Genomic DNA, 122,392 nt, shown 5'->3' with positions numbered 1-122,392 from the left:
TTCCTGGGTTGCAAATGGGGAGAGAATGTCTGGGCTCGTGGTGTGGTGAGAGCATTCAGGGACCACTGGAGTGGGGTCCAGCACACAGTGGGTGTGCAGCTCATGCTGGCTTTGGTGGCTTTGTCCTGAGCTTCAACTGTGATGAGCCCAAGAGTCAATCCTGGGAGCAGAGGCCCAGGACAGAGCTGTTGTTCTGGGTGCTTCTCCAGGTTTGGAAGCATCCGGGGCCCCAGGGCCCAGGTCCACCGGGCGGCCAGCCCTCCACAGCAGGCAGCTGCAAGAAAGCAAAGCAAACACGCAGAGGGAAGGAAGCTCCTAGGGTTGCGGGAAAGCAAACAAGGGCCACTTCCTCCAACCGCATGCTGCAGACAGCCAACCTTTCCCAGGGCTGATCCTCAGGAGTCCTCCTTGGGCGCCTGGCCGGTGTTTGGACAGCTTGAGGGGCGCGGGGGCAGTAAAAGTGAAGATGCCGAGAGCCAGGCCCGGCCAGGCCCAGCCCAGCCCAGCCCCCTCCTACCCTGCTCCTCTTCAGGGCACTGCTGGGCAGCCCTCCTGGCCACATGCCCAACCCTGAACCTCGGGCCCTTCTGTCAATGGGACAGGCCTGTGTGGGGCCTCAGCATGGGGTACTGGAGCTGGGAATAAAATGACACCAGTGATAATCAGTGTTGACAAAATGCCTACCAGAGGTCAGGTGCTATTCTTAGTGCCACGTGCAGATTATTTCATTTGATGATCATTATATCCTCTGTTATTACCCTAATTTAAAGAAACTGAGGCAGGATTGAGTAATTTTACAGCCCAGATAGTCTGGCTCTGGGCATTCCACGCTCAATAAACCACAGATTTCCTTCCAAGAGATAGCAATACTGAGGCCAGCAGGGAGCGTTTTCGGAATAATCCACTTGGTTTATTTCCTTCAAGTCCCATAATGACCCTATTAGGTGGGTATCATTATGTTCCCCTTTTCTTAGATAAGGTAAACTGAGGAGCAGAGAGATGAAGCCACTTGCTCAAGATTATCCCACTAGAAAAGGGAGTAGCTGGGATTCAAACCTGTTTCTATCCCTTGCCAAAACCCATGATTGTCACCTCTATGCCAGTGCATGACTTCCCTCTCGCTGCTGAAGCAAATGACCACATACCCACTGGCTTAAAACAACACAAATGTATTCTCTTACAGTTTTGGAGGCCAGAAGTCTGTCATCAGTTTCACCGGGCTGAAGTCAAGGTGTGGGCAGTGTCAGCTCCTCTGAGGCTCCGAGGGGAGAAGCTGTGTCCTTGCCTTGTTCAGCTCCTGGATGCCTTGGCTTGAGGTTCCTTCCCCACCTGCAGAGCACATGGCTGCACTCTGTGCTTGCATCATCACTCCCTTTTCTTCACTGACTCTGACCTCCCACGTCCTTCTTGTAATGACCCTCATGACTATGCCATGACTCTGCCTGGCTCTATGCATAATCCAGGGTGATCTTTCCATCTGAAGAGCTTTCATTCCTTCACATAATTAAAGACCCTTTTGCCATATAAGGTAACATAGTCCCAGGTCCCAGAGACTAGGCCATGGACATATTTGGGGCTGATTATCCTGCCCACCACAGCTGAGCCAGGCTGCATTTTGCTGAAGCAGAGGTAATGATCTCCTCCTTCCTGGATGTCTATAGGCACATTTTGGGACTACTGGAAACCCTGGTGGTGAAGCTCCTGGATGCTTAACTCAGAACTTGAAGACCTGGGAACTCATCCTCAGCCCATCTGGAAACTCTGAAACATCCCTGGCCCTACCTGGGGTTACTTCTCCTCCACGGGGCCCCCAGCACTTGGCCTGCACATGCAGGTCTGTATGACTGGGTGCTTGCCTGCGAGCTTGCTGAGGGCAGAGCTCAGCGCCCCTCCCTCTAGCGCCAGCCCACCCCACCGTCATGTTTAATAAACAAGCATGGAAGGAGCAAGCCATAGAAGCTCAGAGGGCTCCTGTGACTGTTACATTCATGTGACATGTCATATTGGAGGCGCTCAGCAGTGTGTGTTGAATTAATCCCCCACAGCCTGCAGAGTGGCACAGTCCAAGTGAACTTTCTATGATGATGAAAATATCGTATTCTGCACCACCAAGTGTGGCAGCCACTGGCCACGAGTGGCTACTGAGTACTTGAAACATGGCTGATACAACTGAGGATCTAGATTTTGCATTTTTCTTTTCGTAAATTTAAATAGCCACCTGTGGCTAGTGGCTACAGCATCGGACAGAGCAGCTGTAGCATCTTCCCGGACCTGGGCTCTCTACAGACTCAGACTCAGTTCCAAGGGCAGGTCTTAGCTTAGAATGATCTCTCCAGAACCCCAAATCTCTGGAGCGTCTTCAAGTTACCTCCCCACAACACTCCACCACCCCTCCTGAGAGGTGTATTTGTAAAGGTCTCAATCCCAGTTTTAGGACCTGGACCCAGGCCTTCTCCTCATCCCTGCATAGAAATCCTCATCCCTGACAGCCCCACTCTTGTTCCTGTCTGTTGGCTGTGGCCAGCATTAACCGAGGGCCTGCTAGAAGCCAGGTGTGCACAGGGAGAGAGGAATCGTTATTATCCCATTTTGCAGAGCAAGAGGGGAAAGATTCAGCAGGGGCCAGAGGCTCCTGCAGGTCCCCCAGGAAAGCAGAGTCCACACGAGATGACAAACCCAGACCTCCCATGTGCTGCTGCAGAGAAAATTCTAGAGCCAAGGAGCCCAGCATCTTGCCGCAGAGACCAACCAGGGTTATCTGGGGCAATAGCAGCACCCCCATCACCCTGCTCACCACCCCCAACCTGATTCCCTGCCCGGAGGTGGTGTTCCACCAAGAGTGGGTCAGGGCAGATGGCTACACTGGCAGAGCCCCCTGCGGTGCCAGGTCCAGTTTCGTCCAGAGCTGAGGAACAAAGGGCTTTCATGGGGTGTAATCCAGGCCGAGGGGAGAAGAATGGTCAGGTGTATCGAGAGCAGGTTCACATGGAAGGAGAGAGGAGCCTTGCGGGCCTGGCTGGCACAGGGGCCCGGGTTCCGGCTCACACTCCCAGGGCGGCAGACGGTCGCTGGCAGCGAGTAAAGGCCCTATTTGTGTGCTATGTCAGCAGGGAGGGCAGGCCTTTTAAGGGGCAAGATCATGTGGCCCGATAGCATGCCGGGGCCTCTCCCTGGGGGGGGCCCGAGCCCCCTGTGAGGACTGTCGGCCATTGTTAACTGCGCCGTGTGTGAAGGAAAACGGGACACAGGCGGTCAGCTGATACCTGTGCGATCTGGCCACCGGGGGACTCAATTCCAGTGCCTGCAGCTCCGGTTACACGGCCGGCCGGGCAAGGGGGGTGCGCCAGCCCTGGGAAGGGCCTACGGAGCTGCTGGCCCGGCTGACGTGCCCCCATCCGCCGCATGCCCAGGGCAGGCGACAGGGAGCCAGCCAGTGGAGCGAGAAGGTGAGAAGCTGAGACAAACGAAGCCAGGAGGTGATGTGAGGTGTGAAGAGGGCAAGGCCCTGTGAGCCTTCTCCCAGGTGTGAGCTCACCTCGGAAGGAGGGGCTGGGAGCACACTTTCAGGACTGCTTGACTGTGTCCAACTTCCGAAAGGCAGGGGAAGTTGAGGAGAACATGGGGAAATAAAACTGTGAGTGGAGAGTGGAAATGAGCCGGCAGGAGGCTTCCAGCCGCGTTGGGAACCAGCTCTCGCATTTGCCATCCCTGCCGATCCCCACGGGGTAAATCTCAGAGGTACTGGCTGCAGCACGCCGCTGAGACTCCACTTCTAACCAGCACACGTGGGGACTGTGAGTCGGCCAGGTAACAGTGGTGGACTGAGTGCTTATTCAAGATTTACTGAGTGCGTGCCAGCGCTTGCTGTTAACGTGTTTAGTGATGTTAAAGTGTTTAATCCTCACAACAGCCCAGTGTGATGAGTGTTATGGTAACTCCCATGGGGGAGGCACACAGAGGTTGAGCAACTTGCCCAGGGTCACACAGCCGGGATGCGGCAGAGCCGGGATTTGAACCCATCTGGCTCTAGAACCCATGGTTTTAACCTCTACCCTACCCTGCCCTCCACGGCATGGTTAGTAACAGCCATTTACTGAGCACTAGCAATGAGCCAGGTGGGCTGCTGGGTGAATTCTCTCACTTAACGTGCTAAACCGCCATTTAAGGTGGTTACTCCTGGTGAATCAGAAAGGGCCCTGGCAGGAAACAGCACAAATGGGTGATGAGAAAAGGGACCTGTCACAGAGGCACATGAAGGGTTAAGGGAAATGGTGAGGTGCCCTGGGGCTGGTGGCAGTAGGGAGCATTCCCTCCCAAGGCCTGAGACACAGGAATAGAGCCCTTCCTGGAACCTGCTCAGGGAGCTGAGGCTAGAGAAGCAGGCAGCCGCCCACAGTGGCAGCTTCAGTGGACGTAGCCCCAGCCACCTGCAACCCCGCAGTGTGGGAGCTCTGCTCAACCTCCAGCCCCGTTTCAGGCCCACAGAAGCCAGCAGGCTGGGAGCCGGTGGACACAGCCCCAGGGTCAGCCCCCAGGGCACAGAAGAGGGTGAAGGACTAAGAAGGGACCTGGAGGGGCTGACAGGGAATAGCCAGCCAGCTGTCTCCACAAAGCCGGAGCCGGGCTCCTACAGAGCACACCCACCTACCCATTTGCAGGTTTCCATCTGTCCACCAGCTCGCCTGGGACCAGCCCCAGTCCTCAGACCTGGCCTTGGCCACAGAGATGATGCCAAGTCACAAGGATAAAGTGCCTCCATCCAGGAAGCGCTTATCCATCCCTTTACTAAACGCTCTTCATACTGAGTAGGCTGGAGGCTTCAAGCTAGATGCTTTGCAGATACAGGGTGAACCAGACAGCTCTGGAGGCTGCTGAAGGCATTCCCTCCTCCATCCACTGCAAGTGCACATTATCCGATCAGCACCTGCAGGATGGTCAGAGCGTCTAGATACTTACATGGCATTTTTAGATGGTTTTACAAGCCACAGATGTCTTAGACAACATTAACTATATTCATATATGTATAATATGTGTAACAGCCATGTACATCATATGTACATATATGCACGTGCACACAGACACACACACACATATCCATCTATGTTTCCAGACTTTGTGGATGTCCTGGATTATTACTTCACTTAGTCATTGAACAAAATGCCCTGAGGTCAGCCGAGTCCCAGGCCCCAGGAAAAAGGAGGTGGAGAGAAGATCTGGGCACAGAACAATGGTCTCTGAGAAGCCCTTTGCACCAAAGACCCCAGCATCAAGCTATGGTGTTCCCAGAGCTGTGGAGAAAACCAGGACCCCCTCCTCAGGCCTTCAAAGTCTGTGAGGAAGCCAAGACTCACGGGAACTGGCCGTGCTCGGAGGCAAGACGTGCTGCACACCAGACAGAAAGGTGGTTTCAGGGCCCTGGAGACTGGGAGGGGAAGCCACTGCTGGCTCTACCGGAAGGGAGAACCAAGTTCCAGGCCACAAAGGGCAGTGGGTGGATTAAGATGGGACCAGGCAGGCAGCACACAGCTCTTTCAGGAGGGGTGGCTGAAGAGCCCTGTGGGGAGTGCTATTTAGAGGGGTGTGGGCCAGGCTCAGGGAGCCCACGCAGAAAGGAGCAGGGCCAGCACAGTGGGGAGTGAGGAGCAGTGGGGAGTGAGGAGCAGTTGGGAGTGAGGAGCAGTGGGGAGCCACCACCACCCTGGGCCTGAAGGGGCAGGGGAGGGAGGGTGCCAAAACCCAGCAAGAGCTGGGACCCTGGGAGGCTCAACCCAATGGGAAGAAGGAGGGCAGGAGGCCTGGATGGTTCAGGAGGTCAGCCTCCTGGGTGCAGGGCAGGCAGTGTGGAGGGCGGGGCTGGAGGTGGGTAGGTAAAAAGTAGCCAGCCCAGCTGGCTCTGTAGAGCCATTTTGACTAGGTCTGGATGACAGCTCCACACTAAGGTGGGCTGTGGCCCTGCTGCTTCCTCTTGGCGACTGTGGCCTCAGAGACTTTGGGCCAATCATGATTGGCAGGCCAGTGTGCTACCGAAACTGCAACGAGGTTGCATAGGTGCGAGGCTCAGCCACCATCACTCCACCTGTGGGCAGAATGGTAGGTGGGACCTGAATGTTAGATCCAAGCACAGGATGAAATTAAGCTGGAGTTTCAGGGTGCTGTGACCAGCTTGGTTCTCACCCTAGTGGGGCTTACCACTTTCTGACACCCCAGACTCCTGGAGAACACTGGCTGCTGCTACTAACCTGGGTGCCTGCAGCAGAAGCTGAGCCCACTGCCACCCCCAGCTTTGAAATTGCCAGGTCTCTTCCTTACACCATCGTGGCTGTCCAGTTTATTTTCTAGACTAGAGCACCTGCCACAATCCAGAGCTGTGTGCCTTTGGGCAAGCCGCTCCTCTTCTCTGAGCCTCCTTTTTCTTATCTGTCAAATAAAAATACTCACAGAATGCACTTCTCAGGGTTTGTCAGGATGAAATGAGTCACCGCAGTCTGTCAACAGTAGCTGCTACTGTCCTTGCAACCCTGCATGCTTTCGCAAATGTTAGTTTAACGCCATTGCCAATAGAAATAAAATACGAGCCACATAGGTAATTTGAAATTGTCTACAAAGCAAAAAAGATACAGGTGTAACTAATTTTAATAATATTAATATGTTATTTAATCCAATATGTCCCAAATAGTATTTCAATATCCAGCAGCAGCCACATGTCAAGTGCTCGGTGGCCACACATGGCTGGCAGCTACCATATGAGACAGCTCAGGTTCATGAATGCATGCAACCATGAATGAATGATTGACAGTTTGCTTCAGGCTGGGGAAATCAAGAGGCTTTCTAGAGGAGGAATTACTGGCATTGGATAGCCAAGGGTGAGCTGTATTTGAACATGTGGGGATAGATAGGGTCACCCAGGCTCATGCCCTCCTTGTTCTACAGATGGGGAAACTGAGGCCCAGAGAATTGAGCAAGAAGCCTTGGCATGAGTCACAAGGAGAAAGTACAGGATTGGGAAGGTGAGCAGGAAATATGTGATTCCCAATGCCAAGCACAGAGAGGGTGAGTAATCATGGGCGAATAAGGGAGTGAGTCAACTGTGTTAAGGAGGCAGGGAGGGGAAGGGGAAAGGGAGGATGAAGAAGCCTGAAGGGCTTTAAAAGATCCACTTGCATCCTGCTGCTGCTTAAGATGCTAGACCAGCTGTCACCATGGTAACAGGAGAAAATCACAGAGCAATTTGTAATCAGCCATGGTTCTTGCTGCTCCCTGGGAACATTGCTCCCAGTCTGCATCTCTGAACAAGAGGAGCCCTGCAGATCCCAGAGTCCAGCCCCGATCCGATGCTTGAGACCCTTTGCATCCCCCTCCATGCAGAGCTGTCCATCCACAGCTCACACAGCTCCCTGAATAGGAAGCTACCTCTTTTGGGGCCAGCCTGCCCCAGCCGTGTGATGCCTGCCTGGGAGCAAGCTTTCTCTCCCGACAACCTGGAGCCTATCTCTCTTGCTGTGGCCACTGGAGCCCAACTCCACCCTCTCTACCCACAACCCCACTTCCTCCCCTGCCCTAGGACAGCCTTCAGTGACTGCCAGCAACCCCTTCTCCATTTGGAGTACATTCTCCGAATGGAGAAGCCAAATCGTTGGCTTCTCTCAACCAGCCCCAAGGACAAAATCCAGGAAAAGTCTAAGCAGCATAAAGCACAAAATTCACCTCCCTCATTTTGGCATAGACCTTGATTAATTGGACCTGAGTTCAAGTTGGCCCAGCCATGGGCTTACTTCCTTGTTGTCTCCATTGTCCTGTCCACTGAGGGTCTCACATGCATGTGCAACATAATGAGGCTGACACGAAGCTCCTGATTATCCTCTGGGATCTTCCTGCATGTCCTGAATGTCCAAGGTAATTCTCACACTGTCCCCGACTACTCTGTGACCCAGGGATCCCACAGAGGCCCTAGCAGGGTGCCTATCTCCATTTTATGGATGAGAAAACTGAGACTCAGTGAGAAGTGACCTGACCAAAGCCACAACACATAAAGGTGGGAAGCAGCAGGACCAGCATCCTAGGGCAGGCAGAGCCAATCCAAGGCAGGGAAAGAACAGATTTGGGATCCTCAGGCTGGACCCCTTAACACTGGAGTAGGTGGGGAGAGGACCTGTGGCTTGGGCTGCCGGGACCTCCAGACCAGGGGGAGAAGGGCTTTGGACTCCAGATTCACTTACGATGTGACCTTGGACAAGCTCCTTTCCTCCTCCAGGCCTCAGTTTCCAATTCTGGACAATGAAGCCATCAAGCTAACCTAGGAGGGCTGGAGAGAGGCTTAGCTGAGGCACAGGACGGGGCGCAGGGGAGGAGCTGGGGGCTGAGGGAGTAAGGACAGGTGGGGCACCACCCCTTAGCTGCACGGGGGCCCTGGGACTGTGTCCTTTGCAACCCAGTCCCCATTACCTCTGAGGTCGCCTTGCACGGCTCCATAACTCACTCTGTGGTCCATTACCACCTATCCCAACTCCGGCCCTGGAAGTTGTCCAGTCACAAATGGAAAGGCACCAGGGGTTGGCAGAGCAGGCGACTCTGTGGTTCTGAGGATGGGAGCCTCCTCTGATCAATGGGGTCTGGGGAGAATGCTGTTGGGGGACAGGAAAGAGCCATATCTTGCCCCTGTCTTGGCCTCCAACCCCTGACCTGGAACCCGCCCTTGGCGGCCGGCAAACACTGACCAACCCCGCCTCCACCCCCCGCTGCAGGGACCCTGGACCTGCCTACGCAAAAACTGGGGTAGAGAGAGGAAACGATCCACTGGAAGTTGCTCAGCAGATAGACCCAGCCAGAGCCGAGGTGGGGCAGCCTCAATTCCCAGTGGAAAATTCTTCTCTGGTTTTCATCCAGGGGAGGAGCATTTCCGTTTGTCAGTGGGAGAATCTCACGGAGCCTTGAGGAACCTGAGGACAGGGAAACGCTCCTAGCTAAAGTTTTGACAAGAGGCAGGAGAAAGTTCTGCTCAGCGACTCCCTCCCTGTGTGTCTTTAGGTGAAGGGGCCTTTGTTTCCACTGCTGCAAAATGGGTTATTTGTGGGGAGGCTTAACATAGGGAAACAATCTTTTGGGGACCCCCCTTCCCTGACTTAAGACCTATCTAGGTCACCCCTGACCCCCATCCCGGGACAAAACGTACTGAAGATGCCTGGGCTCTGCAGGTGCCTGAATGGAAGAGAGACCACCCCAGCCACGGTCTGGGAGGAAAACCCCTGCGGGTAGAGGGGCTGAAGAATAACCAGGGGTCTCAGAGAGCCCCTTTCAGGGTACCTGTCCCCAAGCAGCCTGGACCCCAGAGATTACTTTGCTCGTCTTCATCACCCAGAAATTGATTCTCAGAGAGACAGAGTGACCTGCCTGGCATCATGGAGTGAGTGAGCAGCACAGGCTGGAAGTGAGCACATGTCCTGATCCCCTTTAGAACTGCGCTGTCCGGCCCGGCAGCCACCAGCCGCGTGTGGCTCCTGAGCATTTGAAACGTGGTGAGTGCTGAATTGAGCTGTGCTCTAAGTGTCAAATGCACACCAGGCTTCATGAAAAACAATGCAAAATGTCTCGTTCGTAGTAGCTGAAATACAGATTACATGTTGAAATAATATTTTGGGTAGATTGAGTTATGTAAATTACATAATTAAATTTGATTTCACCTGTTCCTTTTGATATATTCTTTACGTAACTTCCAGGAAGTTGGAAATCTCACGTGAAGCTTGCACTGTGTTTCTAGGGGACAGCCAGGCCCATCCCCTATGTCATACTGTGCCTTTCACACCTGGTCACTTAACGTACATGGCCTCGATGGCCTCCTCAATCAGCGGAAGGCAGTGGGAATGGTAGAGGGAACGCATGTCAAGCGCTATGGCCAACACTCAAATGTCCCGTTACGTGGTTGTTGTTGTTGTTGCTGTTGTTATTACCAGCTTAGGCCCAGAGAGGGAAGCAGCTGTCCTGGGGACACACAGCAAGATGGTGGGACCAGCAGTGGGATCTGAAAGCCCGTCCACCCACACGCCAGATGCCCAGGCCTCGGTAGCAGGAGGTGGGAGGGAGGGAGGCAGCTGGAGAACCCTTTGAATTGCTCAGGTCCAAGCGCCTCACACAATGGAATCACTGACCAGGCCAAGGCCGGGGGCCCAAGGCAGGCCTGGCCTCTGTCTGCTTAGCATACCAGGCGGAGGCTCCCACCCCTTCCTGGAGAGGGTTCCAGGAGCAACCATAATGTCCCGATTGTCGTACAATGCCATGATGGAGGGCCCTGTCACATTTTTGTCCCCGTTACTGGGGTCCCCATTCACGGCCACTGTCACTGCACTCAGAACAAGCCAGGCCAGGCCAGGCAGCCTCCTTTGCATTAAAATGGGACGAGAAATAAGCCTTCTCGGCTGTTCAGTTGGGCAGAAAACGGGATTAGGCCAAGGACGGGGCTGAAGGCCCCTTTGGGGGGGCCACCCCAGGGAAGGCTGGTGTCAGCCGCTGCCCACCCAGACCGGGCAGGCCTCAAACCTGCAGCTGAGGTTTCCAGATGACCTGGGGGCACATAGCCCCCTCCCTGGGCCTCAGCTTCCCTAGACCTGAAATGGGGAGGCATAGGAAGGCTCCCAACTAAATGAGTGCCTTCAGACTTAGTTCTGTAGCTGAGAAACTCCATGTTGACAGTAAAATATGTATGCAATACAGGACAAGGCACAGCTGTCCCACTTGGGTGGGGGCAGGACAAGAGGGTGGCAGGGATGTGCCTGGCTGTCCATCCTTCGGGGTGTTTCCCAGCGAAACTCTGGAGATCCTGAGCCACGGAGGGACCCATGGGATAAGGCTGTTTCTAAAGCGGTTTAGTAGCAGCACTCAGCCCCTGAAAGGTGTGTGAAATACAAAAGGACTGAAAGCAACCGAGAGGCCCAACAATAGAGGACGGGCCAGCTCACTCAGGGGATCTCACCCCTGCTGAGTACATCACCAGCAGCAGATTACACATGGGAAGGTTCATACCAAAACACTCACACAGTGAGGCTCGGGATAGCAAAACTCAGAAACAGCTCAAATGCCCATAAATAGGGGACCAGCTAAATAAATCACAAACCATCCATACTCTGGGACCCCTCACAGCCACTAAAATGAATGGGGGAGGGCTGTGAAATTTGAAATGGAAGGAAGTCCAAGAAATATTAGCAAATGAACAAAGAAAGATGCAGACAAGTGTGTTTAGAGGGGAAATAGACAGTGTGGAGATGCATAGAGAACGTCTGCAATGAAGCACAAAAAACTGTTGACATTGGTAATCTCTAAAAAATTCAAAAGATTGAAAAGGAAAATTTCACTTTGTACCTTATGTACTTCTTTAGCGTAATAGATTTTTTTACCCTATGAACGTATATTTCCTTTTAAAGCAAATTAGTAGAAAGGCAACCACCCTGGTACAGAAGTCCTCTAAAGTCCTCCTGACTTGCTATTTCAATATGATCAGTTCAACCCATATTGAGCAAGTTCTTCAGAGAGCCATATTCAGTGTGGTCATGATCCAGCCACCAAAACACCCCCACTCAGAGACAGAGACAAGCCAATGGCCTCCTCAGCTCAATGCCACAAAGGCAGCCAGTGCTCAACAGATATTGTCCCAGAGGAGGGAGGGTAGCAGAAAAACTGGGCAAAGGGGGAGAAACCAGCTGGGTCTTGAAGGATGAATATGAGTTTGCAGGACAGATCAACAAGGAAGAGTTTTCAAAGAGAGGGAGAGGAAAAGAGGATGGTGTCTGTCTTGTCCTTCACCCTGTTGTCCTTCCTTGTTGATCTGTCCTGCAAACTCAATTCCCCAGCAGATGGTAGGTACTCACTGAGATGAACTCCAAGTGTCAGACACATCAGATGTCAGAAGCCAACATTGCATATATCAGTGTTGGCTACCATTTGTGAAGTGCCAGCTGTGTGCCAGGCGCTGTTCTAGCCCTTCATATTCATGAACTCTTCATAACTGTCTGAGGTAGGTAGCACTCTTTATTAGTTTCCCTACTCTACAGATAAAGAAGCTGTGACTTTGAGAGCTGAAGCAGCTAACCCAAGTTCCAGAAGCTTGCTGGTGCCTGGGCTAGGATGGGAACCTGGGCGGTCTGCATCAGAGCCCGCATTGCGCTACATTACTCTCGCAGCTGGGGAACTTGTTGACTGAACCCTTCAAGTGGGGCATTAAACATGTGTGCACACTCTCTCTGGCACGTGGAAAGGCACAGAGAGATCTCTTCCTTGCCCACAGCCCCTCAGTTGGCAAGGGACAGAGTGCAGACTTTAAAGTTGCGTGTCCAGCTCCAAAGCCCGTGTTCCCCTGACCACAGACACTATCTCTGGAAAGGTGCTGGCAGCTCAATGCCAACAGGACCCAGGTGGTAAAGGTGAAAGTAGAAGAGAGTAGGCTACAGGGAAGATGATAGAGAATGGTGGGGAGTGTGGTTAAAAAGCAGCATGTGCCTCACCTAAGGTTTCCAGATGTATTATTTCAGAGCACATGAGGCCAGATAAAACACATCAGCGGCCACCAATTTCTAACCTCTGAGTTGGCCCACCCCCTGCCAAAGGTGCAGAGGAAGCCAGTTCAGCCATGCCCCTGTCTCTGAGCTCCTTATCCTGCCCCAAACCAGCCCAGTGAGGCAGCCTTCCTCTTCCACCTTCCAAACCGTTCCAGGTTCAATCTGGGTTTGACCTCTTGCTGCAATCCTTCCTGGGCCACACTTCATGGGCAGGGGCGAGGGGTGAGTAAAAATGTGTGGCAGCTGGTGTTTACAGTCTGGCCTTATGCCATTCCCGTTGTCTTGGTATTATAAGCCGAGTGCAGGCCATCCTCCACACCCTGCCTTTTCTGAGTCCCAGAGACACTGGCTGGGTGCTCCACGTCAGATTAAATGGCATTTATAACAGCTGTCAGCACGTTTGAGTTGATTACCCTATAATTTGTATGCAGTTGCAGGTCATTACCAAAATTACAATTAAACACTGGCACCCCATAATTAGATGCTTTTATGAATTAGGTCCTGAGATATTAATGGCAAATTTGTAAGTTCTGCCCCTCCCCCAACTCTGATGCCCTTTCCTAGCCAGCCAAGGGCCCAAGGTCCGCTTCAGCTCTTCTGAGGACCTCAGCTGGCTTCAGCAGGGGCTTTGCCACCTCCTGGATGGTGGCCACCAGTGTGGGGGTTTGTAGCTTGGGACAGCGAAAATCAGAAACAGTCCAAATATCCAACAGAAACATCAGGCTGGCTAAATAAGTCATGAGCCATCCATCCATGCCTTGGGACACTGTGTGATCACTAAAACAAAATGGGGGGGGCTGTGAAATTTGAAACAGAGGATGTCCAAGAAATATTCACAAATGAACAAAGATAGGCGTTGCTCCTTGAAGAAGAATCTGCTTCCCACACGTCTACTCCAGGCACACAGCCTGCGCTCACCCCATTGATGTTCACGGAGAACCTTCTGGGTGCCAGGCACCTGCTAGGGGCTGAGGTTACAGCCGTGAGTATACCACGCAACAATCCCCTCCTAGTTGAGCTGACAGTCAAACAGCAACAACCACAAATGTGAGGAAGGTATTTGGTGTGGGGGAGCACAATAAAGACTAACGAGAAACCGTGACACTGGGAAGGGAGACAGGACATGCTTCGTGGGCCAGGTGTGGAAATTTTAGACACAGTGATCGCAGAAGATCTCCCTGAGAAATGAAACATCTTTGGAACCGAGGCAATGAGCCAACCGGACATCTGGGGGAAGAGATTTCTGGGAGAGGAAACAGCCAGTGCAAATGCCTGGAGCGGGAGAGTGCCAGGCAAAGCTGAGAGCAGAGCGTGTGGCCAGAGTGCAGTGACTGCAGGAGGGTGAAGGGGATGGAGTGAGAGAGGTCACAGGACCCAGATCATAGGGGCCTTATAGGCCACTAGGGACTCAGGCGGGTGCTTGAAAAATATTTTTCGAAGGAATGAACGGGGGAGCTGGAGGGAGCCCGAGAGGCAGTCTAACTCCATTCAGGAATCAGAAAAGGCTTTTGAATACTCCTTCCTTTTCCTTTCATTATAAATGCTCATTCCCTGACCACTTGCTTTGTGTGGGGAGGGAGGTCAGCTGATGTATATCAGCCCCTAAGCCCATGGGGAAGCCACTGCTCTCCCCAAATCACAGCGAGGAAAGAGCCTGAGAGGGGCCCAGCATGGTTGAGGAAGCCTCACAGCCTTGGGAGGCAGAACAGCTCACGAATGAAGAGTATAGACCCAAACCTGCCCATCAGGTTCAAATCTCACACTGGTTGTGCACCCGAAGCAGCAGATGGGTGATTACACCACACTGCACCTGTTTCCTCACCTATACAAAGGAGGTGGCACGGAGTCTACCTCAGTAGGTCGCTGTAAGAGAGACCCTGCCCAATATCTAGCACACAGCAAAGCTAAAAAGTGGTCATTAGCGCTGTCATCAGCTCTGCTCCTCTCCACCGTGTGACCTTGAGCAAGTCCTTCCATGTTTCCAAGCCTCAGTTTCCTGATGCTTGCAAGGTGTTCGTGAGATACCAGTGGGGGAAAGCAGGTTTGTGTGAAGCGGTGAGTATGTGATGGGTGCTATTGGTGTTGGTTATTGCCGGGATGAGGGCACTAGAGCCAGGCCCTGCAAGAATGCCCCATGATTCCCTTGAGCATGATGGAGCTAAAAAGAGGCAAAAGTAAAATGCACAGAATGCAGACATCATAGTAAAGCCAAGTGAAAAGCATTAACACTTTAAGGCCTACCTGAGAGAACTGATTGGCATCAACAGTGGGATAGTGTCTCTAAAGAAGAAGTGAGTAGTTCAGATCATATTAACCAAGACCTATACCCAGCATAAGGGAGGTGATTTTTCAGTTATATTCTGTACAACGCAGAGTCCTCTGGAAAGAACTGGGTCTTACCCTTGAGGAGAAGCAGGAATATCCTAGGTACATTTAGAAGAGAGGAGGAGATGGGCTGGAGACTGCAGCCTGGGAGGAGCCAGAACCATAAGGAAACTCACAGGGAGGCAGACTCTAGCTCCCTGCAAGAAAAAGCATCTTCACTGCCAGAGCTGTGTGGGACTGAATGGGAAGCCATGGTATTGGGGGGTAGGGTGCAAGCAGGACAGCCCACATAGAGGTGCTGGGGAGCAGATTGCAGCCCAGGGTTGGGGTTTGAGCCCTTGATCCATGACGTCCTTACCCAATGATGTCCCTCTACTCACCTCCCCATGAGATCTCTGTTGTTGTGAGAATTCATCAAGTAAAAGCAGCTAAGGTGTTGAGAATAGCGCCTGCCACCGTTATTTAGGATGGTGGGGTCAGGGGGCCTAGGCTGCAGGCTCCTGTGTTCTAGAGCCTCGGGAGGAAGTAGAGATGTCACGCCACACAGGCATGAAGCTGTCTGCTGGGAACTGGCTTCTCTCCACCCCCAGCGACTGAGAGATTCCCCTGAGAGTCGCCACTGCCCTGGAGATGGTGAATGGGTCTTTGTGTCACCACCCTGCCTGTTGCTGCAGGCCCCCCTGCTCCCTGCCTGGCTCCTTCCCAACCCCGTGGCAGGAAGCATGCCTGCTTCATCCCCAAGATTCAGGGCACCTGTGGCAACTCAGTCAGGCTGTCTGCCCCACACATCCAGCCCCACAAGTGGCCTGGCTTCCCGGGCAGCAGATGGACAAAGATCAGGAGGGGGCAGGAACTCTGAGTCCCCAGAGACCCCACCCCATCTCCCCATCCCCCTGGCACAGCCAGGCTCAAGCCTGGGACAGGTGAGGTCTGCTGGGCTGCTGTCCAGCACCCACCAGAGAATGCTGCATCCTCTGCTCCACACAGACCCCTTCCAAGTAGGGCTGGTCCCTACTACTGGGCTGATCTGGAGGGCAGCTTGGGACCCCTAGAGCAGAGATTTCAGAAGGGCCTCTGGGGTGCTTACAACAAGCTCACAGATGGGGCATTCACAATGCAGCTTCCCGGGCCCTATTCCAGACCTACCAATTCTAAATCTCTGGAGACAAAGTTCATGAATCTGTATTTTAAACAATGTGACCCCGTGCATCCTCCAGTTTGAAGAGCATTGCCTAAAATAAGGCAATGCTTCTAACACTGTAGAATATTTGGCAATTTGAGAACTTTGCAATAATCTGATTCCCCAGTCTTTAGAATTGGGGAATATTCGATTTGGGAGGGAAGGGAGAATGTTTGGAATCCTTAGAACCTCCAAGTGTTTTGATTTTTAAAGATTCAAACTTTCGAATGAGCAGACACTTCTGAGTGAATTTCTCCTGAGTCAGACACCCTTACACATCTTGCAAAACTTCTGCCCACTCCACGTAGACCCTACTGTTTTTCTTTCATTTTTCAATTCAATCAGATACCATTTATCTTCCTTTTTAATTTGTTGTTTTGGAATAATTTTAGACTCACAAGGTTTTCCTGTATAGTCTTGACTCAGTTTCCCCCATGTTTGTATCTTGCACAATAAAGTACAATGATTGAAACCAGGAAATTGTCATGAATAAAATACTGTTAACCAACATAAAAACCTTTTTTGAATTTTGCCAATTTTCCCGAAATGTCTTTCTTCTGGTCCCAAATCAGATCCAGATCCCATATCACCTTTAGTTGTCATGTCTCTGCCAACTTGGGACCGTTCCTCAGTCGTGATTGGTCACTTATGTTTTACTTTATGTTTTTAAAGAACACAGCTCAGTTATTTTGTAGAGTTTGGATTCGGTTTGGATCTGTCTGATGTTTACTCATGATCAGAACGAGGTTATATATTTTTGGCAAGAATGTCACAGAAGTGACGTGGGGTGCTTCCCAAGGCCTTGCACAGGGGTGTACACAATGGTGTGTCTTACTACTGCCCACCTCTCCTGTCACCTATGTCTTTGCCTAACCCAACCCTCTTCTTTTAAACTTGCTGCCTGATTTAATGTAACCATAAGCAAGAACATCCCTCAAACTGTGATAGGTTTGACATGCTACAGCTACTAAAATAGAAAATATTTTTTTCCCTGTGCCACCTAAAGTTGTCTCAATGAACTCCAAGGCTACAGATATCACTTTTGACAAACATTGCTTTATATTATTTAGCAAGTTCGTCCAGCCCTCGGCCCATAGGCCGCATGCAGCCCAGGACAACTTTGAATGTGGCCCAACACAAATTCGTAAACTTTCTTGAAACATTATGAGATTTTTTGTCTGTGATTTTTTTTAAAGTAAATTAGCTACTATTAGTCTTAGTGTATTTTATGTGTGGCCCAAGACAATTCTTTTTCCAGTGTGGCCCAGAGAAGCCAAAAGATTGGACACCGCTGTTATTTAAGATTTTTTTTTGAGTGCAAAGTGCTGCTTTGGTTTATTGATGATTATTACTGCTGTTGTTTTCAAAAAGTCATCAGAACCATCAGAACTCTTCACTGGATGGCTTGATCTTTCTTCAATGTGGTATGCTGACCACGATTAGGAGATAAGGCCTGAGTCTTCTATCTCAGTTTCCCAGCTGTCTGCGCAGCCTCCACAATTGCCCGAAGGGATGTAGCTTGCTAACAATGCATATTTCTTGGCACCAAGAAATCCTGGCCTATTTAGTAGCTTTGGGGTGAGGACTTGGGCACTACCATTTTAGCAATTCTGCAAGGTTGGGGTCCCCACCCATGTGGAGATACCTTTGTCCCTTCAGCAGCTTGTAGATGTGTCTTAGCCCACTCAGGCTGCTATAACAAAATACCATAAGACCAGGCATGGTGGCTGACGCCTGTAATCCCTGCATTTTGGGAGGCCAAGGCAGGTGGACCACTTGAGCTCAGGGGTTAGAGATCAGTCTAGGCAACATGGAGAAACGCTGTCTCCACCAAAAAAATACAAAACTTAGCTGGACACAGTGGCGTGCGCCTATAGTACCAGCTACTCAGGAGGCTGAGCTGGTAGGATCGCTTGTACCTGGGAGATCGAGGCTGCAGTGAGCCGAGAGTGCATCACTGCACTCCAGCCTGGGTGACACAGTGAGACCCTGTGGGAAAAAAAAATACCATAGACTCAGTGGCTTATAAGTAACAGAAATTTATTTCTCATAGTTCTGGAGGCTGGAGGTCCAAGATGAAGGAGCCTGCAGATTGGGTGTCTGGTGAAGGCCCACTTTGTGGTTCACAGATGGCTTCCTTCACTGTGTCCTCACATGGCATAAGGGGCCAGGGAGCTCTCTCAGGCCTCTTTCATAAGGCACTAATTCCATTCATAAGAACTCTGCCCCATAACCTAATCACCTCCCCAAGGCCCCACCTCCTAATGCCATCACCTTATGGGGTGAGAAATTCAACATATGAATTTCAGGGGTGGGGTTCACAAATGCTCAGGCCATAGCACTAGGCATTTATCACACGTCAGCCAATCAATACATTTCCATATAGGAAAAGTCAAGAAATCTGATAACCTGTGGGGTCTGCCTCCCAAGAGGGGGCCATGAAATGAGAGCTCATGCAGAGGTTCATGGAAGCCACCACGTCTGCCCAGGCCACAGCATCTGACCCTGCCACATCCAAGCCACGTCTGCTCTACCTCCCAACCTCACATGGATACCACTCATTGGAAAAACTCTTCCCTGGACCAAACAGGAAGGGATCCATGAAAACATTGCTCCCAGCCTTCGCAGTGTGCCAAGCTGAATGACAGATGATCCAACACGACCACACTCTGTTCAGTCGGCATCCCGCACACCTGTTTTAACTACATTTAACCTCTGAATGAAGACCATAACACTGCACTTATGTCTAAGGCAATGCAACTACTCCTCAACCAACTGGAAGCAACTACCTTCTCCCCCAAGAGGAGACACGTGTTACACATGTCACTTTCCTTCTGCTAGTGGAGGTACATGCCCCCTTTGATGTCTATAACTTTAATGCAAAGATACAGGTTCATTACTATTCATCTACTTTGTATTTCAACAGTATGGAAATAGTACAGGAAGGAAAGAGAAAGATGGTGGATGAATCTATACAGGTATATGCATAGAAAAGCAAGAAACACTACACCCACAAATTCTGCAGTCTCTATTTCTGCAACTAATCACGTGGCTGTATTTGTAACTTCCATCTTCCCTTCCCTATTCCATATCCCCTTTGCCCTCATCTCAGCTTAGTTCCTAGGCTGATGGCGGCATTCCTGGAAGGATGATGTTATTTATGGTTCTGCCTATACCACGCTGCTACAGTTTTCTAGTAACAACAGGATTCAGGAGTACCAAGAGGTGCCCCAGAGAACACTTGTACCAGCTATACTCCCCTCTGCCTGCCCTCTGTTTCTGATTATCCATATCAATTGCCCCAGTCATTAGAAAAACACCTTTCTAAGCCCATTGGTTCAGTGGTGTGAAGGGCTAGGTGGCGGTTTTGACTTCCAATCAATGGAACGATTTTTTTATGTCTCCTAGTGGGAGCATTTCTTCCTTGAGAATCAAAATCTCTAAACCAGTATAGCACAAAGTCACAGAGATAGGAAGCAAGCAATTGGTGAATGGGATGTTAGAGGTCGTGGTAAGAAGATCCACTCCCAGTTCTAGCCCTTGATGTTCAGATCTGTGAATCCTGGTTGTGGGAGAAATCACACAGATATATTGGTCACTGTGTTAGAGCACATGCCACATCCTGTAGGACATTCCCTCAGCCCCACAAATTGTTGTCATGCAGTTGGGAGTCTTTAAGCAACCATTCCACAGTTCTATCAGGCCAGCTGCTTCAGGGAGATGGGGAGATGTAAAGACCAGTTAATTCCACAAACACAAGCCTGTTGCTGCACTTAATGCGCTGCAAAATGAGTTCTTCTGGCCATATGCAGTGCTGTGTAGAATACTGTGGACAATGGGTTGAGCATTCTGTAGACCACAGATGATGGCTTTGGAAGAAGCAGCGCAGACGGAAGGAAAATACATATCCAGAAAAAGTGACAATTCCAGTGATGACAAATCATTCTCCTTCCATGATGGAAGTGGTCCAATGTCATCCACCTGCCACTAGGTGTCTGGCTGGTGTGATGCCAATAAGGGCATAGAGGAGCTCAGTGTTGGTGTCTGCTGTTGGCGGGATGGAATATCAGCAGTGCCTGCAGCTAGATCACGCTTAATGAGTGGAAATCCATGTTTTTCTGAGCTCAAGCAGAACCTCAATTTCTGCCACCATGGCCACTTTGTTCATAAAGCCATTAGTCAATGACAGATGTGACTGGGGAAAGAGGCTGACTGACATCCTCAAAACAGGGCATCTTGCCACCGGATTGCTGGGAGGTTCCTCTGCTGAGCTTGCCCTTTGGTGCACACAATGATGAGACACCAATGTCCTGACAGTGTGTGCTCATTTGCAAAGGTCTAGCCACATACTTCATCCCAGGCTTCCTTGTCACTCATTTTCCAAAGTGTTCCTTCCATCCTGCTATGTTCCTGATCATCCAGCCAAATAATTAGCCCGTTGCCCATGAACCTATGTAGATCCATACCCTTATCTCTCCCTGAAGGCAAAATGACCATCCAGATACACTGTTCAAGTTCTTTCCACAAAGAGAATTTCTCTTCACCGCTGTCCTTCAGGGCCACCCTGAGTGGAGCTATAGTGCTGTCGCTGTCTGTGGAGTGGTGTCAACACATCATGCAGAGTCATCTGTAAACCGGGGTGAATGTTTTCTTCCACCAGCAAGTAGTCATAGCAATCTCCCCACAAAACATAGGTATGAGGAGAGGAAAAGCAGGTGACACAGGGGTCCGAGTTGCTTGTTTATACGACTCACTTGTGTCTTCAGCACTTGTTCCAGCCCAGTGTTATATGTGCCATTTCCACCTGCAGATGGGATGCTTCTGAGTTCACCCAGCCCTATGCCTGGTGAGCCAGACAGCACTCAAGCCATGACAGGCAGCTTGGCAGTATGGTAACTTTGTGGCCCATGATCAAGCATTCAGTCTCTCCCAGCTCTACCAGTAACAAACCAGAAACTCTTTCTCCAAAGGAAAATAATTCTCTGCAGACGATCATATGGCTCTGCTCCAATACCCCAAGGATCCTCCCTGCAATTCACCTATAGGAGCTGCCAAAGGCTCCATGTAGCTTCACTATCTGCCGCTGCCACTCCAAACACCATTGGGTCTGCTGGGTCATATGGCCCAAGTGACAAGGCCTTTTGTACAGCAACCTGGAGCTATTGCAGAGCCTTATCTTGTTCGGGGTCACATTCAAAACTGGCAGCAATCTGGGTGAGAGCCACACACTCAACATTGTCCTCACAATCCAAAGCCCCACTAGGCATGGCTTCTTCCTTAGTGGCAAGAGGAGCAAGGTGCAGCCATCTAGCCATCTTCACCCAGGAAGGGATACCCTGACAGGCCCCAACTTATGGGACCCCTAGAAGTTTCACCAAGGTGGCAGGTTCCTGAATTTTTCTGGGGCTTCTTTCCTATCTCCTCACAACATGGATCTGACCAAGGTGTCTAAGATGTTCATGGTTCTCATTTCCCAGGACCAAATGGCATGTCATCAATGAAGTAGACCAGCATGGTGGCCTGCAGGATGGCTGAGTGCTCTGGATTTCAAGGGAGGGCTGGTGAATTGTTAGAACACTGAGGGAAAGAAGGGCAGGAGTGCTGCTGCCCCTCCAGATGGCAGCCAGAGGCTTCCAGGGCCCCTTGAATGAGAAAAGCAAAGAAAGCAGGTGCCACCAGCTGCAAGGGGCTATACTGATTTGCTCTAGGTTAAAAACAAGCAAACAAGCATGGGGCAGCTGCCACGATTAAGCCACCATCTCATTAAGTTTATAACAATCAGGCCAAGCGCAGTGGCTCACGCCTGTAATCCCAACACTTTGGGAGGCCAAGACGGGTGGATCACTTCAGTCCAGTTCCAGACAGCCTGGGCTACATGGCAAAACCCCAACACTACAAAAAAACAAAAATTAGCCAGGCATGGTGGTGAAGCCTGTGGTACCAGCTATTTGGGAGGCTGAGGTAGAAGGATCACTTGAGCCCAGGAGGTATAGGTCACCGTGAGCCCAGATCGCACCCTTGCTAAACACTTACAGGCACCTCACTGGTTGGGCCATCCCACACCCACTGGTGGTCAGCCCCAGCCAGGCAATCGGACAGGCACTCAGCCACGGGTCCCTCAACCCAAGTAGGAACCATAAAACTGCACAGCTGTAAATACACCCACCCACTCATTCCACACACATATTCCTCTCTCTCTTTCTCTTTCTCTCTCTTTCTCTCTCTCTCTCTCTCTCACACACACACACACACACACAACCTATCTGGGCTCAGACCAAATATAGATACTCATACCCACCCAGTCATACACAAATAGCCCTCACACCTTCACCCCTGCGCATTCACAGCTCTCTCCCTCACTGCCACTGACTCGGCACCTCCCCATGGTGCTAAGCACCCACCATGTACACATCCCACCCCACACACAATCTCCCCACCTCTTCCAGTAGCTGCCCAGTTGAGCCACACACTCACAGTCCAGCACTGCCACACACCCAAACCAAATGCACCGACAACCCCACAGCACAGACACACACCATCACACTGTGGTGCATGCACACCCACAGTCGGCCCCCACTAAAGATCAACCCTAGCCCTCCTCCAAGACACACTCAGATGCGCAGGCACACGCTGCCCTGACACACACACTTAGCACACTCAGATGCACACCCACCTGCTCAGATATGTCCCATCTAAATTCACTCACACATCCAGTTCCGCTCAGCCACTACAGTGTGCAGACACTACACTGCACACACACACACGTGTGCACACACACACACGTGTGCACACACACACACGTGTGCACACACACGCTCTCCCAGCCACAGCAGCACAGGGCCTCCATTGCCTTCAATGGGCTCTCACCTTTCCTAGATGATCTGCAGGCCCCAGAGCAGCTGGGCATCCTCTCCCGATGGCAGGCAAACTCCAGTGCCAGGTGCCTGGACAGATGGCCATGAGGGGCAGTGACCTCCTGGTGCCCCAGCAACCCCTGCTGCTTGTGTCCCAGGCCCTGCTCAACCCTCTCCCAATTTTTGGAACCACATAAAATATTAAGATAAAAATAATTCCCAGGAGGCAGATCCTTTGGTAATTATGTGCAGGTGTGAAATCACTCCTGGCTCCCTGGCTGCCCCCACCCTACATTCCATGTATGGGGGGTGACCATTCCAAAGCCAGCCACCCATTAATCCCGGTAATGGGCCAGGCCTGCCCGCCTGCCCGCCTGCCTGGCAGCCCACACTCAAAACCCAGCTCCCCAGGAAAGCAGGGGAGCACGCCCAGCAATCCCATGGGGCCAGGCCTGGCGCCATTTGCAAGGGCCTCATGCTCACCCTGCGAGGGAAGCTCTGTGATTCATACCCACCTCCCAGAGCAGGAAACTGAGGCTGTGAGCAGGGCTATGACATGCCCAAAGTCACAGGTAATCTGGGGGCACCCCACCCCCTGGTGCTGCAGAACGTGGCTTCTTCCCCCTCTGCATCTCCCAGCAGAAAGAGCAGAGACAGGCAGGGAGTCACCGGAGGAGGAACCAGGCTGGAGATAGGCTTCAAGGAGCAGCTGGAGAATTCATCATGTTCCCCAGTCCCTGTAGGGCTGTTTTACTTCTCCCCAAGGATAGAGCCCTGGCCTGGGAAGGGGCGGAGTCACAGGAAGACAACTCAACTTGCCCTGTGGAGAACAGTTATCCCCATCCTGAGCTGCTGTGAAGAAGCAACTGCCTCGTGCTGGGATGTGTGCAAGCTGGGGCTGGCCAGCCATCCCCTGGGGGAGCTATCTTAGCTGGATTGGTGGCTGGCTGACTTTCCAGCACCCCTGCAGCAGGGATACCCATGGTCCCTTGTTCTCCTCATCACTCCAGGTGGCCCCATTCTGAGTACACTGGGAGCAGCAGCCACCATGCCCGCCATGACCACAGAGTCTATGAAAGGCCACATCCACTCGGGAGCAGCCAGGCCCCTGACAAGCCCTCCTGCCAGCTTCCACCACTACCCAGGGCCCCCAGCTCCCAGCCTCATCAGCCTCCTTGCTGCCCCAAACACCCCTACACCTTTGCCTGGCTCTTCTCCCCCTGGGCTGCCCTGCCCTGCAGACACCCATGCAGCCTTCTCACCAGTGGGAACGCCTCTGCCCCTGGGAATCAGTCCTTCTTCCGTCAATCCCAGCAGTGGCCACCCCTGCCCTGGAAGCCAACAGCGCCCCTCTGACACCCTCCCATCATCCACCTCACTTCACTGGAGCTATCTGACATCCCTCTCAAGGACCTGGACCGTGCCACATCCACTTGTGTGTCCCCAAGCCCCTCTGGCCCCCGCCCCCACCCTGAGGCATGGAGACTTCCTGCTTAAGCCAGTCTCAGCTCCTGCATTCCCACCACCTCCGTAGGAACGGTGAAGACAGTGGGCTCAGTCTGGAGGCGATTCCTTTCATCCACCGTCCAGCTCTGGTCTAGTCAGCAAAGGGCTGTCCCCAGCTCCCCTGCCCGCTGGAGCTCCCAAGACAGCCTCATGGAGGGCCCCCCCATTTGAACCTTTAGGCAAAAAGCAAGACCCTCATAGGACAGACAGGGAAACTGAGGCTCCTGCCACCCATAGGCAGAGGCAGCGTCTGGACCCTAGATCAGGTCTCATCTCCCTGTAGTACTCTGGCCACCCACCGTGGGCTCACCCATCCCTTCCTCCCCGCCTTCCCTCAAGGTTAAGCACTTGAGCACAATGCGGGCACAGGGCAACCCTTCATTCATTCATAATCTCTACATGTGTGGGGTACAGCAGCCACAAAATGGGCACAAATCCCTGCCCTCACAGAGCTGGTGTTTTCCTGGGGAGGGTGGATAATAAACAGATGAAGAAGTAAACCCACGATGTGGCAGACGGGTGAGGGCCAGGAAGAAAACCAGGTCAGGTGATGGTGCCCCAGTGTGCGAGCCACCTGTGTAATTCTACACTTTCTCATAGCTGCTTGGACAAAAGCAAGAAGAAACGGATGGAACTAATATTAACAATATAGGTGATTTAACCTACTAGGTCCAAATATTATCACGTCAACATGCCATCAATGTAAAAAATGATTAATAAGTTATTTTGTTTTTTTCATGCCATGTCTGTGAAATCAGTGAGTACTGGACATTATGCACACCTGGATTGTCACTGGGCATATTTCAAGTACTCAAGACTACACATTGCTTGCGGCTGCTGTATTGGACAGTGCACGTCTAGGGGACTGGGGAGCAGCTAGGGGTGTTTCTCATACAAGGGTGGTCGGAGAAGGCCTGTCGGAGGAAGTGATTTCTGATCAGGGCCCTGGAAACAAAGGAATAAACCAAGCAGCTGAATGGGGAAGACTTATCCCAGGCAGAAGAAACAGCAGGGGCAAAGGCTCTGAGGCAGGATCAGGGCAGCAGCTGGAGCAGAGTGAGCAGGAGGGAGACTGGGGGAGACCTGGCTCAGTCAGGGCTGTGGCCTCTGTGAGAATTCCACTTTTCCTCTCAGTAGGCGGGAGCTATGCAGGGTGTTAGGCAGACAGCTTGGCCCCAGCCTGGCTCAGGTTTAAAGAAAGCACAGGGCACCACTGCACAAGCTTTAGCCCCAGATGGCCAGGTGTGAAGTACACCGCACAATGCCAGGCACATGGTGGGCATCCTCTAAAAGCAAAAGTTAACCCATGCTCCATGAGTCTGATTCTTCAGGTAACACACATCCCAAGTGCCAAGGCTCTAGGCTTCTCTACTTCTTGAAGAAAGGGGTTGGGGGGATCCCTTGGCCTCCCACCCTCCAAGCTTTTCTTACTTTGGCCTATTTCCACATTCCTGGAATTGCTGCAGGTGATAAATGGCTCTGCAGCCAGGCTGTCCTCAGGCGTTCTGACATGCAGCCTCCACTTCCTCTGCCCTATGGTGGGAGGGGGCTGGGCAGGGCCTCTGACCCCACCAGGAAGCTGCAGCACCCTATCCTGGCCTCAGGGCTCACCACCCCCATCCCCACCCTATCATGCAGGGACAACCCAGCCTCTGATTCCTGACTCCTGAGCCTAGGGCTACAGGCAAGGCCTTCTCCCCTCTGGTCTGCATATTCTCTGCTCTGTAGAGAAGGCACAGCCCCGTTCATTCAATAAATACTTAGTGAGTGCCTGTTCCTAGCCCACACTGCTGTAGCTATGGGGATTAAAGAATGGATGAGACAGACAGAGGCGCCTGCCCTGTGGAATGGGCTTTCCAGGTTGTAGAGGTCACTTAGTGACCCCCTAGTCCTCATTTCATGGGATACTCAGAACCCCTGGTCTCTCTGACCGCGTGTCAGGGAAGACCCTCTTCTTGCCCACCCTGCAGCCCAGAATGGCACCTTCTCAGGCCTTCCACACTCTGGAGGGAAAACCCCATACGAGAGTTTTAGGCTAGAAGCAAGAAGGACTCACTGATCACCTGGGGAACAAACCCTGAAATAGGAAAGGAAAATGCATTTTAAAAATATGCATTACTAGAAAAAAGGAAAAGAAACGGTGTACTGGCCAGATCCCATCTCTTAATAGCAGCTAACTCTTGGGGAGGGCTGCAGGATTCTGAGTCTTTGCTGGTCTTTTACTGTCCTATTTTCCAGGTTTTCTGCTATGCATATATATCTACTGTATACTCAAGGGTTTAACCAAGAAAGACAATAAAATGTGATAAAACAATCCCAGTTTTAAAAACTAGCACCCCTTGAACCCCCATGGCATGAGTGCATCTGGCTGGCAGGACCAGAAACTCACGAGATGGTGCCACTGCTCAGACTGACCCTAACCCAGGGAGCTGGGAGATTGGGATTGGACGCCAGAGCAGGGCCTGTGGAAAGGGAGAAAAGGCAGGACAGCCCTGTGAGGGAGGCAAGGGCACAGCCAGCGGTGAAGGGTGAGGCCAGCGGAGGGCATGGGGGTCAGGAGCCCCAGGCCCTGCACTGGTCCTGTAGGCACTGGGAAGTCACTGAAGGCATGTGAGCAGGAGAGGGTGGTGGTCTAGAAGGAACGGCAAGGCCTCTCCCAAGTTCCTCTTCCGTTCTCCTTTATGGCATTGCAGCCACACTTCTTTAGTTTAGAAATCCTCAGCCTTCTCTGAAAGGGGCTCTCAGGCCCAACAGCCCGGGTTCAAATCCTAAGTCTGCCACTTCCTAGCTGCATGTTGTGTCCTCAGTCTGTGAAAATACCAACCTTGTGGTTGGCTGAGAGCCTTAGATGAGTTAAAACATGAAAAGCATTGGAAACAGGGCCTGGCATACAGTAAGTGCTTAATAAATGCTGGTCACTGTTGTTCCCTCCCCATAGCATCAGCATGTTTTAATCTCCTATATCACATTGAAAGCTTCTCTAAGGCAAAGACCAGCTCAGACTGGGTCTGTCACCAGCTAGGTGCCGAGAGTTATTTGTCAGACAAAGGAGTAAGCAGCCATCTTGCCTTCCCTCGAGAGACAGAGTCCAAGGCCCCCTCCTCTCTTTATCTGAGGTGACTTGCACAGGCCAAGCCCATGGCTGCTGGGAACCAACACCTGGGGGTCCCCTGAAGACAGGGCTACAACTCCACTCAGCTATTTCTCTATCTGTCTTGTCTCCCCAGGAACTCTGTGAGGGAGGTGACTCTTATCTCCACCTTACAGAAGAGGAAACTGAGGCTCAAAGGGGTGAAGGCCCTGCTCTAGATGAAGCCCACAAACCAAGTCCTTCTGTCAAGGGTCCCCTGCAGTGCCCTGTGCAGGCCTGGCACCTACTGGGCACTGTAATACAACTTCCAAGGCAAAGGAGACTCATTTGGAGAGGGCGGAGCCTGGGTGGGGGTGGGGGTGGAGAAAAGAGAAGCCCTCTGGTTTTCCAGGTGATGAAGCCAGCCAGGAACACCAGGTGAGGAGCAGCGGAGATAGCAGGAGCGCCTCTGGCCTTTCATCTGGAGCCCACGGCCCGGCCTTCCTCCCCACTCCTCAGTGGGGGGCCCCATGAGCGCTCACCTGGAGCCATAAACGGGCTGGTTCTGAGGTCCACCTGTGCCTGGCAGGTTTGCCAAGACCAGAGAACAGGAGGGTCCCAAAAAGGAAGCGTCGCTCACCTCCAGCTCCCCATGCCAAACTTCTGAAGCCCTAAAAAGCTCCCAGACCTTCCCTCTGCCAAACCTCACCTGCCTGCCTGTCAGCCACCCCCTCCCCCAGCCCAGCTGGGGTTGGAAGCCCGGAAGCCCGGCTGGGTATCTGTTAACCAGAGATCAGACCCCTGCAAACCTCAGTTTCCACTTGGGAAATGGCAGGGAGAGCATTCCAGGGTATGTCAAGGAGGCAACTCCAGTCTGGGGGTGTTAATGCCAAGGGTCCACCCTGAGGTCTGCCCTGGCCCAGCGTGGCCTGGTGAGGCCTTCCTGGCTGTGGAGAGGAAGCTGACATCCTCACGCCCAGGGCTGTCAGCTGCTCTGTGGTTCTGAGCTGGAGTGGAGTGCAGCAGGCAGGCTGGCTGGGTGGTCCCTAGGGAGGCAGCCGGGAAACCAGGCCCTGACAGCAGTCTCAGCCTTGACCTGGGGCTGTGCGGATGCTGTCGGCTCCATCCCAAGACAGTGACAGGAGGCTGGGAGCTCTGTTTATTGAGCACCTGTTGTATGCCAGAAGCATTGAGGTTGTCATTTTGCTGAGACACCGAGGCTTAGAGAGGCCAGGAGGCCCCAGGCAGTGGTAAGGAGGCTGGGAATTCTAACCCAGCTCTGAAGCTCTGGATCGCAGCAGCAACTGGGAATCAGTTTTCCGCAGGTGGGGCCCACCCAGAGAGGGCACCAATGCAGCTTTCCTTGTGCCTTTTTTCACCGTGCACCAGAGAGCTGAGATTCAGAAGATGGATTTTCTAGAAAAACAGGTATGGAGTGGAATGATGGGTGCGTACCCTGCCCTAGCATAGGGGAGCGATGAGCCTCACCTCATGATAATAGTTGGCCCATGCGAGTATTTTCTTTCCTTTCTTTTCTTTTTTTTTTTTGTCTTCAAAGTGACTTGCAGAACCCAGGCTAATTAATTTTCCCCAGAGCAGTGAGGGCTATCACCTGTCTCCTACCCCAGTGTCCCACCCCAGCCCCCAAGCACATCTGAGGGAAGGAGATGGCAGAGAGGATAATTCAGCTGGCAGAAGCCTGGGGGAGGAATGAGGGTGGGACTGGCCCCCAGGAGGCAGCCCGAGGTGCAGGGGGAGAACCGGGATTAGAGGAAGCAGGAGGGCTGGGCGCAGGCAGGCCTCCACCCGCCCATCAGCAGCAGGCACCTGGCCCACCTTTGCAGAGTCGCCTCCACCACTGGAACATCCATTGTGCCAGCACCACTTCTGGACTGTGCCCTGCTCAGGGGAGAGACCATCCTGGCCTCTGCCCTAGGTCTGGCAGCTGAAAACATTCGCTCATTCATTCACTCACTTACCTTGCTCATTTAGCTAACCAACAAAAATGGTTAGCCCCTGGTCTGAGCCCTCTGGGCCTTGCATTAGGAGCAGGGAGTACAAACACCAATGAAACCCAGTCTCTAGCTCTGGGGAGGGCCCAGTCTATAGCAGGATAGACCATCAGTCAATGGGAATGAGCAGTGGGGCAGAAGGAATCACAAATGAGAGATGGAGCAGAGGCTTGGAGGCTTGGAGGCTTGGAGGCTCAGGGGAGTTTCACAGAAGAGGCAACACCTGGGCTTTGAGGGGTAAGTAGGAGTTTGCCAGGAAGATATGAGCAGATAGGGAGGGCATGTAGGTAGAGAAGACAGCAAGTGCGAAAACATGGAGTTAGATAGGGTCTGAGGTGTCTGGGAAGCAGGAGGAGTGGAGGGAGTGAAGATGGGGAGGGGTTGTCCATGGCGGGGCATGCAACTCTTGGGGCCTCAAGCAGTGCTTCCCAGCTTTCACCCCGTCCTACCATGGTATGCAGAGAGATGATGGCATGCATTGGCTCATCTCATCACTGGTGGGAAATAGAAGGCACTGAGGCCACTCGGCCCCCTCCAGCTACCTGGAGTCAACTGAGTACAGATGCTCCATGGTTTACAATAAACCCAGCATAAATCAAAAATACACCTCACCTACCAAACATGGTAGCTTAGCGAGCCTCCCTTACACACACTCAGAACACTTACGTTAGCTACAGTTGGCACAAGTGTCTAACGCAAAGCCTATTTCATCATACAGTGTGGAATGTCTCATGTGATGTACTGAATACTGTACTGAAAGTGAAAAGCAGAATGGTCATATGGTTATTCAAAGTATGGTTTCTACTGAATGCGTGTTCAGTAGCACCACTGGAAAGCTGAAAAGTCCTAAGTTCAACCATCATAAGTTGAGGACTGTCTGTACACTAAAAGCTGTTTGTCACCCACTGGTTAGGAAGTTTTGTCTAAAACATTAGTGTTGACTGAATAAGAAGTTCCAAGATAAGGCCCCTGGGATTGTTCAGGGGTTCAGTGTTGTCCCTGAGGACATAAGTCTTTCTAATTCCACACTCTGCTACTCTTTGCATGCCATGATATCACAAGACCTCATGGTCACAAGACAGCTGCTATAGCTCCAAACATCATTGCATGATAGCAGCTCAGAGCAAAAAGTAAGGAGAGAAAAAAGGGCTTTCTCCACACATGTCCCCTTCTAAGAAAATCATTCCAGGAGCCCCTGGAGATATTTCCCTTAAGCCCTAATGGCCAAAGTGGAGTTTCATGACCATCCCTGGACCCATCCCTGGCAAAGGAGAGTGGGCCTGCCAAAATCAGCCAAATCCAATGCGAAAGTATTCTCAGAATTAGCCACCAAACAGTCACAGCAACAAAATCTGGATTCTTTTATTTATTTATTTATTTATTTATTTATTTTTGAGATGGAGTTTCGTTCTTCTTGCCCATGCTGGAGTGCAATGGCATGATCTTGGTTCACTTCAACTTTCAACTTCCACCTCCCAGGTTCAAGCAATTCTCCTGACTCAGCCTCCCAAGTAGCTGGGATTACAGGTGCCTGCCACCACGCTCAGCTAATTTTGTATTTTTAGTAGAGATGGGGTTTCACCACCATGTGGGCCAGGCTGGTCTTGAACTCCTGACCTCAGGTGATCTGCCTGTCTCAGCCCCCCAAAGTGCTGGGATTACAGGCATGAGCCACCGCACCTGGCCAATCTGTATTCTTTAAACCAGCAAAAACAAAATAGTTTCTGATAAACCCTTACATTTTAAAATACACATTTTTAAAACCTCTTTTCTCACATTCTGCTCCCTGATCCTGCTATATTTTTCTTATCTGCTCTTAACTCCACATCATCTTATATTTTTTTGTTTGCTTTATCTTCTTTCTCCCAACTGGAGTATCAATTTCATGCGATGGGGAATCTGTTCAGATTCACTACTCTATACCTGGCCTGTAGAGCAGGGTCTGGCACACAGTAGGTGCTCAGTAAATATTTGTTGAATGAAGAAATGAATAAACTAGCAGGTGAGGGCAGGAAGTAATGGGGTAGAATCTGGAACAATCAGTGGGTCCAAGGCACCAAGGACCTGAGTGTCCAACGAGAGATGGGAGCGACTAAGGGTTTGATTGAGCAGGGGCTAGACAAGCAAGGTTAACCGCGAATTTGGGGACTATTTCCTCTTGGCAGAAAGTGTCAGGGCTGGACTGGAGGGGCACAGCTGGGGCCAGGAGGAATTGTTGCAATAGTGCAGATCAGAGTGGTTATCACCTGAAACAGGCAGGTAGTAAGCAGAGTGATTTTCCATTCCCTTCCATGTTCCAGCCTCTCAGATGTTGGCTCCAACACTTCTACCCAGAATGTCCTTCTCAGACTCCACATCTAAGCCCTCTTCACCCTCAGTGCCCTGCTCAGTTCCTCATCCTCCAGGAAGCCCTCTATACTGCCCTCTAAACAGCACAGGGCCTGTGTTGAGCCTTGCATCCGAGCCCTAGTCTATGACTTCTGTTATATATTCACTGGGCTTTTGGGACACACAGCAGGTGTCTGGGCAATGCTGGAGGGAGACAGCTAGAGACTGTTAGAGATCACTTCAGGCTTCTGGATGATGACACTGGCCTTTGAGGGATGAGGGAGCTTAGATGCAATGTGAGGCAACCCACGGAGGCTGCTAAAGCAGGCAGGGCTAGAAGGGCCTGATGCCCAAAATCCTGGAGTGCAAGGAAGGGTGGGGGATGGAGGGCCTGGCTGAGGACAACAGAAGAGACAAGAGGAGAACTGTCTGCTGAGTGCCTGCCTGGTGTGAATGCACCATCTTACCTGACAGTAAAAACCCCCACTTTACAGAGCAGAAAACCAAGGCTCAGGGAGCAGTCTGCCCATGGCTACACAGAGTCCACCCTGGTTCCTGCAGCTGTCAGACTGTTTTCTAGACTAGAGCTTTTCAAAGGCAGTTGTATCGCCCCAGAGTCATGTGAACATTTATGGGGTGTCTACGTCGGCCAGTGGTTGGCAGGTGGAGCTACTCCCAGTTTGCAGAGAGCATCCTGGGATGCTGGACATTGGACCTGTGATGACCAGTGTCCAGAGTTTCACTCAATTTTCCATTTAAACAGAGTAGCTTTATTATTTGCGAGGTTTTTTAATGCACATGAACTTACCAGGTATGATACCAGGTATCCAAGGATAGCTATGCTTTCTATTCCTAGGACTTTTCCAAGAATGCTTCACTCTTTCAGAAAATCACCTGCAGCCCCCAGTAACCTATGAACCACCCCTGTGTCTGTGTTTGCAGTTGTTGTATTCATGGTGAATTCTATGCATATGTATAAATGTATATTTTTAGCTCTTTATTTCAAAGGGTCACATTATTCAGTGAGAGTGTCTTAAATCTACATGTATTCATTATTAAATAGGCGCAATCATTTGACAACTTTATCCTCCCTTTTGGGGTAGTCTTAATCAAGCATTTATATAATGAAATATATGTTATTTTCTCACAGGTTATTTTTCTTATTATTTCACATTAATACGACAACTAGGGAATTATGTTGATTTGTTTAAATTATGGGTTGCAAGTAGATAATATTATGCATGAATTTGATTTCTGGAGAGAAAAGGAACCATTACAATATACTTGTTTGAAGGGGGAGACAGCAGTTTGAGCTCTAAGCCATGGGAGCCTAGCCCAGAAGGTGGCTCAAAGTGACACTGTCTAGGGAACAGGTAGGGGCAGAGGTGAGGATGGGAGAAGATGAAGGGAGCTCCTAAAGCAAACCACAACTTACCAAATCGTCTGGATTGAGCTGAGATGACTATATATATAAAAAGATCTACAAGGTTACAGATGATGATAATTTCCTCCTGGGACACAGTGAAGAAAGGCGTGGGAAGGACATTGAGTCAGCCCTTGGCCACAGGGTAGCAGTGTTAGCACAAGACAGCTTGGTTGCAGCTCAGACCCTGTGGAGGATGTGGAGGGAAGCAGGCAGGCACAGAGCCAGGCATTTGTATGTATAAGCCAGTCAAAGGCAAGTATCTTGTGATCTCCACACTGACTGCACTGTATTTTACATATGTGCGTAAGTTCTTTTAAAAATTCAATTAGAAATATATGTACATTTGTCTGTCATACAGACTTGGAATAACTATTGTGTAGGACCCTTTCAGTTGCAAGTGACAGAAAACCTAACCTAATCTAGAAGGGATTTTTAACAATTTTTAATTATTTTATTTTATTATTATTTTGCTCACATAATTTAAAAGGTATAGATCTGCCTTCAGGATCAAATTATGTCACTGGCACTGATGTCTCTTACTCCTTCTGTGGGTCTACACCTTCTGTACCGGCTCCATTCTCAGGCAGGCTCCTCTTTTGCGGTGAAAGGAGGACTATAGAGGTGTCAACACTACATCTTCCCAGCTCAAAGTCCCTGGGGGCAAAGACAACACAAAGACCTGGAATTGTTGTAATTTCTGATTGGCTAGACCTCAGTTATGTGATAATCCTTGAACCAATCACTGTGGCTGAGGAAGTGATGCACAGATTGTATGGGGCCAGAGCCACTGAGCCAGGGTGAAACCCACCAGGAGCCTGGGGGCTAGCCATTGTATGTAGAGGAGTGAATTTACAAAAGAAGATGGGACACGTGCCAGAGAAGGAGTAATGGGTGCTGCAGAGACAAACACCTGCTTCACACTATGAAGAAAGCCTAGATGATGATAGTGATGATGATGAGGGTGATGATGACTCAAACCTCACATTTACTGAGAACTCACTTCGTAATGCCTGCACTCTTTGGGGCATTTTCCCACTATTAATCTCATTTAGTCCACTCATTTAGTCCCCATTTTACAGATGGGAGAAACTGAGGTGTGGATATTATGAGTAACTTTCCCAGTATTACACAGCTGTATAAGTGGTTCAAAGTCAACCTTCTCTCCACCAGATCATGTGGCCACTCTAAGGAGATGGGGTGTTTATTGAAGTTTATTATATAGTCAGGGAGAGAAATTCAGACCTGAATGGCTGGTACACTATGGCAGAGGAACAGGCAAACCACCAACCGAGTGGCAATGGCCTGGGGCACTGAAGGATGTTTGGAAGAGGAAGCAGAGGCTTCCTAAAGGAGGTGATATTTGAGCCCATTTTCTCATCCATAAAACATTCAAGCTGGGCTAAACTTATTTGGTAAGACTTCCAAAGGCTGGACATCTCATAGTCTCCTTTGTCTACAGCCAAAGGTGGAACTGGGTCCAGTTTCCAAGTTTCCTGCCACTACCTGTAAACCTCAAGTGTCAGGGAGCTGGGTGCTACCCAAGGCAGCCCTGCTTGGCCAGAGGTAGCGGACAGTGGCACCATGGTTGGAGCCAGACCCACTTAGGTTTGAATCTTGGATCCTCCATAAATTATCTGGTGAGGGCTGGACAAGATCTCTTAGGAGCCTCTCAGGTCTGCCTTTATATCATTACCAACCGTTTTCTGTGCTAGAAAGCTGTGACACTTTCAGAGTCTATTTCAGGCAAAGTGGGCATGTTGACTCTACACAACCTGGCCCCAGACTTCTGTGATTGGAGTTCTTACATCTGCTTTGTAGTGTTTTCTGGAATCTTTCTACACCATCTCTGCCCTCAGCTACTGTGTGTCTAACTCAATTCATCTATTTGCCCCAAAACATTTCCCTGGGCCAGGCCCTGGGGTTACCAAGAGAAATGGGCCATAGCACCTGCCCCCAAGAGCTCACCATCTTCAGAGGGCTCATCAGGTAAACATACAGCTTCAAGACAACAGAATGCCAGCCAGCACAGGCACCTCCTGGCAGCAGGCAGCATCTGACAGTATATTTTGTTAATTCTTCCATGCACCTGTTTTTCTCTAACATCTCTGAGAAGGAACCTCAGCAGCTCACCATCCTCATCACCAGGTATATGTGGAGTGTGGCTGTCACTGCCTCTGGAAATAGAGTATAAAGGCAACATTAGTGAAGCAAATGTTTACCATAGGAGGAATCATCATATTTTCTTGAAGAGTGACCACCAAGTACTTTACCAGGCCCCAATGGGGAAGATCTCCACAAATAGACAAAGCTCTGTCACCTTCTGTTACTGAACCATGTGAGCTGGTTGACCACCACACACCAAGCAAGAAAACACCAGCATGGGAACTTGCAGAATAGGTGTCAGAAGCTTTTAGAAAAGCCGCAGCATCAATGACCTTGATGACACAGAGGACAATACTATACAGAAAACCAGACATCAATGACTGAGTCAAAAATTATTCAAAACACTCAGACTCTGAGTGTGAAAAAGCTTTAGGACTAACCTAACCAATGTATTACTCTCTTTCTTGTTATGCACCAGAGGGATGAATGAAAAAACCTATGTCTAGAAGAGCTCTTTAATGAAATAAAAATTCCAAGTGAATTTTTAAGATAAGCATTACGCCAATGCTTTCAAAAGAAATCATTGCATCAAAGTTTAAGTGGCAAAATGTTTTTTCCTCAGATGTGTATATAATAAAGGTGCATCTTACAATCAGTGATGTTTTAGGCTCAATGGAATACACCAGACTTTTTTTAACTTTTATTTTAGGTTAAGGGGTACATGTGCAGGTTTGTTATATAGGTGTTGTGTGTTGTTGGGGTTTTGGATACAAATTATTTCATCACCCAGGTAATAAGCACAGTACTCAATAGATAGTTTTTTTTAATCCTCTCCCTCCTCCCACCTTCCACCTTCATATAGGCCCCAGTATCTATTGTTCCCTTCTTTGTGTCTATCTGTACTCAATGTTTAGCTCCCACTTATAAGTGAGAACAATTGGTATTTGGTTTTCTGTTTTTGTGTTAGTTTGTTTAGGATGATGGCCTCCAGCTCCATCCCTACTGCTGCAAAGGACATAATCTCATTCCTTTTTATGACTGTGTACTATTCCATGGTGTATATGAACCACATTTTCTTTATCTGTTGATGGGCATTTAGGCTGATTCCATGTCTTTACTCTTGTGAATAGTGCTGCAATGAACATACAAGTGCATGTGTCTTTATGGTAGAATGATTTCTATTCTTTTGAGTATATACCCAGTGAATGGTAATTCTGTTTTGAGTTCTTTAAGAAATCATCACACCACTTTCCACAATGGCTGAACTAATTTACATTTCCACCAGCAATATATAAACATTCTCTTTTCTCTGCAACCTCACCAGCATCTCTTATTTTTTTACTTTTTAGTGATAGTCATTCTGACTGTTATGAGATGGAATCTTATTGTGATTATGATTTGCATTTCTCTGATGATTAGTGATATTGAGCATTTTTTTCATATGCTTGTTGGCCACGTGTATACCTTCTTTTGAAAAGTGTCTGTTCATGTCCTTTGCCCACTTTTTAATGGGGTTGTTCATTATTTTCTTGTTAATTTGTTTAAGTTTCTTATAGATTCTGGGTATTAGACCTTTGTTGGATATATAATTTGCAAATATTTCATCCTATTCTGTAAGTTGTCTATTTACTCTGTTGATAATTACTTTTGCTGTGCAGAAGCTCTTTAGTTTAATCAGGTCCCAATTGTCCATTTTTGTTTTTGTTGCAATTGCTTTTGGCATCTTTGTCATGAAATCTTTGCTACCGCCTGTGTCTGGAGTAGTATTTCCTAGGTTATCTTCCAGGGTTTTTATGGTTTTCAGTTTTACATTTAGTCTTTAATCCATCTTGAGTTGATTTTTGTATATGGTGTAACGAAGAGGTCCAGTTTCAATCTTCTGCATGTGGCTAACCAGTTCTCCCAGCACAATTTATTGAATAGGGAGTCCTTTCCCCCATTGTTTGGTTTTGTCACCTTTGTAGAAGATAAAGTGGTTGTAGGTGTGCGGCATTATTTCTGGGCTCTGTATTCTGTTCCATGGTACACCAGATTTTGAAGTAGGTTTTTCAGCAAGATAAATGTGGCGAGACTTCTCAGATGGAGGGGACAGCATCCTGAAGAGGGATGGACAAGAAAGGACTTGAGAGCAGCCTGGGCAACATAGCAAGATCCCCATCGCTACAAAAATAAACATTAAAAAATTAGCCAGGCATGGTGTTGTATGCCTGTAGTCCTAGCTACTTGAGAGGCTAATGTGGGAGAATTGCTTGAGCAGCCCAGGAGTTCGAGAGTGTGGTGAGCTGTCATCACCCCACTGCATTCCAGCCTGGGTGACAGAGCAAGACCTTGTCTCAAAAAAGAAAAAGTAATTTAAAGTGATTTATTAGAATGGTTGAGAAGTGAAAGGAGCTAAGACCTGGAAATCCAGGGGAAATCCGGACAGAGCCCCTCTCTTTCTTTCTCCCTGGGGCTTTCTCTGTTTCATATTCTCTATTCCTGGCTGGGAAGTCATATAGTACAGCCATTGAGAGCCAGGGTTCTAGAATCTGCCCCTGCTCCACTGCTTACTAGATGGCGACTTTAAACCTGCCCTTTTATTCCTCCAAGCTTCAGTTTTGTCATCACACAAACAGGGATAATATAATAGAATAGTAAGGATGTGGGCAGGATGAGATAAGCCCTTGGAGTAAAAGGCTTGGAACAGGACTGGGTCAGAGTAAGTGCCCAGTAAATGGTAATTCTAGAATGCAATGTGGATTGTGTATCTGGATTGAGTTATGCAAGGCAATAGCCCTACCTACTTCCTCAATTCAGGCCTTAATTCCAAATTCAGGGTGCTCTAGGTCTTGGCTTGGTGAGTGGAGGATTATGTCTTCTGTCTTCTCACTCAGACTCACCCATGCCTGTGGACTGTGGCCCCCGAAATCTCTGTACCAGAAAATAGGTTTGTTCAGTGGCTTTGAGGAGTAGTCTCTTCCTGCTTGAGTGCAAACACAAAATGAATCCTCCATTGCATGGTTCCATGACAATTCCTGTCTAACTCCATTAACTGCCCCCCTCAACTTTTACTAGGAGAAATTCAGGGCCAATTCGGCTCTTCCTGTTCTGCCCTCTGTAGACTCTGCTTCCACCGATGATGAGGATAAGCTTCTGCACCTCTTGAATTACATCTAAGCCCATTCTCAATAAAAGAACCAATATAGATGAAGGTTTTAATAGCAAAGACCATGCTATTGCATGGCTTACTGTGTTTAAGTTCAGCGTGATGCCATCAGGAAACAAATAATATTTTACTTAAATTGACATCAGTTTGGTTTTTCCCTTTGTCCTATTCTCAAATACACAGAATCTGATTAATCTTAATCCTGGATTCTTCGGAACCCAAAGAGTCTATAGATAAATTACTAAACATAATGTAAAAGCTTAGCAAGGTTACTAACTATAAGATCAATATGAAAAAGGCAATTGTATTTTATATACCAACAAAAAACATTTCAAAACATTACCTTTTTCAAAAAAATAACAGATACTGGCAAGGCTTCAGAGAAAAGAGAACACTTATACACTCTGGTGGGAATATAAATTAGTTTAGCTATTGTAGAAAACAGTTGGTGATTTCTCAAAGAACTTAAAACAGAACTACTATTCAACCCAGCAATCCCGTGAATGGGTATATACCCAAAGGAATATAAATTATTCTACCATAAAGACACATACACACATATGTTTATCGCAGCACTATTCACAATAGCAAAGATGTGGAATCAACCTAAATGCCCATCACTGGTAGACTGGATAAAGAAAATGTGTTATATATACACCATGGAATACTATGCAGCCATGACAAAGAATGAGATCATGTCCTTTGCAGGGACATGGATGGAGCTGGAGGCCATTACCATAATTGAACTAATGTGGGAACAGAAAACCAAATACCAAATGTTCTTACTTATAAGTAGGAACTAAACATTGAGTACACATGGACAGAAATAAGGAAGCAATAACAGTGGGGCTTACTTGAGGGTGGAAGGTGGGAGGAGGGAGAGGATTGAAAAACTACCTATGGGCTACTATGCCTATTACCTGGTGACGAAATAATATGTACACCAAAACCCTGTGACATGTAACTGTATGACACTAGATGACAAACCTGCACATGTACCCCTGAAACTAAATGGTTTTTTAAAAGTTGTCTTTTAAGACACATTTGTAAATGTGCAGAAAAAATACAAACTCCCTAGGAATAAATCTATGAAAAAATTTCTATGTGCAACACTTGTATGCAGAAAATTAAAATGTTGCTAAAAGATATTAAAGATGACCTAAATAAATGGAGAGATATTTTATGACCATAAATAGGGATAGATAATATTGCAAAGATGTCAATTTAACCACAAACTGTCTATAGATCCAATAAATTCCAATTAAATCCCAACAGATTTATTTGGGGACCTTAGCAAGCTGATTCAAAATATTATTTGGCCCACAAAAAAATAGAGCTAATAAACAAGTTAAACAAAATTGTAAGAAACAAGATCAATATACAAAAACCAGTTATGTTTTTATAACTAGCAACCAATAATCCAAAAATGAAAATATGATAACAAGTCTGTTTTTAATAATAGCAAAAAGAATAAAATACTTAGGAATACACTTAATAAAAGAAGTACAAGACTTGTACACTGAAAACTATAAAACAGTTTTGAAATTGAAGACCTAAATTAACATAAAACATCCCATGTTATGGACACAGGAAGGGGAACATCACACACCGGGGCCTGTTGTGGGGTGGGGGGAAGGGGGAGGGATAGCATTAGGAGATATACCTAATGTTAAATGAAGAGTTAATGGATGGAGCACACCAACATGGCACATGTATACATATGTAATGAACCTGCACATTGTGCACATGTACCCTAAAACTTAAATAAAAAAATAAAAAAATAAAAACATCACATGTTCATCTATCAAAAGACTTAATACTGTTGAGATGGAAAAAATCCTCAAACTGATATACAGATACAACACAATTCCATAAAAATTCTAACTTCCCTTTTTGCATAAATTGACCAGGTGATCCCAAAATTTATATGGAAATGTAAGGAACCCAAACAAATGTAAGGGACCCAAAATAATCTTGAAAGATAACGAAGTTGAAGAATTCACACTTCCCAATTTCAAAACTTACTATAAAGCTACAGTAATCAAGACAGTGTGGTACTGGCATAAGAACAGATATATAGATAAATGGGAAAAAATTAAAAGCCCAGAAATAAATCCATGCATCTATGATCAATTGATATTTAACATGGATGTCAAGATAATTCAATGGAGAAAGAATAGTCTTTTCAACAAATGGTCCTGGGGCAACTGCAAATCCACATGCAAAAGAATAAATTTAGACCTCACACCATATACAAAAATTAACTCAGAATGGGTCAAATTCCTAAATGTAAGAGCTGAAACTATAAAACCCTGAGAAGAAAACATAGGAGTAAATTCTGGCAATCTTGAGTTAGGTGACAGTTTCTTATATGTGACACCTAAAGCACAAGTAACCAAATAAAAATAGATACATTAGATTTCATCAAAATTTAAAACTTTTATGCCTCAACGGACACCATTTTAAAAGTGCAGCCAGGCACAGCAGCCTACATCTGTAGTTCCAGCTACTTGGGAGGCTGAGGTGGGAAGGTCACATGGACCCAGAAGTTCAAGGCCAGCCTGGGCAATACATCAAGGTCTCATTTCCCTCACCCCAAAAAAGAAGGAAAGAAAAAAAGTGAAAAAGACAGCCCACAGAATGGGAGAAAATATTTGTAAATCACATATCTGATAAGGGTCTAGTATTCAGAATACATAAATAAAGAACTTTCACAATTCAACAATAAAAAGACAAATAGTCTAATTTTAAATGTGCAAACAATTTGAATAGACATTTCTCCAAATAAGACAAATGGTCAAAAACACATAATAAGATACTCAACATCATTAGTCATAAGAAAAATGCAAATCAAAACCATAATGAGATACCATTCACACCCACTAGGATGACTGCAATAAAAAAGACAAAAAATAGCAAGTGCTGGCAAGAGTGTAGAGAAATTAGAACCTTCATATATTCCTTGTGGCCATGTAAAATGGTGTGACAGCTAAGAACAATATGACGGCTCTTCAAAAGTTAAAGATTAGAGTTGTCATATGACCCAGCATTTCCACTCCTAGGTGTATACTCAGGAGACATGAAAACATATATTCACATAAAAACTTGTACATAAATGTTCATAACAGCACTATTCACAATAGCCAAAAGGTGGGAACAAGCCAAATGTCCATCAACTGATTAACGGGTGAACCACACACTGGAATATTATGCAGACATGAAAAGGAATGAAGTATGGCACATGCTGTGACCAGGAAGAACCTTGAAAACATGATGCTGAATGAAAGAAGCCTGACACAGGGGCCATGTATTACATGATTTCATTTATGTGAAATGTCCAGGATAGGCAAATCCATAGAGGCAGAATGTAGATTTATGGTTGCTTGGAGCAATGGAGAGTGTTGCTAATAGGGACAGGGTTTCTTTTTGGGATGACAACGTTCTGGTTTTGGTAATGCTTACACAATCCTGTGAATATACTAAAAGCCCCTGAGTTGTGTAATATATCTCAATTTTTTTAAAAAGGATAAATACCAAAAATACATATATATGTATTTACATATATAAAATTTTATTTATATATATTTTTATATAGCATTTACATATATAAAAATACATATATATGTACATACATATACATATATATATGACAAGAAGAAACAGGACAGGACATACCTGAAGATGATTAAAGGCTTGCCTTATCAGATATCAGAATGTGTTCTAAAACTCTTGTAATTAAAATAGCGATGCCTGAGTTTTCGTTAAAATCCAGCAATGGTATTATCACGCTACTGCACATATTTTCATTCTGATGGGCCTTCTTGAAAATACCGTTGATGACATTCCATAAATGTTTGTGTGCATCTCTATTCCAGTGACCCACAGAGTAATCAATCATCCTGTCAGTGGTGCAGTATATTAAAGACCCCACCCCCAGACCTTTAATGGGCTAAACGCACCCAGTACTGAAGGAAATATAGACAGGAGTTGGAAAATAGCTGTTTCTCAAAGTGTGGTTCGCGGGCCTCCTGCCTAAGAATCACTAGGAGACTTGGGATAAGCTGCAGATTTCAGGGCCCCACGCCAAACCTCCTGTGTCTGAAATTCTGAAGGTGGAAATTACAAATCCCAACATAGTGGGCTCACTGTGTGATTCTTCTGAAAGGCACAAAGAACAACTGCTATGAAGGTTATACCCGTGAGCCACTGGACAGCCAGGTTCACCCTGAATGTCCCAGATCTAGAACTCCTCTTCAGATCATCCAGGAAGAGTGTAGTTTGCCTTGATTTCTTTGAGGTGCAAAGAGGCTGCATGTATATTTCTCCAGCATGTTGAAGACCTAAAGCATTGAGTAGCCTTTGAAAATATTAGAAAAGACAAACTGCTTCAAATGTAACAGCCTTTGGACAAGACATTTGAATGAAAGGGTGGACAGGACTTTTTTGGAATCGTGGATCAATGCCTAAAGAATAATATTATTGTCTTCCTACGAGCTACATGAAAAGGATCTTTTAAACCTCGCGTTTCCCACATCCCACATTCCCCTGGCCAAAATTTTGGTGGGCTCTGATGATGTCACAGAAATTTTTTGCATCATCCAAGCCTGCCTGTTACTCCAGGGAAAGCCAGGGTGTCAAAGCCCTGATTTGGGGCTGATTTTTAAAGGTCCTTTTCACTGAGTGTTTCATATTGTAAGTACTCTAAGTGTAAATACACTTAGAACAAGACTTCAAGGGCAAAGTATTCTTTTGCAATGTTGTTTCAATCATATTTGCTGTGAAAGCCTAAGAAATGTTTTCAGTCAAACTGTCAGGATCATCACAGATGCAATGAGTGCTTTGCGTAAAGTCATTTTAAAAATCACTCGAGGCCGGGTATGGTGGCTCACGCCTGTAATCCCAGCACTTTGGGAGGCCAAGGCAGGCGGATCACCTGAGGTCAGGAATTCAAGACCAGCCTGATCAACATGGCAAAACCTCATCTCTACTAAAAATACAAAAATTAGCCGGGCATGGTAGTGGGTGCTTGTAATCCCAGCTACTTGGGAGGCTGAGGCAGGAGAATCGCTTGAATCCAGGAGGCAAAAGTTGCAGTGAGCCAAGATCATGCCACTGTACTCCAGCCTGGGTGACAAAAACAAAACTCCGCCTCAAAATAAAAAATCACGTGGAAAAACTTCAAACCACTCTGGAGTATGCTTAGACTGTTCTCATGATACCGAGTGCCAGGCTCCCATTTTCTTCAGTGTGTTCCTATTTTATTATTGACAGCTCCCATCAAGGGACTTGCAGGATGCCCTTTCGCCCAATTAAAAATTATTTATAATGCACTAATGAGGGAGGAAAGGGCTTACCAAGGCCAGGCTCCTTCGCTGAGGGACTCTAGGCAATTAAAGACCTAAATACTGGGGAGGGGGGAGGGATAGCATTAGGAGATATACCTAATGTAAATGATGAGTTAATGGGTGCAGCACACCAACATGGCACATGTATACATATGTAACAAACCTGCACATTGTGCACATGTACCCTAGAACTTAAAGTATAATAATAAAAAAAACCTTAAAAAAAAAAAGAAAGTAAACAAAGGGCATATTGTTTTATAATTTATCCACCTAAAATTTGAAGGAACCATGTTATATTTCCTAATCAACAAAATAAAATTTCTGAAAAATAAAAATAATTAAAAAAAAACCTAAGTACTTTAGAGTTGCTATATCTATCCATGATTTTGCTAGTATCAAATTATGCTAAGGCCATTTTAAGTTTGCTGAAAAGTTAAAAATGTGTTTGCATTGAAGAATAGTATCTGTGTTTCAATATATGGCTGTCTTATTTTCAGCCTTTGATTCTGTGTATGTAGTCATTCTTTTATTGCAAACAAAGAGGAGGCAATTAATGGGTTTTGACACCTACGCACAACACATGACACTGTTAGAGTCATGTGAAGCTGGAGGAAGGATTCAATTTTGCTTTGAGGGCTCTCTGTACCTGTTTAGCAAATGGCTTACATGCTGTTTTGCTCTGAACTTGTGGCAAAGGGCTTTCTTTTCTGTGACATCCAGGCTCTTACCTTTTCTGAATTTAAATTCCTGAAAGAAATATTTTACATGTAATATAACAATAGTAACTACTAACGATGATGATGATGATGATAGCAATAACCATGCCTCCTTACATATCAAGCCCTTTCCAACACAGACCTCTGCCAGAAGAATCAGACCTCATTTTCTAGAAAAAATGTGTGCTCTTACTATTTCCATCTTGCAGATGAAAAAACTGAAGCTGAGCCGGGTGCAGTGGCTCATGCCTGTAATCCCAGTACTTTGGGAGGCCAAGGCGGGTGGAATGCTTCAGCTAAGGAGTTCAAGACCAGCCTGGCCAACATGGTGAAACCTTGTCTCTACTAAAAATACAAAAATTAGCCAGGCATGGTGACTTGTGCCTGTACTCCCAGCTACTTAGGGGGCTGAGGCAGGAGGATTGCCTGAGCCCAGGAGGTGGAGGTTGCAGTGAGCCAAGATCAAGGCACTGCACTCCAGCCTGGGTGACAGAGTGAGACCCCGTTTCAAAAAAACAAAAGAAAAGAAAAAAAAGAAGCTCAGAGCAAGAAATAAAATATCCAAGATCATACTGCTAATAAAATTTGAACTTCAGCCTTGTCCAATCCTGACCACTGGTCCATAACCCCTCACAGAGAGAGATTCCTAGTCTCTCAAAAATCATAAAGCAGGTAATATGAATTATGTAATACAACCATTTCCAAATCAGCCATGCTGTAGAGTTCCTGGGAGAACTTGTTGTAAATAAAGATTTCTGAGCCCTAACTCCTGTGATTCCAATGGGCTGGGATAGGACCCGGGATTCGTTTTGTTTTTGTTTAACAGCCCTCTAGGTGATTCTCACGTAGTCTGCCCACAGATTAGTCAGGGAGAAAATGTTTTGAGACAGTCTTACTATGTTTCGCAGGCTGGCCTCAAACTCCTAGCCTCAAGGGATCCTCCCGCCTCAGCCTCAGAGGCCTCCTCCTGGGACTACAGGTATGCACCACTGCACCCAGCTCCAGGGCCAGCAATTTGGACAAAGGGTAAATAACTTATGGCCCTCACAAGAAACATACTTGGTCAAAAGCCACTCAGGTTTGCAGCTCTGGCTTCCAGAGCCCCCGCCTCCTCCTCAGGCCAGCAAAGCCCTTTCACTCCCATTAGGTCATCCACATCTCCCAGTCCAGCCACTGTGCACTGCTCTCCCATTGTGCAGATGGGGAAGTTGGTCTGGCCACACACAACCTAATCCACCCACTCTTGTCACATGCTGACTGAAAAGAGGGCTTTCACTCCAGGTGCGCATCAGCATTAACAAGGAATTCAGGGGACTGATGACAAGCTTTCTTTCCTGAATTCTCAGTCTTTCCCTTTCTGACCTCTGCTGTCTTTTTCAGCCTTATTTCCAGGATGAAATATTTTCCCAATAGCAACACCTAACAAGATTCCAGGCCCTGTTTCAAGCACCTATATAAATGATCTCATTTAATCCTCACCACAGCCCTCTGAAGTTGAGGCTGTTACCATGCCCACTGAGAAAGCTGTGGCTCAGAGAGGTTAAGCAACATGCCCAAAGACACACAGCTAATAAGTGAGGAAGGCAACCAAGCAGTCTGGTTCCAAAGCCTCTGCTCCTAAACACCATGGTTCACGCACATTCACTCTGCTCTCACTCCTTGCTTCACCTTTCCACAGCATATTGAGCTCCAAAATGTGATATGCAGGCCCAGAGGCTGGGCATGATCCACGGTGGAAAGGAAGAATACATAAGGACATCTTTCTCTTTATCCATCTCTTTAATATTATGTTTTATGCAATTGTTTGTATAGCTATTAGCACCTATTTTTACAAATATAGATAAATGTTTATTCAATGTTTTAATATATTATTTGATAAAATAAATATAAATAAACTGTATACACATAAATAAAAACTAGCACATAATTTATAAATGAATAGATGGCAGAACATGGGGATCTATATCAAGTTGGATTTTTTTTTTGCTGATAAGGGTGTGCTATCAAAATAGTCTGGACCCCATTGGCTAAAACAGCCTCTGTTTTTGGCAAAATGGGGATGATGGTAATAATGCCTCTCTCATGGGGTTACTTTGAGATGAAGTGAGAGTATTCAGGTGGGCCCACAGCACAGTGCCTGGCCGTGGGATGCTCTCCATTGAGAGTATGCTGGTTCCTAGAGATACAGAGGACACTCAGCCTTGGATCTGCCCCAGAGGAGGCCACGGCAACAGGCTCAGGAACAGATAATGGCTGAGGGGAGAGCAGGCAAGTGTTCCCCCTGGGAGATTCCAGGCAGGCTTCCTGGAGGAGAGTGCCTCTGTGTGGAGCCTCAGTGATGACCAGAACTTTAAGTGAAGAAGGGGAGCACATGCTGCGAGTGAAGTGAGTTGTGTCATTTATTAAGCACCTACTATGTGACAGGCACTGTTTTCACCATTGGAGGACAGCACTGAACCAGCCAGACAAAAACCTCTGACCTCATGGAGCTGACAGCCTTGTGGGGAAGAAAGTTCTGAGTAAAATATATGGTGAGTTAGGGGTGAGAACTACAAAGAAAAATGAAGTAGGGCAGGGAAATAGGAAGTGCTGGAGGCCCGAGTGAACGCCCCTAAGAAAGGAGCATCGAACCAGGACCTGAAGGAGGTGAGGGAGCGAGCATCTGGAGGACAGCCACCACCGGGGGAGGGAGCAGCCCGTGCAAAGGCCCTGAGTTGAGGACGAGAGGGCACGTGCTCAGGAAATAGTGAGGACTCTGTGGGCCTGAGGCAGAGTGAGCCAGGGGAAGTAGATAGAGAGGGTCAGGCCAGATGATGTGGGCCTGCAGCCTGACTGAGGGTTTTGTCTCTGCCTCCGAGGAACGTGGGAGCCATGCAGGGTGTGGAGCGGAGGAGGAAGGTGCCGTGACTTCCAGTTTAGCTGCATGCATTCTGGCTGCATCCGGAAAAGGGATCATAGGAGGGTGGTGGGAGCACAGAAGGGTGAATTGAGAGGCTGTGGCAACGATCTAGGCAGGGGCTGGGGGCTTGGACCAGGAGGTAACCAGGAGTGGGGCAGGGAAGTCCCTCATCCCACCTCTTAGGGAGGCTCCTCCAGATTTGCCCCCACCCCCACCCCTCCCTGCACCCTGGCCCAGGCAGTGTTCGCTCAGAAAGCCCTGCCAGCCACCCCCAGGAAAGGCCCAGGCTAGCGGAAAGAGACGTTCAGAGACTGCCAACCCTACAATTACCCGTAAGATGGATTCTTCTCCCTGACAGGGCGCGGGAGCGACCGAGCCTGTTATTACCAAAGCCTAATTACAGCGTCTCGGGCTGCAGTGCTCATTGCAAAAGAAATACCAGCGGCCTGCAAAGCGGGGCTAATTGTTCCCTCCTCCCTCTTTTTTTTTTGTCAGAGTATTCAATCGGCAGAAATAATTACACATCTTCTGCCCCAAGGGGCTCGGAGACAGGCTTTGCTCTTCTCCCAGGCCTGGAAATTCAGCTCCCTGAATCTGGAATTACCAGCAGGCAGCTTGGATGCTCACATAGAGGGTGGGTGGCCCTAGGCGAGGCGGTTCTCTCTGGGCCTCTATTTCCTGGGTCCCAAGGTCCGGGTCTGAGTCTGAGAGCTGCCTCTGCCCGCCAGGAGCCTCCAGCTTATTTACTGTCCAGAGCACCTGTTCATGCCTGAGCACACAACTTCACGTCTGGGAGCCTCAGTTTCCTCATGGGTTAGATGGTTAGATGGCGCCCAGCATAAGGAGTGGCAGACAAATGAGCACAGGCAGGTAAAGCCTTGGCCACATGCTGCTGCAGAGTGGGCGCTAATACCTGATGCTTCATAGGTCAGAGCCTCTTCTGAGGGTGAAGGAGGTTCTGTGTGTTGAGCACCTACCACATGCCTCACACCCAATGTCCAGCAAGTATTTGTTGAATGGCCCAATGACAGCTCACGACCAACCTAGAAAAGGGAGAGTTATTGTTCCTATTGTACTGATAAGAAAACTGAGTCCCAGAGAGGGCAGGCGCTTCCCCCAGGGTCACGATCACGTGGTGTGTGTGTGTGTGTGTGTCTGTGTGCCTGTGTGTCTGTGTGTGTATCTGTGTGCATCTGTGTGCATGTGTCTGTGTCTGTGTGTGTCTGTGTGTGTGTCCATGTGCATCTGTGTGTCTGTGCATCTGGTTGTACCTGTGTATGTGTGTCTGTGTCTGTGTGCATGTGTGTGCACCTGTGTCTGTGTGCATGTGTGTGCGTCTGTGTGCATATGTGTGCATCTGTGTGGTTCTGTGGATGTGTCTCTGTGTGCGTGACTGTGTCTGTGTGTGTCTGTGTCTGTGTGTCTGTCTGTGTCTCTCTGTGTGGTCACCAGCACCTGGTGGTCTCTGGAAAGCAGAGCCAGCCCCCTAGCCATGAGTCTTTCAGAACCAGCCTCCTGCTGTGGGTCTTTAAGCACTTGCCCCCTCTTCTTTGGGCCTAGGTTCCCCAAGTTTCCCAAAATATGCCATTAGATGGGACCAGAACACTAAGTAATGTGAGCCCGCCTGATGAAAAGGTCCATGATCTCCTCCTCACGCTGACTGCTGCATAGGGAAGGTCTCGGTTGCTGCCAGCCTGTCTCTAGTGCCCTCCAATGTCCGCCCACCGCCTTTATTAGCCAAGGGAACGGACCTCAGGCTTGGCATCCTGAGACACATGCTCACCAGCATTCATCACCACTCCTTAGAAATCACTGGGTTCATTGTTCAGTGTGTTCATCACACACTGCCTTGCATGCATGGTGTGTGATGCTGGATTTGGGGTTGTTGTTGTTTAAGGCAGTTTATCAAGTTTCCATTTGCTTAAGTGGAAAAACGTGAGTGTGCTTGAAGTAAGATGAGCCCAAAGACAAGTCTCCCAAGGATATGGCAAAAATAGGAAGGGGCAGGGCAGCTCCAGAACAACTCAGGAGCATCTGAACCAACCAGAAGCCCTCTCGTGTGGGTTCCCAAAGACTCTGAGCACTGAGATTCTATGAACCCCTGAGCTGAAACCTGGTCCATTCCATCTCTGCCATTGAATTGCTGCCACCCTTTGAAGCACTGTCCCCTCTCTTGGCCTCAGTTTCCTCATCTGTAGAGGGGAAAGGACTGTCCACTGTAGCTGCCCCTTTCCTGGCCTTTCCAGACCCCAGGCCAGGACCCCAGGCTGGACAGCTCTGGGCCTGGGTCCTCTGCCAGGTGCCACAGCTGAGTGAGATGTCAGTGCTCAATGGCTCCATTTAGGCTGATGGGCTAATGAGGGGGCATCTGACAGCCCCAAAGACCTGACATGTCTATTTTCAGGAAACGAAACATCTGGTTCCCAGTCCTGTTCTTCTCCTCTGCACCATCTGCCCAGCTTCAGCAAGGCCCAGTAGTGTCTGTGCCTGACAGATTGCCCTTCTGATATCTTTATTATTGCTTTGAAAAGACACCATGGGGGCTCATGACCCACCATCCTTTCCTGGAGAAATGCTCCCCCCAGGGTGTTCCGATGTCAGCCAGGTTAAGGATGTGACACCACCGGCAGTTCCTGGCCAGAAGTTCCCCTGTCACTCCGACGTCTCCATAAATAATGCCCAGCCTCTCTGAGAAGTCCAACTCAGGACTGGGATTGCAGATGCTTGCACGACACGCTGCCAGTTCCACATTTCCTGCCAGAAGTCAGCTCCTTCCACGAGTTTTGGGAAATAAGAATTTCCAAAAAAACAGTGAATAAGTAAATTCAAGTACCATGGGTTGCACACATCCTTGAGGCCTCAGGTTGAACTCAAAACTTGCCCACTTTTCCTGCAAAGAGAGAATGAGTGTGAGCCATCATGCATTCACTCACTCCTCCATCCATTCATTTCCAAAGCATGTCCATAGGACACACTTTGACCCTGCTTGTTTAAGAAATAAATGGCATGGAAATGAAAAGCAGGGGGAGCACATGTTATAAGGGACACTTAAGAGACTTATCAACCAAAAGCACTATGTGGATCTTACGGAGATCCTGATTTGAATAAACTGGGTGTGAAAAAACACCCTTGAGAGGACCATGGGTGGCCAAACATGGACTAAGCTAGAAGATAGCAAGGAATTATTGTCAATTTTTTTTGGATGCCATGAGAGTTTCATGGTTACTTTTTTTTTTTTAATCCTTATCTGTAAAGTCCAGGATTTCCTTGAAAACATTCCAGCCCCTCCCCCTAGGCACACGCGTGCACACACACACACACACACAACTAAGGACTTTGGGATGAAATGAGAGCAGCAGAGTGGGACAACAACTGCTGCTGCTGGGGCAGAGGTGCAGGAGAGTTCGCATCTGTATAATGATTATGCTGGGCCCTCCAATTCTCGGCTCTTTCTTAATGTCAATAATAATCATAATAAGTTAAAAGGAATGTCAGCCTGCAATGTTGGAAGAATCATTCTGCTGGGTGTGAAAATTAACTGGCACCCAGTAGGTGCTTATTAAGGACAATTCCCTCATCCCTTTTCATGTAATCATCCCCACAACCTTTGTGGTGAGCAGCTGTGTCTCGGAGACATGCAGTGATGGTCACGGGACCGGAACTGAGGCTACCTGGTATCTTAATCTTAGGGGGCCCAAGGCACTCCCCATGTTCCCATGGAAGTCAGCCTTGAGCCTGACTGCAAGGGGTCAGAATTCCATATGAATATAAGTAATAGAGCACATAATACAATATATCATTATATATCATCATCACATATAATTTATTATATCATATAATTTTGTTATAATTACCTACATGTTATCATATGACATATTGTATTATATGTCATATTACTGTATTACACTATATTACAGTGTTATCACATATAAATATAACAAGGGATGTATTGTCTGTAATATTAGAATGAATATGACATGCAATGTGTTATATTTTATTTTTCTGTAATAACCTTGGGGAGATATGTACATGATTTTAAATTGCAACTGGTCCTCCCAGCACTTTCTCCTTCTCTCTGTTTTATTTCTAATATAGAGGAGCTGTTTTATCATAGAGGATATTAAATGACAGTATATAATGGAGTTATTTATTGTGTTTGCCAAAGCATCAGGAAATTCAGTCAGTTTTGATTCACTCCCAGCACATCATAGGCCCCCAATAAAGCTTTCTGGGCAATTAGACACAGCCTGGGTTTACACACATGTGAATCCCTGGTTCTCAGCAGGGTGCAGGCCCAAATGCCCCCTCCTCTTGCCCCCACCCAGAAGCTTTACATCTAGGTGCTCTAAGATCACAGGCACTACTCACTGAGTCATTTATTCATTCCCTCTCTACCTCCCTTATTCACTTACCCATTCCCTCTGCATTTGTTAGCATGGGTATTAGCTCTGCACCAGTCCCAGTGCGACGTGAAGGATAGACAGGTCCCCAAGGGATATGGTTTGGCTGTGTCCCCACCCAAATCTCATCTTGAATTGTAGCTCCCACAATTCCCAGGTGTTGTAGGAGGGACCCAGTGGGAGGTAATTGAATCATGGGAGTGGGTCATTCCCGTGCTGTTCTCATGATAGTGAATAAGTCTCATGAGATCTGATGGTTCTATAAGGGGAATTTCCCTCACAAGCTCTCTCTTTTCCTGCTTCCATCCATGTAAGACATGACTTGCTCCTCCTTGCCTTCTGCCATGATTGTAAGGTCTCCCCAGCCATGTGGAACTGTAAGTCCATTAAACCTCTTTCCTGTATAAATGACCCAGTCTCAGGTATGTTTTTATTAGCAGCATGAAAACAGACTAATACACTGAGCCTGTGGAGTTTCCTTTTATAAAGGAAGAGGCAAACCAGTAACAAATACTTACATAATTTAAAGAATTGCAGATGGGCATTTGAGAAATAAAAAAGAGGAACTAGCAGATGTTGCTGTGATGGAGAATGAAGGAGATCCACCTTAGACTGGGTGGTCAGGAGCAGATGACATTTGAGGCAAGAGCTGTGAGGAACTGGGGAAAGAGCACCCCAGGCAAGAGAAGAGCAGGTGCAAAGGCCCTGAGGCTGGACCAAGCCCAGCTGTGCAAGGATCAAAGACAGGCTAGAGCCAAGCTCAGGGAGGTGGAGGGACTGGCAAGACGGACAATGGGGTAGCTGGCCTTGAGGGACAGCCAGGATCCTTGTTCTGCGCCTCATTTAAAAAAAAATTACCTTCCTGAATGCTTATGCACTGTTGGTGGGAATGTAAATTAGTTCAGCCCCTATGGAAAGCAGTTTGGAAGTTTCTCAAAGAACTGAAAATAGAACTACCATTAGACCCAGCAATCCCATGACTAGGCATATACACAAAGGAAAATAACTTGTTCTACCAAAATGACACTTACACTGGTGTGTTTATCATAGCACTATTCACAATAGTAAAGGCATGGAATCAACCCAGGTGCCCATCAACGGTGGAATGAATAAAGAAATGTGGTACATATACACCATGGAATACTACACAGCCATAAAAAGGAATAAAATCCTGGCCTTTGCAGCAACATGGATGCAGCTGGAGGCCATTATCCTAAGTGAATTAACACAAAAATAGAAAACCAAATATAATACATTCTCACTCATAAGTGGGAGCTAAACACTGGGTACACATGGGCAAAAAGATGACAATAGTAGACAGCAGGGACTCCAAAAGGAGGAGGGAGAGGGCAAGGGCTGAAAAACTTCCTATTGGGTACAGTGTTCACAATCTGAGTGAAGGGATCAATAGAAGCCCAAACCTCAGCATCATGTAATATATAACAAACCTGCACATGTACCCCCTAAATCTAAAATTAAAATTAAAAAGAATTCCTTTCCCTTTGGTGGGAAATGAGTTTTCCACAGCAATGGGTTGAGTGCTAAGGCGACACAAATGGCATTTGTGCTCTCAAGAGGCAGCCTGGGGGAGCTTCTCACCAATCAGATGGAATTCTTTCTGCCGGGAAGACATAGAACCTCATAGGCCTTCAAAGGAATCCAGTTCTCTGTCTCTCATACCCCATTAAATGCCCAAATTCCCCTCTGCACTTCCTCCAGCACCCAAACCCTGCTCCCCTCTGCCATGGTAAAGTGCTTCCTCCCACCTGGGAAACCCTCCCTGGACAGCTCCAGGGGAAGGAATCTTTCTAACACTAAATTGGAAGCTGTTCCTTGTGGTTCCCTCCCTGCCAAGTATGCTGGTGTTGGCTCTGTCCTATGGTCTCCCACCCCTGGTGCTGCCCCTGCCTCACCTTGACTCATACTAACTGGCCCATGGGAGGTACCAGTTCAAAAAGCAAACTGTATATGTGGATTGCATAACAAAGATCTGATGCCCAGAAGTGAACAAGAAGTTGGCGAGTCCAGCTTCCAGTCATCTGGACACCCAGAAGATCTCAATCTGTGAAACTGCATTGAAGTGATGCCAAATTCTAGTGTCCACTAGGATAATGGTAGAAGCAAACAAAAATATTCTCTGAAAGAGAATACCTACAATCCTAGGCCTCGAGTTATTTTGGCAAACAATTTAGCATATAAAATATCTACCACATAGCTAAACATATCTAAGCAAATGAAGAGACAAGACAACATGAATGAAACCAGCAGTCAACAGATGATAGAAATAGACACACAGAGGCTCTGGATATTGGGATGATCAGGAAAAGTCTTTAAAATTACTATGTGTATAAGTCCCAGGAGACAACAGAAAAGACTGATGATTTCAGCAGAGAATTGAAAACTATATTTTAAAAAAATGAATGGCAGATTTGAGCTAAATAGAAATAAATTCCCCAATTTCAAAATATAAACACTGAAATTAAAAACACAATGGATGGGTTAACAGTGGATTAGACACAGCTAAAGAGAGAATTAAGTTAGATGATAGATTAAAAAGAAAATGTCTAAAATGAAGCACAGTGAGATAAAACTATGAGAGGAAAACAAATGAGGGAATAAAAGACAGAGAGAACACAGTAAAAGGTCTAAATACGTTTCACTGGAATCCAGTAGAAGCTGTGAGATAGAGGGGCAATAAATGATGATAAAATGGCTGAGAATTGTCCAAAGGTGATGAAAAAAATCCATCTATAGATTCAAAAATTCCAACAAATCCCAAGCACAATTTTTTAAAGCCTACACAAATATTTCAAAGTAAAACTGCTGAAAACCGAAGACTAAGAGAAAGTCTTAAAACAGGCAGAAGTACCCAAAAATTACCTTTAAAAAGTGACAATTAGAATGAGTGCTAGCTTTTCCACAAGAAATACAAAAGACAGAGGACAATAGAATGATAATACCAATGTGCCAAAGAAAATAACTACCAACCCAAGAACTTTATAACCAGAGAAAATATCTTTCAAGAGCAAAGATGAATAAAGGCAAGTTCAGATACATTTTAAATTACAGAACTGTCACTAGCAGACAGGAACTAAAGGAAACACTAATAGGTTTTCTTCAAGCAAAAAGGAAATAATTTCAGATGTAATTTCATCAGTTCAATTTTTTAAATGAAGGGTAGTAATAAAAATAATATGCTGTGGTGGGAATGCATAAGACTTCCAGCTATGGTTGTGTGAGGATGTGAGCAAATGCTCTGCTCGAAGAGCTGGATAAAACCGACAGACCAACCATTTAGGCATGCTGAACACGGGCCATATACGTACAGCCATCTGAGAGCTGTCATGCTTGAAAACTTACTGATATTCAAATAGCAACAGGTAAGACTATGACCATAGTACCTAGGGCTGTTCCCAATCCCCTCATCCAGTTGACACAGGCTTCTCTAGGGTATGAGAACCAGAAATGAGGCTGCCATGGTTGAAGGTGACTCACTGAATGTGGAGCAGTGTGTGATGGCTACTTGGTGAAAGTGATAATCTCAGAATGGGGAAACAGGCGGGCCAATAGCTCTACTATTCTGAGTTGTCATTGTGACTGGGGCAAAGACAGTCCCAGCAGCATGTGTGAAATAAAGAATGGAGAAGGCTATGCACACATGTTGGCCAACCCTGAGTCTATGCACAGTTGTCTAAGAGACATGACAGTGCCCAGAAGAAAGTGAAAACCACAGCAGACTTGAAAACATCCTGAACTTTGAATGCACTCTTTCCCCCACACACATACATCAGCAGAAGACAAAAGCCATACTGGCTCAAAGTGTTTGAGTGCAACCTCTGCACGATCATTTTAAGCTACTAGACACAGGGATGACCCCTAGGAAACCAGGCTTAAGAGTAAAAACAAGAATAAAAAACTGGACAGAGACATCCGGGGCCACACTGTGTAAGGGAGACAGATTTCACACTTTTAACTAGGCAATTTACTAAATAAACAAGCAGACAAACAGAGTGTCAACAACTGTCAGAGTGAACAAATCAGAATCCAGAGTTACTACAATATTTTATCTAAAATGTCTAATTTTCAACAAAACTATGAGACATGAAAAGAAACAGTAAAATGTGACCCATACTCAGGAAAAAGACTCTCACTAGAAACTATTGCTGATGGTTCCTGGATGTTCGACTTAGCAGAAAAATACTTCAAATACACTATATGTTCAAATAACTAAAGAAACCATATTCAAAGAACTAAAGGAAAGTATAACCATAACGAATCAACAAAAAGAGATCACTGATTAGGAGATATGAGTTATAGAAAAAGAACCAAAATGAAATTCTGGAGCTGATTATTTCGTAACTTGCCTGGTTAAAAGGGTGAAATCTGTCTCCCTTACACAGTGTGGCTTCTGATGTCTCTGTCCAGTTTTTTATTCTTGTTTTTACTCTTAAGCCTGATTTCCTAGGGATCATCCCTATGTCTGGGTAGCTTATTGCACTCTTGTAAGATAATTGAAATGAAAAAACATCACTAGAAGGGTTCAACAGCAGATTTGAGATAGAAGAAGCAATTCTTAAACTTGAAGAAAGATCAGTAGAAATTATTCAATCTAAAAAACTAAGAGTTAAAGAGACTGAAAATCATAAAGAGAGCCTCAGAGACCTGTCAGACAATATGAAGCACACAAATATATGTGTAAAGGGAGTCCCAAAAATACACAAAGAGAGAGAAAGAGGCAGAAAGAATTTTTTAATATATTAATATATTGGCCAAAACTTCCTAAATTTAATTTAAACATTTTTAATTACACATCCAAGAAGCTCAACAAACCCCAAACTGAAAATATACAAAGACATATGCACATAGGCACACCACAGTAAAACTGTTGAAAGCAAAGGAGAAAGTGAAAATCTTAATAGCAGCAAGAGAAAATAGACTCATGTATAGGGGAGCAAGAGTAAAATTAATTTTCCTGACTTCTCACTAGAAACAATAGACACCATAAGGCAGTGCGATACCACATTCCAAGTGATGACAGGAAAAGACCATCAACCAAAATTACTGTACCCAAAAAAACTATCCTCCAAACATTAATGCAAAATAAAAACATTCCCAGAAATACAAAAACTGACAGAATCTGTTGCTGACTGGCTTACCTTAGAAGAAGTTCTCTAAGAAGTCTACCAAGCTAAAAAGAAATGACTTCAGAGAGTTACTAAAATCAGCATAAAGAAATGAAAACCACCAGAAATGGTAAATAAAGGCATACATAAAAGATATTGCAGGTTTAATTCCAGACCACTGCAATAAAGCAAATATCACAATAAAGCAAATCACACAGACTTTTTGGTTTTCCAGTGCATATAAAAGTTATGTTTACATTATACCTTTATACTGTAGTCTATTAAGTCTGCAATAGCATTATGTCTACAAATGTACATACCTTAATTTAAAAATACTTTTATTGCTAAAAGACGCTTTAAAAAAACCATCTGAGTTTTCAGCAAGTCATAGTCTTTTTGCTGGTGGAGGATCTTGCCTCTATATGATGGCTATTGACTGATCAGGGTGTTGGTTGCTAAAGGAAGGGTGGTTGTGACAATTTCTGAAAATAAGACAACAGTGAAGCTTGCTGCATTGATTGACTCTTTCACTAAAGATTTCTCTGTACCACGTGGTGCTGTTTGGTAGCATTTTACCCACAGTAGAAATTCTTTCAAAATTGGAGTTAATCCTTTTAAGCCCTGCTGCTGCCTTAATCAACCAAGTTTATGTATTAGTCTAAATCCTTTGTTGCCATTTCAACAATGTTCACAGCATCTTCAAATGGAGTAGATTCCATTTTAAGAAACCACTTTATTTTATCATCATAAGAAGCAACTTCTCATCAGTTAAAATTGTATTATGGGATTGTGGCAGTTCAGTCACATCCTCAGGCTCCACTTCTAATTCTAGTTCTCTTGCTGTTTCCACCACAACTGCAGTGACTTTCTCTACTGAAGTCTTGAACCGCTCAAAGCTATCCATCAAGGTTGGAATCAGCTTCTTCCAAACTGCTGTTAATGTTGACATTTTGACCTCCTCCCATGAATCATGAATGTTTTTAATGGCATCTAGAATGGTGAATTCTTTCCAGAAAGTTTTCAACTTACTTTGCCCAGATCCATCAGAGGAATCACTATCTATATCAGCTATAGCTTTATGAAATGTATTTCTTAATTAAGAAGACTTGAAAATCAAAATTACTTCTTGATCCATGGGCTGCAAAATGGATATATTAGCAGGCATAAAAACAATATTAATCTACTTATACATCTGTATCAGAGCTCTTGGATGACCAAGTGCATTGTCAATAAACAGTAATATTTTGAAAGGAATATTTTTTGCTGAGCAGTAGGTCTCAACAGTGGGCTTAAAATATTCAGTAAGCCATGCTGTAACAAATGTGCTGTCATCCAGGCTTCGTGGTTCCATTTCTAGAGCACAGGCAGAGTAGATTTAGCCTAATTAATAACATAATTAGTAAGAGCCCTAGGATTTTTGGAATGGTAAGTGAACACTGGCTTCAACTTAAAATCACCAACTTCATTAGCCCCTCACAAGAGAGTCAGCCTGTACTTTGATGCTTTGAAGCCAGGCATTGACTTCTCTCTAGCTGTGAAAGTCCTAGATGGCATTTTCTACCAATAGAAGTATGTTTTATCTCCACTGAAAATCTGTTGTTTAGTGTAGCTACCTCTATCAATTACCATAGCTGGATCTTCTCAATAACTTGCTGCAGCTTCTACATCAGCACTTGCTGCTGCTTCACCTTGCACTTCTGCTATGAAGATGGTTTCTTTCCTCAAACCTCGTGAGCCAATCCCTGCTAGATTCAAACTTTCCTTCTTCAGCTTCCTTACCTCTCTCAGCCTTCATAGAATTGAAGAGAGTTAGGGCCTTTCTCTGGATTAAGCTTTGGCTTAAGGAAGTGTTGTGGCTGGTTTGATCTTCTATCCAGACCACTCAAGCCTTCTCCATATCAGCAGTAAGTCTGCTTCACTTTTTTATCATGCATATGTTTGCTGGAGCAGCACTTTTACTTTCCTTCAAGAACTTTTCCTTTGCATTCACAACTTGCCTAACTGGTGAAAGAGACCTTGCTTTTGGCTTATCTTGGCTTTCAACATACCTTCCTCACTAAGCTTAATCATTTCTAGTTTTTGATTTAAAGGGAAAGATGTAAAACTCTTCCTTTCACTTGAACACTCTCAGGCCATTGTAGGGTTATTAATTAGTGTAACTTTAATATTGTTGTGTCTCAGGGAATAGGGAAGCCAGAAGAGAGAGAGAAACACAGAATGGGTGGTTGGGGGAGCAGTCAGAACACATATATTTATCGATTAAGTTTACTGTATTGTATGAGCATAGTTTGTGGCACTCCAAAACAATTACAATAGTAACATCAAAGATCACTGATTGCAGTCACCATAACAGATAAAATAATGAAAAACTTTGAAATATTGTGAGAATTACCAAAATGTGACACAGAGACATGAAGTGAACACATGCTGCTGGAAAAATGGTGCCAATAGACTTGCTCAACACAGGGTTGCCACTAACCTCCAATTTGTCAAAAAACACAGCATCTCCAAAGTGCAATAAAACAAGGTATACCTGCACATTAATTAATATAAAAGACTATAAATACATATTTCTCATTTCTTTCTTTAACATCTTTAAAATACATAGTATTGCATAAAGCAATAATTGCAACACTGTATTGTTTGCTTTATAACATATATGAATATAATAGGTTTTAAAATATTAGCACAAAGGAGAGATATGAAAATAGAGATATGCTGGAACAAAGAGTTTATATTTTACCAGTATTAATAATAATTTGAAGTAGACAAGGATTGCTGCTCGCAAGACGGCTGAATAGGACCAGCTCCGGTCTGCATCTTCCAGTGAGATCAACGCAGAAGGCGGGTGATTTCTCCATTTCCAACTGAGGCACCTGGTTTATCTGATTGCAACTGGTTAGACAGTGGGTACAGCCCATGGAGGGCAAGCCGAAGCAGGGTGGGGTGTCACCTCACCAGGGAAGCATAAGGGTTCAGGGAACTTCCTCCTCTAGCCAAAGGAAGTGGTGAAGGACTGTACTATGAGGAACAGGGCACTCTGGCCCAGCTACTACGCTTTTCCCATGGTCTTCATAACCCTCAGACCAGGAGATTCGCTCCGGTGCCTACACCACCAGGGCCCTGGGTTTCAAGCACAAAACTGGGCAGCCATTTGGGCAGACATCAAGCTAGCTGCAAGAGTTTTTTTTTTTTTCATACCCCAGTGGTGCCTGGAAGACCAGTGAGACAGAATCGTTCATTCACTCCCCTGGAAAGGGGGCTGAAGCCAGGGAGCCAAGTGGTCTAGCTCAGCAGATCCCACCCCCACAGAGCCCAGCAAGCTAAGATCCACTAGCTTGAAATTCTCGCTGCCAGCACAGCAGTCTGAGGTCGACCTGGGATGCTTGAGCTTGGTGTGAGGAGGGGCATCCACCATTACTGAGGCTTGAGTAGGAGGTTTTACCCTCACAGTGTAAACAAAGCCACTGGGAAGTTCCAACTGGGCAGAGCCCTCCACAGCTCAGCAAAGCTGCTGTAGCCCGACTGCCTCTCTAGATTCCTCCTCTCTGTGCAGGGCATCTCTGAATAAAAGGCAGCAGCCCCAGTCAGAAAAAAACCCCCATCTCCCTGGGACAGAGCACCTGGGGGAAAGGACACCTGTGGGTGCAGCTTCAGAAGACTTAAACATCCTGCTGGACAGCTCTGAAGAGAGCAGCAGATCTCCCAGCACAGCATTCGAGCTCTGCTAAGGGTCAGACTGCCTCCTCAAGTGCATCCCTGACCCCCATGTCTCCCAGCAGGGATCAAAAGACACCTCATACAGAAAAGCTCCAGTTGGCATCTGGTGGGTGCCTCTCTGGGACGAAGCTTCCAGAGGAAGGAACAGGCAGCAATCTTTGCTGTTCTGCAGCCTCCTCTGGTGATACCCAGGCAAACAGGGTCTGGAGAGGACCTCCAGAAAACTCCAGCAGACTTGCAGCAGAAGGGCCTGACTGTTAGAAGGAAAACTAACAAACAGAAAGGAACAGCATCAATATCAACAAAAAGGACGTCCACTCAGAGACCCCACCCAAAGGTCACCAACATCAAAGACCAAAGGTAGATAAATCCACAAAGATGAGGAGAAACCAGCATGAAAAGGCTGAAAATTCCAAAAACCAGAATGCCTCTTCTCCTCCAAAGGATCACAACTCCTTGCCAGCAATGGAACAAAACTGGATGGAGAATGAGTTTGACGAATTGACAGAAGTAGGCTTCAGAAGGTGGGTAATAACAAACTCCTCCAAGCTAAAGGAGCGTGTTCTAACCCAATGCAAGGAAGCTAAGAACCCTGAAAAAATATTAGAGGAATTGCTAACCAGAATAACCAGTTTAGAGAAGAACATAAATGATCTGATGGAGCTGAAAAACACAGCATGAGAACTTCAGGAAACATACACAAGTATCAATAGCTGAATCAATCAAGCTGAAGAAAGCATATCAGAGACTGAAGATCAACTTAATGAAATAAAGTGAGAAGACAAGATTAGAGAAAAAAGAATGAAAAGGAACAAACAAAGCCTCCAAGAAATGTAGGACTATGTGAAAAGACCAAATCTACGTCTGATTGGTGTACCTGAAAGTGACGGGGAGAATGGAACCAAGTTGGAAAACACTCTTCAGGAGATTATCCAGAAGAACTTGCCCAACCCAGCAAGACAGCCCAACATTCAAATTCAGTAAATACAGAGACCACCACAAAGATACTCCTTGAGAAGAGCAACCCCAAGACACATAATTACCAGATTCACCAAGGTTGAAATGAAGGAAAAAATGTTAAGGGCAGCCAGAGAGAAAGGTCGGCTTACTCACAAAGGGAAGCCCATCAGACTAACAGTGGATCTCTCATAAGAAACTCTACAAGCCAGAAGAGAGTGGGGACCAATATTCAACATTCTTAAGGAAAAGAATTTTCAACCCAGAATTTTATATCCAGCCAAACTAAGCTTCATAAGCAAAGGAGAAATAAAATCCTTTACAGACAAGCAAATGCTGAGAGATTTTGTCACCACCAGGCCTGCCTTACAAGAGCTCCTAAAAGAAGCACTAAACATGGAAAGGAACAACTGGGACCAGCCACTGCAAAAACATACCAAATTGTAAAGACCATTGACACTATGAAGAAACTGCATCAACTAAAAGGCAAAATAACCAGCTAGCATCATAATAACAAAATCAAATTCACACAAAACAATATTAACCTTAAACGTAAATGGGCTAAATGCCCCAATTAAAAGACACAGACTGGCAAATTGGATAAAGAGTCAAGACCCATCAGTGTGCTGTATTCAGGAGACCCATCTCACTTGCAAAGACACACAAAGGCTCAAAATAAAGGGATGGAGGAAGATGTACCAAGCAAATTGAAAGCAAAAAAAAAGCAAGGGTTGCAATCCTAGCTCTCTGATAAAACAGACTTTAAACCAACAAAGAACAAAAGAGACAAAGAAGGGCATTACATAATGGTAAAGGGATCAATGCAACAAGAAGAGCTAACTATCCTAAATATATATGCATCCAATACAGGAGCACCCAGATTAAAAAAGCAAGTTCTTAGAGACCTACAAAGAGACTTAGACTCCCACACAACAATAGTTGGAGATTTTAACACCCCACTGTCAATATTAGACAGATCAACGAGACAGAAAATTAACAAGGATATTCAGAACTTGTACTCATCTCTGGGCCAAGCAGATCTAATAGACATCTAGAGAACTCTCCACCCCAAATCAACAGAATATACATTCTTCTCAGGACCACATCACACTTATTCTAAACTTGACTACATAATTGGAAGTAAAACACTCCTCAGCAAATGCAAAAGAATGGAAATCATAAACAGTCTCTCAGACCACAGTGCAATTAAATTGGAACTCAGGATTAAGAAACTCACTCAAAACCGCACAACTACATGGAAACTGAACAGCCTGCTACTGAATGACTACTGGATAAATAACAAAATTAAGGCAGTAATAAATAAGTTCTTTGAAACCAATGAGAACAAAGACACAATGTCCCAGAATCTCTGGGACACATTTAAAGCAGTGTTTAGAGGGAAATTTATAGCACTAAATGCCCACAAGAGAAAGCAGGAAAGATCGTATATCGACACCCTAACATCACAATGAAAAGAACTAGAGAAGCAAGACCAAATTCAAAAGCTAGCAGAAGACAAGAAATAACTAAGATCAGAGCAGAACTGAAGGAGTTAGAGACACAAAAAGTCCCTCAAAAAATCAATGAATCCATGAGCCGGTTTTTTGAAATGATCGACAAACTAGATAGACTGCTAGCAAGATTAATAAAGAAGGTGAGAGAAGAATCAAATGGACGCAACAAAAAATGATAAAGGGAATATCACCACTGATCCCACAGAAATACAAACTACCATCAGAGAATGCTATGAACACCTCTATGCAAATAAACTAGAAAATCTTGAAGAAATGGATAAATTCCTGGACTCATACACCCTCCCAAGTCTAAACCAGGAAGAAGTCAAATCCCTGAATAGACCAGTAACAAGTTCTGAAATTGAGGCAGTAATTAATAGCCTACCAACCAAAAAAATCCAGGACCAGACAGATTCACAGCTGACTTTTACGAGAGATACAAAAAGGAGCTGGTACCATTCTTTCTGAAACTATTTCAAACAATAGAAAAAGAGAGAATCCTCCCTAACTCATTTCATGAGGCCAGCATCATCCTGATATGCAAACCCGGCAGAGACACAACAAAAAAAAAGAAAATTTCAGGCCAGTATCCCTAATGAACATTGATGCAAAAATCCTCAATAAAATACTGGCAAACCAAATCCAGCAGCACATGAAAAAGCTTATCCACCACAATCAAGTCAGCTTCATCCCTGGATGCAAGACTGGTTCAACATATGCAAATCAACAAATGTAATCCATCACATGAACAGAACCAATGACAAAAACCACATGATTATCTCAATAGATGCAGAAAAGGCATATGACAAAATTCAACACCCCTTCATGTTAAAAATTCTCAATAAACTAGGTATTGATGAAACATATCTCAAAATAATAAGAGCTACTTATGACAAACTCACAGCCAATATCATACTGAATGGGCAAAAACTGGAAGCATTCCCTTTGAAAACTAGCACAAGACAAGGATGCCCTCTCTCACCATGCCTATTCAATCTAGTATTGCAAGTTCCGGCCAGGGCAATCAGGCAAAAGAAAAAAATAAAGAATATTCAAATAGGAAGAGAGGAAATCAAACTGTCTCTGTTTGCAGATGACATGATTGTATATTTAGAAAACCCCATCGTCTCAAGCCCAAAATCTCCTTATGCTGATAAGCAACTTCAGCAAAGTCTCAGGATACAAAATTAATGTGCAAAAATTATAAGCATTCCTATACACCAATAATAGACAAACAGAGAGCCAAATCATGAGTGAACTCCCATTCAAAATTTCTGCAAAGAGAATAAAATACCTAGGAATACAACTTACAAGAGATATGAAGGACCTCTTCAAGGAGAACTACAAACCACTGCTCAAGGAAATAAGAGGGGACACAAACAAATGGAAAAACATTCCATGCTCATGGATAGGAAGAATCAGTATCATGAAAATAGCCATACTGCCCAAAGTAATTTATAGACTCATTGCTAACCCCATCAAGCTACCATTGACTTTCTTCACAGAATTAGAAAAAACTACTTTAAATTTCATATAGAACCAAAAAAGAGCCTGTAAGCCAAGACAATCCTAGGCAAAAAGAACAAAGCTGGAAGCATCACCCTACCTGACTTCAAACTATACTACAAGGCTACAGGAACAAAAACAGCATGGTACTGGTACCAAAACAGATATATAGACCAATGGGACAGAACGGAGGCCTCAAAAATAACACCACACATCTATAACCAGCTGATCTTTGACAAACCTGACAAAAACAAGCAATGGGGAAAGGATTCCCTATTTAATAAATGGCGTTGGGAAAACTGGCTAGCCATATGCAAAAAAACTGAAACTGGACCTTTTTCTTACACCTTATACAAAAATTAACTCAAGATGGATTAAAGACTTAAACATAAGACCTAAAATCATAAAAACCCTAGAAGAAAACCTAGGCAATACCATTCAGGACATAGGCATGGACAAAAACTTCATGACTAAAACACCAAAAGCAATGGCAACAGGAGCCAAAATGGACAAATGGGATCTAATTAAACTAAAGAGCTTCTGCACAGCAAAAGAAACTATCATCAGAATGATCAGGCAACCTACAGAATGGGAGAAAATTTTTGCAATCTATCCATCTGACAAAGGACTAATATCCAGAATCTACAAAGGACTTAAACAAATTTACAAGAAAAAAACAAAGAACCCCATAAAAAAGTGGGCAAAGGATATGAACAGACACTTCTCAAAAGAAGATATTTATGCAGCCAACAAACCTATGAAAAAAAGCTCATCATCACTGGTCATTAGAGAAACGCAAATCAAAACCATAATGAGATACCATCTCATGCCAGTTAGAATGGCGATCACTAAAAAGTCAGGGAACAACAGATGCTGGAGAGGATGTGGAGAAATAGGAATGCTTTTACACTGTTGGTGGGAGTGTAAATTTGTTCAACAATTGTGGAAGACAGTGTGGTGATTCCTCAAGGATCTAGAACCAGAAATACCATTTGACCCAGCAATCCTATTACTGGGTATATACCCTAAGGATTATAAATCCTTCTACTATAAAGACATATGCTCATGTGTGTTTACTGTGGCACTGTTGACAATAGCAAAGACTTTGAACCAACCCAAATGCCCATCAGTGATAGACTGGATAAAGAAAATGTATCACATATACACCATGGAATACTATGCAGCCATAAAAAGGATGAGTTCATGTCCTTTGCAGGGACATAGATGAAGCTGGAACCCATCTTCTCAGCAAACTAACACAAGAACAGAAAACCAAACACCACACATTCTCACTCAAGTGGGAGTTGAACAATGAGAACACATGGACACAGGGAGGGGAATATCACACACCGGGGCCTGTCGGGGGATGGGGGGCTAGGGGAGGGATAGCATTAGGAGAAATATCTAATGTAGATGACAGGTTGATGGGTACAGCAAACCACCATGGCATGTGTATACCTATGTAACAAACCTGCACGTTCTGCACATGTACCCCAGAACTTAAAGTATAATTTTAAAAAAATTTTGAAGTAGACTGTGATAAGTTAAGATGCATATTGAAATCTCTGTAACAATAATTAAGAAAATAACCAAAAATATAGAAAAAAATCAATGGTGAAATTAAAATGGTACACTAAATAATATTCACTTAACACGAAGGAAAGCAGTCAAGGAAAAACAGAGAAAAAAGGCAGGAGACAGAAAACAATAGCGAAATGGCCAATGTAAGTCTAGCCATATTAATAGTTACATTAAGCAAATGACTTAAATACCCAAATATAAAGGCACAGAGGGTTAGACTGCATTAAAAAAGTGAGATCTAACTATAAACTGTTGATAAGAGACAAACTTTAGAGTTAAAGACACAGAAAAAGATCCATACTGTACAATAATAACCATACAAAGCCACAGTGGCTACATTAGCATCAGACAAAATAGACTTCAGGCTAAAAAATATTGCTAGAGACAAAAAGGACATGTCAGAATGAAAAAATTAAGTGCATCAGAAAGATATAACTGCCTCACTTTTAAAATTATAAACATACAGACATCTAATAAGAGCCTCAAAATGAAGGAAAAACTAATAAAATTGAAAGAAAAAATAGACGATTCAACAATAATAATTGGAGACAAAGAAGGACATTTTTATGACAATAGATGGGTCATTCTATGAGGAACATGTAACTGTAAACATATTTTTTCCAACAACAGAGCCCTAAAATACACAAACCTTAACTGATGGAAATGAAGAGAGAAATGGCCAATTCAACAATAGTTGGACTTAAAACTCCACTTTTAATCATGGATAGAACACTCAGGAAGGAGATTAACACGGAAATAGCAGACATGAACAACCAACTAGATCTAACAGACATCTATAGAACACTCCACCCAACAATAGCAGACTATACATTCCTCTCAAGTGCACATGGGACATTTTTCAGGATAAACTATATGTTAGGCCACAAGCAAGTCCCAATACATTTTTAAAATTGAAGCCATACAAAATATGTTCCCTAACCACAAAGAAATTAAATTAGAAATCAACAACAGAAAGAAACCTGGGAAATCCTCAACTATTTGGAAATTAACACACTTCCAAATAACACATGAGTGCAAAAATAAATAACGAAGAAAGTTAGAAAATATTTTGACCTAATTTTTTTAATATCAAAATTTATGGGATGCACTAAACTAGTATTTAGCAGGACATTTAAAGTTTCCGTCTTAAGAAACTAGAAAATGAAGAGTATGCTAAATGCAAAGAAAACAGAAGAAAGGAAATAACAAAGGTTAGAACAGAAATCAATAAGAAATGAACAGTAGAGTAAATCAATAAAACCAAAATTTGGTTCTTTGAAAAGATTAATTTAATTGAGCTAGACTGACCTGGAAAAAAAGACAGAAGGCATAAATTACCAAAATCAGGAATTAAAGAGGAAACATCCCTACTTACCCTGAAATGGATTATAAGAAAATGTTATAAGCAACTTTATACCAACAAATTAGACAACTTAGAGGAAATAGGCAAATTTCCAACAGACACAAATAAACAAAATTGATTAAAGAAAAAATAGAAAATCTGAATACAACTATAATAAATAAATTGAATTAAGAATGAAAATCTTCACACAGGACAAGATGGAGTAGTTGCAATTTGGCCTATTCTTCTCTAACTACGGCTTGAAAACCTCATTTCATATGTAAAACAATGGTAAGATGCCAGAAAGTGGAGAGAAGAGAGCAGACCAGCTAAAGACCTTGAGACCCAAGGGGCAACAGAACAGTGTGCTCCCTGAAGTGTCCTTTTGCCTCCTGGATCTCGGACTGTGTGCTAGAAAAACCAGAAACACCAAAGGTTATAGAAGTTTTAAAGTCCTACTTAAAGCCTGATTTCTGTAGCCAAAGGACCAGGAAAGAAGTGACCTAGCCAGATTTAAAACTTTAAGAAAATAGCTGCCCTCCAAACAGCCCTATTCCTACATGGCAAAAAAAAAAAACAAAACACAAAAAAACCTGTGTACTCAGCCCCACTCTTATCAGCAGAAGTTGAGTAGGGAGCCAGGACATTTGTCCCCACCCAGTAATAATAAGGTGTCCCTCCTTCTCCCCTCTGGGTGTTGTCAGAGAAGGCCAAGTGGAAAACAAGATTTTCACCATTGCCTAGTGGTAATGAGAAACCTGCCCCATTATGTCAGTGGAAGCCACATGAGAGGTAACAAAGTGTCCCTCTCCCTCAAAGTCATATTGTGTTGGCAGAAGCCTATTGAGGACCTTCCACACCCAGCAGTAACAAACTGTCAGCTCTGGGGGATGTCCATGGAGGCCTATTAAAAAACCTGGACCGGCCAGGCACAGCGGCTTATGCCTGTAACCCCAGCATTTTGGGAGGCCGAGGTGGGTGGATCACAAAGTCAGGAGATGGAGACCTTCCTGGCCAACGTGGTGAAACCCCGTCTCTTCTAAAATACAAAAAATTAGCCAGGCATGGTGGCGCATGCCTGTAACCCCAGCTACTTGGGAAGCTGGGGCAGGGGAATTGCTTGAATCCAGGAGGCGGAGGTTGCAGTGAGCTGAGATCGCACCACTGCACTTCAGCCTGGCAACAGAGCAAGACTCCGTCTCAAAAAAAAAAAAAAAAAAAAAAAAGCAACAACAACAAAAAAACCTGGACCTCCACTCCTAATTGAAGATTCTGAGCTTCTTAATGTATCACACAAAATGTTCAGGATACAATCACACCAAGAACCAAGAAAAACTCAACTAGAATGAGAAAAGACATTAACAAATGCCAACACTAAGATGACACAGAAATTAGAATGATCTGACAAGGATTTTAAAGCAGCCATCATAAAAATTCTTCCACTAGCAATTATAAGCATACTTGAAACAAGTGAAAAAATAGAAAATTTCAACAAAGAAATAGAAGTCATATAGAAGGACAAAATGGAAATCTTATAACTGGAAAATACATAACTGAATTAAAAACTCAATGGATAGGTTCAACAGCAGAATGCAGGGAGTAAAGGAAAGAATCCATGAACTTGAAGATAAAGCAATAGACATTGTCTTATCTGCATAAAGAAAGAAAATAAACAGAAAAAAAAAAGCAGAGCCTCTGCAACCTATGGGATTATCAAAAAAAAAAAAAAAAAAATCTAACATGTCATCAAAGTCCCCAGAGGAGAGAGGAAAAAGGATGAGGATGAAAAAGTATCCAAAGAAATAATGACTGAAAATACTCAAGAGCTGAGCCGATGCCAAATAAGACACACTCAAAGATATCCACACCAAGACATACCACAATTAAACTCCTGAAAACAAAAGACAAAGAAAAAATCTTGAAAGCTGTGAGAGAAATATGACACTTTCCTATGTGAGAAAACCATTCAGATGACAGTAGATTTCTCATCAGAAACCATAGAGACCAGAAGAAATTGGCATGACATTTTTCAAAGTGCTGAAAGAACAGAACGCTTAATTCAGAATCCTATACCAAACAAAATTATTCTTCAGAAATGAAGAGAAAATCAAGGTATTCTTAGATGAAGTAAAACTAAGAGATTGTCACCAGCAGACCTAACCTAAAATAATAGCTAAAGGAAGTTCTTGAAAGAGAAAATAAGTAATTTAAAAAAAGGAATTTTGGAACATCAAGAAGGAAAAGAAAGAATGAAAGTCTGGGTAAATACAGTAGATGTTCTTTCACCTCTTGAGCTTTCAAAATTTTGTTGGAGTAACAAAACTTTTAAAATTATCTGACGTAGTTCTCAATGTATGCAGAGCAAATATTTAAGACAAATTATAAATGAGAGAGGGCAAAGGAATGTGAAGAGAGATAGGTTTCTGCACTTTACTCAAGTTGGTAAAATGTCAATACTAGTAGGCTCTGATAAGTTATGTATGTACCATATAATATCTATAGTAACCACAAAAAATCTATACAAAGAGATATACACAAATACACTGTAGATAAATCAAAATGTGATTCTAATAATTGTTTAAGTAACCACAGGAAATGAGGGAAAAAATGGAGAAATAGAAACAGAGGGAAAAAATAGAAAAGAAAATGGCAGACATAGCCCTTACCAGGCAATAATTAATTACATTAAATTTAAATGGCATTATATTAAATGTAAATTAAGACAGATTGGCAGGGTAGATACAAATATGATCCTATATGCATACAACTATATGCTTTCTACAAGAAACAGATTTGCCTAACACATACAACATTGCATCTACAAGTACAAAATGTTTGTTTTTTTCAAACACAGATGGAGCATTGATAAAAAAATTGATCATATCTTAAGATGCAGAGCAACTTTTAACACAGGTCAAAGATTTGAAATCACCTAGAATACATTCTGTGACCAAAATACAATTAAGGTAGAAATCAATAATTTGTGAGGGAGGCAGGGGATAATATATTTCTACCTTAATTGTACTGTAAATTATCACTTTTTTTGAAATTAAAAAATACACTTGCAAATAACCAATAGGTCAAAAAAGGAATCACAATAAAATTGGAAAATATATTTCAGTGAAAGGTAATGAAAATGCTACATATCAAAACTTTTGGCTAAAGCTAATGCAATGATTAATGGCTAATTTAATATTTCTAGTATTCAGAAAGAAGAAAGGCTGAGAAATCAGTGACCCATCACAAGAAGTTAGAAAAAGATAACAAAAGAAACCCAAAGAAAGTAAGAGAAGGAAAATAATAAAGAAAATACCAGAAATTAATAAAACAGAAAACATAGCAAAGATGATCAATAATGCCAAAAGTTTATCTTTTTGAAAAAAGCAATAAGGTCAATAAACTCCTTACAAAACTGATCAAGAAAATGAGAGAGTAAATACACAAATTATTAATAATAGGAATTAAAAAGGGGATATTTCTATAGATCCTATAGACACTTAAAAAATGATGTTACAAACAATTTTATACCTGTAAATTTGAAAATTAGGTAAAATGGACAAATTTTTCTTTAAAATGCAATGTATCAAATGGAGACAAGAAGAAATAGAAATATTGTTTAACCATTTTCAAATTTTCATCTGTATTTAAATATTTTTCATGCAGAAAATAAATATACTGGCAAATTCTACAAAAACCATGAAGAAACAAAGTAATTTTCTGCAAATTTTCCAGAAAATCAAAAATAGAAAAAGAGATAAACTCTGCCATTAGTTTTATGAGAGCAGTATAATGTTGATGTTCAAACTCAACAAGGGAATCATAAGAAAGAAAACTACAGCCCAATCTTTTTTATGAACAAAGAAGCAAAAATCTTAAAATAATAGTAATTAAAAATCAGTGATATGGTCTCTTTCACATGTTATTCTTTTCATATAAAAAAGTCTCTTTAAAAATGAAAATGATGCTTAGCTCCAGGGTCATACAAAAACAGGCTATCAGCAAGATTTGACCCACTAGTCATGGTTTGACAACTCTTGACCTAAATAAAAGGAGAGAAAACCATGTTCAAGAGTTTACACCTAAGTAATCTAAAGAATCAATCAATGCAATTCCAATAAAAAATACAACAGGTTATTTTGTGAAAATTGATAAAATAATTCTAAATTTTGTACAACTATATAAGAGGCTAAGAATAGCCAAGTTCAATATAAAAATTGATCACAAAATTTTTGTAATTAACACAATGTGCACTTGGCACAAGAATAGATAAATAGATCAGTACAGCAGCATAGAAAGTTTAGAAACAGTCCCAGCCATATTTGAACATTTGAGTTATGACAAAGGAGACTCTTCTGGGCAATGGGGAAGGGATGGTCTCTTCAATTCAGGAGAAAAAGGAAACCTGACCCCTACCTCACATCATATACAAAAATATAAATTCAGGAGAATCGTAGACCTAAATATGAAAGGTGAAGTAATGTAGCTTCTAAACACTATTATGAGGCAATATCTTTGTGAGTTCTACTTCCTGCATGATAGTGTGAGATGTCCTATGGACCACTCCCGGAGTAACTGGTGAAAAAAAAAATTCTTAACAATCATTTAATGTATCTGGAAGTAATTCTAAGGGTGTACAGCTAATTAATAAATTTTTTTTTAAATATACTAAAATTCAGGAAGAACAGCAAGAGTCTGTTGTGTTTAAACCCACAGTAACTGACACAACAAAAAGACAAAAAATCACTTTATTCCTCCTCTCATCCAGCTCAGTGAGACAGAAACTTTACTCCATATGGATACAGCCAAGAACACAGGGTTTCCTCTCCTTCCAGCTTCTAGTCAGGAGCTAGCTTCCCAAGAGAGGCACAATGTCAGCATTTCTCATCCTGCTCGCAGCTGTCTGTTGCTGATTCTATGTTCCAGGCAAGTTCAGCCAGGCGGTGAGGGCTCCCTTCTTCTACCCGGCCCAACTCATGGCATGGAAGCTCTACCTTGGGCACAGATCCACAGAGACTACTGGAGACCCAATCACTCTTGCCCCACTGATGGAGCAAGGATTCCACACTGAGAGACAAGCTGAGGAGACCTGAGGCTATTTCCCCTATACGCTGAGCACTCAATTCCTAAATCTGGTGTGTCATTCAGAGAAAAGTTTACCATTGCCACACTTCCAGCACTAGAGCTTTGCTTCAGAGATTTTTGCCTGGAGGAAGAAACAGACCATAGAACAGAGAGCTCTAAATTTCTCCCCAAAGGAACTGACTTCATTTGCAACCAAATGTGGACAAGTTTAAGCCTAAGAGCCCTCTCAAAAACATTGCAGGTTGTGGTGAAAGACAATCGGGAGGAAATTGATGGGTTCATTGGAGATATAGGCTAAACTATAAACAGCTATTTTACTGGAGAGAATCAAGGAAAGAGACAGCTGGAAAGAGCCCTCCTGGGGGTCACAACAGATCTCAAACACTGACCTCAGGAGCTATCTGTTCAAAGGAGTCTGGCTTTGACGGGATCAGTCTTTAAATAAATATATGTAGTGTTGAAAACAATAGGGCAATCAGCCACCAATTAGTGGAACTTAACAGATGAGTGTGGTCAGAGAAAGATACAATTAAAGACAGCCCTGCAAAAACCACTGTCATCTTAGGGTGACTGTGGGCATACCCAAGGATATACCCTCTAAGAGCAATACCAGAGTCTTCATGCAGGAAAACCAAATTAACTAAAATAATCCAGCAAGTCACAAAAAAGTAAACAAGTAAGTAAGTTCCAAAAGGAAGGACTAATTTATCCAGAGTTACTACATTATTTACAATGTCTACTTTTCAACAACAAAAAACTTAAGAGACATAAAAAGAAACAAGAAAGTATGACTCATACACCAGGAGGTAAAAAAGCAAGCAAAAGAAACTGCCTGTGAGAGAAATCATATGTTGGATTTAACACAAAGACTTAAAAGTGGTAATTGTAAATATGTTCAAATAACTTTAAGGAAATCATGATTAAAGGAGTAAAGGAAAGTATGATGACAAAGTCACATTAAGTGGAGATATTAATAAACAGATAGAAATTATTTTTTAAAATAATCGAATGGAAATCTGGAGTTAAAAGTACAATAACTGAGATTTTCAAAAAATTAACTAGAGGAGCTCAACAGTGTATTTGACCTGGCAGAAGAATTAGTGAAATTGAAGAAAAGTTGATAGAGCTTATGAAATCTAAGAGCAGAGAGAAAACAATAATGAAAAATGAACAGAGCCTGAGAGAAATGTGGCACATCATTAAGCATAACAAATACATGTAGTGGGAGTATTAAAAGGAAAGAAGAAGGAGAAAGAATCAGAAAAGATATTAAAAGAATTAATGGCTGAAAGCAACCCAAATTTACTGAAAAACATTAATCTATACATCTAGGAATCTCAATGAACTCTAAGTAGAATAAACACAAAGAGATCTACAAACAGACAAATCAGAGTAAAAATGTTGAAACCCAAAGACAAGAAGAAAACCTCAAAAGCAATGAGAGAAAAATGACTCAGTTTACAAGAGAATCCTGATAAGATTAACAATGAACCTCTCATCAGGAATAATGGAGGTCAGGAGGCAATGGGATAACATATTCAGAGTGCTCAAAGAAAAAAACTGTCAACTAAACATCCTAGATCCAGCATAGCTGTCTTTTGAAAATGATGATTAATTCAAGACTTTACAAGATAAACAAAACTAGGATCATTTATTTACTAGCAGATCAGCCTTACAGCAGATACTAAAGGAAGTTCTTCAGACTGAAAACAAATGACCCCTGATGATTACTTGATTCCACATGAAAAAAGGCAATTATGCAAGTATAAAAGGCACTACAAATGCATACTTTTTCCTTCCTTCTATTAATTGATTTAAAAGGTAATTATATGAAGCAATTTGCATATAATGTATTGTTGGCCCTATCATACAGAAATATAATACATTTACCAATTATAGCACAAGGAGATGTGTGAGAGAAAAGCTGTACTGGGATAAGAAAATGACTCCAGATGGTAACCCAAATCCACAAGAACAAATGAAGAAAACAAGAAATGACCAACAAGAAGGGTAAACATATACTTGTTCTTCTTTCTACTCTTAGCTTCTTCAAAAATATAAAATTATATAGAATAATAATTTTATAATAATGAACTATTGTGTTTGTACTATTTATAGATGTAATATATGTAACAACAATATCACTAAAATAAAGGAAGAAATAGAGCTGCATTGAAGTAATATTTCAATTTCTAACTGAATTTAAGTTAATATAAATCTAAAACTGATTCTGAAAATTTAAGATTATATATTGTCTTCAAAAATATAAAATTATATAAAATAATAATTCTATAATAATGTATTATTTTGTTTGTAATATTTATAGATATAATATGTATAATAATATCACTAAAAGGGAGGAATAGAGCCGTGTTGAAGTAATATTTCAATTTCTAGCTGAATTTAAGTTAATATAAATCTAAAGCTGATTCTGAAAATGTAAGACATATGTGGAAAGCCCTAGAGCAATCATTAAGAAAATAACTCAAAAATATGTAGTAAAAATAATTAAAGAGGTATACATGCTACATTTTAAAAATCACTTAATAGGAAATAAAATAATAATGACAAATAGAGGAACAGAAAAGACATGAGGAAACAAAAAGTAAAATGGTGGAATGGTGGATGTTAATTCAATGACATCAATAATACCATTAATGTGACTGGATTAAACAATCCAATCAAAAGGCAGAGATTTCCAGACTGGATTTAAAAAAAAAAAAAACACCAAGATCCAACTATATGCTGTCTATAAGAAATACTCTTTAGATCAGGAAGACATAACAATTATAAACATATGTGCAGCCAACAACAGAGCCCCAGTGTACATGAAGGAAAAACTGACAGAATTGAAGGGAAAAATAATTCAACAATAGAATTAGATATTCTAATTCTAGAATATCTAATCTAGAAAGATAATTCAACAATAATAATTATAAATTACAATATCTTATTTTTAATAATGTACACAAAAAATTGGCAAAAGATCAAAAAGGAAACAAATGACTTTAACAATACTATAAACCAACTAGCCCTAACAGGCTTCTATCAAACACTCTACCCGGCCAGGTGCAGTGGCTCACGCCTGTAACCCCAGCACTTTGGGAGGCTGAGGTGGGCAGATCACAAGGTCAAGATATCGAGACCATCCTGGTCAACATGGTGAAACCCCGTCTCTACTAAAAATACAAAAATTAGCTGGGCATGGTGGTGCACGACTGTAGTCCCGCCTGTAGTCCCAGCTACCCGGGAGGCTGAGGCAGGAGAATCGCTTGAACCCAGGAGGTGGAGGCTGCAGTGAGCCAAGATCGCGCCACTGCACTCCAGCTTGGCAACAGAGCGAGACTCTGTCTCAAAAAACAAAACAAAACAATATACTTTACCCAACAACAGCAGAATATGCATTCAAGGGTACATGGAATATTCTCCAGGATAGACTGTATCTTAGGCCACAAAATAAACACCAATACGTTTAAAATGACAGAAATCATAGAAAGTATGTTCTCTAACCATAAAAGAATAAAATTGGTTAACATTAACAGAAAGAAATTTTGGAAACTCACAAATATGTGGCTATTAAACAACACACTTCTTAGCTAATGAATCAAAAGAGAAATCACAGGGGAAATTAGAAAATACTTTTAATGAAATGAAAATATTTAAAATGAATGAAAATTAAGACACAGCATTACAAAATTTATGAGATACAGCTAAATCAGTGGTTAGAAGGAAATTTACAGTTATAAGTTCCTAGATTCAAAAATGAGAAAGATCTCAAATTAATAATCTAAGTTTCCACCTTCAAGACAGTGAAAAATGAAAAGCAAACTAAATTTAAAGCAAGCTGAAGGAAGGACGTCATAAAGATTAATTAAAGGAAATTAATGAAATAAAAAATAGAAAAACAAAAGAGAAAATCAATGAAACCAAAAGCTGAAAAAAAGATTAACAGAATGTATAAGATTGACCAAGAAAAAGTATATAAGACTCAAATTATTAGAATCAGAAATTAAAGAGGGGACATTACTATCAACCTTAAAGAAATAAAATGGAATATTAAAGAAATAAAATGGAATACTATGAACAATTGTATGCCAACAAATTAGATAATCTAGATGAAATTGTAGAGGTTCGCTAAATGAAAATTTGGGGTTGGGGAGGGGGCTGAGGAGGAGCAGGGATTGGGTACATTTGTTTCCAAACAAAGCCCATTTGCCTAGTCCAGGGGCTGTAGATAGGGTCCTGGGAACCTGAGGTGTTGCCCAGGCTCAGCACCAACTAGCTGCATCATTTTAAGTCCTCCACCCTTTCTGAGCCTCAGTTTACCCATCTTTAAAATGCCAGGGTTGTTGGACTAGATGAGAGTTTCCCAAAGTGTGGACTTACACCACTGTTGGAATGGCAATGCTGCTATACACCAGGACCAGGATGAGGAGAGGCATTTCCTGTCCAAATCTATTTAGTCCTTTTGATTACTTCCTGGCCAAAGTGTCAGCTTGGTGTTGGGTGTCTTCAGTCTGCCATCAACAGTTGCTAGTCCCTCTGGAACTAGGGAGTAGAGGTCAGACCTTGAGCTCAGGGGCCCCCCAGACAACAGGACCCCACTGGAATGTAGTGGTCTTGCTCCATCACCATGTGCTATTGTCATAGGTACCTTCTGTTTACAGAAGGTGGTGGTGTATTTTTTCATTTACACTCACTTAAGTAGAGAAGTTAAAAATACTAAGTGAGAAAAGCGTGTTGTAGGACAGTGTGCATTGCATACTAAAAATTGTCTTTGAATTGGAAAAATATAAAAAATACATATAGTTCATATTCGTTGATGTAAAATAATAATCATGGCTTTGGGGGAGGGGCCAGGGGTGGGAGGCAGACTCCCCTGAAAGCACTTACTAAACTTTTTGATTTTTGAACCATGTGAGCACAGCTCAGATCCAAACAAAAATTAAATGTAAAAATAAATTAAAAATTTAGACAACCATGAAATAAATTATAGTAATGCTCACTCATAAGGCAAAAATCTCAAAGGTGGCGCCCAACTGACTGAGACTGGGGAGACGCCGGGCTGGCTGGGGGCTGTAGTCCCCTCCATCTCTGGCTGTGGTGGTGGGGCCGCATTCCCGGGCACACGGCCCACTCCCCACCCTCCACTGCCGCCTGGTTCCCAGCGGGTGCCCGGGCACAGCTCCCTCAGCCTGTAGGACTCCTATCAGTGCACAATGTCCTGTCTGTTTCTGGTGCCTGGTCCGGTCGGGCCTGCCCACACCAGACATGCCCTTCAGACTCTAGAGGCCCCCACCTCACAGCAAACCCTGGGCTGGGACTTTGGCCTGAAGATAGGAGCTGGCTGGAGTCAGTGTTCTTTGTGAGGACCTCCCCTTCCAGGACAGGCTGCCTTCTCCCTAAGTTGGTTTTCTCGTGTTTCCCCTAGAAGATAATAACAAACAGCACAGCTCTTCCATGCACTGCTCTAAGCATCCATCTTATATTCACTCACTTCATCTGCACAGCAGCTCCAAGAGGGAGTTCCCATTATCATCATCATCATCTTCATCACCCCATTTTCCAGGTGAGCACATAGAGGCAGGCTAAATAACTTGCTCTGAGGCCACACATCTGAAAAGTCAGGGTCTGGATTTGAACCCAGGCCCCCTAATCCTGAATCCACCACAGAGCCAGGTACAGAGCTAAGGCTCTACAAGGGCCTTGAGTCTCAGCCCTTGGACTTCCAGCTGGGGCACCACAGCCCAGAGAGGGAAGGACAACGCACAAAGTCACACAGCCAGGAGGCCAGATCCAGCCCTGCATGGTGGAATCCCTTGGAAAAGGCTGCCCCATCCACAGAGATGTATTTGGTTGGTGCAAAAATAATTGCAGTTTTTGCCATTACTTTAATAGCAAAAACCACAATTACTTTGTACCAACCTAATAATTTGTGCACCTGTTCTCTTGAGAGAGAGAGAGAGAGAGAGCGTGCGAGTCTGAGTCTAGTGAGCCTACCTAGCAGGTTCTGCTGCCAACAGTCCACTCCCCCACCCCACCCACAGCCCCTGCCCTCATAGCCAGGCCCCCTCCCCGCATTGTTCCCATCTCACCTAAAAGAACATGCACATTTTTCTGCAGAAGACACACCTCTTTCCTTGCTGCAATCCAAGGAGGGTGGGGGGACTGAAAATAAATTTAAAAAAAAAAAAACACAGGCAAGCAAGAGATTCAGATTGGAACAGATGTTCTTAAGAGACCCAGTCAGGCAGTGGAAGAGGCTAAGGTTGAGGATCAGGTGGACAGATTGGGTCTCAGAGCCTGTTTTGTCATCAGTAAACAGGGTTCCCAGCATGTCATTTGCATATCTATTGTCAGGGTTAAACAAGATTTGTGTAAAATGGCCTAGCTCAGTGCCCAATCCAGAGTAGGTGCTAATATGCATGCATTTCTTTTCTCTGTGCCTCAGTTTCATCATCTGCAAAGTGGGCATAACAGCAACCTTCTTTTTGAGGTTTTCAGGAGGATTAAATGGGTTAATAATTGTCAAGCTCATGAGAGGTGCCATGTAATCTGTGTGACCAAATGTCTGGATTTGCACCTGTCATCTTGGGGTAGCTGTTAATCATGCCCCTGTTCATTCCCAAAATGCCCTAGCTTGGGGCAAAAACTATTTATGCCCTGTGTCAAACCACTGGCCAAATGAAGAGTGAATACAGAAGAGAACGTGGTCGCCAAAGCCACATCCCCCCAAACTGCTCATCTGCACAGGCCCTTGTCAGCCCAGCCTATCTCTGTGTCTCTCCCAGGGCAGGGCTGCCCCTCACAGAGGATCAGGATCCTGAGAGGGTTGGGGGAGGACCCTGGGGCTGAGCAGCCTCACTGCCACTTCCCATTTCGACCAGCGTTAAATTGCAGAGATGGTTTCTCAGGCCACTCACCACCCTCCCAGGTCCTGCAGTTCCCCGCTTCTGTCTCTTAGGCTGTCATTCCATCTTTTGCCTGGCTCCCATACCCAAGGACAAGGCAGACCCAGTGTGATGTCTCTGGCTGGGCTCACTCTGGTTTCTTCTTGCCTCAGGCCTGCACATATTTCCATTGCCTCTCCGGTTGGTGGACTCCTAAGCATCCTTCAAAGGCCAGATCAAATGACCCCTCCCAAAAAAAGCCTTCCTCTTTCCTCCTGGCAGATAATCGCTCCCTTCTCTGGGCCTTTCTCTAAGCTGGGCTCCCTCGCTGCTCTGCGATCCACCACTTACCAGCCGCCTAACCCAAGGAGAGTCTCCTAACCTCTCTGTGCCTCCATCTCCTCATCTGTGAAATGGAAATGAACATAACAAGGTCTTCTTCCTAGGGCTGCTGTGAGAATTATATAAGCTGGTACATGTGAAGTGCTTAGAAGTGTGCCTGGGGCATGGTGAGCACATAACTTGTTGTTATGATTACACTCTATTAACTATCTGATAGTAATCATCCTCACTTTCACCCTCACAGCCCACCTCACACCTGTCATTGGTGGTTTCCTGTCTGTCTCGCTTATGAATTGGGGAGTACATACAAGGATAGAGGCTGTGACCATCTGTGGATTCTCAGCCTGCAGCCCTGAGTTGGGCAGAAAATAGATCCAAATGAATGAGTTCATGAATAATCAGATCCCAGTCACCGGATCCCTGGTCCTCCCTTTGAAAGGGATGTCACTGATAGGCCAGCCTGCTGTGGGAACCTGGGTTCTCTTGCAAAGCCGGGCCTGCCTCAGGAGCTCTTAGTTTTCTAACTAGGAACGTGGGCCGTGAGCAGTGACCTATTTAGCAACAAACCGTCCCCCAAATGGGGCAACCTAAAACGCTGATTTACCATTACTTTCTATTCTGTTTGTTAGCAAATACAGGTAGGTTCCTGGCTGGTCTTGCCTGGACACATCCATGAAGCTCCATTCAGCTGGGCTGAAATTTTCAAGACACAATGGGTGCTAGCTGTCTTCTGGAGTGACAGTGCCTCTCCCATGGCCCCCACCCCAAAGGCCAACCAGGATCCTCACACAGGGGCCCCCTCAGTTCCCTCCATGTGATCCCCACAATGGGAAACCAACCTCCTCAAATGGTCCCCAAACCCAATAGTAGACCAGCCCCCTCACACGGGAGTCCCCACAGTTCCCTCCAAGTGTCCCCCAATGGGAGCCCAGCCCCCTCACATGGTGGTCCCCTCAGTTCCCACCACATGGCCCCCCAGTGTTAGACCAGCCTCCTAACATAGAGGTCTCCTCAGTTCCCTCCACGTGGCCTCCCAGTGGCAGACCAGCCTCCTCACAAGGCAGGGGTCCCCTCAGTTCCCTCCATGTAACCCTGTCAATGGTAGACCAGCCTCTTCACACAGGAGTACCATCAGTTCCCTTTGTGTGTCCCAACCCCAATGGTAGACTAGCCTCCTCACATTAGGGTCCCCACAGATTCCTACATGTGCCCCTCCACCTCCAGTGGTTGACCAGCCTTCTCACATAGGGACCCACTCAGTTCCCTCCACGTGGCCCCATCAATGGTAGACCAGCCTCCTTACACAAGAATCCCTTCAGTTTCCTTCCCAAGCCTCCACCCCAAAGGTAGACCAGAAGACTCACTGGCCCCCACCACCTCAGTTCTCTCCATGTGCCCACCCCAGTGGAAAAACAGCCTCCACACACAAGGGTCTCCTCAGTTCCCTCCACATGACCACTCAGTGGTAAACCAGCCACCTCACACAAGGGTCCTCTCACTTTCTTCCATGTGCCCCCACCAGTAGACAAGCCTTCTCACACGGAGGTCCCTTCAGTTCCCTCCACCTTAGGTCCCTCAATAGTAGACCAGTCTCCTCAGATTGGGACCCCCTCAGTTCCCTAAAGGTTTCCCCACCCAAATGATAGACCAACCTCCTCAAACAGGGTGCCCATCAGTTCCCTCCACATAGCCCCATCAATGGCAGACCAAGCCTCCTCACACAGTGGTACCCTCAGTTCCCTTTTTGTCCCCCAACCCCAGGGGTAGACTAGCCTCCTCACACTGGGGTCTCCACAGATTCCTACACATGCCCCTCTCAAAGGTGGACCAGCCTCCACACAGTTACCTCCACGTCCCCCCATGAATGGTAGACCAGCTGCCTCACATGGGGGTCCAAGTTCCCTTTACATGCCACCACTAATGGTAGACTAGCCTCCTCACACAAGGGTCCCATTAGTTCCCCTCCATGTGGACACTTAATGGTAGACCAGCCTCCTCATATAGGGGTCCCCTCGGTTTTCTCCCTGTGTGCCCCCAGTGATAGACCAATCTCCTCACACATGGGTCCCCTCTTTTCCCCTCCTTGTGGCCCCCCAATAAAAGATGGGTCTCTTCAAATGGGGGTCCCCTAACCTCCCGCCATGTGGCCCCTGCAATGGTAGATCATCCTTCTTACATGGGTGTCCCCTCAGTTCTCCTCCATGTGGCCCTCTCAGTGGTAGACCAGCTTCCCCATATGGGGGTCCCTAACTTCCCTACACATGCCCCACACCCCAGTGGTAGACCAACCTCATCACACAGGGGTCCCCATTGTTACCTCCCAACCAAATAGTAGACAAGCCTCCTCAAATCAGGTACCTTCAGTTTTCTTCATGTGGCTCCCTCAATGGTAGACCAGCCTCCTCATATGGGGGTTCCCTCGGTTTCCCTCCATGTGACCGCAACAAAAGACCACTCTCCTCCCAGGAGCATCCCCTCAGTTCCCTTCACGTGCTCCCACCCCAATAATAGACAAGTGTCCTTACATGGGTGTCCCCTCCAGTTCCTCCAAAAGCCCCCACCACAAAGGTAGACCAGCCTTCTCACATAGGGGTCCACTCAGTTCGTTCCATGTGCCCCCATCCCAATAGTAGATGAGCCTCCCCAGATGGGGGTCCTATCAATACAGCCTTCCCAATGGTAAACCAGCCTCCTCACATGAGGAGGTTCCCTCAGTTCCCTCCATATGCTCCCACACCAATGGTACACCAGCCTCCTCACACGAGGGTTTCCTCACTTCTTTCTACTCGGCCACCTCAAGGGCAGACCAGCCTCTTCACACAGAGTAGCGTCCACAGGTCCCCCTCAATGGTAGACCAGCCCCCTCACATGAATGTCTTCTCAGTTTCTCTCATGTGCCCCACCATGGCAGACCAGTTGCCTCACATGGGGGTCCTCTCGGTTTCCTCCAGGTGGTCCCCCAATGGTAGATCAGTCTCCTCACACAGGGGTTTCCTCAGTTTCCTCCATGTGTCCCCACCGCTATGGTACACCAGCCTTCTCACATGGGTGTCTCCCCAGTTCCCTCCAAGTGCCCCCACCCCAATGGTAGACAAGCACCCCCACAAAGGGGTGCCCTCAATTTCCTCCAAGAACTCCCATTCCACTGGTATACTAGGCTCCTCACACAAGGGTTTCCTCAGTGCCCTAGACGTGATTCCCCCAGTGGTAGACCAGTCACCTCATATGGGGATCCCCTCAGTTCTCCCTAGGTGGGCTCCCAGTGGTAGACCAGCCTCCTCACATGAATGTTCCCTCAGTTCCCTCCACATAATCCCACCCAATAATAGACCAACCTTCTCAGATGGGAGTTCCATCAGTTCTCTCCATGTGCCCCCACACCAGTGGTAGATCAGCCTCCTCATGTGTGGTTCCCATCAGTTTTATCCACGTGGTTCCCTCAGTGGTAGGCCAGCCTCCTAACATGGGGGTCCTCTCAGTTCCCTTCATGATCCCCCACCCCAAAGGTAGTCAATCCTCCTCACAAGGGGGTTCTCTCAGTTTCCTCCACATTCCCCCACCTCGATGGTAGACCAGACTCCTCACATGGCGTCCCCTCAGTTTCTTCCACTTAGCCCCCCCAATGGTAGACAGCCTTCTCAGATGGGGTCCCCTCAGTTTCCACCACGTGCCCCCACCACAATGGTAGACCAGACACCTCAAAGGGGGTGTCCATTCAGTTTCCTCCACGTGGCCTCCCAAATGTATACCAGCCTCCTCATACCAAAGTCACCTCAGTTTTCTCCATGTGGTACCACCAGTCTGCTTAAATGGCAACCCTCTCAGTTTTCTCCATGTGCCCCCTCAATGTTAGACCAGCCTCCTCACACTGGGGTCCCCTCAGTTTCCTCCACATGACCCCACTATAATGGTAGGCCAAACACCTCACATGAGAGCCTGTTCAGTTTTCTCCACTTGCCCCCACTCCCATGGAAGACCAGTCTCCTCACATGGTGATCCTCTGTTTCCTCCACGTGCCCCCTCAATGAAAGACCAGCCTCCTCACACAGAGATTCCCTCAGTTTTTCTTCTTATATCCCCACCCCAATGGTAGACCAGGCTCCTCACACAAAGGTCCACTCATTACCTCTCCAGGTGTCCCCACCTCAGTGATAGAACAGCCTTCTCAAACGGGAGTTCCCTCAAATGTTAGACCAGCCTTCTCACTTGAAGTTTCCTGCAGTTTTTTTCACATACCTCCACCCCAAGGGAGGCTCCATCCCAGTGGTTAAACAGCCCCTTCACATGGGGGTCCCATCAGTTTTCTTCACGTGTCCCACTGAATAACAGATCAGCCTCCTCAAATGGGGGTCTTCTCAGTCCCCCCACCTCAATGGTAGACAAGCCTCCTCACATGGGATTTTCCTCAGTTCCCTCCACGTGACCCAACCCCAGTGGTACATGGGCCTCCTTTTCACGGGCATCCCCTCAGTTCCCTCAACATGCTTCCCCCAGTGGTAGACCCGACATTTAACATGTGGATGCACTCAATTCCCTCCATGTGGCCTGCTCAAAGGCATACGAGCTACCTCACGCAGGAGTTCCCTCAGTTTTCTCCTCAAGCCCCTGCAATGGTAGACCAGCCTGCTCACAAGGGGTGGGGGGAAGGATTGTTTCCCTTCACATGCCCCTACCACAATGATAGACGGGCCTCCCCACATAAAGGTCCCCTCAGTTCCCTCCACATGCTCCCATCACAATGGTATATCAGACTCTTCACCTGGGGGTCCCCTCAGTTCTCTCCATGTGCTCACCCAACGGTAGACAAGCAGCTTCACACCGGGTTTCCTCAGTTCTCTCCACATACCCCCCAACTGCAGTAGTAGACCAACCTTCTTTCATGGGGGTCCCCTCAGTTCCCTCCACGTGCCCCCAAGAATAATAGACCAGCCACCTCTCAAGGGGTTCCCCTCAGTTCACTTCATGTGGTTCACTCAAAGGTAGACCAGTCTCCTAAGACAAGGGTCCCTTCACTTCCCTCCATGTGGCCCTTTTAATGGTAGACAAGCCTCCTCACATGGGGATCTCCTCAGGTTCTCTTCACATGCCCCAGCCCAATGGTAGACCAGCATCCTCACACAGAAGTCCCTCAGTTTCCTCCATGTGCCTCCACCACAATGGTGGACCAGATATCTCACAAGGGGGAAGTCCACTCCATTTCTTCCACATGCCCCCAACAATAGTAGACCAGCCACCTCACACAGATGTCTTAGTTCCTATTCATGTGGACGCTTAATGGCAAACCAACCTCCTCAAATGCAGGTCCCTTCAGTTCCCTCCACATCCCCTTCTGTGGTAGACCAGCCTCCTCACATGCTGATCCCCTCTATTCCCCTCCATGTGGCCCCCTCAATAATAGACCAGTCTGCTTACATAGTGGTCTCCTCACTTCCCTCCTTGTAGCCCCTGCAAAGGTAGGCCACTTTCCTCACACGGGTTTCCTCTGTTTCTCTTCATGTAGCCCCCCTCAAAGGTAGACCAGCCTCCCCACACAAAGGTTCCCTAACTTCCCTTGAGGTGCCCTCAGCCCCGTAGTAGACCACTCTTTTCAGTTCCTCTCAGTCCCTTCACACGCAGGTCTTCTCAGTTATCTCTACAAGGCCCCAACCCAAATGGTAGACCAGACACCTCACACCGGGGATACCCCCAGTTTCCTCCATGTGCCCCCACCACAATGGTAGACTGGCCACCTCACATAGGGGTTCCTACAGTTTCCTCTGCATAGCCCACTGCGTGGTAGACAAGCCTCCTCACACAGGAGTTTCTTCAGTTCCCTCAACATTCCCCGCTCAGTGAAAAACCAGCCCCCTTATATGGGGGTTCTCTGTTTTCTCCACATGCCCCCACTCCTATGGTAAACCAGTCTCTTCAGTTGGGTGTCCACTCAGTTGCCTCCACATCACCCCCATCCCCAATAATAGAACAGCCTCCTAGCACAAGGGTCCTCTCCATTCCCTTCACTCGCTGCCAACCCAATGGTAGACCAGCCACCTCACAAGAGGGACCCCTCAGTTCCCTCCACGTGGCCCCATCAATGGTGGACCAGCCTCATCACACAAGCATTCTCTCAGTTTCCTCCACATGGCCTTTTCAATGGTAGACCAGCCTCCTCACATGGGGGTCCCCTCAGTATACTTGTGGCCCCCTCAATGGTAGACCAGCTTCCTCACCCTGGGTTTCCTCAGTTCCCTCCATGTGGTCCCCTCAATGATAGACCAGGCTCCTCACTCAGGGATCCTCTCAGTTCCCTACATGTGACCCCCAATGGTAGACCTGCCTCCTCACACAGGGGTCTTTTTAGTTCCACTCCAAGTCCCCCCACCCCAGTGGTAAATCAGTCTCCTCACACAAGGGTTTCCTCACTTCTATCCACATTCCCCAATCCCAACGGTAGGCCAGCCTTCTTTCATTAGCATCCCCTCAGTTCCCTCCACATGCCCCCCACACCATGGTAAACCAGCCCTCTCACATGTAGGTCCCCTCAGTTCCATCCATGTGGCCCACTCAAAGGTATACAAGCCTCCTCACATGGGGGTCCCCTCAGTTATCACCACATGCCCCCATCCCAATGGTAGACCAGCCTCCTCACACAGGGGTCCCCTCAGTTCCCTCCACATGTCCCCCTCAATGGTAGACCAGCCTCCCCACTTGGGCATCTTCTCAGTTCCCCTCACATGCACCCTCAATGGTAGATCAGCCACTTTACACAAGGGTGTCCCCTCAGTTCCCTCCACATTCTCTCACTCCAATTGTATACTAGCCACCTCACATGGGGGTTTTCTCAGTGCCCTAAGCATGATTACCTCAATGGTAGACTAGACTCCTCACATGGGGGTTCTCTGAGTTTCCTCCATGTGATCCCCAATGATAAACAGTCCTCCTCACAAGAAGATTTCCTCAATTCCCTCCACATAACCATCCTCCAATGATAGATCAGCCTCCTCACGGGGGGTTCCCTCGGTTACCTCCACGTGCCCCCACCACAAAGGTAGACCAGGCTCCTTACATAGGGATCCTCTCAGTTTTCCCCATGTGCCCCCACCACAATGGTAGACCAGATGCCTCAAAATGGGGTGCACTTACTTCTCTCCACATGGCCCCCCAAAGGTAGGCCAGCCTCCTTACATGGGGGTTTCCTCAGTTATGTCCACGTGGCCCCCTCCAATGGCAGACCAGCCTCTTCACACGAAGATCCACTCAGTTCCTCTCCAGGTGCCCCCATCATAATGATAGAAAAGCCTCCTCACATGGGGCTCCCCTCAATTTCCTCCAGGTGCCCCCCACCCCAATAATAGACTGGCTTTACATGGGGGTCTTCTCAGTTTCCTCCTCATCCCCCTCCTCAGTGGTAGACCATCTGCCTCATACGAGGGGTTCCCTCAGTTCCCTTCATGTGCTCCCACCTCAATTGTAGACAAGCCTCCTCACAAAAGAGTCCTCTCAGTTTCCTCCACATCTCCCCACACCAATGGTAGACCCACCTCCTCAGATAGGGATCCCCTCAGTTCCCTCAATGTGCCCCCATCAATGGTAGACTAGCCTCCTCACACAGAGGCTCTCTGTTTCCTTTTTATGCTTTAACCTCTATGGTAGACCATTCTCCTCACTTTGGTGTCCAGTCAGTTTGTTCCATATGACCCCCTCTAATGATAGATCAGCCTCCTAGCACAAGGGCCCCTCAGTTCCCTTCAAGTGCCCCCAACCCAGTGGTAGACCAGCTACCTCACAGGAGGGTCTCCTCACTTCCCTCCACATGATTCCCTCAATGGTAGACCAGCCTCCTCACACAGGTGCCCCTTCAGTTCCCTCCATGTAGCCTTTTCAATGGTAGACCAGCCTTCTCACACGGGGACAAGTTCCCCTCAGTTCCCTCCATGTGCTACCCCTGCCAATGGTAGACCAGCCGCCTCACATGTGGGCCCCCTCAGTTCCCTCCACATAACTCCCTCAATGGTAGACCAGCCTTCTCACAGGGGGGTTCCCCCAGATCCCCCCACGTGCCACCATCTCAATGGTAAATCAGCCTCCTCACATGTGGGTTCCCTCAGTTTTCTCCACGTGGTTCTCTTAATGCCAGACAAGCCTCCTAACACGGGGGTCCCCTCAGTTTCATTCATGTACCTCCACCCCAATGGTAAACATGCCTCCTCACATGGGGGTCTCCTCGGTTACTTCCCCATTCCCCCACCCCAGTGGTATACTAGCCTCCTCACATGGGGGTTTCCTTGGTGTCCCAAATGTGATTACCTCAATGGTAAACAGCCTTCTCACTCGGGAGTTCTCTCAGTTTCCTCCACATGCCCTCACCTGTATGGTAGACAACTCTCCTCACATGGGATTACTCAGTTTTCTCCATGGGGCTCCCTCAATGGTAGACCAGTCTCCCCACACAGGAATTCCCCTCATTTACCTCTACCTGTCCCTACCCAAATAATAGACCAGCCTCCTTAGATGGATGTCCTCTGAGTTTTCTCCATGTGCCCGCCCCCATCACAATGGTAGACCAACCTCCTTACATGGGAATCCATTCAGTTCCCCTTCATGTGCCCCCAGCCCAATGGCAGACCAGCCTCCTCAGTGGAAATCCTTTCAATTCCCTCCATGTACCCCCCGATGGCAGACCAGCCTTCTCACACTGGGGTTCTTTTAGTTGCCCTCCGTGTTGCCTAACCCCAATGGCAAACCACCCACCTCACATTGGGGTTTCCTCAGTTATCGCCATGTGCCCCCATCCCAATGATAGACAAGCCTTCTCACATGGGCATCCCCTCAGTTTTCTCCATGTGCCCCCCAATGGTAGACTGGTCTTCTCACAAAGGGGTCCCCTTAGTTTCCTTCAACGTGCCCCCACCCCCAAGGTAGATCAGCCTTCTCACACAGGAGTCCCTTCACTCACCTCCATGTTACCCTACCCCAGTGGTAAACAAGCCTCCTCACATGCGCATCCCCTCTGTTCCCTACATGTACCCACCCAATGGTAGACCAGCCTCCTCACACACAGGTTTTCTCAATTATCTCCACGTGGGCTTTACCACAATGATAGACCAGCCTCTCCACACGAGGGTCCCCTCAGGTTCCTCTATGTGCCCTCACCATAATAGTAGACCAGATGCCTCACATGGGGATCCCCTCAGTATTTTTCATGTGCCTTCCTTACAGGTGTCATTTCAATTTCCCTACACATTTCCTAACCCCAATGATCTACCAATCCCCTCATATGGGGGTTTCCTCAGTTCCCTCCAAGTGCCCCCACCCTGATGGTAGACCAGTCTTCTCAAACGGGGATCCCCTTAGTTCCCCTCTATGTGCCCCCACCCCAAAGGTAGACCAGACTTGTCACACAGGGGTCCCCTCATTTACTTCAATATGCTGCTACCCCAGTGGTAGATAAGCCTTCTCACGGGGGGGTCCCCTCAGTTCCCTCCACATGGTCCCCCAATGATAGAACAGCCTCCTCACAAAAGGGTCCCCTCTCCTTCCTTCACATGCCCCCAACTTAATGGTAGACCAGCCACCTCACACATGCATCCCCTCAATTCCTTCCACATTGCCCCCTTACTGGTAGACCAGCCTCCATACACAGATGTCCCCTCAGTTCTCTCCACGTGGCCTTTTAAATGGTAGATCAGCCTCCTCACAAGGGGGTACCCTCAGTTTTCTCCATGTGCTTTCACCCCAACAGTAGACCAGCTTCCTCACAAAAGGGTCACCTCAGTTCTCTCCACGTGATTCCCCCAGTGGTAGACAAGCCTACTCACACAGGAGTACCTCAGCTTCCTCCCAAAGCCCCCATCACACAGGTGCCTCCTCAAACCAGGGTCCCCTCAGTTCCCTCCAAGTGCCCCAGACCCAATGGTAGGCCAGCCTCCCAACATGGGGGTTCCAACAGTACCCTCCATGAGACTCCCTAAAGGCAGGACAGCCTCCTCAACTGGGGGTTCTTTCAATTTCCTCCACATGCTTCCACCTCAATGGTACACCAGTCTCCTCCCACGATGGTCCCCTCAGTTCTTTCCATTTGGCCCCCTCAATAGTAGACCAGCCTCATCACATGAAGGGCCCCTTAGTACCCTCTACAGGGCCCCCTCAGTGGTAGACCAGCCTTTTCTCAGTTTTCTCCATGTGCCCACATCCCAATAATAAAAGAGCCTCCTCACATGGGGGGCTCTTCAGTACCCTCCATGTGGACCCTCAACAATACACGAGCTTCCTCACTTAGGGGTCTTCTCAGTTCCCTCCACGTGTACTCCCCGTGGTAGACCAGCCTCCTTACATGGGGTTTTTTTTTCATTTCCATTCCAAGGCCCCCACCCCAAGAATAGACCAGCCTCCTCACATGGGGGACCCCTCAGTTTACTCCACATGCCCCTATCATAATGGTAGACCAGATGTCTCACAAGGGGGCCCACTCAGTTTCCTCCATACGGCCCCCTCCAATGGTAGACCAGCCCCCTCCCTCGCAGGGGTGTTTCCTCAGTTCCCTCTAGGTGACCCCCCTCAATGTACACCAGCCTCCTTACACAAAAGTCCACTCAGCTCCTCTCCAGGTGGCCCCACTCCAGTCATAGAACAGCCTCCTCACATAAGGGACCCCTCATTTCCCTCCATGTGGCCTGCTCAATGGTAAACCAGCCGCCTTACATGGGGGACTCCTCGGTTCCCTCTACGTGCCCCCATCCCAGTGGTAGACCAGCCTTTTTACATGGTGTTCCTCTCAGTTTCCTCCACATGCCCCCCTCCAATGGTAAACCAGCCTTCTCACACAGTGCTTCTCTCCATGTGCCCCATCTACAATGGTAGACCAGCCTCCTTACATAGGGATTTTCTCAGTTCTCTCCACATGCCCCCTCAATGAAAGACCAGCCTCTTCACACAGGGATTCCCCAGTTTCTCTTTACGTGCCTCTGCCCCAATGATAAAGCAGCCTTCTCTCACAAGAGTTTCCTCAGTTCCCTCCATGTGCTCCCACCCTGGTGGTAGACCAGCCTCCTCACAGTTGTTTCGACTCAGCCTCCTCTCAAGTTCCCACCCAATGGTAGACCAGTCTCCTCACATTGGATCCTCTCAGTTCCCTACCTTTTTAATGTTAGAACAGCCTCCTCACATGGGGGTCCCCTTGTTCTCACCACATAACTTACTCAATGGTAAACCAGCCTCCTCACACGAGGGACCCCTCAGTTCCCTCCATGTGCCCTCATCCCAGTGGTAGATCAGCCTCCTCACACGGGATCTCCTCAGTTCCCTTCACATGGCCCCCTCAATGATAGACAAGCCTCCTCACACGGGCATCCCTTCAGTTCCCTCCACATGCCCCAACCCAAATGGTAGACCAGCCTCCTCATACAGGGGTCCCCTCAGTTCTCTATATGTGCCTCCACCCAAAGGGTATACATTCCTTCTCACATGGGAATTTCCTCAGTTCCTCTATGTGGCGCCCCAATAGTAGACCACCCTTCTTACACAGAGGTTCGCCCAGTTCTCTCCACATGCACCCATAATAGTAGACCAGTTCCTCACATGAAGGTCCCTCAATTTTTTCCTTGTCCCCCCACCCTAATTGTAGATCAGCCTCCTCAAATGGGGGTCCCCTCCGTTCTTTTCACTTGGCCACCAATGATAGACCAGTATCCTCACACGGAAATCCCCTCATTTCTTTCCACATGGCACCACCAATGGTACACCAGCCTTCTCACATGAAGGTCTCCACAGTTCCCAATGGTAGATCTGCCTCCCCACCAGTGGTTTCCTCTGTTCTCCTCCATGTGCTGCCACCCCAATGAAAGGCCAACCACCTCACACAGGGATCTTAGTTCAATCCACATGCCCCCACCCCAATGGTATGCAAGCCTTCTTACATGGCCATTTCCTCAGTTCTTTCCATGTGCACCTCCCCCACCCCACCCCCACTCCACCCGCCCCGCCAAATTGTAGACCAGCCGCATCACACAGTGGTTTCCTCAGTCCCCTCTATGGAGACCCTTCCAGTGGTAGACCCGCCTCCTCATATGAGGGTCCCCTAAGTTTGCTTTTGGTGATCCCCCAAAAATAGGCCAGTTTTCTCACACGTGCCTTTATTTCTCCCTAAGTTTCCTCCATGTGCCTTTACTTCAATGGTAGAACAGCCTCCTCACACAGGTTTTCACTCAGTTTTCTCCACAAGCCTCTACCAGAGTTGTAGACCAGCCTCCTAACATGGGGGTCCCCTCAGTTGCCTCAACTTGGCCCCCGAGTGGTAGATCAGCCTCCTCACCTGGTAGTTTACTCAGTTCTCTAGACACGGCCTCCTCCATGGTAGAGCAGCCTCCTCACACTGGGGTCCCATCAGTTCCCTCCACATGGCCCTCCCAAATAGTGGACCAGCCTCCTCACATGGGGTCCCCTCACTTCTGTCCACATTCCCTTCTTAATGGTAAACCAGCCTTCTCAAAAGGGGATTCTTTCAGTTCCCTTCTTATGGCCCATCAGTGGTAGACAACCCTCCTCATCCCAACGGTAGACCAGCCTCCTCACACACTGGCCTTCTCAGTTATCTCCATATTGCCCTTAGCCCAATGGTAGATGAGCCGCCTTACATGAGGGCTCTCTCAGTTTCCTCCACATACCCTCACCTTTATGGTAGACCAGCCTCCTCACCTGGGGGTCCCTTCAGTTCTCTCCATATGTACCCAACCAATGATAGATGAGCCCCCTCACATGGGGGTCCTTTCAGTACCTTTAAAGTGCTTGCACCCCAGTGACAGACAAACTACCTTACATGTGGGCCCCCTCAATTTCCTCCACATCCGCCCTGTAGTAGACCAGCTTTCTCACATGTGGGTTCCCTCAGTTCCCCTCTATGTGGCCTTCTCAATGATAGACCAACCTCCTCATATGGGGGTCCCCTCATTTCCCTCCATGTGCCCCCCGAATGGTAGAGAAGCCTCTTCACATGGGTTTCCCCTCAGTTCCCATCCATGGGGACCCCTCGACGGTAGACCAACCTCCTCACACTGGGATCCCCTCAGTTCCCTCCATGTGCTCTCACCCCAATGGTAGAATGACCTACTCACATTTGGGGCTTCTCAATTATTTCCACGTGGCCCCCCACCCTAATGGTAGACCAGCCTTCTCACATAGGTGTACCCTGTTTCCTCCACATGGCCCCACTACAATGGTAGACCACTTGCCTCATCCAGAGGTCCCCTCAGCTCCCTCCATGTGACCTCCCCAATGGTAGACCAGCCTCTTCACACGAGAGTCCCCTCCGTTCCTCTCCACATGCCCCCATGTCAGTGGTAGACCAGCCTCCTCACATGGTTATCCTCAGTTCACTCCACATTGCCCTTTTCATCCCACGTTTCATGCCAATGGTAGACCAGCCTCCTCACCCAAGAATTCTTTCAGTTCTACTCTAAGTCCCCCTATGCCAATGGTTGACTAGCCTTCAAACACATGGGTCTTCTCAATCATCTCCATGTGGCTTTTGCCCCAGTGGTAAACCAACCTCCTAACATGGGGGCTTCCTCAGTTTTCTCCATGTGCTCCCACTATGATGGTAGGCCAGCCTCTTCATACAGGAGTCCTTTCAGTTCAACTCCAAGTCCCCCTACCCCAATGGTAGACCAGCCTTCTCACACGGGGGTTTCCTCTGTTCTCTCCAAGTGCCCCAACTTCAGTGGTAGACCAGCCTGTTTTCATGGACACTCCCTCGGTTCCCTCTATATGTGACCCCACCTTAATGGTAGACCAGTCTCTTCACATGGGGGTCCCCTCAGTTCCCTCCATATAACCCCCACAATAGACCAACCCTCTAACACGGGAGTCCCCTCAGTCCCTTCCACCTGCCCCTGCCCCTATGGTAGACCAGCCTCCTTACATGGGGGTTCTGTTTCCTCCACGTGTCCCCCTAAATGTAGAGCAGCTTCCCCATATGGGGGTTCTCTCGGTTTCCTCCACCTTCCCCACTTTTACGGTAGATCAGCCCCGTAACTTGGGTGTCTCCTCAGTTTCCTCCATGTGCCCCCACCCCAATGCTAAGCCAGCCTCCTCACTCAGTGGTCCTCTCAGTTCCCTGTCGTGTGCCCACCCCAGTGGTAGACCAGCCTCTCACACCAGGGTCCCCTTGGTCTCCTCCATGTGCCCCAATCACAGCTTCTGTGCATGGCGTCTGAGACTGTGCTTTAAGAGTGAAGCAGAAGCCCCAAGGTGTCCTGAGGCACAGCCATCACTTCCCCCACCTTCTAGTGGCCAAAGAAAGTCATGTGTCCAAGGGGAGGGGAAGTAGCCCAGGCTATGGGTGGGAGGGAGGGACACGTCCCACCTTGGAGAGGCATGGGGGCCAGGAAGGGAGGAATTTGTGGGGGCTGTCTTTGCAAACACACTGCCACATTGGCTTATTTATTGTGGATTATCAAGCACATCATCTGACATACACCTGATGATAGGTGCTGGGGGCACGTAGAAGGACAAGACATGCCCCTGCCCTAAAGGAGTTCCCAATTTGTTTGGTGCAAGAAAGGTATAAACTGATGGTGATGAGGCATTTTAATGAGGGCCACATTAGAAGGTTCTTCATACATCTATTCACTCAGTCATCCAACGGCTGTTTCTTGAATGGGCCTCTCATGCCTTGGACAATGGGGGTACTAGTGTCCCCCAGTGGACAAGACAGACATGGCCCCTGCCCTCCTAAGCTCCTGCTCCAGCAAGGGAGACAGGCAGTAAATACACATCAAAAAACCAATATACACAGGGAAAAATAAAACCGGGTAAGAGGACAGAGAGTGACCATGGGGTCTATTTTAGATACGGTGGTCACAGAGGCTATCTGAACTCAAGAACATGAACTTAAGGAAGAGCACCTGCTATGTGCTAAGACCTTTATCTTGCTTAATTCCCAGAGCTGCAACATGAAGCAGGGACCATCATTAGCCCCTTTTCATGGATGGGGAAACTAAGGTTCAAAGGTTCCTGGTCTCCCCTGGAGCAGGGACCTTGGAGTGAAGTTCCGTGTGGAAGAACGCTCCCAGGGGAGAGAATTGCAAGTGCAAAGGCCCTGTGGCAGATGTGTTGGGTGCTCTCAAGGAACAGCGAGAAGGGCAGAGTGGAGGGAATGAGGGGAAGCGCAGTAGGAAATTAGACTGGAAAAGGTCCATTAGGTTGACAGAGGGAAGGGGCCTTTTGGGCTGGGCACAGCATAAGCCAAGGCCTGGAGATGGGGAATGTAGGGTGTGCTCCAGCAGGGAGCCTGGCTCAGTGGGACTGGGGCTTCAGGAACGTTGGAGTTAACAGCCTGGGACACTGGCCTTGGGAAGTCTCTCTGGCCCTGTAGGCAGGAGCACCCAGGACGGTGCCTGAGCAATGGCAGGCCAAGGCCCACCTTGAGTCGGGCTGCCCTCCCTGTAAACCCTGAGCTCCTCCTCACCTGGGCGTCACCCCTGCTGGCAAGCCCCTGTCACTGCAGCCCTGGCTGTATCCTACCCTGATGGCATTCACTGTACCCAGACGCCTCGCCAATCTCAAAGGCCTGGCTCTGACTCTCAGCCCCACTGCTGGCCTACTCAGTGACTGCAAATGACTAATTTTCCTTTGCTGCACCTCAGTTTCCCCACATCTAAAGTGAGCAGGGTCGGGGGCTGTTGGCAGTCCTTCCAGTCATACCTGAACCTCAGCTCACATCACAGAGCTTTGGGAGCAACAGCTGTGTGCTTATAACCTGGAGCAGAGAAGCTGAGGCCTTTGTACAGATAGGGAGACTAAGGGCAGGGAGGGTGCGGTTGGCTGAGGTGAGTCTGTTGATAATATATGAGGAGGGAGCATGCAATGTTGTGTGATGCTTCAGACTCTCAGGCTGTGGGACACCTAGTCCCCACTGTTTGGACAGATGGTGATCTCCCTAGCGGAAGTTAATGGGATTCCCATTGTCTGAGAGCTGGGCCCGCCCGACAGTAACAGGATCCTTGACCCCTCTTGCCACCTGCAGGGCAGCCTCTCTGACACCCGAGCCTCAGGATCCAGGCAAGGGGACATAGGCAGGCTTGCTGGTGGGGAGACGCAAACTCAAGGAGGACAAGCACCTGCTATGTGCTAAGACCTTTATCTCACTTAATCCTCAGAGCTGCAAAATAAAGCAGAAACCATAATTATCCCCTTTTCATGGATGAAGAAACTGAGGCTCAGGGAAATCACAGAGGCAAGAGGAGAAGGCATCCCAGGACTCCAAGGAAAACAGAATCCCAAATGCACAGGGGACCAAATTGCCTTTTGTAGAAATGCCTTTTTATTTATCTTTTTAATGTTTCCCCTTCTCATATGCAGGCCCTTCTCAGATGAGCTAGGTAAAATGACGCCTCCCCAGACAGCCTTCCCACCCTCCTGGCAGAGATAACCACTCCTGTCTCTTGGCTCCCAGGATCTCAGCTCTGAGATCCACCACTTACCAGCTGCCTAACCCAGGAAGTCTCCTAACCTCTCTGGGCCTCAGTTTCCTCATCTATAAAATGGGAATAAAAATAAGACCTTCTTCCTAGGGCTGCTGAGAGACTCACATAAGATAGTAGGTATAAAGCGCCTAGAAGTGTGCCTGAGGGATGATGAACTCATAACTTGCTTTTATTAGGATACTCTAATAACTATTATCATTGCCACTATCATCCTCACAGCCCTCGCCTTCATATGCAGGCCCTTCCCAAAGGGAAACTCTTGGTGTTTGCAACAACTTGGGGATGCAATGTTGTTCCATTTCTCAGATGAGGAAACTGAGTCTCCAAGATGTTTGCTGACTTGGCAGTTGGCAAAGGAGGGAGAGAAAGCCAGAAGGATCTGACTCCAAAGCTCTGCCCCACCCCATCTTTCCAGCCATCCCGTGGCAACCACAGACAAGATGCTAACTGTGCTAACCAGCTCCTTCCATTCAGGAATTTCTGCCTGGACCTAGGGAGAGACCCCTTGCTTCTCTTCCCCTGCAGCCAGGGGTGGAACAGAGGCATCTGAGGTGATGGGGTGTGGGTTCAGAACCCGAGCCAGTCTCCAACTGAGCCATGTCTGCCGCTGAGGGCGATAGCAGCTCTTCCCAACTCTAGATACCAGGGTCAGGTGCAAGTCCAGCAGAAGCACCCAGCAGCCTCACTTACATACCTCCCCTGCTGGGGAGGTCAGTACTGGTCCCAGCTCTGCCCTCTGCCTGCTCCGCGCACCCCAGGACAGCCCTGCAGAGACTGGGGGACAGGAAGCCTGGGCAGACAATGGGGCTGACAGGGAGGGGCAAGGAGGTCACCCAGCCTCCCGAGGAGCTCTGCACCTGCCCCCACCAGCTGAGCCACGGGAGGGATGAGGGGCGGCCGGCAGGCAGTGTAATGGTTGGGGCGTGGCCTTCGGGGACCCAACGCCTGTGTTCAAATTTTTCCAGCTAGTAACTGCTGCCCTTGGGCATCGTCCTCTGCCTCAGTTTCCTCATCCATAAAATGGAGCCAAAATGGAGCCAACGTGGAAAGGGCTTCTGTGTCTGTCACAGAGTGAGTGTCCAATATACAAATGTGAGTTGTTGTTTGCATTGTCCCATATTTCTGGATTGAATGAATGGTGCACCCAGGCAGTGGCTGGCATGGGGTGGGATAGAGCAGGACCTAGGCAAGCCCCTCTGGAGCACACTGGGGAGCCCCAGTTCCCCTGGATGGGGCAGGAATTCCCATCCCAAGCCCTGCGATGAGCTCACCCACTCAGCCTGCACCAATAATACATGATCAGCCCATAAATGCCCAGGGGATGCTGGGGCTAGGCCAGTATTTGAATATGAAAGGGTGAGAAACCAAGCAGCATTCTGGGGTCTGGGGGCGGGGTGGGAGTGCGGCTGTGCACAGTCAGCCTGGGTGCAGGCAACACAGCATGCACGCCTTGCACACAGACACATAAAAACACACACATACACGCAAAGACACATACACACAGTAATGCAAATACATACAAAGGCAAATACAAACTCACAAGCACACACAAACACACACATACACACACAAAGGCATACATGCATGTGACAGGCACACACACAAATACAACTCCCTTTCGCCCTCGCAGCTGCACAGAAACAGCAGTAAGACCAGAGTAATGGACATGCATCGAGCACACCGCCTGAATGGCACTCCAGCCACAGCCTCAGATGTTCAAGAAATTTTTAATAAAGATTTCTTTTTTTTCTTTTTTGTGAGACAGAGTCTCGTTCTGTCACCCAGGCTGGAGTGCAGTGGTGCGATCTCGGCTCACTGCAATCTCCACCTCCCATGTTCAAGTGATTCTCGTGCCTCTGCCTCCCAAGTAACTGGGATTACAGGCATGTGCCACCACACCCGACTAAATTTTTTTTGTATTTTAGTAGAGACAGGGTTTCACCATGTTGGCCAGGTGGGTCTCGAACTCCTGACCTCAAGTGGTCCTCCTGCCTCCACCTCCCAAAGTACTGGGATTACAGGCATGAGCCACCGTGCCCAGCAAAAGATTTCTTTTATATCTCAAATTCATTTCTTGGGTCCTACTCTCATAGAAATTTAATCTTGGCCAGTCTGGTATGCCCACCTTTCCCCCAGAGCACCTGAGGTGGGAGCCATTCAACCTGGCCTGGTCTGCTGAGGACCACAGGCCACTAGGCCGTCAGCCCTGCAACTCTCCTGCATGTGCCTACAGCTCCCGTGTGCCCCTTCAGGTCCCTCTGATTCTCCAGTGCCCCACCCAGGGAAGCTCTCCACCAGCCACCACTCCCATGGAGTGGCAGAGCAAGACCTGCCTGCTATCAGAGCCCACAGCCCACCTGAGCACGCAGAGCCCAGCCAGCTTCCCCCAAGCCTCCTTCCTCGTCTCCACCACCCCCAAGTCTGGGAAACCTCCCTGTGAGCTGGAGCAGGCAGGGAGGAGACTGGGGAGACTCGGACTCCAGGCTCACCACAGCCTATGGCAGAAGAGCACAGTGGTGAAGAATCCAAGCCCCCAAAAGTCACGACCCTCTGACATCACTAGCTGTGTGCCCCTGGGCAACACACATAACCTCTCTGTGCCTCAGTTCTCTCATCTGTGAAATGGAAATAATGAGAGCACCTGCCTCATGGACTGGCCTTAAGATTCCAGGAGACCACGTGTGCACAGCAATGGAAACAGTGCACAGCAATGGGAACAGTGCTCGGCACATGGTGAACTCTCACTACCTTTTTAAAGACCTCCTCTAGGATTTTCCATTCCCATTGGGTCTAGGCTTTCGAAACCAAAAGCTGAGAAGAAGCTGGTTCACTGAATTGATGGAGAAAAGGAAAACGCAAAAAGGAGCCAAGGGGTAGCACAAGCTATTTGGGGAAAAAGAACTATTCATTAATATTTCAAAATAGAAGCCCTCCAACTCTTCTACTGTAGCCAACAGCATGCTAAGTTCTCTGTAAGCCTCAGCTTCTTTAAGCCTCCTAGAAGATTCATGGGGTCAGTACTGTCCATCACTACCTCCGCTTTGGAGACGAGGAAACCGAGGCCCAGATGGGTGGCACACATGACCCCAGGACCAGGGTCAGAATTGGGAATTAGACACAGCCCTGAAGTCACTTGCCCAGGGCCACAAAGCCAGAACTTTGGCTGAGCCTGGCCTGGAGCCCAGTCCAGAGCTGGGACACTGGACCACCAGCATCATAGCACATAGGTATCTGGGGGCATCGGAGGAAATCCTGGCCAATGGGAGGTGAGCCAAAGAGGCGCATGCCACTTCCAGGTGCACCAGTAAAAAAAACTGTGCCTTCCCCATGTCCTCTTCTTTCCCAGCGGGCTGAGGGGAGGCGAGCACAGGAGCAGCCACCTTGAACTCAGAGACAGAGGTCTTGATACCACAGTCCCCTCCTAGCCCTGAAACACCTTACTAGACCATAAAGTGAAAGAAATAAACAACCTGTTCTCAACCTTGCCGTGTCTCCTACCTGACCCTTTTGGTTAAGCCACTGTGTTTGGGGGTCTCCTCATCACAGCAACTAAGCTATATCCTATGTGATACCAAGAAGGAGGCACAGGGGCCCCAGTGGACCATAAGCTTTAGAAGTCCAGGAAGGGTTGAGCCTCTGTTTCCATCCCTAGCTCAGGAACAGGCATGGAGAAGGGGTCTAGAGACAGTGATGGAAGGAGTAGGAAGAATGAGAAAGCAGATCTCTCCTGGGCCCCAGACCAGCATATCCAAATGCCTGTCTCCCTCTCCCCTTGAAGCAAGGTGAATCTTGTGTGTTCCAGACTGAACTGCAGGTTTGTTCATGCTTTGGTCTTCCCCGTCACAGTAAATGGCACCCCTGGCCACTTAGAGGTCCAGGCCGGAATCCTAGGGGGTCACCTTTGTCTCCCTCATCCCCTCTCATCCTCCTCAAGTTATCACCAAGTCTTGATTTTACTTCTTAAATTTCTTCCAACCCATGGCTTCCCACTAGTTCCACCACCGTGTGTCCCAGCCTCAGCCATCGTTGGTCTCCCTGCCTTCACCCTCACCCGCTACAGTCTCTTGTGCACTCAGCACAAGAGAGTGACCTTTTTAAAACATCATCAGAGAATGTCCCTCCCTGCCCTCAACCTCCCGTGGCTCCCAATTCACTTGGAGGGAACCCTGCCTGGTCTGGCTATGTTACCGCTGACCATGCATCTCCCTCACTGGATGTGCTTCTTCCACCAGGCCCGCACTTGGTCCTCAAACACAGGCAGTGCGCTCCCTCAGCGTTGCAGCCTTAGCCCAGCCAGGCCTTCCCCCAGGACCACTCTCGTCTCCACTCTGCTCATCTGACTTCTCCCTGCAGGATGGTACTAAGGGTGGCTTGGACCCACCCAGCTCTCTCATGCCATTCTTACTTGCAGTTTTAAGAATGGCTGTAGAATGTGCTGGGGATGCAACATCCGGGGATAAGAAGGACCTGGCCAGAACACCTTGGGCTCTGTTCCTGTCCCTCCTAGAGCAGGATGTCCTACAGAGATTTAGCTCAGCAAGTTGCATTGTCCCGGGGATATGAAACCCAGGGCCAACTGCTTTCCAGAGTCCTTCAGCTGCAGTGCAAGTGGGGCACATGCAGACAAGACTCCATCCACCCTGGGCAGCTTTCCCAAGCCTGGGGGACCAGCTGGCCATGAATCCTAGGCTCTGCTGTCCCTTGCTACCTATCTCTAATTAACAAGTCTGGTTTGTGTAACTTGCCGTAGGTGAGTGTTGTCTCACTGGACTTATGCAAGTGATAAATTAACACAACTCAAAGTGCAGTGGGTGAGGTGTTTAGAGTCCTCCCCTGGGATTGACATGGTGCACAGTGACCCTGCTTCACACTCCCCAACCTCCCTGCTTGAGCTAGTGTCGCCTGCACCAGAAGACTGCCTGGCCCTGCTCTGCACCTCTCTCCCCGACCTACAGCAAGTCTCCGGTTACTGTCTCTCTCTGCAGCATTTCACTATCTTCATAGCCCTCCCCACACCTCCAGAGGTTGTAACTTCTTGTGTGTGTGTGTGTGTGTGTGTACATGCGCACGCGTGCGTGTGTGTGCATGTGTGTGTGCGTGTGTGTGTGTGTGTGACATCTGGTCTCCTCCCAAGACTGTCTGCTCCAGGAGGGCAGAATCATGGTCAATTTGGCTCAGTGGTGTGTCTCCAACACACGGCCCTGGGCCTGACACATTGTAGGGGCTCTGTATATGTTTGAGGATGAAAAACAGAAATATTGGCCCCTCCAAAAATCATGTTGAAATTAATCCCCAATATGGCAGTATTGAGAGATGGGACCTTTAAGAGGTGATTGGGCCTTGAGAGCTCTGTCCTTATGAGTAGATGAATCCACTCATGGATTAATGAGTTAATGGCTTAATGGGTTATCATGGGGGTGGGACAAGTGGCTTTCTAAGAAGAGAGACCTGAGCTGGCACACTCAGCCTCCTCACCATATGATGCCTTGCACCACTCTGGGACTCTGCAGAGAGCCCCACAGCAAGAAGGCCCTCACTAGATGCAGCCCCTTGACCTTGGACTTCTCAGCCTCAAGAACTGTAGGAAATAAATTCTTTTTCTTTATAAATTGACCAGTTTCAGATATTCTGTTATAAGCAACAGAAAATGGACAAAGACAACCCTGTTTCCATGCTTTGCCAAATAGGGTTTTGGCCTTCCCTGGAGGTTGGCAGGCCAGGGCTGGGGCAGCTGCTTGCGGCTGTCATCTAGAACACAGGCTCTTTCCAGCTCCTGGTCCTCCATCCTTAGTATGTGGCTTTCATCCTCATGCAGGCAGCGAGAAGATGGGAGGGTACAGAGGGAAAGGCCTGTGCCAGACTTTTTAGGAAACAATAGCCTTTTAGGAACCCACCAAGCAGAGTGTCACATCCCTCTAGACAGAACTGGGTCTGGTGGCCACCTGTAGCCAGCAGGGCATCTGGGGAAGGAGCTTCAAGGACACATCATTCCTCTGAACTAAACTGGTGTCTGTTAGGAAGAAGGAAGGAGGAGAACGGATGCAGGGTAGATCAGCAGCAACAACAGCTGCCACAACTGCCCAAACCTTTCTCTCTGCCCAAGCCAGAGCCATTTCTGGCTGATTGTAACTAAGATCCACATGGGGAGAACCGGATCCACCTGAGGGTACTGGGAATCTTCCCTGAGGAAGTGACATTTGAGCTAAGATCTGAAGGATACTAGGGGTGACCCTGACAACACAGTGCAAGAGGAGAATTCCAGGCAGAAGGAACAGAAGGGAAATGCTGAGCGAGAAGACAGCATGGGATATTTGAAGGAGAGAAAGTAAGCCAGCATAATCAGAGAACAGACAACAAGAGGGAGAGGGCAAGGAGAAAGGGCTGGAAAGATAGGAGAGGGCTGGCACTGGGCCCTGTGGGCTGCAGTAAGGGTTTGTGACTGCTCTATGAGCAGCAGGACCAGCCACAAGTTTTCCACAGAAGATTAACATGACTTTTAAAGATCATCCAGGCTTGGAGGGGGCCAAGAGAAGTGTGTATGAGTCAAAATAAATTAATCCTGTAACAAAGAGCCCCCAGATCACAGTGGATTGAAACTCCAAAGGTTTATTTCTCATTCATGTCACATCCAATGTAGGGTGGCCCAGGAGCTCAGCTCCACACAGTCATTCAGGGATCTAGGCTCCTCCCATTTTGTGCACCTCCATCTTTGACATGTGGCCACCAAGTTTACCTTGGCATCCTCCAGCTGGCGAATGAAAACAGAGAACATGGGGAGGAGGATGCAGGGTTTTGGAGGCCAGGCCTGGAGGTGGTGTGTGTCCCTTCTGCCCACATTGCTTTGGCCATAATTCAATCACATGACCCCTGCTAACTGCTAGGAGCAGGGAATGTGGCCTCATGCAGTACCCAGGAGGAAAGGAGGTGACATGGATATTGCTCTCCACTAGCAGTCTCTGCCACAGTCCACCCCTTGCCACCACATACCCATGAGGCCCTCCTTCCCACACATAGATAAAGCTCATCCTCTCCCCAAGGGATACAACCCAAAACTCATCCAGCCACTGCATGGTCTGGTGGCCTGTGGACTATAGAGAAAATGTGCTCATCATCCCCTTACACTCACATGTGCACACACACACACATACACATACACACACACACACACACACACACAATGTGATGGTGAGGCAGGCATAAGATAACCTCAGTAAAAACTCCCATTCCGAAGAGAAAGGAATGGCAACCACTCAACAGCAAGCAGTCCATTGTGCAGGGTCCATTGCACAGGGGCAGGGACTGAGAGATTTCTCTACCCCGGCGGCCAAGGGGTGTCCTCTGACTAGATTCTGGCTCTGCTCTCTTAGAAAACCCCTTGTCAGAACATCACACACCAGGGACTGTTGTGGGGTGGGGGGAGGGGGGAGGGATAGCATTAGGAGATATACTTAATGCTAAATGACGAGTTAATGGGTGTAGCACACCAACATGGCACATGTATACATATGTAACAAACCTGCACGTTGTGCACATGTACCCTAAAACTTAACGTATAGTAATAATAATAATAATAATAAAGAAAACCCCTTGTCCAGCTGGGCACAGTGGCTCATACCTGTAATCCCAGCACTTTGGGAGGCGGAGGCAGGCGGGTCATTTGCAGCCAGGAGTTCGAGACCAGCCTGGCCAATACATGGTGAAACCCCGTCTCTACTAAAAATACAAAAATTAGCTGGGGTTGGTGGTGTGCACCTGTAATCCCAGCTACTTGGGAGGCTGAGGCAAGAGAATCACTTGAACCCAGGAGGCGGAAGTCGCAGTGAACCGAGATCAAGCCACTGCACTCCAGCCTGAGTGACAAGGGGAGACTCTATCTCAAAAAAAGTAATAAAATAAAATAAAATTTTCTCCATTCCCCCCGACCCGAGTTCACCCTTTATGAGCTCTTCCTTGTTAATTTTCCTCCGCGGCCGCCTCTGATGTGGGAGTGCAGTGGAGTTCCCTCCTCAGATGCCACAGAATTTTCGGAACCTACTTCCTGCTTGTGGATAGTAGGGGACCCTAAGGGTATTTTAAGTTTCAGTCAAAGACTTCTTAGTCCAGGATCATTGTGTCCTTAATGCAATTCACTCCATAGCTAACTTTCTGATCTATTCGCCTCCTGTCAGTCCTATGTGCCAGTCAATGATCATACCCATGGTTCTTTCCTAGGCTTAATTGTCCAGCCCCATTTATTTTTTCCCTGCTTCCTTGCCTCCCTGCCTTTTCCTCCCAACATAATAATGACAATCTCGAGGCTATGTAATTGAGTGGAAATGTCACATCCTTCTTCTAATCTTCACTGCAGTCTGAAGTGTCTCTCACTCTTATTTCCTACTGTTTCAGTTCCAGATGTGCTTAATTTTCCAACCCTGAAAAGCCCGTCTTTCTGTTCCCTTTTGTTTCTGCCTCAAACCAGCTGTGACTCTCCTGAGCTCATCTCTTTCCTGTAAGACCTTGCCAAATGCAGCCCATGGTAGCCAAGACACACTAATCTGTTAATTCCTTCCAACCATTTCCTCTGGAGCTAGAGGCTCAATGTTGGTATGCTCTGTCTTCCCAGCTATCACAGGCAACCGTTCTCCCAAATACTTCGCCACTTCATAACATGGACTGCCATATTTCACAGCCTCTAATATCAATTTCCACACTGTCACTCCACAGCCAATGCCACACTTTACAGGTTCTTCTGGTAATGCCCATTTCAGATTACCAATTTTTGTACTGGTTGGAGAAAGCTAACAGCCCCAAATCTCAGCAGCTCATCACCATGAAGGTCTATTTCTCGCTCTTGTTGTAGTTCAAGGAGGCTTGGCCAAGGGGCTCAGCTTCACGCAGTCACTTCAGGACTGAGGTTCCTTCCATGTTGTGCACCAGTGTCTTCACTGTGCAGCTTGGAGGCCACCCTGGCATCTTCCAGCCCGTGAGTGGAGACAGACTGTCTGCAGGAGGAGGTCGCCTTTTCTGGGCCAGACCTCAAAATGGCAGGCATCACTTCCATCCACAGCCCGGGGGCCAGAACTCAGTCCCTTACTGCAGGTCAGCCTGAGGGATGTGCTTATCCGTGTGCCCAGGAAGAATGGCAGCACCCCAGATTTCAGATCTGGGGTCTAGCTGGTGCCCACAGGGGCCTCAGTTCGTGCTCCTTTGCCTGGATGCCTCCATTCTGCCTAGAGCACGCCTTCACAGCCTCCAGGGTTCTGATCCATGGGTGACACTTCCCTCCCCCAGGCAGGAGGGGAGGAGAACAGGTGCAGGGTAGATCAGCAGCAGCAGCTGCCACAACCGCCCAAACCTTTCTCTCTGCCCAAACCAGAGCCACTTTTGGGTGATTGTAACTAAGATCCACAATTGATATGGGGGGACCCTAACCACCCCATATCTACCCCAGGCAGAAATGGCAAGTCCCTGCTCTGTGCCTGCCCTGTAGTCTATACAGGCCTCTTCCCAGCACTCCTCGATGAGGACGGCAATGGTCCCCTTAACTGACATCCAGAGCTCAGGATACAATAACAACATCTGACTCAGATCCACGTGCCCAGCGTGGCACAGCACGAAGCCTGGCATGGAAGAGACACCCATTAGTGTCTGTGAAAAACCAAATGTCAGCCAGGACATTGGCTCCAAGTGACAGGTGGCTTCCATTAGTTATACTTCCTGCCAGCTTGGAAAATGTATCTGACATCTCTTGTCTCCCACCTCACATGTGCTGGGCCATGCCTGCCCTCCAGCTGTGGCTGCAACAACCAGTTCTGCATAGGATCAACCCAGAGTGCCTCACATCCCAGCCCTGATGATCTCTCATGGGCCTGCTGAAGCTACCACATGGGACAGGGTACTTTCCCCCAGAGCCATGCTGACACATGGGCAAACCAGAAGTGCGGGGAGGGAAGGGACGCTCCACTCCACAAGGACTTAACCTCCTCCCTGGGAGGACAATCCTGAGGCACCCGACACACTCCACAGAGGGCCCCCAGCAGGCTTGAGCCCTCATTGCCCACAGCAGTGACTGGCCCAGTAATGCCCCCTTGGACTGGCCTTGGGGGCTTCCGTCTCACTCCTCTCAATCCTCCTTGTCCTTGGGATTGCACCTCAAAATAAACTGCCAAGTCCTAAACCCTTGCTTGCCTCAGACTCTGTGTTTAGCTGGGAGCCCAGGCTAAAAAACACATTTTTCAAGCTGACAAGAAGTGTAACCAACAGAAGCCACCTGCTGCTCAGAGCCAGTGTCCTGACCGACATTCGGTTTTTGACTGACATCAATCAGTGCCTCTTCCGTGCCAGGCTCCGTGCTGTGACAGGCTGGGCACATGGAGATGAGTCAGATGTTGTTCTTGCACCCTGAGCAAGACTGGTTACTTTCGCTAGACTGGAGGGCCCCTAAGCCCCCAGAAAACTGGCCTGTTCAAAGAAGACCTGACACTTGAGTGTGCTGCTCCTGGAAAGACAGCTGCCTCCCCTGGTACCCCCGACCCAGTCCAACCCAGCTGGCGTCAGCCTAGTTGACTTCCAACGTCCTTTTCATCCTGAAACTCCCTGCCATGGGGACTGTGGCATGTGTCCATCACACAGGAGGAGAGGACCAAATCCTCAGCTTGTCAGGCAAGGCTCCCAGAACCAAGCTCTCCCCCACCCACCCTCTTACATCTTCCTTCCCTCCTCAGTGTTCCCACCAACACCCACATGACAATTTCCACTGCTTTGGGTGCATTGTGTCACCCTCCAAAATCCACATACTGAGGTCCTAACCCCCAGTATCTCAGAATGGAAACTATATCTCAAACAGGCCTTAAAGAGGTAATTATGGTGAAATGAGGTCCTTAGGATGGGCCCTAATCCAAGTTGATTGGTGTTCTTATAAGAAGAGGAGATTAGAACACAGATGCCCAGAGGAAAGACCATGTGAGGACCCAGGGAGAAGATGGTATCTACAAGCAAGGAGAGAAGCTGCAGGAGAAAGCAACCCTTTCTCTTGTTTAAGGTCCCCTGTTGGTGGTTCTTTGTGATAGTGAATACATCCCCTCCACACCTCCGTCCTCACCCTTCTCCCCCCGCTCAGCTCACCAGGTCCTGTGCCTCTCGGGGCCTTCACACACTGCCACTTTCAGGAGCCCATGTCTTGCTGGAGCCCTTCCCTGGCCATGAAGCAAGTGACTTCCCTTCTTCATCTGTGAAATAGGACAACCACGTCTCACTCACGGGAGAACGCACCATAACATACATAAAGCACCTCGTGGTGCTCACAAAAGTTGAGGATTTTCATCTCAACAGCTCTGCTTAGAGAACATTCTGGCTGACTGAGCTAGAATCTGCTCCCCACCCCATTGAGCCCTGTGTCTGCCTGCGTGCCCTGTCCTGGGGCAGCCTGCAGAAGCCAGGGCTTAGCCACAGACCCCCTACCCCCAACAAAGCTCAGCAGCCCCAGACTCTCTCTTCTGACAACAAACAGCACAATTTTGAGACCTTTTATCCTGTCAAGTCAGGCCCTAGAGACAACACATTCACTGTGTCAGCTGGCCCATTTTGGGAGAATCCAGAAAAATTACTGAATATGCAAAGAGAATGCAAATGAGCTGCTTCTGAGCCCAAAGTGCTCCCTTTGGCATTCTTTAAGGGCCTGCTTTAGCGAGTAGATATAAATGCCTGTAAGTGGCACAGAGCAGCTGTTGGCATGGAAACGGGGCTTCCATGGTGCTTAAGGAGACTTCAAATCAGCCCTGGAACCAACTATGCTAAACATCCTCTCCCCCTGCGATCTTGTTCACACTCAAAGTTCCCACTTCAGCTGGAGAGAAGGTGAGCGTGGCTTCAGATGGTGAGTGCTGAGTCGAGATTCAAGAGATTTGCCCCTAAACGGACACAAGCTTTAAAGTCACAAAGACCTAAGTTTAAACCTTGGCTCCCAAAATGCCCAGCGGTGAGACTGTGGGTGGATTGCCAGATGCCTCTGAGTCTTCGTTCCTCACTGTAAAATGGCTAAGTTGTGGGCGAGCTGTCCTGAGGATGCAACCAGTTAGAGGGGTCCTTACAACCCCACCCAGCCCTGGGCAAAGGCTGCCAGGGGCTCTCATGCGCCCAGAGCAAGGCCCAGGACACGTGAACACTCAACATTCCGTCCTCCCTCTGTCCTCCCTCCACACCAGGAGGAAGGAAGAAACTTCTCTCAAATTGATCCATACATCTTGTGGGCTATTTTTATTTGTGTTCCGGGTGAAATAAAACAAGTTAAAGCACAGCATGAAATCTGAGGATTCCACCTTAAGGGGAAAAAAATCAACCTTTGCAATAACAAATAGTTGGAGCTGGTGCACTACTTGGGTGAAATTGTTACCCCTCGAGACAAGTCTAAACTCTTCAGCGTTATGAAAAGTCTGAGGGTTGCTTTGCCACCGAAAATTTATGGCCCCCAAATCATTTCTAAAAGACAGCACACATTCCCAACTGAGGGTTTCCTTCTGGTACAACCAGCTCCCGTCTCTGGGCGAGCTGGGGAGGCCCTTGGCTGCCACATTTGGGGACACGAGGCAGTTGGTGCATTTCTGTCTGAGGTGTCTGCTCTGTGGGGCCCCACACAAAACACAGCACATAGTAAATGCTCAACAAATATTCTGTCTTTGTGTATTTCTGCCTAGTGGCAGCACCAAAAGATGGATTGGGAGGGTTCCCTCTCCCTAGAATGCCCTTGCCACCCCTCTCCCTACCAGACACACAAATAGAACCTCAGCTCTGGCTGCACGCTCACCACTCACCAGCAGGGATTGAAGGCAGTTGTCCCCATACCCCTCCTCTAAGGAACACATTCACCCTTGAAGATGAACAACCAGAACTTGCCTACACTGAAGGAAACTTCTAGACAAGTGGTTCATCCCTGAGTTTTATGGATGTGGAAACCAAGGCTCCAGGGGTACAAAGGAATCTGCCAGGGCCACATGGAGGTGCAGCTGAGACCCAAAGTCCTGGCTGACTCACCTGGGCAGGGACAGCTTCACATCCAGGGTGTGCAGGTTTAAAGACCCAGACCCGCCCTCCCCTGGCACTGGTCTGTCCATGGGCCCCGGAACCTCTGAGGAGAGGCGTTAGGTGACTGCGTACTTTTGCATCTCTGTTTACTTTGGAGAGCGGAGGTGCCCCCAGCTCAAGAGCCTCCATGGGCCCTGTCCCCACCGTGTGGTCGGAGGGCATTGGTGGCTTCCTCTGCCCTCTGCCAGCCACCCTGCCGCCCCTGCGCCCCCTCCAGATGAGCTGCGGTCTGACTAGCTCCTCTTTGTCCCCCTTCAGGCAGGGTCATTCTCACACTGTCACCCTTTCCTGGCCTCCCAGCAGCCCTCTCAGTGCCCAGCCTCCCTCCTCAATGGCATCTTTTTGGGTCTCTAATTTCCCAGGGTTCTACTTGCTGGTCCCTCTGGCTTCACAGCCTGAGCTGCTCCCCTTAGCCCACTGCCTCCATCTGATGCCATGCAGGAGGGCAGGGCAGAGCTCTCCTCCCTCTGTCCCCACCGAGCTCAGCAGCAGTCAGCCATGATGCCTCCTGAGCACAGACGAAATGCCAAGAGCCTGTGCTGAGCCCGCTCCAGGCATCACATACTTTAGTCCACTCCAAGGCTCAGAGAAGCTAAGTGACTTGCCCAAGGTCACACATCAGGTAAGAAACAGAGCAGGGAGTCCAAGAAGGTCAGTTCAGACGAGCTGGGAGTTACAAACAGAGGCAGCTTAGGGGCCAGGCGGAGCACATTAATGAGGGCCCTGGCTCAAAAGGGGTGTGGCGGGGGAGGACACGTCCTCCTCCTTAGTGGGGCACAGCCCCCAGCTCCAGCCGGAGGTTAGCAGCTTGGGATCACCAGTACAACCAAAGTTTCTAATTATTCAAGAGAAGGTGGAAACCCAAATTTGTATGGGAAACCTCCTACATTTGAACGTCAACACCTGCCGTGATATTTTATGTAACACAGGACGGGGAAAATACATCTGCAGGCCTGACCCAAGCACCACGGCTGCCAGTATGGGGCTTGGCGTTCTTTCCAAATAACGGTTTCAGAGCACGAGTGTACAGCCCCTTTTTACAGACAAGGAAACTGAGGCCCAGAGATGGGGAAGGTGGCTGTGGTTACATGGAGCTCAGTGGCAAAGCCCAGCCAGCCCGTCCTTCAGCAAAAGGGATGAAAAACAGCAAACAAATGCTGCCCGGCTCCCATCTCTGTGTGCACAGGACCTGGGGCCGTTTCGGGCAGAGACTAGCAACGGGGCTAGAGGCCTCTCTGTGTGGTTAGGAGGCGGGCCTAATGTCTCTGGGCCTCAATTAACCCACCTGCAAAATAAGGAAAGAAAAAATTATGAACTCTTCCCTTCATTTCTGACTTTGTGAAGATGATAAAGGAATCATGGGTAGAAGAAATACGTAAGTAAACCTAAAATCAGGAGAAGTGACAGGTCTTTCCATGTCCTGATCAGAGCTTCCTAGACTAAGAAATTAGAACAGGTTTCCGGGTGTCACAGCCCTTGGCATTTAAAACAGGCCACGGAGGTAAATCTCGTCCTCCTCTCAGGGGCTGGGAGCTAGGACCACGTTTTACAAATGAGAAGATGGAGGCTGGGCAAGGCTTGGTGTGTGTCCATAGACCCAGGACCCGAGGCCTCTCCCGGGGACCAGGTGATGGACCCCTGGGCTCAGCAGGCTGTCACCCCAGTGTGGCTGCACTCACTGTTCCCTTTGAAGTTCAAAGAATGGGCCTCACCCCTCCAAAGCAGGCAGTAAATCAGGCAGGAGAAAGGAAACTGTCCATCCCGGCTGAGTTATGGCAGCCACGGCGAGACAGCCCCCACCCTCCGGGACCGCCGGCCCCATCCTTACCTGCCCCCGCCCGCCCTCTCCTGCCCCCTCTGCCCTGGCCCATCTCCTCTACCCCCACCTCTGGCTCCCAGGGTGTCTGGCTGGAGGTTTCTGCAGGACTCTCCCTCCAACCCCATCTACCTCTAATGCAGTCTGGAGGCCCCTCCACACCTTCTCTATCAAAGAGTGGTTTGGCCAGTGCTTGCATACCTCCTGTGATGGGAAGCTCTCTCATGCCCAGCCAGCTTTGACCTGGACAAAGCTCTCCCTTCCTTGGGTTTGGAGTGGCTCCCTGGTGCTCTCCCATCTCACTCCTATGGGCCGGCCCTACACTCTCGGTCACAGGCCCCTCTCCTCCCCCAGCCCAATATAGCCCTGCAGAGACGGGGGGACAAACACTGCAGTCACTTCAGGTGGCTCTCGGTGTCCTAGGCTACCCAGGGAGGCAGACAGCACCCTGCCACAGGGGGCCTGAGGGTTCTGTTGGAAACTCCAGAGTGAGGGTGTGTGTGACTGATTTGCACTTGGAATTGTGTGAACTCGTGGGTGAAATGCATGGGTCGGGGCAGTGGGGTGTGCACCTGAGGGAGCTCAGCCAGTGTGAGGCTGTGTCTGACCCCAGCCTCTAAGGATGCGGCCACGAGGCAGTGCATCAGTGAGTGTGCATGCACATGAGCGTGACTGTGCAGTGTGTGCACAGGGGGCCGGTGGGGCAACAGGGGGATCCCAGGGTGCGGCACGGTGAGGAAGCATGAGTGTTGGAGGCTATGAGCCTCCAAGCATGTGTGAGAACACGGGACTGTGTAAGAGTGTGTGTGTGTGAGTGTGAGTATATGAGAGTTGTATGGGTGTGAGGATGTGAGTGTGTGTGAGGGTTGTGAGAGAACACGGGATGAGAGCTGTGTGAGAGTGTGAGTCTGTGTGAGAGTTGTGTGGGTGTATGCACCTGTGTATGAGGGTTGTGAGAATGTGGGTGTGAGAGTGGTGAGTGTGGGTGTGGATATGTGTGTGTGACAGAGTGTGTGAGAGTTGTGTGGGTGTGAGGGTTGTGAGATGAACTCTGGATGAGTTGTGTATGTGGGGTGTGAGTGTGTGTGTGAGACAGTGTGAGAATTCTGTCAGTGTGAGGGTTGTGAGATGGACTCTGGATGTGAGTTGTGAGTATGGGTGTGGGTGTAAGTGTGTGAGTTGTGTGGATGTGAGTGTGTGCCTGTGTGTGAGGGTTATGAGAGAGAATGTGGGTATGAGTTGCGAGTATGTCTTGCGGGTGAGTGTGTGTGACAAGGAGGTTGGTGGCTGAGGTGGGCTGCCTGCCCCAGCCCGGTGGGACAGCCCTGGGCCGGTGGCAGGAACCGTGCTGAGCTCCTCCCTGGATGCGATCTGAGGAGAGGTCGCAGGGAAGAGGTGAGGCATTGGCTGCGAGTCTCAGGCTGCTGGGTTGGGGGTGCTCAGCCACCCCAGGGCCCTCCTCTCCTATTCAGGGCCTCCTGGGGCAGACGGAGGGGGTTGGCTCCTGACTCACCCAGGGTCCCCGGGTTTCTGGGCCGGGGCAGCAGCCGAGGGGGCAGGTATAGTTGAGGCCTGACTGCAGGCCCTGGACAGGCCACTGCCTCCGGCACCCACCTCTGGAGAGAGGATAGCGCCTTCCTTCCAGGCTGCCATGAAGGCCCGGTGCCTTCCTGCTGTAGTCTGGGTCCAAGGCCACCCTTCTCTGTGTGGGGCAAGCCCAGGGGACAGCCGGGGGAAGGCCCTGCTCCCTCTAGACCCTCACCTGCTCAGCTGCAAGTCAGCCAGGGCCCAGAACCAGATGCCTGGGGGCCGTCCTGACCAGCCACTCTCTGGCCCCACATCCAACCCACCGCCAAACCCCTAGGTTCTTCTCCATCTCTCAGGCACCCATCCCCAGCTTTTGGTCTCCACCGGAACCATCAGGCCAAGCCACCACCACCTCCCACCAGGACCACACAGCATCTCCTTCCATGACACATTCCCGTAGACACATGCATGTGGCTATCCGCCGATGTGCACATGTGCACGCACACACGCACACACGCACATGCACAAATGCACACACGCACACACACACACGCACAAACGCACACGCGCACACACACGCACAAACGCACATGCACACGCACACACATGCACAAACGCACACGCACAAACGTGCACACACACGCACACGCACAAACGCACATGCACGCACACGCACAAACACGCACACACATGCACAAACGCACACGCACACACGCACAAACACACGCGTGCACACACGCACATGCACAAACACACACGCACACACACGCACACACGCACATGCACAAATGCACACGCACGCACACGCACAAACGCAGCCACACACACACACACACATGCACACACATGCACACGCACACACACACGTACATACACACATGCACACACACACACACGCACACAGGCCTGAAAGAGGAATTAAGAAATGCCACAAAGCTCAGAGCAGGGAAAGATATTTTCCACGTGGAGTCCCTGGAAGAGGAAGAGAACCCCCGGCTAGAGCGTCTTTCCTCATGAGACAGGCCCCTGTCTCGCAGCCCTCTTCTCTGTCCCTGTCTTCCTCCCTCCTGGCTCCTCAGGCCCAGGAGGAGTACCCCTGTGGCCACCAGTCCTGAGTCCTGACGTCCTGCACAATGGGCTCTAGACACTGTGCCCTTTTCTCTGGAAATAGTCCCCTGATTGAATATCTCCCCTCCCCACCCTGGCCTGTGTCCTTCCGGTTCAAGTGGGCCTCTGTTTCCCGCTGTGGTCCTGCACCCGCTCCCAGGCCTTCTGTGAGTCACTCACACACTCCCCTTCCTAGGAGGGCTCCTCTCTGGCCTTGCTCGGGCCAGGTTCCGTGTCCCCACTAAGCCACCACAGGCCAGGAGTTGGGGGTACTATCTGGCCACAGTCTCCACAAGGCCTAGGGTCAGGGGAGGAGCCAGCCTCCCAGAAACACGAAGGCCACTGTGGCAGGAGTGGACCCCACGCAGCCAAGTTCCCCCCCGCCTCCCTCCTGAGCTCAGCCTGGGTGTGCTGGGTCTGGGGTGTTCATGGCACATCCCAAAGAAGATGCAAGGAAGCCACTGGATACAGAGGCCAGGGGTTCAGGACAGAGGTCTGGGCTCCAAGGGTCTCCAGGGTGCAGGAGATTCAGAAATAGTTCCTTGACGTAACTACCCAAATCTGTGTGCCTCTGTCACTGCCACCTGCTCCCAGCAAGTGGAAGCTTTGTGCAGGCAAAGGCCAAGGGTCACTTGCCACCTTTGGACATAAAGCAGCAGGCTGCAGTGCCACACACAGTAGGTGCTCAGTAAAGAGATCCTCACTTGAAGCACAGAAACACAATGTCTGAGCCCAAGGGTCTTTGGAGATCAAAGACTCCCAGAGGAAGCTGAAAACTCAGAGGTCCACAGGGGCCCAACAGTTGCCATAAATGAAGGGAATGGGCCAGTGTGGGTCATGGGGAGCTGGAGAGCCCGTGTTCTGGATGCAGGGACTCCACTGCCAAGAGCTGTTGACCATGGACCTGCAGGGGTGTGGGCCCAAGGTGCACAACGGACTCACATCAATGGCTTCTCCCCTCATCTAAGGCTCTCTTTCTACTGAAAACAAATTGGGGTCTCCAAGAAATTTAGTGGCCCAGCTATGCACAGCACTAGGACAGAAGTCTAGCCCAGGTCCCCAAGGAGCATGGGAGTGGCCAGGCTGGTGAAGGCAGCAGGTGGTGTTAGTGCCAAGCCCAGATCCCCCTTGTCAGGAGGTACACCCATCCCTCAGCCACTGCCAAGGTCTCCACCATTGACTCACAGCCACGCTTTACTGGAGAAGCACCCACAAGCACCTGGAAATACCAAGAAGGTTTATGCATCATGCCACCTGCACCCCCAGGGCTGCCTGCAGCTGTTACAAGGTCTTGTAGGACTGGACTTCAGCTCCGTGGTGCCCTTTACTCCCCAGCACTCCTCATGAGGTCAGGCTGAGTCTAGAAGTCTAGATTTCTCCTGCACCTTCATGCTTGCTTGGTGTCATCCCCCACCTCACCTGCTTCTCTCCATCAGTAATCACAGGCGCCCAACCCCTGTCTCAGGCTCTGCTCCTAGGGAAGCAACCTGAGCAGCGAGGGTGGCAGCAGGAAGACTGGGTGGGCACAGCGAAGGCCTGAGCACACCTGAAGGTGAGAGGAGGGAGACAGATGCGGTGTGCAGAGAAGGAAGCTGCTGGGGAGAGGGGCCCCCATGCAGCTGAGACCTGCAATCTCCAGGGGAAGTGTCCAAAGATGCCAAGTTGATGGACAGTCATTGTCAACGTGGAGGAAAACCAGGGAACCGTCATTATCACCATCTTCCCTAAGGAATTCCACAGCCAGCCAGTCAAAAAAACTCATTGAGGGCTTGCTAGGTGCTGCAGCTGTGGGGGACGCATACAAGTGGGTGAAGCCACAGCCTCTTCAGCCTCATGGAAGTGCCCACCTGCTTCTATCCTTCCTTCCATCCACCTGTCCTTTCTCTCCAGATAGTCTTTCAGCCCTTACATTCTTCCACATTCTGTTTACAATAGATTTCATGTGTGCAGCACAGCTAAAGTTTCTTGAAAACCTAAGAGAGGAATCGAGGAAAGAAGCTCTGGAAAAGCCCCAGAGAGGGAGGTACTGAGTCAGAATGCAAATCCCAGAGGGCTTCAGAGAGAAGGAGACCCCCCAAGTTGCCCTGAGGGAGGAACATATGAAGAGTAAAGGGGGATTTGATCTAGGTAAGGGAAAGTCTGTGATTTTTAGCTGGCAGCATCCAATCTCTCTCTTCAAGCCCCCAGATGTCTCTCAGAATCTCCCCTTTGCCATTCTAGGGGCCCTCTTGGCAGAAAGAGGTGCTCCCCTCCCACCATGGAAGTCCAAGGCTCCAGCTCCCTGCTTCCTGCCCTATGGCAGCTCCAGGCAGGCATGGACATGGGCTGAGCTGGTCAGATGTCCAGCCCAGGACTCTAGGTCTTGAGAGAGCCACCCACAGGCTTCAGAAGACTGAGGAAGGCTGGAGGAAGGCCACCTGGTCCCTGCCAGCTCCCCAGAGAGCACTTCAGACTGGCCCCTTTTTTTGTAAACATAATGCCAGATTCGGTGCTGGTTGAGCCCCTCACTTTTCTGTCCCTTTGCTCTCTGCAGGCATGTATGTGTGATACACAGTATTGTTTTGACTGATTTTGCATTTTATACAGAGGTATCAATTGCATGCATCCTTGCACCTTGCTTAGTCTGGCTCAGTGTTGTATTTTTTGAGATTTATCTATGCTGACCTTGGTAGCTCAAGTTCATTCATTTTAATAGCTGTATGGTTATTCCAAAGTATGACTACCACAGAACTGCCAAGATGAGCCACAGATTCAAGCATAATAACAAAAGTGGTTTTTATTTATTTATTTACTTACTTATTTATTTATTTTTTGAGATGGAATCGCGCCCTGTCGCCCAGGCTGGAGTGCAGTGGCGAGATCTCAGCTCACCACAAGCTCCACCTCCTGGGTTCACGGCATTCTCCTGCCTCAGCCTCCCGAGTAGCTGGGACTACAGGCACCCGCCACCACGCCCAGCTATTTTTTTTTTTGTATTTTTAGTAGAGACAGGGTTTCACCGTGCTAGCCAGGATGGTCTGGATCTCCCGACCTCGTGATCCGCCCGCCTCGGCCTCCCAAAAAAGTTTATATTTTAAGCAAGCAAGTTTTGGGTGTTTTGTCATGTAGCAATAGCTAACTAATGCAGATGTCTTCGGATTTAGCCACCACAGACAGAGAAAGCAGGCTTACGTGTCTCTTGGTGCCCACACATGTGAGCAATTCTTAGAAGTGCACTCAGAGTTGGTGTCACAGTGGAGGAGAGTTTGTCCATCATGAGCTAACCTGGATCTTCTGGCCAGCTTCGGAACTGACCCCAGTGATGCTGTGCCCTCCCACTATCTCTTCAATGAATCCCCGTTTCCTCAAGACAATGAGAAGAACCAACCAGCAGACCTGAACTTGTACACAATAATCCATGGTTATTTTCTAACTTTGTTTTTAATTATTGTTACTGATTTGGGGGATGTTTGTTACATGGCAATTGCTGATACAGCTACCTAAATCCAGCTGCAATTAACAAGCACCCATCGGCCAGGCGCAGTGGCTCATGCCTGTAATCCCAGCACTTTGGGAGGCCGAGGCAGGCGGATCACCTGAGGTAAGCAATTTGAGACCAGCCAGGCCAACATGGCGAAACCCCGTCTCTACTAAAAATACAAAAAAATTAGCCAGGGGTGATGGCGGGCACGTGTAATCCCACCTACTCAGGAGGCTGAGGCAAGAGAATCACTTGGACCTGGGAGGCAGAGGTTGCAGTGAGCTGAGATCACGCCACTGCACTCCAGCCTGGGCTACAGAGCGGGATTTCATCTCAAAAAAAAGGAAGAGAAAAGAAAAGAAAAACACCCATCCAGCTTCTTAGATCCAAGTCCTTTAAGATCAAGAGAAGGAATTCAAAGCAGTCACACTCACACTGGCTGGTTGGAGCTCACGCAAAAAAGTGACTGTCAGAGCTCTTTAACCCCTCTAAACTGGGGCTCAGAATAACTGGTCCCATTGCTCCTGCTGGAGTATCGTGCAAAGTAGGGCAGCTCCCCTCTCATCTCTGAGTCTCGGTATTCTTTGTTGTCTGTAAAAAAGGTCACTAATTTCTGACTCACAGACATGTTGTGAAAACTGAGTAAAATGATAGGATCTAGCACAGTTGCTATTTTTCAGTTCCTCTTCCCCTGATGGACTGAGTGACCCGGGGTACAATCTGTCACTTTTTGGACTTCTTCATCTACAGTTTAGGAATAGTCACTACTATCTTAGGAGAATTTGTGGAGTAGATGACAGAATGGATGTCAGATATTACATCAGGAAGGATGCCTTTCGTGGCAAGTCACAGAAGACCCATTTTAACTAGTCCAAACTATAAGGGGAATTTATTAGATCACATAACAGAACATTCCAAAAGTAGATGGTTTCAGGCATGGTTTGATCAAGGCTCCAACTTTGTCTCTCTACAACTCTTCCTCCTCTACAGCCCTTTGGATGTTGGCTTTGCCTCAGGGTGACTGTCCTCATGCAGTGATTGGCTTAGGCACTTACTATGGCTCCATCACTCTGATAAAAGAAATGAGGCTGTGCCTCCTGGTTCAGGCCAAGCAGTGCTCACTCATGGTAGAGCTAAGGTAAAGATAGTCACCTTCAACATGTCATGATCACTGCATAGTGGGAAGAGGAGAGGATTGGGTGCTGAAGAGGCCACACCAGGACTCTGACAGGTGTCCAGCCCTATGACATATGTGTTAAAGTACCATCTCCTCTATCACTGGCATGTCCCTACCTGGGCCTCAGTTTCCCCTCCAGTAATATAAGGGGGCTGCCCGGATGTTGCCTCTCGACTTCCACCCTGCCCCAACTCCCAGAGCCCAGGCCTTGATGGACTAGTTTGAATCTTAGGTGGGAGGCTAGGGCCCACTACCTGCCACTTGGGTGGAGTGGGCTCCACGGGCAAATGCGTCTGAACAGAACAAATTGCTAGGGCATTGTTTCTCATTCTTTCTCAGGATGAATGATTTCCAGTAGCCGACTGGGTGGGTGAATGATTTCCCAACCCTGCCAAGCCCTTTCCAAGACCATAATTGCATTTCTCGTGACAGGTTCCCAGTCGGGGCTCCCCCTCCAGGGCCAAGGTGTGGCAAACTCTGTTCACACATTTTAAAGCCATCTATCTGTCTGCTGCCTGGCCACCTTCTGCCTGCAGCCTGGGGTCTGGACCCTTGGGCTACAACTGAAGAATTGAGAGTTCCAGTACTGGCTCTAACACTGCATCAGCCAACACAGGGTGGCCAGCCACATGTGGCTGTTTAAATTTAAAACCCACTCCTCAGTTGCACTAGCTACATTCCACATGCTCAGTGGCCATATGGCTAGTCTACCATATCAAACAGCACAGCATGGAACATTTTCATCACTGCAGAAGGTTCTATTGGCCAACCTGTCTCTAGCAGAAATTCGATGGGAGACCCCAGGCACTCCCCTCTCCCTTCTGACCCCCAATGTATGCTTCCATCCTTTCCAGCTCTGACCCTCAGTTTCCTCCTCTGTAAAATGGGGGCAACAGTACTAAGGGATATGTTTGTGAGATAAGGGCTGTGAAATGCTAAGCCCTGGGTTCAGGCTTGGGCCACTCCAGGGGAGAGGGAAGATGTCACAGGGGAGGGGGCTTTTGAGCAGGCTTCACACAAGAAACTTGCTTGGTGTCCAATGCAACAGTCACTCCTTCCTGTGGGCAAAAAATGCATAGTCCTAGGGAACAAATGATGATTGTCCATGCCAATCATGACGCCCATAATCGTTTGTCTGCAATGGGACAAGGGGTGACCATGTGACATCAGGCGAAGTCTGCTGGAGGCTTCTGGGAAAACATGTCCTCCCTGATAACAGAGAAGCACATCCAAAGAAAGCCCCTTTGTAATCTGCACTCCCACTTCCTGCTTTGGCTCTACAATGCCTGGTGCCTTCACAGCCATTTTGGGGCCATGAAGCACCATCCCAAAGGGGAAAGTGAACACACTGGGGAAGCCGCGTGGGAGGACGGCGAAGTCTGGGTCCCTGATGGCTTTGTCTGCCCCCTCATCTCCAGGCTACTTTAAGATAAAAATGAATGTCCTTGGTGGACGGATTATTGCAGCCAAAAGCATCCTAAGTGATTCTCTTTCAAGGGTGAGTCAGTTTGCCAGGTGGGCAAGATGCAAAAGAACATTCCAGGCCAAGAGAGCAGTGCGCTGAGGACACAGGGGTGGGGGGCGAGTGCTGCATCCTAGGAATGGAGAGTGGTAGGTGAGTGAAGCTGCAGGCAGAGCTGGAGTTGGGTGAGGGGGGCTCAGTGCCAAGTGGCAGAGTTCAGACTTTCGCTTGCAGGCTGGTGGTGGAGTGGGGAACACTGGAGGGCTTTAAGGGATGGTGCTGAGTTACAGGGTGAACTGTGAGTCAGGACAGGTTGGCAGGAGGAGACTGGAGGCAGGGAGGCCAGGGAGGAGGCCGGGGGGCCGACTGTGTGAGGCCAGGGTGGGAAGGAGGTGAGGGAATTGGGAGGGAGGGAGAGGGGAGGAGCAGACAGGTGTTGGTGACTGAGCTACTGAGGTGAGGAGGGGAGGAGGAGCTGAGGATGGAGAAGGAACCAAGGACAGGGCCCTGGGGATGTGGACACCTGATGGAGACTCGGGGAGCAGAGGGAGTGGTCAGAGAAAGGCAGGAGATGAATGCAGACAGGGTTTCCAGAAGGAGGGCTGGGTACCTGCGTGGAATACCACTGAGCCCTGGGTGCTGTCTTCACAATGCATCCAGAGCCGCCCTCACCAGCACCACCTCCCAGCTCCCACCTAAGTCCACACCACCAGCCCCTCAAGCAGCTTCAGCCTCCTGCTTCCTCCCTCACTCCTTGCACTCAGTCCTCCCACAGCAGCCAGAGAGAGCCTAGCAAAACCTAAGCCAAGTCATACTCCTCCTCCGTTCCACAACCCACAACCCCCGTGGCTCCCACCTCCCTTAGAGTAAGCCCGAAAGTCCTCACTGCCACCTTCAATACCCTGAAGACCTGCCACCTCCCACCCCACCTCTCCAACTTCATATTCCCCTACTCTCTCCCTACTGTGTTTCAGCCACGCTGCCCTCCTCACTGTTCTGTAAACAAGCCAAGCATATTTACACCTGCAGGACTTTGCACTGACAGTGGGCACTGGAGATTTTGCACGGCTCCATCCCAACAATGAGCAGAAAAGACAGGTCTTCCCTAGCTACCTCGTACAACACCCCTGCCTCCCCACAGCACTCTGCATCCTCTGCCCTGAGTTATTTCTCTCCATGGCGTAAATACTGGGCGATTTAGCAGCTCGAAGCAGCTCCACGTGTCTTTTCTGTTCATTGTTGTGTCCCCATGCCTAGAAGACGCCTGGCCTATAGTAAGTGGTCAGTGAAATTTGCAGAATAAATGAATGAATGAATGAGGTTCAAGCAGGAAAAGGTCTGCAAATAGTCCTCTCTGAGTTTGGCGACGAATCCAGAAAGTGGGAGGCGTGGAAGCTGAGGCAGCAAGTATGGAGGACCATTTAGCAAGTTTGGTGGTGAATGGGAAAAAGAAACAGGATGGGGAAAGGAAGTGAGGGAGGGCTTTATTTTTCTGATGCATGTTGTTTACACATGTTTAAAGGGTGAGTGAAGAAGCCAGTAGAGAAAGAGAGTTCAAGACCCAGGAGAGGGGTAACTGACAAAGCTGGCCAGGGGAGCGGGGAGGGAGACAGACCCAGAGCCTTGGACAGAGGGCTGCATGCCTTTGGCGGGGACAGGAGGTGGGGTGTAGAAGGAGGCTCAGTTTGATAATGTACCTCTGAAAGTGGTTCCTGTAGTGGGCTAGGCACATAGAGGATGCACAATGACAAAAGTACTTCATATTAGTTTGGTTTATCCAAAGGGGGTTTTGAGGGGCCACTTACATTCCACATAAACAGGAGAGTCAACAATAGCACCTAACAAACATTGATCAGGGGCCCACTCTCTGCCAGGTACTGGGCCCAGACACTGGGCAAAACTGTTTGTGATGTAGCACAACTAAGTACTAGGAAAAACTGAAACTCTGAAACTCTATTTTCGACACCTCCTTTTTTTTTTTTTGAGACGGAGTCTCGCTCTGTCACCCAGGCTGGAGTGCAGTGGTGCGATCTCCACTCACTGCAACCTCCTCCTCCTGGGTTCAAGCAATTCTCCTGCCTCAGCCTCCTCGTTTCAAGCAATTTTCCTGCCTCATCCTCCCGAGTAGCTAGGATTACAGGCGCACACCACTGCGCCAGGCTAATTTTTGTATTTTTAGTAGAGACAGGGTTTCACCATGTTGGCCAGGCTGGTCTTGAACTCCTGATCTCAGGTGATCCACCCACCTCAGCCTCCCAAAATGCTGGGATTACAGGCATGAGCCACTGCGCCCGGCCCAACACCTCCTTTTCAGGGATGATGAGAATCAAATCCGTGTTGGCCTTTCCTCCTTTACTGGGCCACTAGGAGGCTCAAAGCCAAATTTGCAGGTCAGCTTGTAAAGCTATGCAGAATT

General features: G+C 47.7%; 1 long non-coding RNA gene across 1 annotated transcript; it reads right to left on the bottom strand.

The window, feature by feature from the left end:
• Positions 1-49,949: 49,949 nt before the first annotated feature.
• On the bottom strand, positions 49,950-107,575 carry LOC103890065 (uncharacterized). Its single transcript, XR_654420.1, has 5 exons — positions 107,472-107,575; positions 78,772-78,844; positions 78,174-78,292; positions 60,771-60,963; positions 49,950-50,341 (listed from the first exon to the last, which is right to left on the bottom strand). It is a non-coding gene; the product is annotated as an uncharacterized LOC103890065 (long non-coding RNA).
• Between the last annotated feature and the right edge of the window lie 14,817 nt (positions 107,576-122,392).

Source organism: Pongo abelii, chromosome 2 (assembly GCF_028885655.2).
Source record: "Pongo abelii isolate AG06213 chromosome 2, NHGRI_mPonAbe1-v2.0_pri, whole genome shotgun sequence".
Lineage (NCBI taxonomy): Eukaryota > Metazoa > Chordata > Mammalia > Primates > Hominidae > Pongo > Pongo abelii.
The sequence above is the reverse complement of the archived record's forward strand: the minus strand, read 5'-3'. Positions and strand labels throughout refer to the sequence as shown.